General features: G+C 38.9%; 1 protein-coding gene across 5 annotated transcripts; it reads left to right on the top strand.

Moving 5' to 3' along the window:
- Positions 1-50,217: 50,217 nt before the first annotated feature.
- SMC2 (structural maintenance of chromosomes 2) lies at positions 50,218-109,884 on the top strand. Of its 5 annotated transcripts, XM_041004313.1 has the most exons (25): positions 50,218-50,232; positions 50,821-51,049; positions 51,611-51,760; positions 52,978-53,100; positions 54,600-54,638; positions 58,985-59,095; positions 59,273-59,317; positions 61,219-61,452; positions 61,667-61,816; positions 68,024-68,257; positions 69,215-69,374; positions 69,495-69,612; positions 70,206-70,344; positions 72,816-72,935; positions 75,478-75,682; positions 79,349-79,484; positions 84,528-84,652; positions 86,295-86,488; positions 87,993-88,136; positions 91,289-91,483; positions 93,659-93,859; positions 95,249-95,365; positions 104,092-104,252; positions 107,101-107,248; positions 108,303-109,884. In XM_041004313.1, exons 2-25 carry the CDS (start codon positions 50,882-50,884, stop codon positions 108,459-108,461), a joined length of 3,576 nt encoding a protein of 1,191 aa, XP_040860247.1. In that variant the 5' UTR covers positions 50,218-50,232; positions 50,821-50,881; the 3' UTR covers positions 108,462-109,884. The 5 variants fall into 5 exon arrangements, with proteins under 5 accessions (XP_040860247.1, XP_040860249.1, XP_040860251.1 ...); XM_041004315.1 differs by lacking the exon at positions 104,092-104,252 and having other exon boundaries at positions 107,207-107,248; XM_041004317.1 differs by lacking the exon at positions 104,092-104,252 and having other exon boundaries at positions 107,175-107,248.
- The last annotated feature ends 34,295 nt before the right edge of the window (positions 109,885-144,179 follow it).

The following is a 144,179-nucleotide window of genomic DNA, read 5'->3' as shown; positions in this document are numbered from 1 at the left end:
GAGCTGCTGATTATGATATGATAATACTCATTTTATAACAAATATGTGATGTAATCCCACTGAAAAAAATAATGCATTTTATTTCTTATTAAAATTGATAGTCCACTTAAGATGCTCATCAAAAACACCTGGCAAATAGTAAGCAATAAATGTTAGTTACTATTAGTAGTGGTGTTACATTAGTGCTAATATTCAAGAGTTTATGTTTCAGCCAAGTGGAGAAGACATATGCATATGAAGATAAATGGTGGCACAGGATAAGTGCTAAATAACTATTATAGGTGCTTAGGGCAGAGAAGGATCACCACCAGCTACATCCTCAATAATTATATTTGTTGAAGTGTTAGGCATAAAAATGTGTCCTAGTACAAGAAGAATAAAGCCAGCAGCTGTGAACCAACCGTTCAGATTAAATACAGAGCAAAATTGGAGGTAATTTTTGGATCATTTCCAGAAAAATAAACCACAAAATCAGCTTATATGCATAAGTTTTATGGTTTACAGGAAATGTTCATTTTCATTATCTCATTGAGGCCTCATGAAAGCTAGTTAATGGAGGGGCAGGTGTCCCAATTCCATCATTTTATTAATGGGGTAACTGCCCATTAATGACATTTTGATTCTCTCAGCATCCTTTCTGCTCAGCAGCAGGGCGTGAAAAGGAGCTACACAATGGTTTTCTCACTCGAAGCCCAATGCCATATCCATTGAATTCTTCCTATTTTGCCTGAAATAATAATTCAGATGGAATAAATTGTGCTATGATGATAAGTGTCAGGTTTAATATATATCTCTTAAAGTACTTTGTTGTGTTAACAAAGTCCATTTTTAAAAAATGAGAAAATCTTTAAAAGTGATGTAACCATCAATACTATTTTTCCATTACCCAGACATGCTGGTATTATCTTAATTCAAATATTTGTAAGCAGAAAAGAAATGCTCATTTTTATTCACAATGTCTTCCCAATCCCATCTGGCACAAGCAATTTCCTTTTGTTTGCCTTCAAACTGTGTTATAAAGAAATTAATTTTTTCCTTAGGGTTTTCACTAGGAATCTCATGCTTTTATTCTGGTTATTTCTCAATTCTGTCACCAATAGCAAATTGCTCTTGTGGTTGGAGGTGGGGATGGGGGAAGAACTATGTTTGTCAATTTTCCTAGTTTAGTCCATCAGATTTTTCTTTAGTTCTGACAAACACTAACAAAACTATTTTTTTCAAAGATGTCAACAGACTTTGTAATTATTTTATAATTTCATATTATAAATTTTATTTTATGTTTTATAATAATTACATTAGCATATATTAATTCAAATTACTGTATAATGAGAATTAAGTGTGTTGTTACTTAGCCAAATGGTCAAATGAAGAACCAATTTGAATAAATATATGTGACAAGTAACTCTAAATATAAAAACATGTGAACTTTGTAACTGCTTACCATACTTTCATGGAGTATTCCTTTAGAGTTTAATAAAAGATTAGAAATAGCCTTAACTTCCTAAAGCTCAGTGGTTTTTAGAAAAACAAAAGACAAAATATAGAAAAAGTGCTATCATTTTTATTCATTCCTTTTTGATATACCACATTTAAGTTGCTCTCAGACTTATCATCAGAGTATAAACAGAAGTTGCTTTATGACTTTATAATTGCTGATTTCATAAAATTCATAATCTAAAAATGTCACAGTATCAGCAACTATCCCTTAGTGAACATTTTTGGTATAGTGAGCTGACTTCCAGGCTTTTTCACATTTAAATCTCTGATCAGTCTTGGATGGAAAATACATTATAAGGAAAGTCTCATGAAAGTTCTTTACTAAAGGTTATAGGACTAGTAAGTAATGGATTCAGGATATGAAACTAGCTCATGCCCTCTTTCTCTTTTCTCATTTCATTGTCTTGGAATAAAAACTAGAGTGATGTGAACATCAGTCTATAAAATCACAAAAGAGGCACTAGCTCACTTTCTTGGCCACTGCTGCTCAGAAAGTTCTAACTTCAAATGTTAGTCAACAGAAACACCATATGCCCCTGGTTTACTATTTCTCTAACACAAATGGCCTGCAGAATATTCTGGAAGTAATGTCTTCCCCATCATCATTTTACAAAAATCATCAGGCATGGTGGAGGCATTTGACCAAAATTTCCAAATATTATTGTTCTTTATGCCTGCAGTGATGGTTTCTCATGCTCTTAATAAAGTGTCTTCTGAGAAACTCCATGATGTCAATCCAATCTTTCTATCTCATAAATACACATTTTTAAGTTCTAACTCCATGTTACACAGTAAACTAGGAAATAGCAATAAGTAGTTGATTAAGACATGTTTTCTGCCCTCAGCAGTTCTAATGGAGAACACACTACAAGCTTATTTTAAGAGATTTATAGACATTATACCTTCTTCTTTAACGTCTAGTCTGTAAAGCATTTATTACACATCAAGCACTAATCAGATTGAAACTACTCTGCTTAAAGCACTTCTGTGATTCCATTTCATTTTAATGGATAGAAGTTGTCTGGCGGTTTGCAAGACATCTGCAAGGACAGCCATGAGCATTTCTAGATTTCCTAAGTCATCTCTGGGCACTCTCTACCTTACTACACTTGTGCCAAAACGGTCTCAAGTCATGAAACCACCGGGCTCTTTGCCATTGCAAGCACTTACGTATTCCCTGGAATATTCCTCCCTGTGTACTTGAAGTAGGTAAACCATCAAATATTGCTTCCTCAGAGAGAAACTTGATTAATTTGCCATCAAACTAAATGGGATTATTCATTTCCAATTAACTATCATTTTTAAAAATCCTTAAAGCATATTGGTGATCAAGTTAATCAGTTAGTTTGCCTCTGTTTTACCAAAAATTTTTTAAGATTTATTTATTTATTTTGGGGGGTCAGGCACAATAGCACAGCAGTTAAGGTCCTCGTCTTGCACATACTGGGATCCTATATGGGCGCCAGTTCTAATCCCGGCAGCCCTGCTTCCCATCCAGCTCCCTGCCTGTGGCTTGAGAAAGCAGTGGAGGATGGCCCAAAGCCTCGGAACCCTGCACCTACATGGGAGACCCAGAAGAGGTTCCTGGCTCCCTGGCTTCGGATCGGCACAGCACCAGCCGTTGTGGTCACTTGGGGAGTGAATCATCGAACAGAAGATCTTCCTCTCTGTCTCTCCTCCTCTCTGTATTCCTGGCTTCCCAATAAAAATAAATAATCTTATGAGTCACTCCCCAAGTTACGGCAACAGTCAGTGCTACACCAATCCGAAGCCAGGAACCTCCTCCAGGTCTTCCTTGCGGATGCACAGTCCCAAGGCTTTGTGCCGTCCTCAACTGCTTTCCCAGGCCACAAACAGGGAACTGGATGGGAAGTGGAGCTGCTGGAATTAGAACCGGCGCCCAAATGGGATTCTGGCATATACCAGGCAACGACTTTAGCCGCTAGGCTACCGCACCGGGACCTGTTTTACCAATTTCGTGACCATTTCTTAATCTTCCATCTGATTCTATCAGTAACATTTTGCATTCTTTATTCGACTCTTGTTTGAAACATCTTATTTTGCCTCCAGAGAGTAGTATGTTGTAACCCATTTTACAAGAGTCAACTTACAAAAACTTCAATTTAAAAGATCAACTTACAATGTGTTTATTGGAATGTAGCCAATCCTTGGAAGTACATGCACAAATACAACTTCTTTCCACCCTTGTTCCTCTCTTTTCTATCCTGTTCACGATCCTGCACCTATGACATCATCTTCCCACTTGTATAAACCTTTTCCCAGAAATATCACTTTTCGGCCAAACTGAAATCACAGTCTGTTTTAATATTTAATTTCATCATATCTGTATAGATTGCCTCTCACTTCGGAGATGAGTCCTGTTCACCTCTGCATAGTAAAAGTCTTTGGACTCCCTCATCTCACGCACAACATCCTATGAGCGTGAGAATTCTTGGAACAGACATTATTCATTTCCCCTTTAAACTGAAGGAGCACTAAGTCCACATTACTCTCACTGCATCTGTTTGACCCGACTCCGTGGTTTTCCAGAACATTCTAAATCCCCACATGTACTCTTCTTGATATGTTTTAGACACCTGACACAGTATTTTCCATATTCAGTAAATAGTTGTTACATTGATATTTTGAAAATATTCCATAATACATAGTTACTAGTGAGTTCAGGAATGTTTTATTACAATTCTTGAAGTCTCATATTTAGAATTGTTATGTTCATATCTTGAAGATATTATTTTAAAACAAAAAGAGAAAATCATGATTAACTAAAGCAAACAGTTTTTTAAAGTTGGCAGGCACATGCTTTAAATAATGTAAATCTTTTTTTTGCACACATATGCTCTGGTTAAGTGGTTGGCCACAGTGATTTTATTGGCAGCGTATTTCTATGATATATAGCAGACACTTTAGAGACCAGTGGAAGCTTGCCATGTATGTTGCCAAATTCAAAACCTCATTCTTTATAAAATTAGAAAGAGTAGTAGGATGATCTAGAAACATAGATCAGCTTAAGGTGACACTTCTGACTCAGATAAAGCGCTCCTGCTTTAGTATGGTAACCATTTTGATCAAACTTTAAATTCTGCTAATCCTGTTCCACCTCATGTTTTTTAAAGAACTGGATTTCACAGGAGAGGGAGAACAAACGTGCGTCACGGTAGAAGTTGATATAAATGGCTCATATGAACCAGCTACCATGCTGAGACCTTTTTGAGCATTTTCTTGTTTTATCCTCAGAAAAGAATATCTCACGAGGGAGTTATTTTTGTCTGTTTATTAATGCAAAATCAGGAGCACAGATAGCATTCATGAATAGAGGTATGAAATGATAGAGCCAGAATTTGAATCCAAGTAATTTAAATAAACCCAGATAAACTTCACCAAATGTGTAAGTATCTTGATATTTTAGATTAAGTGTCAAAAACTATGTATAGTAATGAATAATTTATCTAGTATAAATTAAGGCACTCAGAGGTCAGTAGAAGAGTCAAATATCCATAAAATGAAATAGAAAGAAAAATCCAGTGAGAACACAACTGATTCGGAAATGAGAGCAGTGATGTCTGCATAGATTTCCCCAATGGATCTGGGTATAGATACCTTATTTATAAAGTGAATACAGTAAACATGAGCAAGACAGTGAAAACAAGTGAGGCAAAAATGCAGATAATACTCATAGCGCACAGAACCAACAAATAATGCATTAATACACAGAAAATACTGTGAACTACTGATGCTTAATCCTGCTGGCAGTCTCTGATGAATTGTTTGGAATGCACTGAAAATCATCCCATTGAATGGATATGTTGTAGTACTTAACCCCCATTTATCTCACAGTTTGAGATTTGTCCAGGGGATGTTAAACCCTCAACACTCTCGGACTTCCCTACACTTGAGTGTTGCCATTGGGCAGATCTCTGGCAGAGATAACAGAGATGCAAGCCCTCGGGTGGGGAATTGTGGACTGCACATGCACCTGTCCACCTCTTAGGGGAAATAGGATGAGCAGATAATCAGATATTCATGAGAAAGGAGAGAATGGAGAAGGAATACTGAGGGACTCTGGCTAGTTTCGCAGAGATGATAACATTTGCACTGGACCTTGAATAACGGGTAGAATTTAAGTCAGCTAACTGTCACAAGAGATAAGAAGCAAGAGCACAATTGAATTTTTCTCCATATCAAACCATACTGACAACCCCAATTAGGATTTTAATTCGTCCTTTCCACCATTCCCACCATCCTAGCCCTTGCCCTACCTAGTCCACTTGTTTTCCATGGCAATTTTTAACACATATTTAACACACAATATAATTTATTCATTTGTTTTTTGCTCCTTTTATCTATGCCGTAATTTAGGTTTCAGTCAGTAGACAGAAATGTTTGCTTTATTCCTGTTGTATCCTATTTGCCTATAATAGTGTTTGTCCTTCAGAATAGTTTAATACACACTTACTGAATAAAAGAATGAATTTAATTCTTGAGTCCTTGAATTACTGAATGGCTATCTGCAAGTTTAATGAAGATGAAGAATCTTAAAAGAGAAGGAACTATGAGAAAAAAAAAGTAATAAATTCAGTTTAGTTCCTAGCTACAGTGTCTATGAGACATGCAGACATGTTTTGGTACCCTGGGGAAGAAAGAAGGGCAGGAAATAGATGATGTGTTGATGCTACGTGCCCTTGCTATTTAACTCGATACTCAGCATCATATATTTGATACATTTTAAGCACCTTTTTCCTCAGGAAATCATCTGTATTTATAGTATTAATATACTCTGGCAAGCACAATAATCTCACATTTTTCTGGCATCATCTATCCTCGGGGGCCTCTAGGCTTTTGTGTTGAAAAGTTGTTTCTCTTAGAGTTTTGTGTTTACTTCTCTAAGCTGGGAGCATCTGTCACGGAACCTGATTCAGCTTGGCAGCTTGTGCCCACTCAGCAGTCCTCTTCACATCACTGCCAAACTCAGACATTTGCTTTCCCAGGGACTCAGTCATCTGCCCCACGAGTCACAGGAGCCTGCTCTCGCTGTGCACAGTGGGGGAACTACGAGATCTGCAGTCCAGAATTTGTGTCTTAGGCAGTCTTCAAAGCAAATTTATCTCTTTAGAACTGGCACCCATTCTAGTGCATGGATGATCTAAGGAAAGTTTATACCATAGCTAGTGTCTGTTTTTAAAATTCAAGTTCATATCTGCTTTATCTTGATCAAATGAAATTCACTTACATGTATCACAACTTGAAAATTGTCTCAATTGTGTTGAGGTTTTTACCTTTGTGATAATGATGCTTGTTACGCAAATTAGTGGAGCTAAACCATTGTGAACAGAATGGTTAAAGCTTACAACTAATTCAAAACAGAAATTACTTTCAAGAAAGCTCAATTGCTTTAGAAGCATCATTTGCATATAAACACATGGGATGATAGACTAATTACGGGTTTTTTTTTTATTCATTGGCTTATCTACCCAAGGCTTTCCCTTAAATTACGATTTCATATTGTATTACCTATTGTCCTTGAAAGTAAGATAAATAAGCTTTGAAAAACTATTCTATAAGTCAGTATTTCCTGTAACTTGTTTCCCTCCAATTAGAGTCTACTAGCATGGTATTCACCAGTCATGAAGCTCTATCATGAGATTAAAATCATCAGATGAGTGGCAAGCGTTCTGGTAGTCAGGGTACTGCTTGAGATACCTATATCGCATATCACAGTGCCTGGCTTCTAGTCTGGGATCCACTCCAATTACCAACCTTTAGTAGTATGTACCTGGGAAGCAGCAGGTAATGGCTCAAGTAGCTGGATTCCTCAGAAAGACTCAGAGTGAGCTCCTGAATCATGGATCTGGCCTTGCCTAGCCACTGCTACTACAGCCATCTGGGGAGTAAATGAGCAGATGATCTCTCTCTGTCTCTCTAAATAAATAAATAAATAAATAAATAAATAAATAAAGTTAAAATGTTAAATATAGAAATGAATGAATGAACAAAATATTAAATATATTACGTGATAAAAGAACACTAAAGATGTGATTAATCTAAGGAGCTTCAGATGTAAGATTATCCTGGTAGATCTAACATAATCACAAGGATCACTTTAAAGGGAAGAGGGAACTGCAAGAAAATTCACTAGGAGATACAATATGTTAGGCCTGAGAGGAGCAGTGCAGAAGAAGGCATATTGCTGGCTTTGACAATAGTGGATTGGCTCCTGTTAGCGAATGCACGTGACTCTGACAGTGGTGGGAAGGGCAAGGACCACAGCCTCCAGAAGGAATGCAACCTTCAGAGCCTATTGAGCATTTCAGAACTCTAGGATTATGCAAAACTAAAGCTGATTTTTTTTGTAAGCTACTAAACTCCTGGTGGTTCTTCGCAGCCATAATGAGATACCAACACGCTATGTATGGGAGAAAATATGGGAAGAAAAGGTGAACATGTCGGGCCCGGCACGGTGGCGCAAGTGGTTAAAGGTCCTCGCCTTGCACGCCCGGGATCCTATATGGGCGCCGGTTCTAATCCCGGAAGCCCCGCTTCCCTTCCAGCTCCCTGCCTGTGGGCTGGGAAAGCAGTCGAGGACGGCCCAAAGCTTTGGGAACCTGCACCCGCGTGGGAGACCCGGAAGAGGCTCCTGGCTTCAGATCGGCATAGTATTGGCCATTGCGCTCACTTGGGGAGTGAACCATCGGACAGAAGATCTTCCTCTCTGTCTCTCCTCTCTGTATATCCGCCTTTCCAATAAAAAAATAATAAAAATAAATCTTTAAAAAAAAAAAGGTGAACATGTCGTCAGACAGAAAACAGTGAAAGAGTCATCCTTTGTTAAGGGATTTAAGCTTCATCCCAAATGACAGAAATGGCCATTTAAAGATTTTACAGAGAGAAACTTAACAATTAGTCTTCCACTTTAGTACAATCACTCTACCAAAAATTTAGATGGCAGATAAGTTAAAGGAATCCAAACTAAATGCAGGAAAATCAGTTCACAAATTATCTCCACAAGCCAGCCAAGAAATTCTAGTTCATTTCTAGTCAATAATAATGATAAAGTTGTATTTGAGCATATACTGAGGAAGTTGAGTGAATGATTATTTATGGGATACTTAATAAAAATAGGATTCTGAATGACTCTATTATTTGGATGATGCTTTTATTTTTCTTAAAGAATGGAAAATAAAAATGGGATTTAATGGAGGATAAATTCCATTTTAGATGTGTTTTGGGGGCACCTAAAGGCTTCTAGGTACAAAGATACACAACAATGTTACATACCTGGCAAATGGATATGAATATACAATTGAGAAAGAGGTGGGCATGCATAAATAATAATTTAGGAAGAACACTCCACATGGTTCTTAGTGCTGTTTGTACCCAAGAATTTAATATTTATGCACTTATGATCCCAAATATATAGTACTGGCTTTTCCAATAATGTATCTGTGTTGAAATACCTTTTCAATTATTTTCTAAATTACATTGCCCTGAGATTTAAAGATACATTAAATTTTATATTTTATCTCTAATGGAATCCAGACTATCTCTCCTCTGTTTCAATTTCAGAAACTCAATGTCATCTTCAACAGCTGTTGTTCTCTCTATTCATTTTGTCAAATTCCTTACAAATTCCTATCAGTTTTACTTTTCAAATAGCTTTATCTCTGGAATCAATTCCATCTATCCTATTTCTTGTCATCTCTTTGGTTCAAACCCATATAACAACCTTTTGCCCCAACTTAATACATCTACTTTTTTCTAATCTATTCACCGTACTTCCTTGGAAGAAACTTAATGACATTAGGTTTCAACATGACTTTTAGCATTAGGTTTTCCAGAACACTTTTGAGGCAAGCAAAGGACCACTTTGCCTTATCTTCTTTATTTGGGAAGCAAATACCTTCATCAAGTTCTTACCAACAAATCAAGTGCTCCCTCCTTCACCAGCCACTAACACAGGAAAATATTTGGCTTAGCCAATTCAAGCTTAATTTCGTTAACTTAGGCTGCTGTCTATCCAAAAAATCAGGCCTGTTTAAACTAAGAGAAAATGGCAAGACTCTTGTTAGCAGGCGACCAGTAACATCTACAGCATCCAGAAATCACAAAACAGTAAGATGGTACTTATCATTTAGATCAGAAAAGAGAAAAAGAAATAAAGATAACTAGATGCAAACACTGAAAAGTGACATACATCTTATCTTTTTACTTTTTAAGACTCACTTTGAAAAAGATTTTTATGTTGATGAAAAATGTACATGCTGAATTCATAATGATTGTAATTACCACAATTGAAGTGTGGATCAGCAGTAATGCTTTATAATGTTTTAACATAAGAAAATACACACACACACACATTATGGGCCTAAGGTTTCCTAATAAGACATCAAGATTGAATTCACAGCATACACCCCCAAACAGACATTGTGCACATAATTACTTGACCTTCTTTTGAGTATTTGTGTATTTTGCATTTGTTTTAGAAGCATAACCCAACACAATTTTTATTTATTTATTTATTTTTAAATTTTGACAATCCTGACATAATTAGGATAAAAAGGTTCAAGCACTACAGAAAGATGGGTAAGACAATTAGTTCTGTATTGTTTCCTTAATGTATCTGATATAAAAGGAGATTTTAAGGGAAAAGCCCCACCCAGTCTCCCACCCACCCCAGGTCCCAGATGTGGGGCATGCCCAAGTGGTTTTGATAGTTCAACAGTTCTGAATTGCTGCCACTCTCACCTCTCCAAGTATGATGCATTTGTTGGAGATTCCACTGATCGACATAGTCCATCATAGTCTCTCCGTTTGCCCAATATTTTCATTGCCAACATATAACTGAGGTGGTTGATTGACTTGTGTTGTCCTCTGTAGTTTGGTGGTTAGCATTCTGAGTCCGAAAGCTCGATTGGGGGGATCCCCAAAGAAACTTTGTCTGAGGTGTTCCCAGACCAGATTCTTGTATGTGCTAGCAAGCATAGGGCGCTATACAGTCCATCACCTCCATCAGCTGGTGGTTGCAGTTGCTGGGTGGGTTCTGTTTCCATCCCTGTCTTCCTCTGGAACCAATGGGTGTTTGCAGTCCAGTCTGGTTCTGCCCAGCACATACTTGGCCCTCACATAAACCAGTGGGAGCTGCAGCCTAGCCGGAGCAACCCACAATAACCACAATCAGGCCCGCCCCTATCCTGGTTTGCCAGTATGTGTAGCAGACTAGTCCAGTCTGTCTCACATTCCTTTCTGCTCTCATACATGTCGATGGGTATTAAAACCTTGTTCCATCTAGCCAGCTCAACTATCCAGCCTTCACGAATGTTGTTGGGTGTCTGTCTAGCCACCCCAGCCCCTGTCCTAGTTTTCGTGCCCTCTCGTGGGAGGTGGCAATCCAAGAGGGAGGAGCCCACTATTTCCCTCCCAAGTCACTCCTACTCCCAGTTATGCACTCTCCAGGTGGTTCTGTGGTTTAACTTGACAGAACTAGCCCCCAGTGCCAGCTTCTGCCAGCTGATGTGGCTAAGCCCCAACAACCCTCACCCACTCTAATTGTAGATTGCATCAGTAGGAATATTCAGCCCAGCCTGGTTTTCCCTGATCTGGTCCACAGGAGGTGCACAGGTGCTGTAGCCCTGCCTAATCTGGGCTACCCCCATCCCAGCTCACCTCTCCAATGGGAGTAGCTGTTCAGTTAGGGAACTACCCCTTATTCCTCTGCGGGTTCTGTCCCCTTCCTTCCTGGTTCTCGCGAGTGCTGGTTGGGTGCTGTGGTCACATCTGGCTCAGGCAACCTCACCTTCGCATTCCGTGATGTGTACTGCTTTTGTCGCAATCGAACCTGGCTCGACCCACCCTCTGTTCTGGCGTTCAGATTTGCCAGTGGATGACGTGAACTGATTCAGCCTGGTCTGCTCCCAACCCATGCCAAATGTATGCCAGTGGGACAAACCCAACACAATTTGATTTGTGTATAACAACCATCTGCCCATATAATTGCAACACAGAAATTGTAAACAGTGGCCACTGGTATACAAATAAAGGATTAATGGGGAAGTGAATATTAGCATCTTTAAAAATTCAAGTTTTAAAATGTAACACCCCCATGGCACATTCTGAATGTCATGAAACTCTGTGCCCTGGGTTCTTGACCTGAACTTGCCTTTCTGTTTGCATGCAATATGCTATCTAGTTAACTTTTTTACCTTCATTAGAAGCATCAAACACCTTTGCATTAAGATCATAAATAATAATAGAAGTCTATTAAACTAGAAGACTTGAAAGTTTTTACATCAAGTTAGCAATAAGAGTAGCATTCACCAAATGTTCTTTGACCAAGGACATTTTTCTTCATGCATGTTTCTTTGGGGTTTGGCCATTCTAGAACTTATACTGACAGTGAATCTTTAAATATAGATTTGATATGGCACAGGTCATTTCTGGAAGCATTTTTCAAAGTAATTGAAGATATCATTTCAAACACACCTCATCAACATAGCTGCTTTAGTCTGGAGATAAATAGTGACAAATGAGGCTTAGTTTTTTATTTGCTTAGCTGCTGCTGAAACAGAGTGGGTGTTTTAATGGAACTTTTAAGTGGATAATAGGCGTGTGGTGAGCATTCTGAAATATGATAATGAAGCCTATGTATGGATGAAGGGCTATATTTTTTTCACCATGTTTCTGCACAAGGTAATATTTGCAATTTATAAAAGAATCCAAAGTCTATTTACATGGCCACTGGGATATGTGCTAAACTTCCTTATGCATTTAAATATCCCTATTTTCACACCCACTACAACCATTATTTAGTTTGCAGACTCATTAAACTGTATAATGTGTGCTTATTAACTGCCAAAGAAATCATGTCAAATTAGGTGTGGATTTTTATTACTAGAAAAAAAAAGAAAAGAAAAAAGAAACTACACAATAATGCAAAGTCCTCAAAAATGTTTAAATATGTTACAAGAAGAAAAAAGTTTTGACAAAAGCCTTCCAAATGAACTTACAAATGTGTGTGTTTAAAATCACTGTATTCCAATTATAGGAAACACTAGTTGTGATTTCAATATTGGTTTGATAAAAGCAAATCCTTTGTAGTTGTTGAAATGTGGCAGATGACATAAAATGACTACAGCTAGCATTTAGAAGCTGTGAAATCCTGGAAAAGAGGCAGAAATTCTTGCTTCAGCAGATCGCAATGTAGTTGGTACAAAGGATGAGTAAGCAGAGGCAAATACAAAAGGCCAGATGCTCTAGCAGCAAAGTGTTCTAGCTTACTAACACAAATCAACCACTGATGTCCTGCAGTTAGCTCACATGTTAGCACATACATTGAGAAGTTTTGTAATGCCTTATGTTATATTCCCACGTATAAATATTGACTAGGATAAATGCACAGTGTATGTGTGTCTGCATGCACACACACGCTTTATCAAAACAGTGCGGTCATTAATGCAGACATCTCTGGATTTCCATCACTTCTTAAGTCCTTCCTATCTGTGTAACTGTAGACAGACTAAGTATCATCTGTAGTCTGTTTCTCATTATTCAAATGTGCCAGAGGCTACACCTATAATTCAAAAAAGGAAATGACTTTATTTATAGTCCTCAGGAGACTGAAAGTGTTTCTGAATACTGAACAGATCTTGTATATGTGTGTATATGTTTTTCAAAAATTGCTGAACACACAGGAATAAAGGGTAAATTTAATAACCAACTCTAAAAATTTTTAACTGGCACTGAAACAGATGTTTTGGTCATACCACATAACAAATTCCAATATCGGAGTTGCTGTCATGAGATTATACCTTAGGCCAGCTACAGAGTGGGAGAGCTAAAGCTATAGAGTCACCTACTAGGTTAAACACCTTCCCCAACACTTGAAAGAGTTGCACATTGCAGGTGATGCCTGGCTCCTGGCAAGAGCACTGCAGTTCCTTCCTGAATGAACGCATGGCTAATATGGGCCTCAAGACTTCCATACGCTAAGCTCCAACTGATAGCAAAACAAAAAGCTTAGACAGACAAATAGTGGCAAAACAATATGTTTCAAAAGTATTTTGAGGCCAATGTTATAACAAAAACATAAAAAGACATTACAAAGGAAACAGTAAGCTGATTTTCATGAATATAGACATAAAATTCTTAAAATATTAGAAAACAATACAATACCAGTAATATATGTCAACAATACATATATATATATACACATATACTTATATATATTTTCTCTCTAAATATGCTTTCTGTATGTTTCCATCTCAGTGGAGATAGGGAAATATACATCTCCCACAAGGAAACATAGAAAATTACATGCTAATAACCAGAAAGTTACAATATTCTAATATAGAGAGGAGCATATAACTCGGAACAATAATATAATGTACCAGAGTTTGCTATTCTGTACCTTAACATTTACTATCTTCCTAAAACGAGAACCAAAAAAAAGTCATTTTAAAATAAATAGAATAAAAGTGGGGAATCTTACCACACTGAAATATTCACAAAAATTGTTTCCGAGAAGTATTCTTGATGAAAGAATGGAAGTATTCAGAAAAAATGAGGGGTGAGCAAATAAATGTAGGTATGTGGGCCTGGTGCAGTAGCCTAGTGGCTAGAGTCCTTGCCTTGCATGCCCAGGATTCCATGTGGGCGCTGGTTCATGTCCTGGCTGCTCCACTTCCCTTCCAGCTTCTGGGATGGCCCAAAGCCTTGGTACCCTATACCTATGGGAGACCCAGAGGAAGCTCCTGGCTCCTAGTTTTGAATCAGTTCTGCTCTGGCCCATTGTGGCTTCTTGGGGGGTGAGCCAGCAGCCCAATGACACTTCTCTCTTCTCTCTTTCTCTCTATAATTCTAATTTTTCAAAAAAAAAATTTAAAAAGCTTTTAAATATAGGATTGTAACAAAAATCTAACATTGATTGCATAATATAGGTACCTGAATTCTATTGGGAAAGCAAAAACAAACCAAAACCAGAGCTGATATGTATGTAGGACAGGTGGAAGGCTTGAGGTTGTTACATTTTAAAATTTCTGAACAGACCACTATTATTATTATTATTATTGCTGTTGTTATTATTTGCTGTCCTCACTGAGTGCTGCCCCTTCCCCTCTACTCCCTCTGAATGAACACCCATCTCTTACTTCCCTGGAAAGTTTCTAGTCCACACAATTTCCAGATTTCTTATACGGTATCTTTCAGAATGCCCCCGCGTGAACCTTCCCCCGACGTGTGCAGGAGGTCTCAGCCTTTGTCTGACACCGTGCAAGCACATCCAACCACCAAGTCGGACACAGTGTGCTCTGACTTGCTCTGCATTTTTCTGTCTTTCATAGCGACAACAAGAACGTTGCTGTTCTCCTGGTTCTGTTTCATTCATCTGGCACAGTGACTGTGGCCTCCCAAAATATTAATCAGATTGGACAGAAAGAATTAATATATAAAATTAGAGGCTATTTGTTATTTCTGTAGCGAATGTTTTTATGTTTGTTACTATTTCCTTAAGGAATAGCAGATGCCATTTGGTGGTTTTCAATTAATTTATACTTCTTTTCGCCGATTTCTACTACATTACAATTTGTCTGAGACACAAAGAAGCTGCTATCGGTTCATAAATAGATCATGAAGATCGAAGTGGGTGATATATTTTCCAGAAGGTAATGCTAGTAGATTCAAATCTTTTTAAAAACCAACAGTCATCACATAAAAATGATTTTTCCAAGAGCTAAACATTATAGTTTCTCATGTTATATAAAAAGAAAATTCTACATAACTTAGGAAAAATGCTAGAGTTTATTAGAATCCATTTGGTTATTATTACATTTCAAAAGTGTTCTCCTTTTTCTAAAAATAGCTGATAAGACTGAAAATACCATTTTTCAGAATTTTTTTATGGTTTAAAAATGTTAGCAAATTGAAGAACTGGTGAGTAATCTGACTTTATCATTCATTCTAAACTGTGCAAGATACATAGTACAAAAATTCAAGCCCATTATTCTCATCCAAGTAATTTCAGATTAATATTACATTATGGTCTTAATAATAGTTAATCAAATCTATTAAATAAGAGAAATCAAGCATTTCTGTAAATAGGTAAATGCAATAATACTAGTGAAACATAAAGAATTAGCCTGTAAGGCCCGGCGCAGTAGGTTAGTGGCTAAAGGCCTCGCCTTGGACGCCCAGGATCCCGAATGGGCGCTGGTTCTAGTCCTGGCAGCCTGATTCCCATCCAGCTCCCTGCTTGTGGCCCAGCTCCAGGATGGCCTAAAGCCTTGGGACCCTGCACCTGCGTGGGAGACCCAGGAGAGTCTTTTGGCTCCTGACTTCAGATCAGTGCAGCTCCAGCCGTTGTGGCTGCTTGGGAAGTGAATCAAAGGATGGAAGATCTTCCTCTCTGTCTCTCCTCCTCTTCGTATACCTGACTTTGCAATAAAAATAAATAAATCTTAAAAAAAAAAAAAAGAATTGTCCTGTAGATGTCTACAAGGTCTAACATGAGAGTAATAGTTCCATATAACTAATTTATTATTCGGCTTTTCTGTTTGTAACACAGAAATATTATAACAGCAATGAAATAAAGAAAAAGGAAAGCACTCGCCTTACAAACAAATCTTTTATTTTTGTTTTTTAAGGTCACTTGATCACGAATAAACATGTTTTATGAGTGTGCAAATAGAGTGTACCTTGAAAATATTTTCACTGACATTATTTTATGAACATTTTCAGCTACTGGTATTTTCACTGACATTATTTTATGAACATTTTTAGCTATTGGTATTTTTCACAGTAACATTTTGAAATTGATGTTTTATAGTCTAGATTTGATAGTCTGTTATTTACTCAACAATTGCTAAGTTTTCAAACAGCATGTTGCTTTCAGTTTTCACTATTATAAATGTTAACAATGCATATTTTTGCATGTGATTTTTTCCTTAACAATAATATAAACTCTCAGCATAGCAATATCACATCAAAAAGCTTGAATAGCTTCAAAGTTTTGGTTAAGTATTTATTTTATTTTTATTTGAAAGCGTCACAGAGAGGAGAGATAGATAGATCTTGCATTTGCTCATTCACTCATTAAATAATTGCAATGGCCAGAGTTGAGCCAATCCAAACTAGAGGGAGGAGCCATGAATCAGGATTCAGGAGCTGTTTCTGGGTCTCCCACATGGGTGCATGGCCCAAGGACTTGAGCCGTTCTCAGCTACTTTTCCCAGGACATAAGCGACAAGCCAGCATGGGATGCCAACACTATGCCACAATGCTGGCCCTTTTATTATTTTTTAAAAGATTTTTTGTTTTTATTGAAAAGTCAGATACAGAGAGGAGGAGAGACAGACAGACAGATATTCTGTCCGCTGATTCACTCCCAAGTGGTCACAAGGGCCAGAGCTGATCTGAAGCCAGGAGCCAGGAGCTTCTTCCGGGTCTCCCACGTGGGTGCAGGGTCCCAAAACTTTGGACTGTCCTTGACTGCCTTCCCAGGCCATAAGCGAGGAGCTGGATAGGACTTGGGGCTGCCGGGACATGAATTGGCACCCATATGGGGATCCTGGCACAAGCAAGGCAAGGACTTTAGCCTCCAGGCTACTGTCTCAGGACTTATTATTTCTTTCTTTCTTTCTTTTTTTTTTTTTTAAGATTTATTTATTTCTATTGGAAAGGCGGATATACAGAGAGGAGACAGAGAGGAAGATCTTCTGTCCAATGATTTACTCCCCAAACAGCCACAGTGGCTGGAGCTGAGCCAATCCGAAGCCAGGCACCCAGATCCTGTTCTGGGTTTCCCACGCGGGTGCAGGGTCCCAAGGTCTTGGGCCATTCTCGAGGGCTTTTCCAGGGCCACAAGCAGGGAGCTGGATGGGAAGCAGGGCCCCTGGGATAAGAACCATCGCCCATATGGGATCCCAGTGTGTGCAAGGTGAGGACTTTAACCACTCTGCCACCGCGCCGGGCCCCAGGCCTTATTATTTCAATTTTAAAATATTAGTTTAACTTAAAAGATGGACTCCCAATGAAACTGTTGGAAATGTGTAGACAATGGGATGCTGGACTGTCTGACATTGTAGCAGCAATGTCAGGGTACACTTAAATAAGAGATTGATGGAATTATGACTCCTTACGAAGGACTATATTATTGTAGCACCATGGGGAAAATCTGTCACAGGGTGGGAGTTTGGGGGGTGGGAATCCCAATCTATACAAAATTATACCACAAAATTCAAAAATTCAAAATAAAAATATGTCTGAAAAATATTAGTGTAATTTATACTCAGCAGCATAAATGAATGTAGCAATTTCAGCACAAACTCATGCACATATATGCTGACTCTATAGTTGTAAAAAGGTACACAGCTTTAATCCTTGAGCAAAAAAGTCACATTAAATTGTGTTTCATATGAGTCTGGCATTGTGGTGCAGCAAAGTTAAAGTACTGCCTGAGATGCTAGCATCAAGTCCAGGCTGCTCTGCTTCTGATTCATGTCCCTGCTAGTGTGTCGCCAGCCATGTGGGGCACACCTGTGGTATTCCCGCTTGCTGGCTTCAGCCTGACCCAGCCCCGGTTGGGGATTAAAACAGATTTAAGATCCCTCTCTCTGTCTCTCTCTCTTTCGCCTTCCCAATACACCACCATCAGTGTCTCTCCCTCTACCTCTATAACTCTGCCTTTAAAAACAAATCTTTTTAAAATTTTTATCATATGTGAAAGAGTTACAGATGGGGAGGGAAGACACTATGCAACACACTGACCCCATAAAATAAATATTTTTTAAAAATTGGCTCTTATGTGATTATATAAGAACTCATTATACCCAAAATACTATAGTTCACAAGTTGGTAATCATGTGGCACCTTTCAGTCACATTGTTCAACCATGTTGGAAAGGGATTTGATCATTAATTCAATATTTTTTATGTTGGAACAAGATATACTCATAAATTACTTTGCATTTCATCTTATACATGTTGTAGAGATAACAACTATGATAGAGAGAAGGTAGCGGAAGCTTTTATGCTTCTATAACAGTGTAGCTATATCTGTCTAACATTTGATCTAAGAAGAACATGAGTAAGATAAAAAAAAAATCTCTGCCCTTAAAATATCACTAAAAGGGTTTGGTACTGCAGTATAATGGGTGAATCTGCTAGCTGCGGTGCCAGCATGCCAGTTCCAGTCCCCAACTGCTCCACTTCTGGTCCAATTGCCAGTTAATTTGTCTTGCAAAGCAATGAGTGATAGACCAAGCACCTGCCCCTGCACTCGTATGGGAGGCTCGGAAGCTCCTGATTTCTAGGTTCGGACCAGCCCATCTGTGACTGTTGAGATCATTTGGGAAGTGAGGAGAGATCTCTTTCTTTTGTTTTCTTTTGTTTGTTTGTTTGTTCCCCTCTCTCTCATTCTCACTCTCCCTGTAATTCTGTCTTTTAAATAAATAAAAGAACACCACTGGATCTCTTCATGATTATATCACCTGTAGATAGCACCTTGATCTTAAGGGGGCATTTTAAAATGTAGTAAATGTTTATTTTTTTGAAAATTGCTAAGTATTAGATTCTTACACTTGCCAGACACTTGCGTACATATTGTAGTTAATTCTCCCATCAATCTTATGAAACAAACTTATCTTCATTCCATAGGTAAGAAAATTGTGACTTACACGAAGTATTTTGCCCAGAGCCAAACAGCAAATGACTAAACTGAATTCTTGTGTTGTCTCTCCTTAACATCTATGCTATTTTCACCTGTTTAATCATTTAATTTAAGTATTTCAAGGATTAAGTGTTTTTCCTTCTCTAAAACAGTTATTTTCTGTTACAAATTAAACTTTAACATTAGTATATTCTAATCTAAAACTAATTTTATAAATAAGCCAAAAGTAATTCTGTTGTTCAACCTATTACTCCTTCTAAAGTTGAAATAAACAAGCTGCTTTATAAATACATTTTCATTGGAGTGAGTGAAATTTCAGAGCGAAGTAAATCTATCTTGAGCCCAGTGTTGTGTTATGTTTATTGTAGTTTTTGGATAACAGGTTCATTCGGCGTTCTTCAGCACGATTTTCACCTTCTGGTTTTGTACCTTAGCTTATTTTCAACTGCCTTCATCCTTCATCTGTTTTTAAGGGCTCAGATCAAAGAACATATTCCTTTTGATAGCTTTCATAGTCACTTCAGTAGAAGTAACTCCTGTCTTTTGAACAGCTTGGTGATTTTCTTCTCCACTCCTCAACTTCCTTGTTTGTATTCCTTGCAGTGAAATATACATGACAGTGACAGTTCCATGGGAAATCAACTGAAAGACCTCTTAGACCTTAAGCTTGACAATGACAGTGACCTTTGTCACATTTTCAAAGAAACTTTTTAAAGGTTTATTTCTTTTTATTGGAAAGGCAAATCAGATTTGCAGAGAGGAGATAGAGAAAGATCTTCTGGTTCACTCCCCAAATGGTCACAATAGCCAGAGCTGAGCTGAGCTAATAATCCCAAGTCAGGAGCTTCTTCCAGGTTTCCCACATGGGTGCAGAGTTCCAAGGCTTTGGGCCGTCCTCTGCTGCTTTCCAAGGTCATAAGCAGAGAGCTGGATGGGAAGTGGAGCATCTGGGACACAAACAGGTGCCCACATAGGATCATGGCACTTGCACGGTGAGGGCTTAGCCATTGAGCCATCTCTCCATGTCCACATTTCCAAAACTTAATCACAAAGGCAAGCTGATATTCATGTGGTAGGAATACAGAGTCCACTTCATGAAAGAATAAAATGTAAGGTAATATCTATTCTTCAGAGTTATCATAGAATTAAATAGGATATTTTATTACAAAGTTCTTGGCAAAACGTTGAATATAAATATACTTAATATGTGCTGAACTATGTATCCCTACCCATACCCTTACAATAGTAGTTCCACAAGAAATGTCGAACATGTGATTTCTAGATGATTTGTTTTCTTAATGGACACTTACACTGTAGAAACTGACAATGGTGTCTTATTCAAAGCTGTCTCACGTGAGGGGATTTTGTGGCTGATTTCTACTTTATTCTTTACTGTTACAATCAGAAAAAAAATTATTATGCTCATGGTTCTACACCTACAATCAGCATGACATTGGAAAAGAAATTTAATCTTAGTTTTTGTTTCTAAACATTGTTTTATTTGGAAATCAAGAGTGTTAGACTAGCTATCTGGAATTCTATTCCCCCTCCAAGCTTCAGTGTATAAGGCTGGAGAGACAAAAGAGCTTATTTTCCTGGGTGCAATGTTGCATGTAGAGGACCTATATGAAGTTCACAGTTGCATTACATTATTTCTAAGAATATATTACTAAACCAAATTCTTTTTAGAAAATAACAATAAAATCTCAGAAATAATAAAACTGGAAACTGAAGGGAATCACTTTGCATGAATGGTATAGTAGAAAGAATATTGAGCCAACTAGGAGCAGAGAATTCACTCTGATGCTTTGTGCTTTCAAGCTGCATCGAGAAAAGCCTTTATCTCACTGATTACCACTTGTCTCTTGATGCTCTCTGGAATGTTATATACAGAGTAGTAGATGCAGATAAACTTACCACTTTTGGAGGGATGGGGGTGCGGGGGGTGTGGATCGCTGGTCCCTGAGCAAACCAAAGACACACTGAAGTTGCATCCTTCCAAAGATTAGCTTCTCAATACATAAACTTTCCAGGAAAATTTGAGCAATCAACATGTTTTATCATTCCCAGGCCATGAAATATCTGTGAAATCCATGTGGTTATTTGCAGAGAGCTCATTTACATATGGTTAGTTTTATATCAGACATTCCATTGATATCTGAGCAGAGAGAGGCTCCAGTTAACATTCCTGATTTTTATCTTTCTCAGAATAAACTTCTTTCTTGTTGCAAACTGTGAATGAAGAAAGGCTCAGCATGGTTCCTCTCTATGGAGCCATCATGGTCCGTAATTTTGACAAGGTGAAGTCTGGTTACTATAGTAGGCAACTGGACTAAGATCTGAATCAAGGGCGGGAGGGGTGGAGATTCAGTAGCTTGTAGATGCTTTTACATATAATGTAACTTGTTTTAGAATTTTTTTTTTAAAGGTTTATTTTTATTGGAAAGTCAGATATACAGAGAGGAGGAGAGACAGAGAGGAAGATCTTCCATCCGATGATTCACTCCCCAAGTGAGCGCAACGGGCCGATACTATGCCGATCCGAAGCCAGGAGCCTCTTCCGGGTCTCCCACGCGGGTGCAGGGTCCCAAAGCTTTGGGCTGTCCTCGACTGCTTTCCCAGGCCACAGGCAGGGAGCTGGAAGGGAAGCGGGGCTGCCGGGATTAGAACCGGCGCCCATATGGGATCCCGGGCGTGCAAGGCGAGGACTTAACCACTTGCGCCACCGCGCCGGGCCCAATGTAACTTGTTTTAGAAAAAAGTGGCGAGTGGCGCTCAGCGTGCCGTGACTCCGCATGTCCTCTTACTTGTTCTATGTACAAACCACATTTTCTGCATCTGGTTTGACTTTTTAAAAATGTAAGTTGAATTAATCTTCTGAATTCCAATTATGTAATCTTGAATGTAAGACTAAAATTGTGTGCATATACTGCTCTTATAAAGTGACAAACCCTTTCTTTAAAAAAAAAAAAAAAAGAAAAAAGAAAAAAATGGAAAGAATGGGAATTTTCATACACCGAGTTACATCGGTAATGACTAGCAAAGTTGAAGACAGAGATTCCCTGCAGCTCGGCAGCTTCTCTTCTGGCAGGGAAATTGTTACATGTATAAAATAACAGATTAGAGGCGAGCATCTGGAATAGTGACGAAGATGACTTCAGAGTTCCCATGTTTTAGTCCAGGCTCCAGATCCTGATTCCAGCTTCTTACTTACATAGACTGAGAAGCTTACATTGTTGGACTCCTGCCATCCATGTGGGAAAACTGGACTGAATTCTTGGCTTCTGGCTTGGTCTTGTTCCAGCTCAGATCTTTGTGGACATGTGAGCAGTGAATCAACATATGGTAGTATCTCTATCTCATTTTGTCTTCTCTCTCTTTCTCTTTCTCAAAAAATAAAATAAACATTTGAGGTATCCAGCAGAGTATAAATAAATGAATAAATCATATGGCATAGTCATAAAATAGTACAATGCAATACAATTAAGTCCAAATAAAGCAACATATGCATTGATCTGATTGTGGTTAAGTAAAACACAGCAATTATAAAAAAATAACATCTGTAATATGTCATTTATATATTTGAAAATTCTGCAAAAATCATGACAGACATATCCCTAGCCATCAGAGAGATACAAATGAAAACTACATTGAGGTACCACCTAACTCCAGTCAGATTAGTCTACATTCAGAACTTAACTAACAACACCTGCTGGTATGGATCTGGGGAAAAAGATACTCTCTTTCACTGCTGGTGGGAGTGTAAGCTGGTACAACCACTGTAGAAATCAGTATGGAGAGCGCTTGGAGAATTGCAAATAAACCTGCCAAATGACCCAGCTATCCTGCTCCTAGGAATATACCCAATAGAAGTGAAATCTGCATATGAGAAAGGGATCCATAACCCTTTATTTGCAACAGCACAATTTATAATAGGAAAAGCATGGAAACAGTCCAGATGTGCATCCAAAGAAGAATGGCTAAAGAAACTATGGTACAACTCCTCCATGGAATATTATTCACCTATTAAGAAGAATGAAATTATGCAGTTTACAACTAAGTGGTCCCATCTAGAGACCATTATACTCAGTGAAATGAGTCAATCACAAAAGAATGAATACCATATGTTCTCTCTTATATAAAAAAACCAACATGGAAAGTGTAACTTCAATAATCCGATCCATATTGTATTTTGTTTGTTTGTTTTTTGGCTGTATCTTGTGCATTTTCATGTTTTTAATTTCAGTTTTGTATGTTTCAAATAAGTTCTTTTCTCTTGTCAAATTCATCACTGGCTCATGGATTACACAGTCACATCATTTTTCCTGAGACTTTGTGTTTCCTTTTTGTCACTCATGTGTTGGTTACTCAGTGGTGTGTTTTTTTCATGGTGTGGTAATTTGTTGTTGATGTTGTTGTTGCGGTTGTTCTAACTCATACCAGTTGTTGACCCTGTTTCATGGCTTCCTAATTATGGAAATATATAGTGATGGAGTACTGAAGTTTATCATATACAGATGTGGGGTATAATGGAACATGCATCCCTGCTTCCAGACAAAATATGGATTCCCATTGAAACCGTTGGTCATGTGTAAGAATGGGAAGCTGAACTGTCTGACAACGTCTGTACCAACAATGTCGGGGTCCACTTAAATAAGAGCCTGACAGAATTATGATTTCTTATGAAGGACTATACCATTGTAGTAAAATGGGGAAAATCTGTTGTGGGTGGAAATTTGGGGGGCGGGGGTGGAATCCCAGTCTATATGAAATTGTGCCACATAATTCAAAATTCAAAATAAAATATATTTAAAAAAAGAAAAAAAATATTATTCATAGACAAATGAAAATGTAAAGATATTTTAAAACCTAGCCATGGACTATAGATGCTGAATTAGTGAGACTGGATTACCTCTAAGAGGGGTCAATGTGATTTTAAAAAGAATTTCAACTACTAGCTAAGGCAAATGTGGAATAACATGAAATTGTTGGGGGTTGGCTACATGATTTTTATTACAGTTTCTACGTTACAATCTGAGTCTTTTGAATTGTTTATTTAAAACATTGACTTAAAATTATTTAATGCTGTGCATGGCACATTCAATCTTAAGCATTTTGTTTTACATGAATGAAAATCTCTGGAATATGTGAAACATAAAAGTACAAATCAGAAGCAGGAAACACTGAAGCATCCCCTTAGTATTACCATTCATATGTCGAAACATATGAAGTAGTTATAGATTAATCAGGTCAGTCATGAACTTCATTCATAGAATAAAACCACAGCGACTCAAACTGCAGCTCATGTGTCTGAATAGTCAAACACATATATCCTCAATTTTCTCTATTCTGTACATTTCCAAAATGGATAATGCAAATTTTGTTTCAAAGCTATTTGACAAGAAAAAGTGATTTCTAACATTACAAATAAGTCAGCTTGTTTGACTGCTAAACAATATTCGTACTTTATTTCCACAAGCAAACTCATGGGAATGTATTCGCTCCACGTCTGTCCTGGACACATTGAGGCAGTGTAGTTCTAAGGTGTTATGTTCCTATAGATTTCTATTATAGTAAAAATCCTTGAAGCATGACAAGTATGTAGCCATACTGATTTTCTCCCAGCATGCGACACAGAATTTATATAGTCTATTTTGTTCCCATAAAAGAAAATCTATTGCCAAAAATAATGGTCCTGCACAAATTATATATTGAGTATGATCAAATAACTCCTCTTAAAAGTCCTTCTTTCTACAGGATAAAAATATGAATTAGGAAACAGGAGTTTGAGGAAATATGGTTAAGGCTTCTATGGCTTATATTTTTGTTTTTCTCTATGTGAGTACTTCACAGTATCTAAATTAAATATTATGTTAAGGCACTTAATGTATCTACTTAAGTGCACATTCCTATTAAAATGTTTTTAAAATCTGTTACAGGGAAGGAGTTCGGTGTTGCCTTTATGACAATCCCTTATCACAGTGGCCAATTTGGGTTCTTAGTTCTGTTCACAATTCCAGCTTCTTACTAATGTACTCTCTTTGAGGCAGCAGATAATGGGAAATCTAGATTGAGTTCTGGGTCCTCTTTACAGCCTGTCCCAAGCCAGGCAGGTGTGGGCAGTTGGGGCATAAAACATCAAATTTAATGTGAGCATTTTCTGTCTGTCTGTCTGTCTGTCTCTCTCTCTCTCTCTCTCTTTCTCCCCCCCCCCCTTCTCCTCCTCCTCTTTCTCTTTCCCTACAAGCAGCTTTGGAATTGTGAGTTGCGTAGTAACAATTAATAGATTAATTTCCTCAGAAATTTGTCATATATTAATGGCGTGCCAATTCTTAATTTTTCTATGTTTTTATAGCACTAAGGTAATGAGTGTATTTTATGCTCTCATTGAGCCAAAATCTGTAAACAGAATACATAAAATAAGTCAATACATAAGGAAACAAATAATATAATATCAGGTATTTATATCCAGTACATGAAAGAAAGAAGAATCAACAGTGAATTTTAATTTTTGATAAATGATTATGCCATTTAACATAGATGTATAAATAAGAGTCTTGAGATCAAGAGTTTGGTTTTTGGAAGTAGGTTTTAATGTGGTGAAAACATATTAGTGGAAAGTTTGATTGTATGTTTGGGTGTAAGAGTCTGGGTGAAGGGATAGAGCACCCCAGAGAATGTCCACTGAAACACATACCAAATTACAGGCAGAAGCTTAAGTAATGTACCCTGGAATAGAAATGAGGGATGGGAGCTGGTGGCTTCCTGGGCCAGTTTAGTATAAGATCTCTTGAATGTGTTCCCACCAATATTGACGGACAGGTACTTTGAAAGGAACTCAAATTATTGGGGGTATATTTGGGAGTTTGAAACTAGCAGGAGTTGAGTACCAATATTGATGAGGTCTTACTAGTCCCTATTTACAGATTAGTGAGGCATAAGACATTCAGATACTGGCTGTGTATGTGTAAAATGCTGAATAATTATTTTACAGTGTGCCACTGTGCCTATTTATTTTCATTCTTCAGTTTTATTTCCCAGTATTTGTTTTGCATTTTTTGTAAAGATTTATTTATTTTTATTGCAAAGTCAGATACACAGAGAGGAGGAAGGACAAAGAGGAAGATCTTCCATCCAATGATTCACTCCCCAAGTGAACACCACGGCTGCGCCGATCCGAAGCCAGGAGCCAGGAACCTCCTCCATGTCTCCCATGCAGGTACAGGGTCCCAAGGCTTTGGGCATTCCCAGGCCAAAAGCAAGGAGAGGGATGGGAAGTGGAGATGCCGGGATTAGAACCGGCATGCTTATGGGATTCTGGCACTTTCAAGTCGAGGACTTTAGCTGCTAGGCCACGGTGCTGGGCCCTGTTTTGCATCTTTAGATTAGTGAAGCTTTGTTAGTAGAGATAATATGGTATGATAGAAGAGTACTGGATTCTGATATTCTTCAATGAAGGATCTATTCAGTTGTAGGAAGGCCACTTTTCCCAGGGTCATGCCACTTCCTGGGGTGGCCCACATCCAATGACTCTTCTCTGTAGGAATAGAAATCCTGAAACATCTAAGCCCATCTTGGCATTACTCAGGAGAAGACTCTGTAGGAGCCAAGCTGACAGGGTTGGCTATCATCAGGACTGTATTGCAGCTCAGCTGATCCTCCTGCTCGGTTCTGCTGCTGTGCTCTCCTTGACAAGTGTGATGCAAAGGAACACCTTAAAAAAGCATCTTGTACACCAAATTCCATTTGACACCTGCCATCTAAGGAACCCAACACAAAGACTAGAGTAATTCCCCAGTTTCACTTCTTTTTTAAACCATGTAAATCCATTTGTGGTTGTTTTAGTGACAAGTTTGCTCATATTTCTCTCACCTATATGAGCGAAATTAGGTGGCCTTTGCTATTGCATCAATGAATATGGCCAGAAAAGTTTTTGTGTGTGTAGTGTGTGACTTCTGAGACAAGGCAGAAAACTCCACAGGACTTATGCTGGTGCCACCTGGAATACTCCTCTGGGAGCTTTGTCCTCCATCTAAGAAACTCAACTACTTTGAAGTTGCAATGATAGAGAGACCAACTAGGGAGATGGTTATGTCTGGAGAGAAGGCTATGCCTGAGGAACCCCCACTCCGCCACCACCCCCATTCTAGCTTTCAGATATTTGAGTCATCCCAGCTCAAGCAAATCAAATCAAAGAAATCAAAGCTTCCTGGCGACCTCAGCTCCAGCCATCACTTTTGTGCAACTGTGTGAGGGAGCCCAGGCAATTAATCATGAACAACCCAGGATACCCCCCCAGATGACCAAAATATAGCAGTTATTGCTTTAAACTGTTTATTGTTTTCAGGTAGTTTGTTCACAATTGTAAACAAATGCAAAATGATCAAATGCTTTTTCTTCTCTCAGACTCTATTTCTCTGTAAAATGAGAGTAGTTTGATTAATAGCTCATGGACCTATCACATCAGCATGTGGTAGAAATAACATTAATAGTATATGTAAACTTACTTTTTAAGTTATAACAAGCATTAGGTTCAATTTATTATAATTACCACAGTAAATCCTCATTAACTTGGAGCAGTGTGGAGCATACCAAAAAAAGCCTAGTTTCTGATCTCAAGTCATAATCTTTCATCCCCACCACAGAAATGTAAACAGGAGGGTCTAGAATGGGAAAGGGAAAATGGAAATCAAGTAGATTAAAAGCAATGATATAATACTTTGTTTATCCACATATTCTGCACAGCTCAAATCAGAACTTGGTACCTAATAATTCCTTCTTTCACATTCACTAAGCATTAAGTACCTCTAACAACCTCTTTTGTTCTTAATCCTGTTGATCTGAATACCTATATCTCTAACTTGATAGGAAGTATATTTCAAGGACGAATCCAGGAATTATTTGTGCTTTTACATGTGCTGTAAGAGTAGCCACCATTTATGAATAAAAGGTAGCTAATAATGGTTATAAAATCAACTCCAAAGAGTCGAACAGGGATTTGAGAGATATCAACAGATCCTTGATTACTTATTTAAAAAGTTTCCCTTTATTTAATTTGAAACTGAGAATTCAGCTAGAAGATTAGTTGATTTTTCTTGTATTTTCTAGTTTCTGGGTTCCAAGATTTTTTTCCAAGTTTTCATTAGTGCATCCTGCCAAATATTCTGTTTCTCCCAGTCCTAGTCTCCCAGAATGTTTTAGGATTCTACTTCCTGAACACATTGCAATGAATATTTTCAGTGTAATATCAGAAGTATGTGTGTTACCTTGGGTGGAACACTTAAATTATGGTTCTAAACTCAAGATTTCTTGCTACCTCTGGCTAAGATTTGCAAGATTTTAAGTGGTATCTGCTCCATTAACCTGATAACCTTTTTACTATGAGCAGAAATATCTTTTGCTTTTCTGGCATTAAAATTTGGTGTAACATCAACAATAAATGAGCCATTATTGTTTGCTAAGTCCATGATTCTTTTTTTTACATAGCATAACCTGATGATATGACCCTATTCATAGGCTATTCACTTAGTGACTAGGGTGGATTGATGGATTTAGCAAAGCTTGAAAGTAGAAAATTCACAGCTCAGGTACAATTTCTGCTCTTTCCAATTCTTTGACAGTGCAATCTAACTCGGTTTAGTATTTCAGCATTTAACTCAAGATGCCAAATTGTTACCATAGAAACCAAAAGGCAGCACTCCTAATGACTGAATCATGTGTAATCTTTATGCTTTCCAAACTGTATCTCAAATCCTATTGAGATCATCTGTTGTGCTTGCAACTATGCCTGGAGTTGTCTTAGATGCATAACCCCAGAGAAAAGACCCTGACACAGAGATTTGTATGCAGGAAGTTTATTTGGGAATTCTTCCAGAACACTTATAATGACTGTAACAGACATAATTGGTCACAGGGAGATGTTGAACTGCAAACAGTCAGAAAAAAGGCCTCAACTGATCATCTGGAGTGCCATTTAGATGGTGCTTTATAGCTGTTCAAGTGCCTGGCCTTGGTGTTGCTGCATGTACTCATCACTGGGTTTGGATAACCTCAGGAAAAGAGATGATGTAACTTTCAGCTCCGCTGCTTCCCTTCCTACAGTGCAATGCCTAGCAAAGGTTTCAGATGTGGGCTCTCAGCAGCCAACACTCTTGCCGACTCCAAGAATTCTGTCCTGGAGGGGGATTCTACGTGTTGCAAAAGCATTCACTATAAATGCAATATAGATTTGCAATCAAATCAACGGCTGCTTGTCACTAGGTTATCTCCTGCCAAAACCAGGATCAGTATGTGTCCACCATAACCTGTGCACTGGATAGTTGTTTCCAGTCACCAACAGCTGAAAGGTATATTTAACCTGAAAGATTCAGCTCAAACCGCCAGGAAATTCCTTCCAGAAACGCTTTCCTCTTGATGTTTCTAATCACAGTTTCTTTGCTTCTTTGTGGACATTCTTGTCGCTCTACACCACTCCTACTTTATCCATTTGTTTGCTGTGAACTCTGTGTGACCGTGGAGCTGCCCCTCCAACCTGAGCTACAGAGAAATCAACATGGAAGATGGTAGCAGTGGGAGGAATAACCTGGAAGCTACAGACAGTGACGTTCTAGGCTGTTTTTCTGGAGTTCCCATACAGGTGACACTAACTGTGAAACCGAGAGTACCTTCAAGTCTATTCAACAAATTTCTTCTCTCTCTCTTTTTCAACCATACTTTATCAATTATTTCTCCATAATTACTCCAGAAGCTTTATGGAATGTATGATTGTTCAGGAATTCTATTCCTGACTTGGTCTTGCTTCAGAGCCTTAATAGAACAGATCACTTCAATTCCTTAAGAATCCCTTTGTGCCCATTTCCCATCCACGATTCCAACCCCATCAACGGCTGAAGCCTGCTGCATCAATTATCGAAAGATGTTGCCAAGGGAAAGGGAAATGTTAGCATGACAAGTCTGAGCTGTCCAATTGTTCCTTTTCCTGTAAGAAATCCTCCCTGTATGGCCCATTTCTGATCATCAGGTTTAAGTTTTGTCTTCCAGAGAAGCCCTTTTTTATGGATTCATTTGAAATTAGTTTCACATGAAACTGACTTTCTTATTGGATTTTAAGTTATTCAAAATAAAGAATTACTTTAGGAAACAATTAAAGCCTCCGTTTCCCCATTTTGCTATATTTCTGTCTGTAGAAGTTGCTAATTTTGTGTGACCAGCCTAAAGTGATAGGATGTCACAATTCTAGAAAGGTTGAAATACCTTATCACCATATTAGTTTCCTGGCAGATACGCTGCCTATATTTTTTTTGTTTTTGTTATTTTCAGATAAAATAACTCCTCTGGAACAGAGGGCAAGAATAACATAAAGTGAAACAGAAATTTCACAACAGCCATCTTTTGGAATTCAGGGACAATCTGACTTAAAGCTGCTTGAAATTTTAAAAGCAAAACAACACAATCTGTTTTCTCATTTACTTCCTAGTTCCTCTTCAAACAAGCACATTCTATCTCCCCTAAGATTCCTCCCCCCCAAAGAAGAAACACATTGCACAGCTTGACCTGTAATTTAAATCACAATTAATCTTCTGTAAAATGTATCTTCATAATAAATCTGTTCTAGATCCCCCAGTGTTCCTTTAAAGTCCCTTATCCTCTTAAACAGCATGACCCCAGTATTATATTCTCCAGGTTAAAATGCAGAATTATAGCTTATTTATGAGTTTCATGAATAAAACTAATATGATTGCCATTTGTAGAGAAATTCTCACCAGGTTATTACACTCCTAGATCCCATTAACTAATAAAAAAATACACAAAATAAAAATTATCCCAAATTATTCTTCTGAACAGAAATGCTGTCAACATTTTCAGTATAAACAAGATCCTGCCAACCAGCAACTTTTTTTTAACATTTTCTCTTTTTTTCTTATGTTACATCCAATCTCCTTTTGATACACATTTACAGATCTTCCTTTAGATTATCATTACTAGGGACATTGGTAAAATAAAGTTCCTGTAAGCAGTGACCAGAGTGGTTTAGATTTTTATCCTGTTGGCTTAAACCTGGCTGCACAAGGTTAGTTAACATGATTTCACATTTGGATGAGAAATATCCAATTATCTGGTGAAAAAAAATCAACTGGATTTCAATGACTTGAGACTTCATTTAGCCAAACAGAAAGGATAATCATTTGAGATATTACAATAGATTCCTACTCCTGCCATAGGATAAGATTGCTGTGAAGCGCTGTACTTTATAATCAACAAAAGAACTGATATCCACTACGGTATAAGATTCATACCATACAACGTTTTGTGGAACTGTTTTAGACACTGTTACATTCCTAGTTACAGCTCTTGATTTATGACCAAAGTCTAGGCCCAAGACTCAGTGTCTTCAGCTATAAAATGTAAATAATAACAGACTGTATTTCATGAAATAAATTAGGAAAATAATTTGAAACTTGGTACAGTACAAGAACAAACCAATAACTTTTAACCAAAAAAGTACTTGATGATCATTATGAAAATGATCACTCAACCACAGTCCGATAAAAAAAGACTGCTTTAAATCTGTAAGACAACAATGGGAAAGCTGCTTTTTCCACATGCTGGATTCTAAATGTTTGTCTTATATCAGTATTCCCCTGTGCATTTCTATTCCATCCACTAAATTGGATCCATTTCTGGAAAATTCATTTACAGCTGCTAACATTATTCTTTCTGCTAAATTTGGAAGATCCAACAAACTGCTAGGCATGAAAAAGGCTTTGTTTTTGTAAAATTATCTGAAAAGTTATTCAAGTTTATATAATATAGCGCAGTAGCTCCTTGTTCTTAGGTATATTTTAGACATTTAGTAGCAAGCAAATAAACTGCTTTCCTTAACATTATAGTTTATTGATATGAATGAAAGCAGTTTTAATCTATTTCTTATAAAAACACTTTCCTTTCCTATGTGTGTTCATAGAACATACAGTCTATGTCCACAAATTATTATTTATTCATACAAAAGTGAAAGTGAGACGGGAATTGAGACAGTGGGAACACCACATTCTACATGGGAGTATCAAGATTGCGGTGTTTGCTCTATTTTCTTCCTTTTTTTATTATTATTATTTGGAAGCAGAGTTACAGAAAAAAGGAAAGACAGATCTTCTTTTCTGTTAATTTGCTTCCCAAATGGCATTAACAGCCAGAGATGAGCTGACTGGAAGCCAGGAGTCAGGTGCTTCTTCCACATGAATGCAGAGAGGACCAATGAATTGAACCATCCTCTACTGTTTTCCCAGGCCAAAAGCAGGGAATTGAATCAAGAAAGGAGAAGCTGGGACATGAACCAGTGCCCATATGGAATACCAGTGCCACAGGTAGAGGCTTGGTGTACTATGCCACAGCATTGACTCCAGACTCCATTTTCAATTCCTATTTCTTGTTATTGTGCACTATTGGAGGCAACAATTAGTGGTTCAAATACCTGGGTCCTGCCATCCCCGTGGGAGAGCGAGATTGAGTTCCAGGCTGTTAACTCTGGCCTGGTCTAGTCCTAACTGTTACAGGCATTTGGGTTGTAAAACCAGCAAATTGAACATATTCATTCTCTCCTCTCCTCTCCTCTCCTCTCCTCTCCTCTCCTCTCCTCTCCTCTCCTCTCCTCTCCTCTCCTCTCCTCTCCTCTCCTCTCCTCTCCTCTCCTCTCCTCTCCTCTCCTCTCCTCTCCTCTCCTCTCCTCTCCTCTTCACTTCTCTTCTCTTCTCTTCACTTCACTTCTCTTCTCTCTTTCTCTCTCTCCTCTCTCTCCTCCCTTCTACCTTCCCTCCCTCCCTTTCTCCCTCCCTCATGAGAATAGGGAGAGGACGGAGAGGATATCTGTGAATAACAGGAAAGACTTAGAGACACAAACTCCATCACTTCAGGGAATATAAAGAAAACTGGATTTGGATTACTGAAACCTCACTTGAACCATTCTGCGAATGTTCCAAAATATCAACGTTTTAAAGAAAAAACTCTCAAATGTTTGGATATGTATTGATGACAACTTTCTGAGGAATTTTAGAGATCAAAGGGTAAAAACCACACTCCTATGGATGCGAATGTGATTCAGGAAGAACAGAGTATAGAGAAAATGGAAATCAAAAGGCACTAAACCGAAATCTGTGGACTATCTATGATCCACCCACAGTATCGTAGAAGGAGCCTGGAAATATTCAAAGTTTGGAGAAAAGACCAATTCCACAAGGGGAAGAGGTATAACCATCAAGATAATTCCTCAGCTTTTTTTCCATGGTGCTATTTGATGGAATGTTCAGGAACTTACTTGAGAATTTAAATGTAGGCCCCAAACATACAAGCACCAATGAAACAGCAGCCAGCTTTCATCTGGAAAGTAGCGAATGAATATTGTCTGGCTGGAAAGAATGCCCATATTTATAGCCTTGGTGTATTCATAACATTGCTCATTCATTCAGAAAGCATTGATGGAGTTTAACCGCATCAGAAACAACATTGGATTGACACTGATAAGCAAGACCACTGTTCACAAGGCGCTCAGAGTGTGGGAGACAAACACGGAAGTGAACACTTGGAAAGGAGCCTATGTGTAATCCAGGAGCCTAAAGCAAGATCGGTCAACTGAGTTATACTCCTTCAGCTTGACACTACAGCTGCTCTTATGGCACCAAAAGGCTTGTTTTTTGTTTCCCAGGCCAGAGAATCCTGAGCTGAGGGAAGGACACGGTGGCCAGGTCCTCCAAAACAGGGCTGTGTTGTGTATTCCATAGCTGATTCCTAACTCTTACGAGTATTTCAGTAGTCAATGAAAATATCATAAAAATAAACCATCACTGGCAGGTATAATAAGTCTTTAATGCTAAATCAATGAAAAACTATCACTACCCTTAACTAGCTGCTTGCTATTTTGTGGGGTACATTTATTTTCCAATAGCACATTTCAAGTCTTTTTTTTTCTTTATTCTTTCTCTTTCCCTTGAGGAACAGTTGGACACGTTTTTCAGGCCATGGTCATTTGGATATTTATAACATCATTCATGGGTCATACAAAATGACCGACTTAAAAACTAGCCTACTATAGATGTACTGAATTTTGAGTCCTGGCTGTGATTGAATTGACAGGGTCAGAACAATGATTTTTCAGGCCTTATAAAGCCCACAGGCCAGACATTCACCACCTCTGTGAGAAAATGTTATGGAGAAAACGGTGGGAACAAAGGCACTCAGTTCTAGTCTCACATCAAAAAAGAATTTTCACTTGGACAAGAATGTCCACTGGGACAAAGCATGAGCAAAACAAGATTTCTTTGCATCAGAATTCTCCTGGCTGAAGCCAGGAAAGGGGGCTGCAGGTGAGGCAAACCAGAGAGATTGTTTTGGTAGAGTCATTTAAGCACAATGGGGGTCCAGGGAAGGGGCTAGAATAGCAACTAAGCCTCGCTCAGAGGGTGGAGACTAATTCCATCAATATCCTGCAGTTGTGGTCTTGGCTCATCTGCTCATGATGAAACAAAAAAGCCATCAGAGGGATGGCTTAGATACCTTCATGCTAGTCTCAGGATAAGTTATAAGCTCAGAAGGCTGGAATTGTGGTGGCCTAGGTTAGGGCCTAATATTTACTTTCTAGGTTCTTGCCTCTTTAAAAGCATTTTAAGTACAGGCACCAATGCACTTTACAAGATGATAAAGTTTATTTATTTATTTACTTATTTATTTAAGATATTTTTATTGCAAAGTCAGATACAGAGAGGAAGAGAGACAGAGAGGAAGATCTTCCCAGGCAGCTGCAAAGGTCAGAGCTATGCCGATCTGAAGCCAGGAGCCAGGAGCCTCCTCCAATCCTTCCACACGGGTGCAGGTTCCCAAGGCTTTGGGCCATCCTCTACTACTTTCTCAGGCCACTAGCAGGGAGCTGGATGGGAAGCAGGACCACCGGGATTAGAACTGGTGCCATATGGGATTCCAGCTTGTGCAAGGGGAGCACCTTAGCCACTAGGCTACTGCACTGGGCCCGATAAAGTTTATTTTAAAAATGAGGAAGTCACAGACAAATGTGGACCATGTTTGAAGATACAGTGGGCCAGGAAGAGAAAGGCGTCTTCTACATCTGCAGGGAGAGAGAGTGTACTTCCTGCTTCCCAGGCTTATGAGAAAGGGATTTGGCTATGTGATACTGTCTCCATACAGGTGAGAGAGGAAGTTCCTGGAAAAGGGTCAAAGGTGGGTCAGGACACTTAGGGAAAGGGGCTCAAACCAGTTAGCTGACTACCTAGCCCATATCAGAATCACTATTTTCTTGCTATTCTCACAATAAAACCAGAAACTCAGAAGAGGGGGATGGGCACTTTTATCTTACTGAAGACAACACTTTGTACCCTCTTAAAGAGACTGCTATCCCTGTCCTCATTTTGACTATTACCTATTAACTAACTGCATACTAATCCGTCTACCTCCTCACAAACGCAGCAAATGAAGCTCCTGAATTTATTCATGTTTAAGCAGTATTATTAAGAATAAACCCAAGGGAACAAAAGTGGGGATAATAGGTTATGGAATTACAGAAGAGGTTTTAAATAAAACCTTCAGAAATGATCAGATTTAATGGTTGAAACAGAAATAGATATCGACATGGGAGGATATGGAGAGGGAAGAAACATTTCTCTCTTTCTTAGAATATTTATTTTTATTTGTAAGGCAGAGATCACAGAGAAAAGGAGAGACAGATTGTTCATCCACTGGTAAACGCAAAGACCAAAGCAAAGCTCATCCAAAGCCAGGAGACAGGAATTTCTTCTGGGTCTCCCACATGGGTGCAGGGGCCCGAAGACTTGGGCCATCCTCTGCTGCGCAGGAAGTGGAGCAGCTAGGCCATGACCATCTGTGTGGGATGATGTGGCAACAGAAGGAGGTTTGTAAAAGCTACTAAGCCATGGTACTGGCCTCGGGGACTAAACATTTCAAAATGAGCACATGCAAATCCAAAGGCAGAGATGTGAAGTATTTCAGTACTCCAGTATTTCAGTACTGTCAAGAGCTGAAATCGAAACAGCGTGTAAAATGGTCAGTAATCTGCATTATACACATGTCTTAAGTCTGACTACTTCTTGCTTTATCTTTTGTGATTGTCTTTGATGCTAATCCCTGTATAATTTACTCTTTATATATGACTCCTCACTCTTGTCTTCCTCGGATTAGTATCTTTACACATGTCTTCTACATGTCTTTTGGGGGGGGAGGGGGAGGAGGCTCCAGAACGACCCTGATGGTCATTGCAAAAGAGGGTGGGGATCTAAAGTTGGAACTAAATAAGGCCCAGAGAAAGTTGCCCTCCCAAGTCCCGAAGGAAGTTTACTGTTCTGTTTCTGAGGACCACTCAGGGCTCCCATCTATTGTTCCGATGACATTAAATCCTGTGTGGAAGGATCTGGGCATCTTCCATCCCATGTGGGAAATCCAAAGAGGAGTAGATGACCTCAGATTCTTGGCCTACGAAGGCAGTCCAATTCCCAGTGGTCTCCTTGGCAGTTGGGATATAGCCCTTCGTGCCCGAACTGATAGTCCTTTGTGAGGATCCAGGAGTCTCCAGGGTTGGGATACAAGCCTCCTCCAGTTCTCCTGCTCCACTCTGGGGTCTCCCCCACTGCTCTGTGCATATGATCTCCTGTTAAGAGGTTGTCAGGATCATTCTTAATTCTGCCTGTATGTCTTTATAGTTTTGCTAATGTCTAATGCTGATTCAAGTCTGTTATCTATAAGTACCTGTTATATTCTTGATAGGTTATACTTAACCTAAAATTCGCCAAGTTGAGTAAAAATTATGTTTCATTACTATAAACTGCTAAATATAAAAATGAAAATAGACACGAGACACGAGACCCTATAACCATTTTAAGGTGTATAGCAGCCGATTGTGTATAAACTAAAATTGAAATGTCAGTGAAGTAGTCACAGGATGTGGTTAAGAACTTGCATTTTCTAACATATTGGTCACTCAATACCATGTCAATTAACTCCATAATGTTGTACATTTTTGTTGATGTTGTGTTGTGGCTTTTCATTGGATGGGATGATATTCTGCCAGCTCTGCCTTCAGACCAGAGATGGTCTCCCGAAGAAACCGTTGAATTTATCTGGACAATAAGGTGCTGGACTCTATGCATGGTACATGCTTGCAATGAAGGAATCATGACTGGATTTGAACTGTAATACTGCAACAAGGTGTATAAAGAACAATGTAAAGTAAGGCTAAGCAGGCAAACTGATTATGTGAACAATTTTCAACAGGTGTCTACCCAGGGAAGAGTTAGCATATTTCCGATGCAGAAACAGGTTTACTTAATAGAACTTTAGAAAAACAGAAACTGGGAGTTACTAACTCTTGTTGAAGTAAGAAATTAAGTTAGAGTTTGAAGATAAAATATTCTTGACCATGGCAGATTGCAGAACGAGGCAGACAGAAGAGATGTGATATGCAGGAACAGATGTTATGGGAGAGAAAAAAAAAACCTAGAAAAACAAAACTAGGAGTGAAGAGTGTTTAGTTCTATAAGATCTGAGGTGGTAATTTAAAGAACTAGTAGGAGGAGGATCGTGCATATGCACATAAATTTAACCTTAACAAATAAGAAAGGACCACTGTTGACAGGGAGAATGACCAGATGGACTTAACATTTCAGGAAGAGGAGCCAGTAGCCTTAAAAGGCAGAATGCTCCCATTGCCTATACCTACAATGCCACAATAATCTGTTGCTGAGAACTGTATTATTGTAACTCTCTGGGGAAAATAGATGCATGGAGGAAAAATGATCGGAGGTTAAGGGGACTCCCATACCGACAAAGCCACATTATGGAAAATAATCATTGAACTGAGAATACAAAAATACAAAAGAGAAATGGTAACTTATAAATCAGTGTATAAATTGTAATCTCTGTGGATAGCCACACACACAAAAAAGAAAGAGCCAATAAGAATATGCTGGATCTTATGCAGAACTAAGACAGTTCCTTAAGATCTAAGGTCAAACAGCTATCCTGCTGCTAGGTATTTACCCAATAGAAGTGAAATCTGCATATGAGAAGGGAATCTGTAATCCTATATTTGCAGCAGCACAATCTACAATAGCAAAGACAATGGAAACAATGCAGATGTGCATCCAAAGAAGAGTGGTTAAAGAAACTGTGGTATATCTACTCCATGGAATATTATCCAGCTATTAAGAATGAAATTATGCTATTTACAACTAGGTGATCCCAACGAAAGACCATTATGCTCAGTGAAATGAGTCAATCACAAAAGAACAAATACTATATGTTCTCTCTTATATAAGGAAACCAGCATGGAAAGTGTAACTTCAATAATTCAATCCATACTGTTTTTTGTTTGTTTGTTTGGCTGGTCGGCTGTATCCCATGTGTTTTGATGTTTTTTATTTCAGCTTTGTTTATTTCAAATAATTTCTTTTCGTTTGTCGAATTCATCACGTGCTCATGGATTACATGGTGGCATTATTTTTCCCAAGAGACTTTTGTGTTTCCTTTTTGTCACTCATGTGTTGGTTACTCAGTGGCACATTTTTTTCATGGTGCTGTAATTTACTGTTGATGTTGTTGTTGTGGCTGTTCTAACTCATACCAGTTACTGATCTTGTTTCATGGCTTCTCAATTATGGAAATGTAGAGTGATAGAGTAGTGGGGTCTATCATATACAGATGTGGGGGTATAATGGAACATGCATCCCTGCTTCCAGATGAAAGGTGGATTCCCAATGAAACTGTTGGACATGTGTAGACAATGAGATGCTGGACTGACTGACATTGTACCAGCAATGTCGGGGTACACTTAAATAAGAGACTGATAGAATTATGAAGGACTACACTATTGTAGTAAACTGGGGAAAATCTGTCAGAGTTGGGAGTTTCGGGGGGAATCCCAGCCTAAACGAAATTGTACCACATAATTCAAAATTCAAAATAAAAATATATTTACAAAAAAGAACTAGGGTCAAATTGAAACTGAATCCCAATATTTAATACCTTTGATGGAGACCCTATCAGGCCCTACTCTCTGCCTACTAGCTTAAAGTTTACCTATCCCATTTGAGAATTGCAAAATGCTGAGCTACCAAATGAATGAAGTGGTTTATGCATCAAGTTAGCCATGTAGAACCCCATGCCACAAGACCTGGGGTTCATTGGTACTCTTTATAGGTAACATCCTGATACTAAGCCCTATTTTGAAATATTATGCAACAACCCTAGGCCCTGATCAATCATAGTAACAATTGCCTACCTGGAGATCACAGATGGACCAGAATCTACTGTGCCATTATATCATTCCCAGACCACACAGGCCATATTATCACTGACCAATTAAAGGAAGACTATGAGCACAAAAGACCAACAAAATGCCTACACATGAGCAAGGTTGACTAAAATTATTTCTAATCTTAATCTTTTGAGAATTCTTGGAATTGTTAGCTATATGACTGTATTTTTTTTCTGCTTTAAACATCCATATTCTTCCACTACTTTTGTGTCCATAATTGGCTGTGTACCAAGCAAGCAAATCCAGGCTTGATCTGCATCAGGTTAATGATCATTAAGACAGTTTTGTCTTGATTGACTGTCTTACTTATGGCATATCAGGTCCTGGCTGAAAGTCACCCTATTGAGCTGTCCTGTTGCTGCGTAAGAGCTTATTAATCTCAAGGATGACACTGAGTGTATAGCATCCAAGGAAGTTTCATTGACTTATGATACTTTCAGGTAGACAAACTAGATTTCAAATTTGGCAGTGAACTAAGGCAATCTGGTGCCAATTTGTTTTGTGTTGATTTGGGTCAGCTGTGGGTTTAAAGGCACTCTCCCCTTTAGCTACTCTGGAGACACTACCACCAAAGGCCACTTTGTAAACAGTTTAGCTTGATTCCCAACATAATGAGATAAAGCTGATGGTTAATTAGAGCTCTATTCCAGTTTGGAATCCTTAGACAATATTCTGATTAACTTCAGAACTTTAGTTGTGAAGCTTTGTGAGAGAAAAAGATGGTGTACTGCTAATATATAACCAGGTCAGTATCCCTAGGAATATCCTAGGTTTCATTGGGTTGTGTTTACTGTTTCCCAGTTGGAATTGTCCATTGACAAATAAGGAAAAATGGGGGTCAATTCCATACAAGCAAACTCTTACACTACTATTTCCAAGTGAACTGTTACTGAGAAATTTTAATAGTTCTAGAATAATGGTTCAGAAGAAATCTCCCTGAAGCAAAGAGGATATAATTTGACTACGCATTCAAAGATGAGCTCTTATTATAAAACACAAATACTTTCATGGCTATCCTACCACCATGTAGGGAGCAAGAGGAAGAAGGGGCTCGGCCAGCTGGGCCAGCTGACAGAAATTTTAATATCCCTCCTCCAGCTGACTTGGTGACAAAGAGAACCTTCCCTGCAATGGGAATGAGATGCTGAGAGAAGAAATGGTCTCTTCCTCACACACCTGACTGGGGATTCAATTAGGCCAGGGAAACAGTCTTATTTAGGCCAGATAATTCGCATTAATCAAGTTCTGATTGGAGGGATAAATGAAGTCAGCTGGTAGCCTTTAGCTGAGCAGCTTTGCCGTTTTTAACCCCTCTGATTTGTACAATCAGACGGATAACATGCCTTCCTAACAGGATGATCCAAAATAGATGGAAGAGTTGTTTTCCTCCCTCATCCTGTCTCTTAACCCTGTCTGGGAAGACGTCCAAAATTTAACAACTCTATTGACTGCCAAGGAGAAGAGGATGGTCATTGGAAGAGCCTGAGCAGAGGCTGCCTTCATTAGCAAAACCCAAGCAGCACAATCACAATGGGAGGTGACATTGCTGGTGCCCTATCACCTGGCCCAACTACTCAGAACAGAATATGAATGTCCTGGCAGAAAGACAACATGTGAGCAGCATAGGAATTGTCTTTGGTAAGTTTAAAAATGTGGCACTCAAATAACACATATTTAAAAAGTAAAAATAAAAGGAGGTATGGCAAAAGCCACAAGAGAATTCTCTGAGTTTCTGGGAAGAATTTACAAAACTTACTAAGGTTATGCTTATCTGGATTCAGATGCCCTTGAAAACTTTAACCTGCTTAATCAGACTTTGGTTGTACAGAGTACCCTGCAGAGTACTGCAGAAAATAGAACAGGTCTCCATCACATCTAGTAGAGGTTGTTTTCATTTTGTTTTTTAAGGTTTTTTTTTTTTTTTTTTTTTTTACCAGGGGAGACTTTGGAATGAAGAGAATACATAACAGTTAGGGACCAGGTAACCTGCTCGTAACAGTACCACCCAGACATCCTGGAAGGCAGATGGTAAGGGCCCACAGACCCTGGGAAGTGAAGGAAAGACCCCTACAAAGAACAACAACTAGGAAAGGTACATAACAGTGGGTTCCAACAAATGTGCTTCTGTACACAAGAGGGCCAACAGGAGAAATGAAGTCTATCAGATAAGTCCTAATAGAAGCACATTTTGCAGTTGCTAGTCTGTCAGTTGGAAGCATTTAAATGCTATCTAAAGCCTGATTTTCAAAGTATTACAGAATGTCTTATACTCTTGTTGGTATGCATCTTGTTAGCCAGTTTATATTCAAGAGTCTTTTACTACCCTAGAGGGTAGGCATGTGCCCTCCAGGCTGCTCTTCTAACCAGCAGATCCAAGGGAGCTACTACTATAGATCTCTTGACCCAAGTAAATCCAAAACATAAAAGCTGAAGGGAGGCCAGACAATGACCTGCCATTCCCATAAAATGAAGATTGAGGCCTGGAGGGAAAATTCTAAGCCTAAAGTAGTATTCCTTGAGGGAACAGAGAGAATAAAAGTCAACTATTGATTATAGCTTCTCTTTAATACATATTCATTCCTTCTCTGCCAGTCACTTTGAAACACTAGCATCTTGCTTGTTAGAAAGCCCACTGTGGGACCCAGTGCGATAGCACAGTGGTTAAGGTTCTCGACTTAAATGTGCTGGGATCCCATATGGGCGCCTGTTCTAATCCTGGCAGCTCCACTGCCCATCCAGCTCCCTGCTTGTGGCCTGGGAAAGCAGTTGAGGACAGTCCAAAGCCTTGGGACTCTGCACCCGTGTGAGAGAACTGGAAAGAAGTTCCTGGCTCCTGCCTTCGGATCGGAGCAGCACTGGCCATTGCAGCCACTTGGGAAGTGAATCATTGGATGGAAGATCTTCCTCTCTGTCTCTCCTCCTCTCTGTATATCTGACTTTACAATAAAAATAAATAAATCTTAAAAAAAAAAGAAAGTCCAGAGTGAATGAGTAACCCTTAGTTCAACACCTGAGTGCTGTAACTCTAATAGTCAAGGACATTCACCCCATGATTCCCAGTCCATATGCTTTATTACACACTATGTTGTGTCAGAATTGAAATATTCTTGAGGATACCTCAAAGTACTGAATCACAAGAAATATTTGTTTTGAATGGAAGGGCTTGCAGATCAAGACAAGCAGCAGAGCTGTTGGGCATTCTTCAGGAATTCACCACCTCCTACACTCTGTTCAAGGAAGCACTTGCTAAAGGTTTAAGACAGGTCTAGCTCTAGGAGGGGATACTGTTCGATATGCTGATGGCTTATTGGCAGCTAGCACCTCTGAAGGCAATTCAGGTAGCAACACAAGAATCACTTTAACATTTTCTCTGCAGAATGAGGATACAATAAGAAAATTCAATTTTCCCCAGCCCCCAGTAAATTGTTTAGGTTTTGACTAGACCCTAGGCCAATGAAATCTGCTTCCCAATAGACAGGAAGCAATTGATCAAGTAACTATCTCTGTCACCAAGACAGCTACATGGGTTTGGGGAAACAGATGACTTGTGTCTCATTTGCACACCCATATTTGTTGTCAAACTTTTGTCTGAAGCCTTGAAGTGTGTAGTGAATCACTGCTGTGAGGTGGGAAGGAGGGACTCTCAGAACACTAAAGAATAGCTGACAGCACTCACACTAGGGTTATCATGCCTGAGGAAGCCCTTTAACTGTGCATGAGGCAAGGATCAGGACCGGGAGTCCGGGCTCAACATCTGGGAGCAAAATGCAGAGCGGTGTACTTTTCAGTCTCTATTATCCAGCATTGGCTGACGTGCCTGACAGCCTTAGTAGAAACCTCCAACATATTGCAAGACGCACAGACATTCACTTGGGCAGGCTACCGCTGTGCGTATAACTCACTGTGGGATGGCACTTCTGAAACAGAAGGAAACTTACTTCTCGCTTGGGGAAATAGCAACCCATATTGTCTCACAACTTAAATGCTACTCTAAAAGTTGTCTGATCTTTAAAGTCACACTACTCTGATTCCATATTCCCCTGAAGAAATTTATACAGAATTGTTTTACATGTTTAAAAAATTATTCATTTGAAAGTCAAAGTTACAGAGGGTTGAGAGAAGACACAGTGAGTTTCCATCTGCTTTTTCATTCCCCAAATGGCTGCAATGACAAGAGCTGGGCAGGTTGGAAGCCAGGAGCCAGGAGTATGTTCTGTTTCTCCCAAGTGGGTACACTTGGACTATCTTCTGCTGTGTTCTTAGCACGAAGCTAGAATGGAAGCAGAACAGTCATGATTTGAATTTGTGCCAGGATGTTGGCACTTATGAAGGCAGTTTTACTAGCTATGCCATAGCAATGACCACTATTGTACATATTATTGAACAAGCATATTCCAGTGAACCAAACCTGATCTATGTTTCCATAAAAACTCTGGATCTAGAATTCTGCATGGATAGAAGCAGCTTCCTGGACCAGTGAAACTGCAAGGCTGGACTCATTGTATTGATTCTCAGGAAACTCTGGAAGAAGCAGTTTCTGGGTGCTTTGGTTCAAAAGGCTAAACTTATAGCCCTCCCCATGCTCCACCACTTGAAAGATATAAGAGTAAAATTTATGCTGATTCTAAGTATACTTCTTTCCTTCTTTATTTAAGATTTATTTTTATTGAAAAGGCAGATTTATAGAGAAAAGGAGAGACAGGGAAAGATCTTCCATCTGCTTGTTTACTCCTCAAATGGCTAGAACGGCTGAAGCTGAGCCAATCGGAAACCAGGATCCAGAAACTTCTTCCTGGTCTCCCTCATGGGCACAGTGTCCCAAGGATTTGGGACATCCCCTGCTGCTTTCCCAGGCCATAAGCAGGGAGCTGGATTAGAAGTGGGATAGTTAGGAGACAAATTGACACCCATTTGAGATCTTGGAGCTTTCAAGGGGAGAATTAGGCAATTAAGCCACCATGCTGGGCCCTGAGTATGCTTTTTCTCTATTGTATGACAGTGAGCCTACTTAGGAGAGAAGAATCTGACTTCAAGAAAAGCAGAAACAAAGTATGCTCAAGTTGTTAGAGACAGTACCAGAGAAGTCAAGCAGGTTCATGGTTGGTCTGCATATGACATGGAACACAGACCAAACAGCTATGAAATACCAACTTGTGGTCTTGGTTTACTCCTAGAATCAATATTGAAGTACTTTGAGTCTCCTTGAGCTCAAGGAAGATGAGTGAAGGAGTTAGAAAAGCTCAGTAACTTTCCAAATCTGGACCATTCATAGATGGACTAGATCCATCTTCCAGGGTATAACCACTTAATAGCCATTTTTGCTCCACAGAGTGTAGTTTAGCATTTTGAAGTACTGAGAAATTACATTCAGTGCAACTTAAAATGAGTCCCATAGGTTTGTGGTTGTTCAATGCTCAAGTTTCTCTAATAAGGAAAGCAGTCCTCCCAAAACAAATTGCTTTGAATGTCCTCAAAATCACCCCAATGGATATCAGCTGTGGTTCATTTACCAGCTGCTCTACTTACAATCCAGCTCCCTGGCTAATGCAGCCTGGAAATCAGCAAAGGTGTTCCAAGGGTTTGGACCCATGCCACCCACATGGGAGAAGTGGATGGAATATAGGGCTGACTTTAGCCTTCACCAGCCCTGGGCATTGCAGTGATTGAAGAGTGACCCAGCAGATAGTAAATTTCTAACTCTTTCAAATACTGAGTAGATATACCCCTCCCCCCCCCCCAAATAGCAGAATGTTACATGATAACTTGGAAACATTGTCCTAGCTTTCCAGGATATTAACACCCAGATTAAGGCTTTGTTATACCATGTTATGTCTTAATGGCTCTTTTACTGGTTTTGAGACTGTAAGTTGCTTGTTGCAAAAACCCTTTATTCTTTCTGATTTGCAGTATATGTATAGGGATATTGATAAGTTGTTGTCTTATTGATGCTGTAATGAGGGTGCACTTGTAAGATGAAGTTATGCAGAGGTTAACTGAGCCAGACCCTATCAGGATACAGAGAATATCCTCGGTCAATCCTGGGACTAGGAATTTTCTTGAAACAAATGTCTACAATTTCTCCAATCCTCAACACTTCTACTGTGACTGTTGGCAACAGAAAGTAATTGGAATGGTCACAGCCTTCAGGATCAAGGAGTTACAAGAAATAGGGGCACCTGAAGCTGAGACACTTACTGCCTTTGATAGAGATCCTAATGGGGCCTAATCTCTCCTTGTTGAAAGTTGCTCTGCTCTGCTCACTAAATTAATGTGTTAGCACATGGGCCAAGTTAGCCCTGCAGGACCATAGATCACCAAGATCTAAAGTTTACTGTTCCATTCTATACTCAACATCTTGCCACTAGGCCCTGTTTTGAGATGTTTTATAGAAATCCTAAGCATTGTTAAAAGTAAGAATAGTTAGCATGGAGACTCCAAATAATCAGGAATTCATCTTACCTACAGAGCACTTTCAGAGCACATGCTGGCCAGCCTACCACTGAACAATTAAAATCAGGCCATAAACAGTGCGAACAACCCATCAGTTGATTAACACAAGTCAAGCCCAGCTTCAACAGGTAAGATTCCCAACCCCTAATTCTTTAGGTAGGATTGTTAACTGCCTGAGTCCTTGCTTTACGGTTTGAAAATAAAGATCTACTTCAGTCCACCATGCTGATGTCAGTAACGGGGACATTTTAGTGAAGTGATAACTAATGCTCAGGAAAAGCTGCTTTATGTTTTAAATATGGGAATCTGTAAGCAAGACCCAACAGGAGCCAAACAAGATTGCTAATGTTCGTTAAAGCAAATGAGAAGACCTCCACCAACAGGGTGGATTGAGTCTTCCTTTTTAAAGTCATGGAAACACTGCATAAAATGTAACTATTATAAAATACATAGAGCCACAAAATCAAAACCAAAACCACAAAAAACACAATTTCTGGTACCAGAAACAAATTGAAAGACTGAAGAGTAGAAAGCAAGAATTAACACCATGATGCCTAATACTTTAAGTATTTGGTCATACACCTCAAGGAGCTGGTGGTTACATTCTGACATCAAAATATATGGTTTATAACTTCATTGAGGCAAAGGAGCTCACTTAGGAGAAAGACCAAATGGCATAACCAATTGCCAAGCAAATTCCATCCGCTAATCCAAGGAACAGGTAAGGACATTTTAAATGACGGAGAAAGGAGTTGCAAGAAGGTACTTGTGAGAAATGAAAATTGCCAGTCCCACAACAGATCTAAATTTACAGTATCTGCATAACTCGGGAACCACAAGCTGAGAAATCATCACTTTTAAGTGTTCCAGGATCTTTAAAAGCCAAAGAATGTTGGCAGAGGCAAATGCATAATTGCTCTGAAGGGACTCGTTCACACCTCAGGGCATGAGAGATCCCAAAGACAAAATAAGATCACTGAAGAAAAGCATCACAGGACAGAAATGACTATGACTGGGGGTCTGCACATGCTGTCAGTGAGGCAGTTAGGAATTCAAATGTTAGAAATTACAAAACTACCTGAAAAGGAAGAGAATCGTGGGTGCATGTTTGGTCTAACGATTCATCTTCTAGGCAGAGTGCCTGGAGTCCAGTAGGTCTGCTCTGCTCCCAGTTCCAGCTTTCTGCTAACCATCACCCTGTGATGGTGCCAATGGGAGACCGGTTCCTGGCTTCAGTGTTCTGGCCATTGCTGGCAGGTGGGGAATGAACAGCACAGAGGGATTCTTTTTCTCTATATCTCTGCATATCAAATAAATACAAATTTAAAAGATAATCATTGACTTAATAGTACAGATTATGACGAATGAGTACATAGATGAACTAATGGGAACTTATAGTTTTAAAAACAATATCATGAATGAAATTAAATGGGTTAACCAAATCTCATAGATGAATAATTACTTCCTTATCCATTCCTAGTTTTAAATTTTACTTCGCCGTTTCCCCTTAAGTTTGTCGCACAGTTTACACTTGGTCAATACAGTTCAAATAATATTGTGGCAGAAATAAAATATTGAAGATTTTGTTAATACAATTTAAAACATGAATTTCCCATATTATCAACCTATCTCTTTAAATCTTCAATATTTCAATAAGAGGAATCATCCCTTCCTTCTTTTTGAAATAAAGTCTTTTAAAGTGTCTTAAATTCCACAGAGAGGATTCACTCTGTCCACTCTAAAAGCTACTTTCAAACTCTAAAATTACAAAAGTACACTTAGAAAAAGACAGGCTCCCTCGCAGTGCCCTGGGAGAATAGAACAAATCTTTCTCCAAGGCCCTGGCTTTATCTGTGTTTTTGCTGGTGATGCTACCTCCCACATGAGAACTAAGAATCACTAGCCTGACAGATTTCTGTTTGGCTTAAACACTACCTGACAGTACTGAGGCTTTCAAAAGCTTTTGATCCGAGAGATGAAGCAAGAACAGTGCATCACTTCTACTAAATGTAACGAGCAGTCTGTCCCTGCATCCAGCCATCTCCTATCGAAATTAGAAGGTGTTCCTGGCGTTGGGCCTTGGTGGACCCTTACCTGTGGTGAACTCAGAGGACAGTTAATTCACTCATTACTGATTTTCTTCAAGGCCTGTACTATTTGAGCAGAAATTCCTTAGTGTTTCTGGCATGTACTGATACTAGCTTTGTAAGCGATTTTCACTGTAATAGTTTTAATAGGAGTAATTAGATTGCCTCCATTCATTCTTATAACTATGGAAAAGTACTTATGCAACAAAAGTGCATTTGCATGTAAGTTTTCATTTGACTGAAGCACATGTTAGTTTTTTAATGTACTGAAGTAAATGCAAGGTCTAATGATGTCTAAACACTTGTGTTTTCATTTAAACAATAGGTTATTTTAGTTTGATAAAATGCACATTAGCATTTGTCACCAAGTTAAAATTCTTGACTCACGAAGTGATAGCAGAAGACAGCAGAAAATAAAAGGGTAAGATTAATGGAAACAATATAAATAAATAACAGCGTATATAGCAGTCAGGACAGGCAAATATAACTGCTTAAATTGTCCTTCATGAAGCACCTACTGCTAACATCACAGAAGTGGGGCACGTGGCAGAATATGTAAAATCAAGTCATCAAACTAACAGAAAAACCTTGTACGACAATCTTTACTCCCTTAGATTGAAACACCTCAAAACACAGGGCCCACTGTTGGTAGTGAAAATCTGGTTTAAATGACCACATTCCAGGCCCAAGGAAGCAACTTGAACTAGGTGCCCCATACTCTGGCCTAAAACGGTTCCCCACAACCACACAATAGACCCCTAAAGTGCTAACAGTAGCTGGGGCCGTCAGAGGTCCTGAAGGGGGTCAACTGCCATGCTAAGCCAAGCCAAGGATGCTCCTCTTCTGAAGGCGCTGTCCTACAACAGCCAGACATGACACTAGCTGAAACCTGGATCTCGAATGTCCCAGTCTCAGAACAGTGAGGAACCATTTCCGGAGTGCATCAGCTAACCAGTCTATGGGGGAGCTATTTTATAATACAAGTTCCCAAGGACTGACTCCAAACAAGAGTATATGAGGCACACAGTTTTTTGGGACCTCGGCTAGGACAGCAACACCACCCGATTCCGGGACTAGCCACTTTCTAATTCAGTAGAATACACAGCCCAGGACTTGCAGGCCACGTGTGCTCGAACTAAACTACCTGTGAAAATCCAAGTTCCTTAACCATTTACATGTACTGCTTCACTTTTATGTGACTCTGTAAAATGAGAACAATATCAGGAGTTTCACAGGGCTGCACGGCTGATTTTAAAACAACCACTGTAACACAGCCTGATACACAAAACCACAATTAACTATCAGCCGCCGTCAGGGGTTTCTAGAAAAATGCTTGCAATATGGGTCGTCACTGGTTATAATGACACAGTTCCCAAACACCACGCCTGACTAGCACCCCGACTCCCCTTCCCATTCTTCTTCCGGCTGCAGAAAAGCTCAAAGCTACTTTTATTTTCCCTGCAAGCCTCGCAAAGGAGCCGAAAACGCAGGGAGAGCCTCAGCAGGAGCTCCCGGAAGGCCAGCGCCTCCTGGTTCTCCACAGAAGGCGCGGAGCCCCTCGGAGATGGCGAACTTCCCGACCCCCGGGCTCCGCTCCCTGGCTCCGACAGCTCAGCCTCTGCCCCGCTAGCCCGCCCAGCCCGGCAGCCGGCGGCCGGAAGGGGCCTGAGGCGGGGCGGGCCGGAGGAGGCGCGAGGCCCCGAGGCTGGAGCCTGGGGGCTGCCCGCCGAGGTGCCTGCTGCCGTTGGTCAGCACGTAGCGCCGTCTTCTTCATGTATCTGGGCCTCGCCGTCAATATTCTGTGTCAGCACTCTTTGTTTACTATTGTGGCGTCCCTATTGTGACTGGAATGGAGGGAAAAGCGGAAACCTCCCGAATCAGGCAGTCCCTAGGCACCAACAGAGGAGAGAAGCCGTGAAGGTGGGGTCCTTTGCTCGCGCCGAAATTCAAAGGAATAAATAGTTCCGGCGCGGGGGTTGGGGTGTGATGGCTGGCGGGGAAGGCGCTATGGCCTGGTTTGCTTCGTAGTTCCGGAACGCGGCAGAGTCGGTTCACTCCTCGCCGCCCTGCTGTTCGGGAAGGGCTGTGCGGGCGTCTGGAGCCCAGGAGGCAGCGGCAAGGCAGGTGCGGGTGCGCGGCTGCCCGGGCCCGGCCTGAGGTCCAGGCGGGACAGAGCGGGCTGGACCCCGGCTGCAGGAGGTGATGAGGGAGGAGAGGCAGGTGTGTGTGCGGGCTTGGCGGGGCTCGAGAAGTGTGGTCGGAAAGTCCGGAGAGAGCTGCGGAGAATGGGAATGTAGTGACTGCATTAAGAAGGAGAATGCGTAAACAACTCCTCGTCGTAGTCGGGGGTGCGGCGGTAGAAGTTAGTCGAGATGCTTAATTGACGAGTTGAGTTGGTTCGTGTCCGCTTTTATTGGTCGCCGAGGAAAAAGCCAACGGAGGGTCTGGGTGGAGGTGCCCCAGAAAGAACCCCGCCGAGGTGACACTTGTAACAGACCCGAGAGCAGCAAAGGAGGGAGCCTGCGGTAGCAGCAGAACAGTGGACAGAGAGAATGAGGCGTGATGCAAGCGCTGGGCTTTGCTAGTCGGAGGAGCAGAGTGGAAGGGCAGCCCAGGGTGAACGGCTTCGCTTCCAGGCCGTGGCTCTTTGCTAAGTGGATTACACATATTTACGGAAGAGTGGTTGGGCAACCGGCTCGCTTGCTTCTGATGCTCTGCTCTTGTTTGAATCTGGGGTTCACTGCCGGGTTTGCATCCCACTTACGTGGAGTTCTCTGTTTTGTCCAGAACTATTTTGTCACCACTTTGACCCTTGCCGGAGGTTTGCCTGCACAAGACAGTCCTGAAAATGCACATTAAGTCCATCATTCTCGAAGGATTCAAGTCCTATGCGCAGAGGACCGAGGTCAATGGCTTTGACCCGCTCTTCAATGCCATCACCGGTTTAAATGGTAGTGGCAAGTCTAACATCCTGGACTCCATCTGCTTCCTGCTAGGCATTTCAAACCTGTCTCAGGTAAAATGTCAGCCTTCTGGTTTATAGAAACTTAAGCTTGACAAGTGACTTGTTCATGAGCTTGGGAATCATTGCCAATATTCTCGTTATTTGCGCTTCTGCTCTGAAGTATTTCTGATTCCTTCTACTAAATAAGAAAAGAAAAGGCTGAATTAAGTATGCCCAGCCTATAAAGATATTGGGAGTAACATCCAAATTCAAACATTTTCACCTTGAGGAGGGTGTCTTTCAGGAATTGTTCTTCCCTGCCTGTGTTCATCAAAGCCTTTTGATGCTCTTCTAATGGATCGGATGACTAGTGAAATTCATAGGCACTGTTTATCTTAAGGTCTCTCAGATTTGGTTAAGAAATGAGTGGGAAACAATTCAGAATTGTTAGTGTTCTTTGAGAAAGTTACCCATTCGTTACAAGTGGTTACCCAGTTTCCACAAGGTGGATGAGCCGGGCTTACTTACCTACTTAATGGATACTTCATGGGTGAAATTTCCACGAGCAACAAGCTCATTTCTAGTGCTACTTGTGCAGTGTGCAGTTTTATAATTGAAAAATGTTTATTTTAGGTGCGAGCTTCAAATTTGCAAGATTTGGTTTACAAAAATGGACAGGCTGGTATTACAAAAGCTTCAGTGTCAATCACCTTTGACAATTCTGACAAAAAGCAAAGTCCTTTAGGATTTGAAGTTCATGATGAAATCACAGTAACAAGGCAGGTGAGTGGCAACCAAACCTGCAGGCCTGGTAGGCATTTTGATGTCTCATGTGTTTGGGGGCTAGGACTTTACGAAAAGCGTAGGGGAGAGAAAAAGTTCCTGAACACAAGTGTTGCATCAAATAATGTTAAGATTCCTTGAGAATATCTTCCTTACACAGTCACATGCTGTGTGATGACATTTCAGTGACAAATCATGTAAATTAAGATCAAGTGTAAAGGGCCTGGCGCAATGGCCTAGCAGCTAAAGTCCTTGCCTTGAATGCTCCAGCATCCCATATGGGCGCCGGTGCTAATCCCGGCAGCTCTGCTTCCCGTCCAGCTCCCTGCTTGTGGCCTGGGAAAGCAGTCGAGGACGGCCCAAAGCCTTGGGACCCTGCACCCATGTGGGAGACCTGGAAGAAGTTCCTGGCTTCGGATCGGCATAGCATCAGCTGTTGTGCTCACTTGGGGAGTGAATCATTGGACGGAAGATCTTCCTCCCTGTCTCTCCTCCTTTCTGTATATCTAACTTTCCAATAAGTAAATAAATCTTTAAAAAAAAAATCAAGTGTAAATTAGATGACCTATTTATCAGGCCCCCCTCCTTCACCCCCGCTTTATTTTTAATATTTAATTTGAAACGTAGGTTTTTACAGAGAAAGTAAGGTGCAGAGGTTATTCCATCTGCTGATTTATTTCCCAAGAGGCTACAGTGACCAGAGCTGAGCTGATCCAAAGCTGAGAGCCAGGAACTGCTTCTGGGTGTCCCAGTTAGGGTGCTTTGGCCTGTGCTGCATGCCCAGGAACATTGGCAGAGAGCTGAGTCGGAAGTATAGAAGTTGGGACACAAACTGGTGCCCATATGGGATTGGTACCCAGGATGGAGGATTAGCTTCTGCACCACTGCACAGACAGCAGTAGTCTATATTCTGTTACTAATATGTTATATACATTCTTGGAGACTCAAAGCTGGAAGATCTCAGCAGGGGAAGTCAGGCTGCTTGCATGTGGTGACATAATTTGTTCACAAAGTGCCTGGATCAGAGGCTGGCTGCTCTCACTCAGATTAGTGTTGCATTTTTAATTGTGTCACCCTTCACTGTTTAGTTAGCATTACCTTCATTTATTATTAGTTAAAGGGCGGGACAAATAAAGGAAAGGTAGTATACTAGTTATTTACCATATTGGCATAAGATGTGCTTATATATTTATATTTCTTAAATGCTTCCATTTTAGGTGGTTATTGGTGGCAGAAATAAATATTTAATCAATGGAGTAAACGCAAACAACACCAGAGTACAAGATCTCTTCTGTTCTGTTGGTCTTAATGTTAACAACCCCCACTTTCTCATCATGCAGGTATCGGGGTGCCAGAGTGTGCGGGCGGGTCTTGGTATCTCCTTCACAATGATTTTGACATCCTTTAATATTGAATGTCTTTTGTAGATCTGGTAGATCTGGTTTTTTTTTTTTTTTTTTTTTACTTATGCTGTATTTTGACACTTGTTAAGAAATGTGGTTTGGTTTAGCCAGTTGTATTGATATGTTCTGTCATATTTTATACATTTAAGTTCTGAAGAATGTCTAGAAACAATGTTCCTTAATTTTATTTTATGGGACTACAAAAACAATACAAGCTGATTTGAAAAGTTACCATAAGTTATTGAATTGATGAAAGCATTTTAGTATTTAAAGTATGTAAGTTTGAATAAGTTTCCCTTTTTTTTTGTTTTTTTAGAAATCTGTCCAAGTGAAAGTGAAGGTTAATGTTTTGTATTTAGATATTTCACTTGAGTCTTTTATCTTTTGAAGGAGTTATAGAAAAGTCATGGTTGCAGTGGTGGGATCCTGGTGGGCAGAGTCTTAGTCCATCTGGTGTTCCTACTGTAATGTCACTGGGTAATTTATAAACAGTAGATAACTTGTTAGCTCATTGCACAGAAGGTTGGGATGCTCAGAGATGTGTCGTTGGTTCTAATATGAGCTGATCATCCGTGATGAATAGCAAACAATCAAGAAAAGCTAATCTCACTTCTAAAACCCTCGTGCTCTTGTGATGATGACATTGTAATTAATCTTAACTGCTTCTTAATTAGGCCCTACCTCCTACCACATAAACTTAGGCGACATTTGCTACATACCAAACAAAAATAAAAATTTTTCCCATACGTCACAAATTTTATAGTTGGAGAATTTATTTCAAGTGAATCTACATCTAAGCAGTGTGATTTTCTTTTTTTTTTTTTTAATTTTTTATTATATTTTTGACTATCTTTACATAGTTAATTACGGTAAAAAGGTTCAAGGGCTATAGAAAAGTGGGTAAGACTATTTCCATATTGTTTCCTTCATGTATCTGAGCAGTGTGATTTTCTGAAGCCTGACAAACAGGTTTTGTTTTGTTTTGGTAGTGAATTTTGTGATTTTTCTGGCATTAGAATATTTTATTCTTTCTGCAGTCTAGAACTGTGTTGTCTGTTTCATCAAATTATGTTTGAGGGCTGTTTAAAAAAATGCATATTATTCTAAAGCTTATATATATAGTGGCATTAGAATTGTACATATCATTAACGGTCTGAGTTTGTATCAGTTAACAAATAGTTCCATTTTATCATTTGATAATTTAGGTAGTTTGTATCACTGTTATGAGAGAAAGTGAGACAACAGAGTTCCAAAGTTCTGAAATTGTAAAGTACCTTTGGTCCCAGATCTTAACAAAAGCCTTTATGTATGGATAGAGTAAAGATCTTTCCAATGATGGGGATATTGAAATACAATACCTTCATTACATATAGACAGAAAGCGTTTAGGTTATATTGTCTCTAATTTTAATAACAAGCTTGCCATTTTATTTTCAGGGCCGAATTACAAAAGTTTTAAATATGAAGCCTCCAGAGGTAAGAGAACTGTGTATAGATGGTAAATATAGTAATTTCACACAAATTAACTTTAATCATGACGTGGACTAATTCCTATAGAGAACTTCTGGAGAAATCAGTCTGTGTGAAATTAATGTGTTACATACAATAACTTGCATAAGGCTTTAGGATATAATTTCTTTTGGCGCCACTTCAAAAGAGTTGATATGAGACAATGAGTATTATTTATCTTTCTATTAAGAATAGCTGAGATGGAGACTACTAAATAATAGTAGCAATCTGTATCAGAGCATAGTCTCACTTTATTTGTATGATATTTAGGGCAGGAGTGGGGACTGTCCAGTAGGCTGTGTTAGGCTCACAAGATCATTCCAGGATAACTGCAGGTGGAAATCAGAATTCATTAGGTCTGTTGCAGAATACCTTTTAAGTTGGTAGTTTTGTCTGGCCCACAGAGATGTTACAAGTATCCAAATGGTCTTGGCAGAGGAAAGATTTCCTATGTCTTAGATGGAAACTTCCAATTATTTGGGAGAAGACAGGGTGCAAGAATGAGGGTACACACGTGATGCTCCGTCTGCTGGTGCAGTGCTGCAGTAGCTCCAGCTGCCAGATCTGGGCTGGGAGGAACTAGAAGCCAGGAACTGTGGATGAGATCTGTGTCCTCGTGTGGGTGGCGGGAGCCCAAGTGCATGGGTGTCTGCTGCTCGGGTCATGGTTTGCCAGCGTCACAAGTGCGATTTAATTCACTGTGCCACAGTGCTAGCCCCAGGAAATTTCTGATTTGAAAACTTGCGAATAGTAAACGTATTGGCTTCCAGAGCAGAAAGAAGTCCTCTTGTGGTGTGAATCAGTCATGAATAGAAGCACTGGAGAAAGGAGGAACATCACACATAGTCCATATAAAATTAGTGTTGAGCACGCTTTTCACGTGTTTTACTTAATTCTGAATGATGCTATGAGATACCATAGGGGCTTTGGGTGAAGGAACTGAGGCACAGAGAAAATTGTATGTCCAAGTCCTTAAAGCCTATGGTGCAGTTAGGAGTCCAGTGTTAGGCTCTGCTTCAACCTCACTGGCACTGAAGGGCTGGCTGGAAAAGAATTGTAAATGCAAACTTCCACAGTGAAAGTCACCTTGCTGGCCTTTGCTTTATTCTTTTTAGATTGTATTTAAGGTCTAGATATTATAAAAAAAAAGGCTTGTTAAGGTATTTAACTTTTTTTCCTGCTTACAAACTTTGTTGACATGGTACAAAAGCACAAAATGAATACCCCAGAAGTGGAGACATTACGCAGAAATGCTTTCAGCTGGTAAAAGGGCTCTGCCTGTGCCTCGTCTTCACGTGCAGTGCCGTCAGCTGTTGCTTCCGCCCGCGCTGTCCTCCCCTGCAGCCCAGCTTTCTGTGATTCTCAGCCACCTGTTTTCTGACACTTCTCTTCCACCGGGGAGATCATCCTTGCCTCCGACCACCTCTGCCTCCTGCTTGGCTTTCACGCAGCATTTTCCTGGACTTTCCTCTGTTGCTTTCCTCTCTGTTCTGACAGGGTGGGAAACGTCAGCCACACAACCTGGTGAAGACGGCTGCTTGTTGGCTCCTGGCAGTCGTGAGGCTGAGGAACCTCTTCCCTTGGGAGTGGAAGCCAAGTGGAACTTCCCCGGAGAAGCTTTCAGAGCTTACTCGGCTGCATTGCCATTATGCTCGGGTTCCTTTGTGTCTGCTGTTTTCCCTCACTTCGGGGGCAATTCTTTGGGCTCCTCAATCTCTTTGCTGTGGTCACTAGGTGGTCGGTCCTTCGACCTCCTCCATCTGTTTGTACAGTAAAGCCATTTTCTTCTCAATGGCATCAGTACATTGGCTGAACTGTGCCACCGTCTGATCGTACTGAGAGTTGTAGCCATAAACCAACTCCAACAGGTAGTGGGTCACTGCAGGCGGCCAATCGTGGGCTTCCAGGTGCTGCTTGTACAGGCTTAGCTGCACCTGGAACTCTTCTACAGCTTGAACGTAATTGCCACATGCCACCTTCTGCGAGTTCGAGATGTTCCTGTGTAGCATAAGGTACTGCTTCTTCACTTTTTAGCCTTTTTAAAATGATCTTTGCTAAGTCCAGCGTATCTCAGGCAAAGTTCTAGGTCTTCAATACTTTCTTTTAATTTTCTTGAAGAGACTTATTTTTAAGATCTGCTTCATGGGTTGTTTCTTCAGTCTTGTGATTTTCTTTATTCTTCCTTGAGCCTTCCATGTCTTAATCCTCGTCCATCTTGTAGCTCTTCATTAGCAGCTGCTGTAACTTAGTGTGATTTCACTTTGTATGATTTCTCAGCAGGCTGTCTTGATCTGACATCCATCTCCTGATGCCCCTTACTTTGCATGCACAGCTTAACTTCCTAACTAGGAAATGGTTTTGAGTCATCTTTTGCCTTTCTGTCAGCTCTGCAAAAATCTGAGGGTCAGAAGAACCCTGCATCCGACAACCCACTAACTGCACCGTTGTTGCAGAACAGCCTTTTCTGTCTCATTGGTCCTCTGGTTCGTGTGCACATACTTCACTGGTTCCCTGCATCTGTTGGCTCTGCCTTTGCCTGCGCTGCAGTGTCCTGCTTTTCTGCAGTGACAGTAGGCCGCACTTCTGCCTGAGTCCTTTACTGACTTCTGTATTCTCAGTTGCTTCTCTGCTTCTTCTGACCTCCTTTTCTCTGCGCTCTTGGATGTCAGCTCCAAAAACAGATTTTCTTTCCACAGCATCCAGTGCTGCCTGTTGTAGCTTCCCCAAAGTGATTCCAGCTTCGTTCAGCCCTCATGCTGCTGTGCCTTTATGCCTCTGCAGAGGTTTACTGGTGTGGAGTCGATTTAACATTCTCACAGCTCACGTTATAGTCTTCTGTTTTAGCATTCTCCGCTTCACCTCCTTTAACAGTTTCAGGCTCTGACAGAGGCTTGTTGCTTCTTGTATGTGTTCTTTTCTTCTCATGGTTTTATAAACCTGTTGTCCAACTCTTAACTGCTTCCTGAACTATATTATTATTTTCTACTGTAAATTCGTCTTCTGTTTTGTGTGGTTCTTTTTTTTTTTTCCGTTTCCCACATGTACACCTTCCATGCCATGTTTTAGCACATTATTCTGTGTTACTGGTAACTAAAAAATTGATTTCTCATAGAAAACAAAGCTTCTGCATGTTGTTAGCTGTTAACTCTGTACTTTTTTTTCTATTTCTTTAAATATATGTTTACTGAAAACGCAAATTTATAGAAGAAAGACACAGATCTCTTGTATCTGCTGGTTTATTCCCCCCACCCTCCACCCCGCCAAATGGCTGCAAAGAGCTGAGCCAGTCAGGACACAGGTCTCCCTTGTGGGTTCAGAGACCCAAGGCTTTGGGCCGTCATCTGCTGCTTTCCTAGGCAATCAGCAGGGAGCTGAAAGGGAAGTGAAGCATTGGGGTAGAGCTACAGGCTGAAGTTTAGCTAGTTAAGCCACCTCACTGACCCCTCTAAATTTCTTTCCTAAAGCGACCAGCTGCTTTATGAAATTACAAGGTGCTTTTGTCTTAAACTCAGTAGTTTTGGCTTTACTATTGACATCCAGACCACCCACCTTGTCTGCAGTGGCAGGGGGAGGGAACAGGAGTATTTTCAGGTTTTTTCCGCCCAAGTAGAAATCATCTCTGCAGTAATAAGGAACTGTGGCTGTGGACACTATTTCCATCTCGTCCCGACGAGTTGACCACTGAGCAGGCCAGTGCCTCTGAGAAAAGCAACAGAAATTAATGCTGGGGAATTACTCAGGGCTAGAAAATGGCAGATTTTGACTTCACCTTTAAGAGATGAATCCCAGAAAACAAAGTTTGATTTTAGAATAGGAGTCAAGACTAGAAACTTTTCTTAGATATTAGAAATAGTTAACAATGCATATATTTGTTAAACTCTAGTATTTGAGAGATCTTTCTTCTGCTGATTCACTCCCCTGAATGCTGATAACACCCCAGATAGGCCAGGCATCAGCCACTTTTCCAAAACTCTGTTTCTATCCTTGTCAGGCGCTGGAACGCTGCACACTAGCTGTCATCTTCTGCCTCCTGTGATGTGCATATAGGAAGTAGGATTTGGAAATGATGCTAGAACTCAACCCGAGCGTTACAGTATGAGACTAAGGTTCCTAACTGATGAATCTTAACCCTGTGCAAATTGCCTCTTAATATATGCATATGTTTTGTTTTTTTTTTAACCTATTCAACTTTTATTGTCTACTAGGACTGTTAGCTTTGTTGCTTTTTGAGGCAAGAGCTGTAATAACATACTTGAGCAGATTCTAGCTAGAAATATTGTTGAAGAATCTGAGAACATTAATTGTCATTTCAGATTTTATCCATGATAGAAGAAGCAGCTGGAACCAGGATGTATGAATACAAAAAAATAGCTGCCCAGAAAACTATAGAAAAAAAAGAAGCTAAACTGAAAGAAATTAAGACGGTAATTAAAGTCATTAACATTTTTGAAGAAGATTGTAACTTTCCGTTTGGGTTTTCTGCTTGTAAAGAGAGGGACAATTTTGTTTGTTTTCCAGAATCTTCTGCATAATTTCTTTTGTAAAAAATGTTTTGAGGATAGATTATGTCCTGAAAATACTTATTTTCTTTTATTTTCTAGATACTTGAAGAAGAAATTACTCCAACCATTCAAAAACTGAAAGAGGTATATACTGCATATGTGAAGCCAGTCATTATCATGTCTCAAAGTTGGTGCTGTGTCTAAAGTCAAATGTAGGGATGAAGTGTGTGTAACACATCTTGAGTATTTGTGGGATGAGATAAAGAGTTACATTTAGTCCTCTATAATTCAATCTTCTGCTTTCAGAGGCTGTGTTCTTAGGATATGTGCTGCCCAAGCGAGCACGTGAGGCTAAGTTCTTAATATTTATTAAGTCATAGTGGTTTTGGACAATGATATTTATAATCTCAGATAACTGTATGCCAGATATTAATGTTTTATTGAAGAGAAAGAAGTTTTGATTTTCCTGGATAATTAAAATTAATAGGAACAAGTGATGTTAAAGACAGTGTTTTTAGTACCCCTCCCCGGTAATGAATGTTAATAGGGTGGGTTAATGGGAAGATGTCGAGGATCATCGGTAATTATTGCTGTCGAGGCATTTTGTAGTGAAATATTGAAACCGTCTATTGGACTTTCTCTGATCTTTAAAGCTCTTGACATCATAAAACTTGGGAAATTTAGAGTGGCCTTCTTAAGTGTGTTAATTTTTAAGGTATGTGTTTAATAACTTATTAAATATTCATTAAATGTTGGTACTACTCAGAGCTGTTTTTAGAGTCCTATAATAGTGTAGATATTGGAAAAATTTGGGGGTTTTGAAGGTGATCAAGGGTTTAAATTTAGGTTTCAGAACTGACATTGATACCTTTTTTCTAACAATATAGACAGATCATCTCAAAGAATTGTTTCTTCATGTATAAATATGAATTCAGGTTTTTTTTTTAAGATGATTATTATTTTTAAAGGCATGTTTTTACAGAGGGAAGGAGAGATCAAGACAGGTTTTTCATTTGCTGTTTCATTCCCCTAATGAGTGCAATAGTCAGAGCTAAGCCAATCCAAAGCCAGAAGCCAAGAGCTTCCTCCAGGTCTCCCATGTGCGTTCAGGGGCCCAAGGACTTGGGCTGTCCTCCACTGCTTTCCCAGGTCATAAGCAGGGAGTTGGATGGGAAGCGGAGTGGCTGGGATATGAACTGGTGCCCATATAGGGTGCTGGCACCATAGGGTGGAGGGTTAGTGCGCTGTGCCACTGCCTAGGTCCCTAGTTGTTACTTTGTGCCAGTGGACTCTTACGGAGTCAAGCTCAGTGCTGTGAGGGTGAGCACATGAGGTAATGCTGCAGAGGATGTTAATTGGCACTGTGGTACTATTGCTACAACACGCATAGTAACATGGCATGGTGGATGTGCAGCTTTTTTTTTTTAAGATTTATTTATTTTTATTGGAAAGGCAGATATACAAAGAGGAGGAGAGTCAGAAAGGAAGATCTTCCAACCAATGATTCACTCCCCAAGTGATCGCAATGGCTGGAACTATGCTGATCTGAAGCCTGGAGCCAGGAGCCTCCTTTGCATCTTCCACACGGGTGCAGGGTCCCGCGGTTTTGGGCTGTCCTCTACTGCTTTCCCAGGCCACAAGAGGGAGCTGGATGGGAAGTGGGGCTTCTGGGACACAAACTTGCACGCATTTGGGATCCCTGTAAGAAGCAGGCTATCGTGCTGGGCCCCGTAGCTTTTCTGTATAGATGCTTTATTAGATTTTTTTATGCACATTGTTATTACCTGTTTATGAACCTCATGGCCACGTTTCTTTTGTTATTCCCAGCTCCTTAACTAATAGGATTCATAGAAATGTCTTAATGCTATCTAAAAAAGCCATAGTTCTGATGTTTTTTTGAATTTTCTAAAGTTTTATATGTCACTATCATCTAACAAAATCTCTGTGTCCTAAGAATTTGATATGTACTTCTCTAGTTTGATTTTTTCCGTTTTGTTTAAAAATATGAATTTTGGGTTTTTCTTTATTGGTGACTTCTCTTTCAGGAAAGATCTTCCTATTTGGAGTACCAGAAAGTAATGAGAGAAATAGAACATTTGAGTCGTTTGTATATTGCTTATCAGTTTTTGCTGGCTGAAGATACCAAAGATCGCTCAGCTGAGGAATTAAAAGAAATGCAGGATAAAATTACAAAGCTTCAAGAAGAATTATCTGAGACTGATAAAAAAATAAAGGCACTTAATCATGAAATAGAAGAATTGGAAACAAGAAAAGATAAGGTTAGAATATGTAAATTAAAGCAGATAACATACTCCCAAATTAGTACATTACAAATGTTATTTTGGATTCACTGGGCTTTGCTTTCTGTATTACCTTGTTCATCCTAAAGTAGAATGATGGAATGTAAAGTAAATATTTTGTAGAAATCACAAAATAAAATGACAGCACCAGTATATTAAGTAGCTTTATTGAATAAAGTCTATTTAATTATAGGAAATTGGAGGAGTACTCCGGTCTTTGGAAGATGCTCTTGCCGAAGCTCAGCGAGTTAATACTAAGTCCCAAAGTGCTTTTGACCTTAAGAAGAAAAACCTGGCAAGTGAAGAGAACAAACGCAAAGAGCTGGAAAAAAACATGGTTGAAGTAAGTGAATAAAAAGCGTAATTTAGTTGCCACGAATGTACTTTTATCCATTCTACTAGACTAGTGAGTGTGTGGTGTGGCCTTTGGTATTTGGGCTGGGAATACAGTAGTGGAAAAATGATCAGAAGTCCCTACCTTGTGGTGCAGTGGGGAAGTAAGAAGGTATGTAAGGGAAGCAAATAGCACGACATAATGACAACTGATATGGAGGGAAAAAGGTAAAGCTCGGACTTTAGTGTTTGGAGGAGGAGGGCTATGGTGTAGGATTGTATGTTGGGTAGGTATTGAAACAAAAAAGTTGCCATGAGCTTAGATAGTGAAAAGGAGAATATTTGATTGGGGGAAAATAAGTACAGCATGGAAGTAACAGGCTTGTTGATGAGGTAAGCGTGTGTCTGGTAAATCCAGGCTAAGAATACAGATTTAGGGATTGTGAGTGTAAAAATGATGCTGAAATCCAGAAGACTAGGTGAAATTATCAGGAGTATTAGTGTGTATTTGTATAAGTAGAGAGAGAAGAGGTCAAAGTTTTGAAGGCTTAAACATGATTACTTAAACATGTAGAAGTTGGAGGACAGAAAAAAATGAATAGGTAAATTAGGAAAATTGTGCCAACAAGTGGTACTGAGGCAAAATGAAAAAAGTGTTTCAAGGACCAATCACCTGTTACCCAGATTAGGGTTTTTTCATGTTCTCACAGGATGGAAAAATTTAAGAATGAGTGTAGGTTACTCTTGAAAAGTTCTCTGACAAAAGAAGGATAAGTAAGTCTTTGGAAGGAAGGGTAATATAGACATAATAGTTGTGGGCGAGGCTTGATTTTGTTCAAATAAATAGTAAATGTAAAATTCCAGTGGAGAAATTCACATTAGTGGTGCAAGGAGAGCTTGTTCAGACACGCTGTTTCAGTGGGTAGGACTGGGAATGACACTTGGAGGAGGTGATCTGAGGGGTAGGAGGAGATATTCATGGTGAAGGAATGAAAGCTGTGCAGTTCGGTGACTAGTTTTGTGATTGTTGCTTATGGAAATTTTCTTGAGGGTGATTCTTAGTGAAGAGATATATTTGACCATTGAGAAAAATATCAACTTCATAAAGTGAAGTCTATCTTTATACTGTTCTATTAGAATAGAAATAACTTCGCATAAATAACAATTACCGACTTAAGAATCGGTTGGATCTAATTTCAGACAAATTGTCAAAGCGAGGTGATATGATATAGCTGTCTCACCAGCAGTTGATAGTAGTTTGTCAGATGTGTTCCTTTCGCTGCTCTTTGTTTTTAAAACACAGCTCATCAAGCTCTCGGGAAGGACTGCCTTGCTTTAGTTCATTTTTTCCCCTTCCTAATCTAGTCAGGTACTTAGACTTCCCACATGGAAGCAACAGATTCTGCATTTTTTTTTCCTCCTGCTTTCTTTCTGATCTCTGTGTGTTAGCCTGTCCCAAGGCCGGTGCTCAGAATGCTTGCACTTAGGTCTCAGGTGATCTCATCGAGCCTGGAGCTCTAAATACTGTCCACATGGTGTGTCTTCCAAATCTGTAACTCTACTGAACTCTTTCCCTGAGCTCTGTGAAGTTGTTTTATTGTGTGTTGGTTATCAACTTGTCTCGAGTCCAGTATGACAAAGTATCCTCAGGTATAACTTGCTCTGTGGAAAGGACTTCTTTACAGATAGGCAGCAAGGGGCAACAGAAACCAGGGGTTTATTGCCATCTGCTTAGAGAAGCTGCCTGGGGTAGATCAGAGCTCATTTGAATGTGCTCTGTTTGCAGCCCTGCTGAGGGACACAGAAAGCAGGCTGACCTGGACTTTCTGCCATGGGGTAACATTAAACACTATGCTGAAAAGCATTGAAGGCCATCCTGTTTCTGGAAGAGGACTGGCATAAAATCCTGGCTTTTTTCCCTAACATCTGCCCAGGCCGTTCCCTGACGCAGATAGCCCTGTTAGAACCAAGTTGTTAGGTAAGCTCCTGCAACACAGGAGACTAGTGTCTGTCGAGTCCTTGTTTTTCATCATTGCTTCTAGAACACTCCTCATACATGTAATCAAACAACATGCTACTTCATACTACCATCAAAATTTTGTTAGTTTTTGCTGTTGCATTGTGCTAGAATCCATTAAGTTAAAGCAGGGTATTTGACACTATTTCCAGTATGACAGAAGTCACACATGTTTCTATAAGCCAGGCTTCGGGTCTGTTAGTACAGACTGTGAAGTTACAAGGTGGAACAGTAGTTTACTTCTGGAAGGGGTGTCTGGTCACGGTGGTCTCTGACAGACTATGGTTTTAACTGTCATAGCTAGCATTTTGTTCGGTCTGCTTTGGTGGCCACAGCTTGGAAATTGGTTTCTTGTCCTTTTTTGCCATATGTTTATAGAAAAAAGCAATTGACAGATTAGCTCCCTGTGCAAAAGTAACTCCCAAGATCTTTGAGGGTCCCTAAATATCACATAGAGTGGGGCTGAATTGGTATAGCAATCCAATTTGTTTGCCTGTCCCAGCGCTACTGTGAGTAGACCCATTGCCTATATGGCATGATCAAAACATAATAAGCCTAGGGCCCAGCACAGTAGCCAAGGCAAGGCTAAAGTCCTTGCGTTACATGCTCTGGGATCCCAAATGGGCACTGATTCTAATCCCGGCAGCCCTGCTTCCCATCCAGCTCCCTGCTTGTGGCCTAGGAAAGCAGTTGAGGACAGCCCAAAGCCTTGGGACCCTATACCGACATGGGGGACCTGGAAGAAGCACCAGGCTCAGGGCTTCAGATCAGTTCAGCTCCAGCGTTGCAGCCACTTGGGCAGTGAAACTTTGGACAGAAGATCTTCCTTTCTTCGGTTCCTTCTCTCTGTAGATCTGACTTTCCAATAAAAATAAAATAAATCTTTTAAAAGCCTCAGTCAAGTATTGTAGTAAGGGAGGTCACATGCCATATTTATGATGTGACATTGCCAGGTCAAGTAGAAGGTTCAGATATGCCCAGTCCCATGAGAGGAGACTAGCATTCAGATAGTCCTTGATCTTATCCCTCTGCTTCTGACTCCTATAGAGGGGAGGCATCTAGGTGAAGACCCTCTAGATTAGAGATAGGGGCTCTTTTTGGGTTACTGTGGCAGCATCTTAAGCCCCAAAACACCCCTAGGATATGCATTCTAGAAGGAAAAAGTGATTAGGAGCAAAGAGTGACAAAGAAATAGTTGAACGCTGGGGTTAGGCTTTCACAGCTGCAGTGTGCGTTACTGTGCTGTCCACTCCTCTCACAGCGAGCTCAGTGTCCTTGCCACGTGCTGCAGTGCTGCTTCCCTGAGCTGGGGTCGGTGTTCAGTATCCGTACTGTTCTAATCAGATTGCAGCTTCCACCAATAAAACATGAAAATGCTTGGTTGTTTTGTGAGTTGGTTGGTGCATTTTCAAGGGCTGCGTTGTCTTGTTGGTAACAATGCATGAACTATGGTTGTATTGCTTAGAACCTAAGGGTCCTTGGTCAGTGAAATCCATTGGAACATCTGCAAGCACGTGAAGGTTGAAGTAGTCCAACAGTCTAGGCTCTCTGGAGACTCAGGCATCCCATCCCAAACGGAAGTGCTGATCCAGTCCGCGTGCTCGACTTCCCATGCAGGGTCTGCTAATAGAAGATAGCCCAGGTGATTGTCTGATGAGAGTTCCTGGTTACTGTTTTTGGCCTGGTTCAAACCCGGCTGCTGCAAACATGAGGAGCGAATCAGCACAAAGATCTCTCTCTCTCTGTTTCTCCATCTGTATCTGTCACTCTTTTACATAAATACGTCTTTAAGAAAGCAAAATGTGATATTAGTTCATGGGAACAGCCCTGGAAACCTCACTATCCACATGAATGACGTTTGTTGCTTATAGGCAGATAACTGTTGCTTTAACCCTTGTTTTCAAATAGGGGATCCTTGAGCAGTCTAGTTGCTCAGATAGTGTTCTCTATTTTTTTTAAAGGTTTATTTATTTTCATTGGAAAGGCAGATATACAGAGAGGAGGAGAGACAGAGAGGAAGATCTTCCATCTGACGATTCACTCCCCAAGTGGCCGCATGGGCTGGAGCTGCCCTGATCCGAAGCCAGGAGCTTCTTCTGGGTCTCCCATGCAGGAGCAGGTTCCCAAGGCTTTAGGCCGTCATCGACTGCTTTCCCAGGTCACAAGCAGGGAGCTGGGTGGGAAGTGGGGCTGCCACAATTAGAACCAGTGCCCACATGGAATCCTGGTGCTTATAAGGTGAAGACTTTAGCCGCTAGGCTACTGCGTCGGGCCCGGTTGGTATTCTCATAACCCAAAAGCTAGGCTGTTGGCAGTGGCCTATGGATTCATGAAAATGTAGCAAGATGTGATTGAATCTGGCCTGCATGGGCATCATAATTGCATGTAATGTGGGATGGGATGTCCAAAATCGGTGTAAGTTGAAAGATGGCCTTTCATTGGCCTAATGGTGACTGCAGTCCAGTGGACCTCTTCTGCTTTGTTCCACAGCGACATGAGCAAACCATGCCACACTGTTGGTAGGCACATCTCCAAAACTTGAACTGCAATAGGCCCCGTGTGTCACTTGGTGTCCTTCTGGTAAGCTAGCCGTTTGTTTATGGAGCGTTAGTCACTCAGGGGTTCCCCTGGCCCGATCTTAAACCTACCGTTACCATTTCTGTTTCCTCATTGGTTCTGGGTTGATCCTGTCCAGTTTATTAGTGAAACTTTAAGCAATCCTGTAAGAATGCTGAACTTGGGATGCTCAGTCCCCACCAGTGCTCATTAACAAGGAAGGACTTAACATTTTCAAATGTGTGTTTTTTCTGGTGACTGCCTCAGGCAAGTTAGAATCCAAATCAGAGATGTGGGTGTACCCTGTGCTAGTTTTCTCTTGCCTTAGCTCTGGTCAACACAAACATCTGTAATTCTGTTAAACTAGTGGATTTTAAAAGCAGGGCCTGTGCCAAGGTTTGCTGAATAACTTGCAAGGCCTGCTGAGATATATGGTACCATTTGTAGATGACAGCGTTGTTGATCAGCTTGACCCCGGGGCCAAAGGAAAACCCAGGAGGCGGAGTACATGTCAGATACCCAAGAGTTTTCCTAACTGTAGTAGGGCTGTCAGAGGCAGTTTATTCTGAGTGTATTTAGGATACTTCTTTGGCTTTTCTGAGTGGCTTTGGCGTTGATTTACCACTAGTCTCTCGCTCTGAAGGCCCTTTTGGCTAGCCAGTTTGAGCTGATTGTGTTCATGATTTGTAGCAATTTTATCCCTAACAGATTTTAAAAGAACAGAGTTTTTCATTTAGGATTCGGTAACTTTGGAGCTTGGGTAGTTTAGATGCCAGGCAGGATTGGATATGTGCACGGTTAAGGCTTGAGTTCTTAAATGTGAGAGAGCATGCTGCTCATGTGGTGGTGAGATTGTTTGCTTCAAATGACCCAAATCTCAGTGCCTGTAAAGGACTCCTGTGAGTCCTGACCACTGGCACCCAAGACATCCTCAGGGGCCCAGCTACTGCAGATCAGCACCAGACATCACAAAACTCATCCTCAAAGCTCTCAGTGTTACCAGTTTAACGGTTGCCCTGAGGAGACCTAGAAATGTTGTCATGTGAGCCTCAATATCTAAAGACCCCCCCCAAATGAATTCTATTTTTGTTTTTGCTTGTTTGCTTTTCCTCTCAGTAGGAGTACACAGCCTGGCACCTTCCTTGTTCTCGTTTCTAATTGCATCCTGCAGTCATTTGGATATGCAGCACCCTTTTAGGAAGCTGGCATTTCTGGCCTTTCTCCATCCCTTTTGTTTAGATGGTCTCCCTTCTGTGAAAGCCTGCATTATGTGTGTTGGTTTCTCCTCAGATGCTTCAGAGTCCATCTGAGTACCCACTATCGAGGGTATTCAAGGTATCAGAATATCCCAGAGGGTTCTGGGAATGAAAACCTATCAGCTAGGGGACTAGTTCCATGTTTGTTTATCTCTGCTTCAGTTTCTGCAGCCATCTTCAAGTATTATATGTAAGAGTCAGAATGTCCCATGAACAGTGCAGATTCCAAAATGAGAATTCAGCATTTAAAGTTATGATGATTAAATTATTTATCTTAAGCCTGCTTGATATTGCTACAGCAATTTGATGACATTGGGTATTTGTATATAAGAAAGTGGATGTTTTTCCTAAAATGTTCTCTAATTTGCAAAACTCTTCCTTCCTAAAGGATTCTAAAACTTTAGCAGCGAAGGAAAAAGAGGTTAAAAAGATAGCAGACGGACTGCACGCCCTTCAAGAAGCAAGTAACAAAGATGCTGAGGCTTTGGCTGCTGCTCAGCAGCACTTCAATGCTGTTTCCGCTGGCCTCTCCAGTAATGAAGACGGAGCCGAAGCAACTCTGGCTGGGCAAATGATGGCCTGTAAAAATGATATCAGTAAAGCTCAGACAGAAGCCAAACAGGTAAAGGGAGACATTACATGCGATAAGAAGCTCCATTTCACATTGTGCATTGGCAGCTAAACATTGTTGAAATGATATGTTAAGTGTCAAGGAAATTATTTTTCAGTGTTTTCCACTGATTAGCTGATACAAATATAAACAAATACAAACATACACAGCTGAGTAGAAAAGCTAGAGTTGTCTGGGTTTTTTTTTTTTTTGTTTTCTTTTTGATTTATTTGTTTTTGACAGTTTAAATCCTCGAGGGTTCCAGCGTCGCACAGACCATGTCAGTGGCCTTGGCGGGACAGTTGCTTTGGGATTTGGTGTAAACCATGCCGGTTCCCACGAGCATGAGTTACCTTTCCCCATATCGCTCTGGTTAGGTTTGCCACCAGGAGTCACTATGTTGTGTGTCCTTTGTATACATAAGCACATCTCTTGCCCAAGTGCAATTCAGTTTCATCTCAAGCTTAAACATCTTCAGTTTTAAGAAGTACAGTGTGTTCCCTTCAGTTCTGAGGGCCTCGCTTAAAGCCAGCGAAAATATCCTTGCACTACAGTCTTCCAGATATAATTGCCTGCTGTTCCCAGCAGACCTCCACAGGGTCCAAGACAATAGAAACAGAGTTGCTCAAATCTGACTTCTAGCTCTCCATTTTTTTGACTATAACCAGATCCTTACAGTTATTTGTCAATTTCCCAACTTTATTAGTGCAATATTTTATATTAAAGCTGTTCACATTAACATTTTAAAATATTAATGAAAATATTAAGACTGTTGACTTTTAAATGCATATTATTTAATTATTTATATTAGTATATATCCTGAGTAGCTTTAGAATAGAAAATGCTGAAAAATTATTGATCTATTGCAGCATTAATGCATGATACCAAGCATTTGTATTTTTAAATCTGGTTTCTCTGTTAAGCCTAACTCAGTCTGTCCATTATCATGTATTGAATGTGTCACTTTAGGCTCAGATGAAGTTGAAGCATGCCCAACAGGAGTTAAAAACTAAGCAAGCTGAAGTTAAGAAGATGGATAGTGGTTACAGGAAAGATCAAGAAGCTTTTGAAGCTGTTAAAAAACTGAAAGAAAAACTGGAAGCAGAAATGAAAAAACTAAATTATGAAGGTTTGTGTTTAATACCTTTTAGAAATTTATGTTTTAGTCCTAATAATATTTTGAAAATGGAAAAAAATATTTTCCTTTACTCAGTAGAATATCTGAATTTGCTTATGATTTTTTCTTCAGAAAATAAGGAAGAAAGCCTTTTGGAAAAACGCAGGCAACTGTCTCGTGACATCAATAGGCTGAAAGAAACCTACGAAGCTCTGTTGGCCAGGTTTCCCAATCTCCGATTTGCCTACAAGTAAGAAATGTAAAATGAGAAGTTTAATATAACAATGACCAATATGTTTTATTTAAACAGAAGACAGTGTGAAAGCTTTTAGTCACCAGTGCTTTTGTATGAGAATTGTTGTATGCTGTTTTTCCTTACTTAGTATATTTTTCTTAAAGATTTGTTGAGCTGTTTCACATCTTGGGCAGGGAGATTCTTGGGAAATTTCATAACTACTAATGCCAGTAATAATAATCTTTGGTTAAAACTAAAATGAGGGGAATTTATCTCAGTTAAGACTGTCTGTAATATGATTCATTACAGTTAGCTATCTACTTGTTTTTGTTTTATGAATTTTTTAATGAAATATGTACGGTATTGGTGTATATTATAGAGATTAGGATATCAGAGGTTTTTTTTTTCTTTGAAAACATAACTGAAAGAGCTTTTTTAAATTTAAAAACCAAAGCTTGTTAGTCATTTGGGACATTTTAAAGTTTTTTGTTAAAATGTGTTTTTTTTTTCACCTTTTTAATGTGTTGTTCAAAAGAGCTCTTTATTCATAGTACATGATTATTTTTCTGTTTTCATATTTAGAATTAATTTGTCACTTATTTTTTAAGAGATCCAGAGAAGAACTGGAATAGAAATTGTGTGAAAGGACTTGTAGCTTCTCTGATTAATGTAAAAGATACTTCTGCAACCACAGCTTTAGAATTGGTGGCTGGGGAACGACTCTACAATGTTGTTGTAGACACAGAGGTAAATTGATTTTAGTTTGTTTATTTATTTATTTATTTTTATTACAAAGTCAGATATACAGAGAGGAGGAGAGACAGAGAGGAAGATCTTCTGTCCAATGATTCACTCCCCAAGTGAGCGCAGTGGCTGGTGCTGTGCCGATCCGAAGCCGGGAACCAGGAACTTCCTCCAGTTCGCTCACATGCGGGTGCAGGGTCCCAAGGCTTTGTGCGGTCCTCAACTGCTTTCCCAGGCCACAAACAGGGAGCTGGAAGGGAAGTGGAGCTGGCGGGATTATAACCGGCGCTCATATGGGATCCCGGCGCGCTCAAGGTGAGGACTTTAGCCACTAGGCCACAGTGCTGGGCCCTGATTTTAGTTAAAATCTAAATTTTCTGAGTAATAGCAGTTGAGAAATCATTTGTTACTAGAAGAGTTTGGTAATTTTGATGTTTTCAGCTTTTCCTGAACTCACTTATTTTTATAGGAGAAACATACTCAGTTGTTTGGAAACAATTGGGCAGGATGGCATACTGTGCTGCAGTTGGTGTCACCTGTGAGTTCCAGTTTAAGTCCCCAGTCTCTGCTGTTGCACTTCCAATTCAGCTCCCTGCTATGTGCCTGGGAAGAGGCCGACTGGACCACTTAGGTGGACCCCTACCACCCATGTGGCAAGATCTGATGGACTTCCAGCTTTGGCCTGGCCCAACCTCAGACATTGTGGCCCGTTTTGGGGCTAAACCAGCGGGTGGGAGATAGATTTATTCTTTGTCTCTTCCTGACTCTGTAGCTCTTTCACATTAGAAAGCAAATCTTAAAAAACAAAATATGAAATAAACTTGAGAGGCAGAGAATAAGTGAAAGATCTTTTTTCCCTACCCTGTGGTTTGTTCTAATGGCAGCTGGCTAGGACTGAGCTGACAGACGCCAAGACCTCAATGTAATTCTCTGACAGTTAATTTTTTTGTAAGATTTATTTGAAAGGCAGTTAGTTACAGAGGGAGACAGATCTGCTGTCTGTCCTTTCACTCCCCAAAAGGCAGAGCCAGGAACTGTTAACTCCATCCCACTGTACTCGGGCTGCTTTCCACTGCCTTGGACCATTTTCCACCTGTTTCAGGCACATTAGCAGGAGCTGGATCACAAAAGGGGCAGCTGAGAGTTGAATTGGCATTCTTGTTTTGGATGCTGTGATTGCAAGCAGTGGACCAGCCTACAGTGCCACAGAACCAACCCCCAATAATAGCTTCTTGATAACTTTGTTCTGAAAGATGTTTAAATTTATTCAACAACTCAGAATACCTGTTATGTAGGGACACCTGTTGTTTTAGGTACAGGTTTACATCTGTTCAAATTTGTAAAAATAATTTGGGAATGGAGCTGACACTTTTGTATAGTAAGTCAAGCCTCTGCCTGTGGTACCAGCATCCCATATGAGCCACCAGTTCATTTCCCGGCTGCTCCACTTCTGAACCAGTTCCCTGTTTGTGGCCTGAGAAAGCAGTGGAGGATGGCTCAAGTCCTTGGATTCCTGTACCCACATAGGAGACCCAGAGGAGCTCCTAGCTTCTGCCTCCTGGGTCCTGGCTTCCAATTGGCTCGGCTCCAAACATTTTGGCCATTTGGGGAGTGGATTGTGGATGGAAGATGGTTCTTTGTTTCTCTGTCTCTGCCTTTGTTTCCTTCTGTAACTCTACATTTCAAATTAGTAGTAATGATAGTATAAATTGGGGATGTCTGTTTTGCATATCAGTCCTCTCAGAAAATGTATCATTGGGTTTATGTGTACTTTATAAATTGTTACTTTTTATCCTCCTGTAGGATACTCTCCTTTCTTACATTTAATCCCATGTAAGCATTGTCAAGTTTACATTCTAGTATTAAGTTTACCTTTTGGTGTATACATTTAAGGGGTACACTATAAACAGTGAAATAATCCCTGCGATCGGGCATACGAAGGTTTACCTTCCACATTAACTTTGTTTGGTTGCATGTATCTGTAATAAGAATACCTAAAATCTGTTACTAATTTTATGCTATTGGTTGTCATTAACTCTGGTCTTAATGCTGTAAATTACATCTCTAGGTTTAGAATCTTGCCTAACTACCATATAACCCGTGACTGACTTCTAAGCGTTTCCTTCTCTTCACCCTGGTAGTTCTGTTTCTGTTTGCTATTTAATTTCTTTTTCTTTACGTTCTGCATGTAAGTGTGCAGATTGCTTCACTTAGCATAGGACTCTCTAGGTTTGTTTAACTGTGTTGTAATAACTGTATGTCGATTTGTTACTAGTCATGCCTTCCAAGAATGTAAGTTGAAATTACATCTCTCTTAAGGCTGGAGTAGTATCCTATAATATGTAAAAATCTTTAATTTTTATTTGCTTAAGATAATAGGAATAAACGTTTGTTCAGTTACAGACTCCTTTTACTCTTTCCATTTTAATGTGTTTTGTCAGCATTAAATGTCTAGTTCCAAATGTGTGTTTCAGGTTACTGGGAAAAAGCTACTGGAAAAAGGGGAATTGAAGCGTCGATACACTATAATTCCACTCAATAAAATTTCAGCCAGATGTATTGCTCCAGAAACTTTGAAGATTGCTCAAAATCTTGTAAGTCTTATATGTTTATTCTGTATTTTTTTGTGTTTGTTACATTAATTTGTGAGAACAAAGTCTTTCATAACGGCAAAATTTTTAATTTTGTTCTTTAAAAAGTAACATTCAAAATTTAGTTGGTCTGTGTGCAGTTAGACAATAGTAAAAATATTGTAAGACTAGGACTTTCTTTAGTACTTTAAAATATTAGCATTTTTTAAATTTTATTGCAAGTCACACGACTATCAGTGATGTCCCTTGTTATATAACATTAAAATATTAAAAAAAGAATAGGTGAAGGAGTTCTATGCTTGGTACAGCACTTTTGATGCCCTCATCCTGTGTTTGAATATCTGGCTCAGATGCTAGCTTTTGTCATCCAGTTGAGTTTCCTGGGGATGTGCACCCTGAGGAAGCAGTCCATGACATCTAAGTGCTGGAGTCCCCTGCACTCACATGGGAGGCCTGGAACGAGCTCCTGCTATGGGTCTGGCCCTGCCTGTTGCTGGAATTTGGAATGCCAGTGGGTGAATTGCTCCATCTGTCTGCCTTCCAAATAATAAAAATAAGTAAAAATAATATATATTTTACATGTAAAATGAATGTAGTCAAGTTTTTAAAAAATTAAATTCTTATGTGTTAATTAAGCTCCTTATGCTTGTTTTGTATTTTAGAACTATTTTTAAATAAAGACAAATGTTCATTTCTGATTTTTTTTTTAAATATGAGTGTTAGAGTATAGATGGAGAGGCGTAGAGAAAAAGAGCAAGAGGTCTCCCATCCATGGGTTCTTTCCCAAAATGGCTACAGTAGCCAAAACTAGGCTAGGCTGCAGCCAGGACCTTTATCTGGGTCTCCCACAAGGATGTTGAGGCCCAAACACATGGGCTATTTTATGCTGTTTTCCCAGGCACATTGCCTTGAAGCCAGATCAGAAGTGGAACTGGTAGGATTTGAATAATAAGCAGATGGGATGCCAGCATTGCAGGTTATTAGCTTTGAACACTACATTCTAGCATTGGCCCTTCATATCTGGTTTCTAAATAGAATTTCCTTTAATAATAAGTGTCTGGAAATAATCTAGTTTTTTTTTTCTTTCTTTCTTTTTTTTTTTTTTTTTTTTGTGGAGTGTGCATTTAAATTGCCTGCAGTGCAACCTAGGCATCTGTTAGTATTACAGAATAGCATCCTGGGAGTTCTTCTAGATTGTTGTTGAGACTATGGATAGTATGTAGTAGGTGATTTGGATGCCAGCCATCTGCTTCAGTGAATCTGAGGTGTTGCCTTGCTGGTGAGGAAGACACAGAGCTATCATGGTTGTATAATCCTGGGTAAAACCACAAAATTATTTTAACATTCAGCAGCATTATCAGTTTGTTACTTAGCAAGCATCCTAATTGCTTGAGTTGACAAGACAGTTCTAGGAACCTCTAACATTTGTAATTAAGGTACCAGGTTGATATCTGGTATGCTTACTGAAATTGAGAAGCTTTCAATAAAAATGTTTTCAAATAAAGTAAAGTTGATAGGCAGACTATTACAATAGAGAAGATAAAAGCAGTGTCTTCAAAAGAAGTGTTTTTGATTGGTACTTATTTTACTTGAAAAATTACCTTTGGGAACAAGGCTCCAGAAGTTAATTTAACCATTGTTCAAGGCTCAGTGTTAGAGCAAATTGAAGGGCCAGTGGCATGGCATGGTGGGAAAAAGCACAACCTTTGACATAAGCATCTCCTATGAAGACTTCTGTCTCTCCCTCTTTGTTTGTAACTCTTCCTTTCAAATAAGTAAGATATATTTTTTTAAATGATAAATAGAAATGCTTGGTATCAGAAGTGTTTTGATTTTGGATACATTTTGGATTTAGGAATAATTGCACATACATTATGAGCTCTCATAGGGATTAAATCCAAGTGTGAACATTAAATTAATTTAAGCTTCATATATACCAGATACATAGCTTGGATGCTTAATAATTTTGTGAACAAAATAAGATTTTTTATTCTGTGTGGTTTTCCACCTGGGGCATCTCAGTTAGTGCTCAGCAAGTTCAAGATTATGAAGTATTTCGAGTTCTGCTTTTCAGATGCTCCATTTGCAGCAACAAAGCTTACACTTGTATTCCTCAACCATACCTGTTTAATGTTCGCTGCTATGTGAATTACCAATGCTGAACATTTCTCTTGCTGTTGCTAAGAAATTTAAGGGATTCTTTGTTTAAAAGATGAATAGAGAAAGTTGCTATAAAAAACATTAAGAGGAGGCAGTTGGATCAAAATAGAAGATAATAGTTAAAATATAGTGGTGTTCATTTGGAAGTTATGGCACTTTAATTAAGAAAGTCCTATCCAAGTAGTCCGTTTTGAATTTTAAGACTTGTCATTGGTGCCATCTTAATAGAAAGTTTCCTGATGCTTGGTACTTTAAGTAAATATTTTACTTAGAAATTGACCCATCAATGTTTAAAACTGCAGTTCTTCTTTTTGAAAATTTTACAGAAGGAATAATTGAGAAGAAAGAGGTAACGTGTACTATAGCCTTTCTTGTTTTCCCATAGGTTGGCCCTAACAATGTTCACATAGCTCTTTCCCTGGTTGAATACAAACCGGAACTTCAGAAAGCAATGGAATTTGTCTTTGGAACAACATTTGTTTGTGACAATATGGATAATGCCAAAAAGGTGGCCTTTGATAAAAGGATAATGACCAGAACTGTGACGCTAGGAGGTGATGTATTTGATCCTCATGGCACATTGAGTGGAGGTAAGGTTTAATTATCTGTCTTTAAATTTCTGTGTGATAAGTAGGTAGGGATAGTTGGTTTGGTTTGTTTTATTCCTAGTTTTCAATTAGAACCAATACTTTGGTCCAAGTTTTATACCCAAGATCAGGTATTATTTTCAAAACTTGAATGTAAATAGAATTGAGTTTAGCTTTTAAAAACCTAATGCGTGTGATGAGTAGTTAATAACAATGAAAAGGTACGCAATAGTGTAGCCCTCAGGAAGCTCACAATCTACTGTTAAGTTCTTTTATTCATCTCAGATCATGTTTATTCTTGACTTTTTACTCAGAATATTGTAGGTACTGGAAAGTAAAGTTTTCAAGTATATTTTCAATGTAACTGTCCTTTCTTGGGGATGGCACTATGGCATAGAGTTAAGACCCAGCCCATAGTACCAGAATCCTATATGGACACCAGTTTGAATCCCAACTGTTTCACTTATGCTCCGGTCCAGTATGACTGGGAAAGCAGTGGAAGATGGCTCAGGTTGTTGGGCTCCTGCACCCACATGGCATATGCACTGGAGCTCCTGGATTCAGTCAGGCCCAGCTCTGAATGTTGTGGCTGGTTGGGAGTGAACTGTAAGCTAGAGGACTTCACTCTATGACTTTGCCTCTCCCTGTCTGTAACTTTGCCTTTCAAGTGAATACATTTTTTTAAGGAATTTTTTGTTATCTTCTAATATTTTGCCACATAGAGTTTCCAGATCCATGTTACCATGTTAAGTGACTGAAAAAACCTTGAAATATTTTTACAACATACTATGCGGTGACCTGTTACTGATAAAATAGCCATGTGTGGCCTTTTACATTGAATTAAGTTAATTAAATAAAACAATTAAATTTTAAGGAGTTTCCTCACTTGGCCTCATTCACATGTTAGGGACTGAATAACTACAAAGTGTTAATGGGTAATTGGTTTGTGTAGGTAATACATTAGTTCTATAAATTTAGCAGTTTGTGGTCTGTAAGTAATGAACTTACTGTCAGTATGTTACTATCACCTTGTAAGTCCATTGGTGGAACATACAGAGATTAAATAACTAGACAATAAGTGGTACAGCTCAGAATGTGAATGAAGGGAGCCTGATTTCAAAGATGGTACTTTAAGATTGTTTATTTGAAAGGTAGAGTTTACAGATAGAGAAGGAGAGGCAGAGATACAGAGGACCCCTGTGCATCGATTCACATCACAAATGCTGCTTCTGGCAGAGCTAGGCCCATTCAAAGCCCGGAGCCAGGAGCCTCCTGCAGGTCTCCCATGTGGCTACCAGAGCCTGAGCACTTGGACCGTCTTCTGCTACTTTCCCGGGCAATAATCATGGAGCTAGAGGTAGCCAAGCCATCCAAAGTGTCTTGGAGTATTAGTGTCCTTCCCTGCTCCCCCTTTCTGGTTGTGACAGCCATGCCTGTGACCACAAGGGAATACTCCTCCCTGTTCCCAGACTTCTTTTGGGCTTGGAAAGGAGAGTGGTTACATGATACCACCCTAAGAGCTCAGGTGAGAGGAAATGAATTCTGGGAAAGAGGCCATTTAATTGACAGGTAGGTAGACAGGATTACATAGGGTGGAAGAGATCTTGTTTCCAACTTGTGACTCAAGCCTGCCTGTCCATTTCATTCAATTCTCGGAGATGTCTGACGCTTAATCATAAGGTTGCTGTGGGACACAGATTGATGACATCCTCTGTAGCTACTTCTTGCTCACTAGTGCCATAGGCCCTGCCTGTCCTGGGTTCAAAAACCTTTCCTGTCTTATCAAATGGGTCCATCTCACAAGCCATAGAATTCCCAGTCACTGCCAAAGGCTGTGTCTCTCATATAATCCTTATTACTGTGAGAAGTTGTTGGATTCCTTGGAGCATAGGTGACAGATTCCATCAATCATTGCACAGGCTCTTGTTTTTTAAGCATGTGTTCTGGGGCCTTCAGTTGTTCGTGACTACTTTAGACAAAATGTTCAGACTTGAGCACTAAATTAGAACTCACTAAGGAGTTCTCTTGCCAGTAGCAGGTTCTGAAAGGATCAAGAGAAAAAGTAGGTAAAACATGTCTGCCTTAAAATGGAGCAACCTTGATAAGGTGAAAGTAAAGGCTATGTTTGTGTTTAAAAGAGGTATTTGAAGTCTTCATTTGGTTTACTGAAGTATGCAGACTTACCTTTTGTGTGCACCTGGTATGTTCTTTGCTTGAGAGTCAGCAGAGGACGCGGCTAGCTTGCCATGTGTACACTGAGGCCAGGACGTACACACACCCATGTGATTTGGTCCCCGAGATTAGAGTTCTTGACTCCTGAAGCCAGCAAGACATAAAAGTACAGACTGCTTGCTGACACCAAAGGCCACCAGTGGGATTGAGAGCAATTCTGCTAAGAGCGGGGGCTCCTCCGGGAGCCGGTTAGCAGCCTCCAGCACATGCAGGAGACACAGGAAGCAGCACCTTGGCCTAGGGCCTCCCCCAGACAGGCTGGGGCAGCAAGGCCAGATCAGCTCTCGATCTTGGCCCGAGGCTGGCATCGTCTTCATAGCTGGGCCACTGGCTCTGCAGGGCCAGGGCAAGCCAGCCTAGGACTGGTACAGATTTCTATTTCTTCACTTACAAAAGTTTGTGTAAAGCCTTTTGAGACTCCAAATAGCATCATGTAATTTCCAGGTGAAGACAAATAGCCAATTAAGTCCCGTGATCAAATGTCAGAGTAATTGATTGGTATCTTCATATAATAAGAATAAAAATATTTTAAAATATCTGAAAATAGAAGATACTTTTTTAGATTTAATTGACTAGGCTGCTTTAAAAGTTTCTACTTAAGGGATGGAACAAGAGTAAACCTTTATCTTATTAGCAAAGGGCTTGTAATAACGTAGGTAATTGATACTAACATTGTCCTGTCTAGCCTATAGTTTCCTTGTCAACATACTAGTTAAGCCTGTTACTTCTATGTTATAATTGCTTATAATATGAAATTGTTCTGTTTACTCTGCTATATCAGCTCAGATCAAGCTTTAAAATGCATGCTCCAGAATGACCTCTAAATCTTAGCAGCTTGTAATAAGTTTACTTCATAATTATGATACTTTTAAAGCATTCAGTTGCTGCTTGTTCTCATTGTTGCGTACAGTCTGAAGTAGTCTGTCTGTGCTGCCTCATAGCAAAGGGAGAGCTCCACAGAAAGGATGGAGCCAGGAAACAAGACGGTGATTATTTTGAATGATCTGCCACATCTACATAAAACTGTTTCCAATTTTGTGTCCCCTGTGGTTCAGATGACATAGTGAAATTTGAATTTTCATAAGTTCATTAAAAGGTTTCTTGGAGAAGGTCTTTGTCATTGCAAGTAGGAGGCCAGTTGAGATGCCTACATCCCTCAGCAGAGTGCCTGGTTCAAGTCCTGGCTTCACGCCCAGTGTCGTGCATAAGCACGCCTTGGGTAGGCAGTAGAGGCCAGCTCACTGGGGTTACTGCTGTCTGTGGAAGAGACCTGTGTAAAATGAACCAGCAGGTGGGAGATACCTGTTTTCTGTCTCTTTCTTTGAAATATTTAAAAAATTGTTGGGTAATAACCAGTGTCATTCTGGGACATTTTTGTGTGTGTGTAATGCTGTAGTAAGTTAATGTCAAAGGCCTGTTTTAATTTGTTTTCTTCAGGTGCCCGGTCCCAGGCAGCTTCTATTTTAATGAAGTTTAAAGAACTCAAAGATGTTCAGGATGAACTGAGAATCAAGGAGAATGAACTAAAGGCTCTAGAAGAGGAGCTAGCAGGTCTCAAAAACACTGCTGAAAAGTAAGACTTAAGTTGAATTAAGCCAAAAGAGGGAGATTATGGGTATAAAAATAAAGGTTTGTGTGCTGTGAGTTGCTAGGTTTTAAAATATAATTTATATATTTTTTCACATTTTGTCAATTTGCTTCAAATATTGATTATATACATATACATACATACATTTCTTGAATTCAGAGATAGTAATAGAAGAGTAATTTGTGACGATGCTCATTGTAAGGACAGTGGGCATACTGTCATTTACATGATGTGAGTCAGTAAAGTGATACTATTATAATAACTGAATACTATATATGACATCCACACAATTTTGATACTTTATGTATTAATTCACAAATAGAAGAAAATGCAGTATTTGTCTCTGGATCTGTCTTAATACTCTTAACACAGTTATCACCAGTTACATCTATTTTGTTCCAAATGGCAAATGGATAGTACTGTCGTGTATTTATTCGGGGCGTTTATCCTGCCCTCAGATGACTCACGTCTACTGCATTTGTACTGTGAAGAACATGCGAGTGCAACGACCTTGTGCATATGCCGATTGCTTTTCCTTTTGATGCATTTATAGGAATGGGATAGTCAATATGGTAGAGTACTTTGGTTTTCTGAGGGCTCTCTATACTATTTTTTATAATAGTCATGCAAATTTGCAGTCCCACAGTCTTTTCAAAAAAAAAAAATCTAAAGTTGATGTACCATTTTTCTCTTAGAGAGATTAGGTTTGGAAGTTTGAAACAGTGTGTCATTTTGTAGGGCTGCTCTCTTCAGGCCTATTTTGGGTTCTAGGTGTTTCCTGTATTTGGAAGTCCGTGTCTGTGTCTGCTGTAGGGGACATTTTCTGCTAATATTTCATTGAATAGCTTTTGGAAGCTGTTCTTTGTTTTCCTGAAGGTACAGGTGCTTTGCATTTCATAGCATTACATGGTTCTTGAAACTTCTTTTATTCTTGTTTTTTGGCTTGTCTGGTTGAATACTTGGAAAATCTGTCTTCTAGACTGAATATTCTTCTGCCTTGTCAAGTTTGTTACTAAAGCTCTCCATTGTATTTTTTTTAAAGATTTATTTTTATTATTTTTTTTATTGGAAAGGCAGATAGACAGAGAGGAAGATCTTCCGTCCGATGATTCACTCCCCAAGTGAGCGCAACGGGCCGATACTATGCCGATCCAAAGCCAGGAGCCTCTTCTGGGTCCCCCTCGCGGGTGCAGGGTCCCAAAGCTTTGGGCTGTACTCGACTGCTTTCCCGGGCCACAGGCAGGGAGCTGGAAGGGAAGCAGGGCTGCCGGGATAGAACTGGCACCCATATGGGATCCTGGGCGTGTAAGGCGAGGACCTTAACCACCGCGCCGGGCCCTCCATTGTATTTTTTATTTGACTTATTAGTTATTGCATTTCTAATAGTTTCTTTTTCAGAGTCTCTTTCTGCTGAATTTCTGATTTTTGTCATGAACTGATTTCCTGATATCATCTAATTGCTCCTCTTTATTTTGAGTAAGCTTACAGCCATTTTTTGAATTGCAGGCATTTTGTCAGTCTCTTTTTTTCTTCCCAATCTGATATTAATATTTCTTTGGGGGACTTACATTACTTCCTTTGTTGTGTTTCTATGCTAATCTTTGCACAACTGTAAGATCTAACATGTGGAGGGATTTTTTTAGTTGAAGGATTTATTCCTGTAGATATGCCTTTGAGGACTGATGGGGTAGACCACAGTTCCAGTGATATGTACTGTGTAGGGCGCAGACCTCTGGTCACTGTTTGGGGTAGAGCAAGAGTCTGGAGTGACGTGACAGTTGGTTGTGCGGAGTACCTCTGGCAGCAGTTAGAAGGGATGGATGTTGGAGTTAGCTGACATGCTTGCAGTCCCAGCTCTGTGCCATGTTGAGCCAGGTGTTTCACAGCTTAAAGTGAACTCATGGTATCAACACGCTTTACCCACCCAGGCATGCTTACCATCCCGAGCCCTACTTGACTCCTCCCTGTGTCTCCTAGCCTCACTGTGAGATCTGCTCCAGGTGTGCACGGATCTCTGAATGTCCATAGTCTTTATCAGCTGGGTGCCTGGAGACACAGTGGCAAACAGAGCTGTCAGATAGTCGGGGAGAAGAAATAGTAAGAAATAGATTGGCTCTCAGTTTCCACAGCACATGCCTCCTCATTTCCAGAGTATTAAAGCCACCTCAGCAGCACTGCCCTATAGTCTGCCATAGCACGGTGCATTGTGCACTTGACTGTGGGTCAGCCCTGGTTTGTGCATTCTAGCTGGAGCTAGAATGGGGTTGTGTCTCTGGGGCCCAAGAAATCAGACATACTTCTTGTGAGGTGTTTGAGTCCCGGAATGGCTCCTCCTTCTACCAATCCCTGCTGTGAGGAGCTCTGGAGAGCACCTGGCTGGTTCCCCCATGAAGGCCAGGAGCTCTGAGTCTGAGAGAACATGCCTCCTTAGCTGCAGGTCTGCGGCTACAGGTGTCCTCTCCATGGAGGGTCACCCAGATGACAGATGTATACAGATGGGCTCCTTCTATGCCCTCCTGTTCACTCTTCCTCTGAAACAGAATTCACTGACCCTAGGCGTCAGACATTGCTTTGTTCTCCCTTCTCCCTTTAGGTGACTACGTTTGTTATATGTTCTACTGTGTTCCAGCTTCTCTCTGCCTTTGGTGCTCGTCCTTAAGCACTGGTCTTGAAGGCTCTAGGGTGGAGGAGGAGACAAATACTGGGCGCTTCTGTGTGTGTGTCCATTTTGAATCCCATCTGGCATGCAACCATTTAGCTTTTTATTCCTTGAAGAAATGTAACTTCTGCCATCTTTCATAATAGTCTTTATTTTACTTAAAATAATAAATTCAGTGATAGCAAATACATTAGGAAAATCTAATTAAGCATAATGGGGAATATCCTCCACTGCCTGCTGAGATAAATGCTTGTAACACCTGCTGAGGTGTAAGGGTTTCTTAAGTGGTCTTGGGTCTGCTGCCAGAAGCTGCTTGGGTTCTTGACTTGAGACAGTGTAAGACAGCACAGCGTTGATCAGGTGCTCTCAGTGTTGTACGTGTCCTACAGATGCAGAAGACCACTGGACTGTAACGGAGGTAAACAAGTTCATGTCAGACAGAAGCAAAGGTCTGCTGTTTCTTCACATTGTTTCCTGTTGGTACAGATATTAATTATATGCATACTCGGTAATGTTTCTTTATAATAAAAAAATATCGGGTGTGTTTATTGAGTATCTCCTGTGTGCCGTGTTTCTGGGAGCTGGGGATCCAGCAATGAGTCAGACACATCTGCCTTCATCTATATTGATGTAGTTGTGAAAATACAGATGTACAGACGTAAATTGACTAAAAAAATACTAGCTGGTTCTAAAAAGAAGAATGAGGAGATGAGATGGGAAGCATCAGAGATGGAGTGGTATTGAAATTTCAGTATGTGTAGTCAAGAAAAGCCTCATGCATGTGATAGCCAGGTAACCTCAGTGACTACCTGAAAAATGGGTGTGACCTGGCCCAGAGATTAAATCAAGTGAGGGAAGAGGTCCTCGCTTTAAAAGGTCTCTGAGTGCAACTGCTAATACTTTGAAATACACTGTTGGAAAGTTTCGTTGGAATTTTTTCCAGTCTGAAGATTTAAAAAAAAAAATCTGATAAAAATGTTCAGAAATTGTAATGCTTAATGTGAATAACTAAAAGTGGTGTGACAGTTAGCTTTTGTTTTTGAAGATTTATTTTTTTATTTTTATTGGAAAGGCAGATATACAGAGAGGAGGAGAGACAGAGAAAGATCTTCCATCCAATGGTTCACTCCCCAAGTGGCCACAAAAGCTGGAGCTGAGCCAATCCAAAGCCAGGAGCCAGAAGCTTTTCTGGGCTTCCCATGCGGGTGCAGGGTCCCAAGGCTTTAGGCCGTCCTTGATTGCTTTCCCAGGCCACAGGCAGAGACCTGGATGGGAAGAAGGGCCGTCGGGATTAGAACCATGCCCATGTGGGATCCCCGGCGCGTTCGAGGCTAGACTTTAACTGCTGTGCTATTGTGCCGGGCCCGACATTTAGATTTTGAAATAGAGTTTGAATTGAAACATTGTTGGGAACTCAGAAATGACTAATCCAAGTTATAATTTGCATCAAAATGCCAACTTTCAAACTTCACACTTCCATAAAGCCTGCATTTTATTTTCTGGTTACAGAAAGGGATTGAAACTTTGTGGTACAGGTGCAACGAAATTTTTCTAGGATATGTGGAACTCTAACAAACTGATTAGTTGTACTCATATTTGACTTAAAACTTAATTTTATTTAATTTGGGGCAATTCTATGGCATAAAATCATTGGCTAATTTTGGCATCAAGGTCAAGGAAAGGATACAAATTTTGAAAAATATGAGACTAGAAGTTTCAGCTAAAGCTATTCTTTATTGCCACTCAAGAAAATAATAGTCAAGGTTACATTTTTATTGCCTTAACAAATTACTTGATGTTAAGAAGATACTGTTTTAATTAGCATATAGCATTGTTTCTGGCAAGAATACTCCTAATAGTGCTTCATGTCTTACAAGTTGAGTCCTATTTTTCTGCAGTTTTCATAAGTCCCTTTAGGCCTCATAATGTATCTGACAAAATACTTTCTGTTCATATTAATTATAGATTTCACATGAGTTAAATATTTAGCAAAGAAATGACTAAATAGCCAGATGTAAGGTAGAATTGCAAAGTTTACAACGCATGCTGTGTCCTCTTAACTGTCAGTCTCATTACAAAAATTAGGAAACACTGTTAGAATATTTTAGTCAGCATTTCAAAATGAAGGTTAGTAAGTAGGTAATCAAATGTTTGAAATTTTATGTAATTGTTGTGATTAACCGTTCTTCATGAGTAGCTACTAAGTAATGCCTCACACATTCAAGAGTCTTCAAATGTTTTGTAAAATGTATGGCATTTTATCTTGTTTGCAGTGAGTTTTAGGAGGCTGATGTTTGAATCTAAGTCGTGAAGTCACATCACAAGAAATCTGGTTTTTGTTTACAAACTGATCGATCTCTTTTTAAAAGGTATCGCCAGCTGAAACAACAGTGGGAAATGAGATCTGAAGAAGCAGACCTATTACAAACCAAGCTCCAGCAAAGCTCTTACCACAAGCAACAAGAAGAATTAGATACCCTTAAAAAAACCATTGGTAAGACTGAAACAGTCTGTGCTTGCTTTCTCTGTTAGTTCTACCTTACGTGTAGGAAATGCTGTTGTATGTATGTGGGGGAGAGTCCCTTCAGGATGTGATCAAGGACAGATTTTTGAGGACTAAGTATCATCATTTTCCTTTACTATGTATTCTTGATGTTCTGACTAATTAATGTTTCTGGTAACATGGAAATTCTCATTTCTCTGAAGCTTTTCCTTTGTGAACATAAAAATTCTATCTGATGATTTTAAAGGAAGCATGTTAGCATTCAAATTTATATTATCCCAGTTGCTGGTAAAATTTATAATCTTTCTCATTCTGTATGCCATTAGACCTTTGCGTTTTTTTTTTTGTTTTGTTTTGTTTTGCTTTTTTAAAGATTTGTAAGACAGGGTGTGACAGAGACATGCTGATTCACGCCCCAGATGGCTGGGACATAGGGCCCAGCCTGTGCTGACACAAGGAATCTGGACTTTGATTCTGGGTCCCCATGCAGTTGGCAGTGGCCCAGATACCTGGGTCATTATCCTCTGTTTCTCCATGCACATTATCAGGGAGCTGGGTTTGAAGATGAGCAGCCAGGACGTGATGTGGCAGGGCAGGTGCACATGGCCACATAATCTGCTGCGTCACAGTGCCAGCCTCAGGACCTCTGGATTTCTGCTTTTTTGCTTTTCCTGTTTGCTTCTTTGCTCATTTTAATATTGAATTGCTCTCCTTTTTCTCCCCATTGTTCTAATTTTTAAGAGATCTAATTTCTGCAAGTGTATTTTTTTAGCTTATCTATTTCTCTAACTTTATGTATATAATACTTCTGTTATGCAAATGTTTAATGTTTGATGTAATGCAGCTTTTAGCTGTCATTGAAGAAACCATCCTTCACTTTTCACCAAAATTAAGTGGATAGGATAGTTTTTACTTTTGTCATTCCTTAAAACCATATCTACACATCAGTTTCCCCCCAGTATTTCATTTTGCAATGAAAAGTTACCTAGAAAATTGTAGTCCTGCCTTCCAGGATTATATGTGTGTGTAGCCATACACTGACAATGCATGTCAGTTGTGATATTAATGTATCCAGTCTATCTATCTTTTTTGTTTGAAAAGTTTGGGTATTTTTTTGTATTTTATTATAGATATATTCTGAATATTTTCATCTTCTCTGAGAGATTTTTTAGTTAATGTAAGTGTACAAAAACAGTTGTTTATAAAATTGTTAACTTTTTGGGTAACTCATTGGATAGCTTAGATAGCAACTCAAATTTATAAATACTGTGGTTAGAGTCCTGCCTCTAGGAACTATAAATTAGGCTTGTGAAAAATAGGAACTAAGTTACTTCAGACTCTTTTCAAAATTAAATGAGCTATAAATAAAAAATTTTGCTATTTATTTCATACTATTGGAAATAATTTTGTTTTACAGATCTTTAGGTTGTTAAAATATGGCCCCTAAATAGAATGTCATTTAACCCTTTCTAAAAGATGGCAGGAATAGTAAATTTTTGTAAATTCTCTACCCTCTAATTTTCCAGACCATTTCTTCTGCTAATAGTTGAATTAATAAACCTTTATCTAGTTTTTAGGTTTTTTTTTTTTTTAAGTTTTTAACTTAGCCCAATTTGTCTACTTTATGATGCAGAGGAAAGTGAAGAAATCTTAAAAAATACCAAAGAAATCCAAAAAAAGGCAGAAGAAAAATATGAAGTACTGGAGAATAAAATGAAAAATGCAGAAGCTGAAAGAGAGAGAGAACTGAAGGATGCTCAGAAAAAACTGGATGGTGCTAAAACTAAGGCAGATGCATCCAGCAAAAAAATGAAAGAAAAACAACAGGTAATATTCTTTGTTTAAATGGCACCTGTGTAAAGATTAACATAGAGACAGAGGTGATAGAACAGGTTTGGGTGACTTTATTCATCAGTGTAATTCCAAAATATAAAAATGGTTGTGTTCTTAGGAAATAGATTATGTGTTTTACAAGTTGAATGTGTTTTTTACAGGAAATTCTGTGTTTGAGTGTCATGTTGTGTGTAGGTTGCATTGGCTTGTTAATCTTAGAGAAAGGTCGAAGTTTCTTTTCAGTAGATGCTTCCATTGAGAGTGGACTGGATTCCAGAGTGAATTACATGATGTGAGTAACTGTGAAATGTTAGAAGTTCTGCATGTTGGATATTTCTCTTTGGAAACTACATGTTTGGATATGCACTATGATAGAATCATCAGAGGAAGTACCTTCCACTTGAGGAGGTTATTCAGTTGTAGATTGGTAGTACCTCATTATACTCATCTTTTGAATAGGGACGGACAGGTTTAAACTTATATTTGATTTCAAACATTTTTTGTTTCAAAGATACCGAATTTAAATGAGATTGTGTAGAGTAGAATTTGAATCCACTTTTTAAAAAATATCCCATAAGATTCTATCACTAGGTAGCTGCAGAAAAACCATTTTCTAGTAGACAAAAAGGTGCAGTGAACTAACATATTGGCTTACTGAATAATTTTGTTTAACTAGAAAATCTTAGCTCCATTTACAGTAGCTAACATATTAGATAAATCTCTAAGACAACAGTGTACATATATTATGGAGTGCTATTCATCCATAAAATGAATTAAATTCTGTCTTTTACAAGAGAATTTGTGTAACTGGAAACCATATGCTTAGTGAAATAAGCTAGTTGCAAAAAGAAAAATATCAAATGATTTTGCTGATATGCAACAGCTAATTGAGAATGCAAAAACCATACTGGAATGAAGTGCTTGCATTGGGATGCACTTGTCAGTTTTACTCTATATTTACACAACAGTGGGACTGTGGTGCTCTGATTTTTGTTTGCTGAATATTATAGTTAGTGGGTGAATTAAACCTGTGATATGGAGTGGATTAAAATTATGCCTTTACAGCAGCAGTGAGGAGAAGAAAGGCCAGAGGATATTGAGAGCAGGGAGTGAAGGAAATGTGGTCACCTTGGAGCTGTGTCTGGAATGCACAAATGCTATTCCCTTTATGAGTAGTAAACACTTTTTAATGTCAGAAACATTGTGTCTCTACTAGATGTTTGTAATGTAGAATTTTGTTGTATTTTCCCTATTGGAATAAAAAGAATTCATGCACGGTTCTTTGAATGCATAGAATTATTTATACATAGCTTATTTTAATATAGGAAAATAAACTTTCCTATCTTTTTCTAGAAAAGCAGCTTAGCATGTAATTTGGGTTGTTAAGTGGTCATTAAACTGTGGCTGTTTGGGTGAGGATATTGCTGCTTTTGTTGCTCTACATTCGTTTTTAGTAGTTAATTACCTGTTTGAATACCAAGATGTTTTCTGTCTTTAGGAAGTTGAAGCTATCACTTTGGAACTGGAAGAACTCAAGAGAGAGCATGCGTCATATAAACAGCAGCTGGAAGCTGTAAATGAAGCTATCAAATCCTATGAAGGTCAAATTGAAGTAATGGCAGCTGAGGTGGCTCAAAACAAGGTAGGATTTATTGTTAGATTGGAGAAATTGAAAAGACTAATCTGTTTATGAGTTGTTGGCTTAAGATTGTTGACTTAGGTGTTCTTAATCTTTTATCTCTTGTAAATGATGAGAGCAAGAGGCAAAAATGGTGATTATCAATCCAGAAAAAGTCTGAAATAATAGTGCTAATTGATTAATCCAGTTCTGCTCAGACAAAAAGCCACATGGTTTAGACAATCAGTGTAAATTAAAATCTTACTTATGACTTTGGAATAATGGAAAATGATCACTAAGGGATAGGGAAGATGGCTGAAGAATACAAGAGCAACAGATAAAGGGAACAGTTAGTGCCCCAGGTCTGAAGCAGTGTAGCCTGGAAGGAAAAAATCTGAGTAAGAGCCCTGGTTTACTTACTGGACTGTGTACCAGTTCCAGTTGCAGTAGGCTTACTTAGGAGCCCCTGGTGGTAAAGGTTAGTGGAGTTCCAGGAAAAACTGTACAAAAGGAAGTGTCATATGTGTGGTACCTACTGGGAAATGGCTTTCTGGGGATATGGACCACAGGGTGATATCCTGCCCAGAAACAGAAAGAAAAGCAAGCGAGCCCAAAGTTCCAAGCAGGACCGCGCAAGCTGCCGTCCCCTGTGCATGCCAGTAAGCACTGAAACCAAGCAGTAGAACCTCTTGGGCAGTGGCTCTCCAGCAATATCTCTTGATGATACTTCACGTTATTGCGGCTGGCAAAGGCAGCAACGTGTTCCATTATAGAAGTGAGACAACACAGGATGCTTTGTGGGCAGAGTGGGCTGCAAAGGTTGTACATACATTCCTTAATGGACAGATTGGTACCATGACACTGGGACCGTCTCATAAACACCGGGTATTCTTTTGTTTCTTTTTGCTTTTGATGGTAAATTCTGTTCCATTTTATTTCACTTCTACTTTTTAATAATATAATATTCAGTTTTCAAGTTATGCCATTTTGCTTTGTACCTGGCTTTGTAAGAAGTGTATGTCATTGAGTTTGATGGAACTAAATGCGTGCAACTATTAACAAGTGTATTTCATTTATTTACTTGTAAAGAACATTTTACTTTGCTTTTGTCACCTGTTTTTTGTTTTTCCCTTGTGAATATATTGATCATTGTAACATGCAGTTTGGGGAAGTGCGTGTTTTTTCCTATGTTTTATTCTTGGTTACAGTTTTATTGTTTTGCTGTAACACATTATTTATCGAATCAGTAGCAGATTAACAATTTTGACCCATTTGTTTTAGAGAGATAAAAATGAAATCAGATTTCAGATTATGTTGCAGGTGAAATTTATAGTTTGTTCAATTTCTTTGTCTATAAAGTTTAGATTTTTAAAGTTTGTGTTTGATATACTTTTTCAGTTTCAAATTTTTTCATTTTATTATGTTCTTCCATAGTACCTACTCCTCATGGACATAATGTTGTGGCATTAAAACAATTAGGCAACTTGTTTCCAAAGAGAAATGTGAAAATAAAATGATGAGGCACTGCTTTTTTGGTCTAAGTAAATGTTAAATAAAAATATATACATCTTCCCATTAAGAGTGTATCTATTTCTATTAATAGAAAACTAGTAATGCAAGTTGTACTTCTAAATTTTTTTTTTAAGATTTATTTATTTTCATTGGAAAGTCAGATATACAGAGAGGAGAGAAAGAGAGGAAGATCTTCCCATCCAATGATTCACTCCCCAAGTGACTACAATGGCTGGAGCTGAGCCAATCTGAAGCCAGGAGCTCTTCCGGGTCTGCCATTGGGTGCAGAGTCCCAAGGCTTTGGGCCGTCCTGGACTGCTTGCCCAGGCCACACGCAGGGAGCTGGATGGGAAGTAGAGCTGTCAGGGTTAGAACCGGCGCCCATAAGGGATCCTGGGCATTCAAGGCAAGGACCTTAACCACTATGCTATCACACAAAGCCCTCTAAATTTTTTGGCTGATAGGAATAGATGAGGCCACTTCTAGCGAGTTAATTGAAAGAAACTTCCTAGTAGCTAATTGGATTGAGGCACACAAAGCTAAAGTTTGATTTCTGCTTATTGCTTATTAATAGATTCCCTGTGTATTTTTCTACCATGTAAGACATTGACGGCCAAGTATAGTGCAATCTTGGACGTCTGGATAAGAGAGAATCTTGATTAATGAGTTTGTGTTAAGTATGGTGCTAGTTAATAAATATTCCTATTACTCTTAAGTTAATGTCACTGGAATATTTTTCATTTAATTTTTATGTTCTTCAGTGTTTCTGAAAAGTGAAAATATCTTTGAGCTTTCTAGGAGAATGCTACTCTTTACCTTTCTTCTGAAATATCTCTGATAACAGAAATTAAAAATAAGGAAATTAAATTAGTGGAAATATAACTAAACATATGGTGGAGCATTGTTGCTCAAAATTATGTGGTTTTGTGAATAGCCTCCCTAAAATAATATTTAACATTTTACTGGTACTTGTAAAATTAACCACAGAGGACTGTTTTTCTTTGAAATCTTTTAACAGGCTATCTATTTCTTTGCTTTTCTTTATTTTTTCCTAATCTATCTATGAATTTAGTTAGGCTTGACTTCAAATGGTGATAATGACTAAATCTCAGCTGTGTTAGAGAGGTTGAATAGCCTCAAGTTTGGAAGTCAGGAAAGTAGTAGAAATTGGACAGAGAAGTTTCTTTGAGCCACACTTCCATTCCTCGAAACGTAAGATCTCTTCCTGCTTCATTTCTTGCTTCTGTGCTGATGCCACTCTATTGCCACAGGTAATACATCTGTAGGAGCAAGAGGGAATGACCTGTAAGCTTCCTTGTCTCCACCCCTTCTCTGCCTTCCTGGATAAGTACAATCGGGGGTGTCTGTGTCTGTCTTTTGCTTCATTTTTTGTTTTTATTTAATTGAAAAGCAAAGATACAAAAGAGACAGATAAACAGCAGTCGGCCAGCATTGTGCTCTATCCAACAGCCTTTTGTTTCCAGTTGTAATACAATTTTTTTCCTTTGTGTAAATTCATTAATTATTTTAATGGTGGTATAAAATGGGCTTTGTGACTGTTTCTAATTGCTATCTTGTCCAGCAGTATGTCAGAGGCATTTTAGTAAAACTAAAATGTTTATGTGTTACCTTACTATATATTCTCTTCTAATTTTTTGCTTTAGGAGTCAGTAAATAAAGCTCAAGAAGAGGTAACGAAGCAGAAAGAAGTGATAACAGCCCAAGACAATGTAATTAAAGCTAAATATGCAGAAGTCGCAAAGCATAAAGAGCAGAACAATGAGTCTCAACTTAAAATTAAGGAGTTAGACCACAACATCAGCAAACACAAACGGGAAACTGAAGATGCAGCTGCAAAGGCATGTTTATGCTGATTTTTACCCTTAAAATATGATTGTTCGAGCTACTAATAAGTTCAATGAAAAACTCACTATAAGTGTTACAGCTGGAGCCCAATAACTCATGACCTTGCCAATGTTTTCTGCTTCCTAAGAGTAATTATTTTAAACATGTACAAATATTTCGTAATTTAATTTTACATATTCATTTCCATGCATAAAATGTACTTTCCAGATATTTAGTGATTACCCCCAGGAAAAATAAAGATACTTTAAAAGGTTTACAGAAATATTCAAATAAATATTCAAACTAAATATTTGAATTTGGTGCAAAACATTCTGAAATTTGTACGTATGAAAGATCTTCAAAAAGTTAATACAAAATGTGTATTTTTAAAACTCTGCATAGCTTTCACTTTTTTGCCTAAAACTAAAGTTTCTTAATTCCATTTCACAAGACTTTTGATATTTCTTTATAACTTTTTATGCATAAATGTTAAAGTAATTACTAGTTATTAATAATAATGTAAACTCTTTACCTTATTTCTAATTTATTTTTCTTTTTAAGATTTATGTGATTTTTATTGGAAAAGCAGATTTATAAAGAGGAGAGACAGCTCTTCCATCAAATGATTCATGCATCAAATGGCCACAGTAGCCAGAGTTGAATCAATCTGACGTCAGGATCCAGGAACTTCTGGGTCACTCACGTGGGTGCAGATGCCAAGGCTTTGGCTTTCCCAAGCCATAAATAGGGAGCATGATGGGAACTGGAGTAAACAGCATGTGTCCTGATGCCCATATGGGATGCAAGCACTTAATAGGTAGGGGGTTAGCCCATTGAGCCACCATGCCAGCTCCTATTTCTAATATAAAAAAACAATACGTGCACACAGACACACGCTCACACACACAAATTATGTAAAAGGAGACTGAATTGACTTTTTGGTTGTTTCATATGTTTGATCCTCTTAAAATTTTATATATCATTCTGTCTATACTTAAATGTCCTAAGAGAATACATGTTTTATTAAGAAAATCATTACTTGGTTGAGAGGCTACAATGATGTAGTTGTAAGAATTATCATGCGTATGTAATAGTTTAGTGCCTTTTTATAAAAACGATCTATTTTTATTGAAAAGACAGAATTATTGAGAGGAGAGACAGAAAGATCTTCTGTCTACTGCTTCACTCCTCAGATGGCTGCAGTAGCTGGAGTTGAACTGATCAGGAGCTTCCCCTGCGTATCCCACATGGGTGCAAGGTACCAAGACCTATATCATTTTCTGCTGCCTTCACAGACCACAAGAAGGGATCTGGATGGGAAGTGGAGCAGCCAGGACACAAACCGGCACCTCTATGGTGTGCCGTGCTTGGAAGAGGATTAGTCAATTGAGGCAATGTTCTGGCCCTTTAATACCCAATGTTTGGTACCTTTAATACCCAGGATCTTTTTCACTCTTCAAAAGACATCTAAGAACATTTAGAATATTCTTTCTACTCTCTGGAAGGACTAGAATTCCTGTTCAGGGTCATTACTTGATTTAAAAACCATTTTTTATGACTATATCATAATCTCCTTTATTTTATTACTGTTGATTCTCCATTAGCCTTTATAGGTTAGTGTTAGTAGACTCACCAAGAAATCACCAATGCCAGCATTACTACTAACAGGTTTTTTGGTGTGGGAAAATGTTATATTGGAAATTGTTAGGTGATTTCATTTGCTTTTATGATGGTAAAAGGAAGGATTTGTTAGTGCAAACCCTTGAAAAATATTGTTATCAAACACTTGTCAACATGCCTATATTTCAGTATTATGCTAAGTACTGAAGATTGGAAGATGAGCAACATACTCAGAATTCAGGTCAGCAGGAAGATAGTTTATAAATGTTGGTTTTTATTGGGGGCTTGGAGATGAGATCATACTTATAGAATGAATAAGGCTAAACAAACTGGTAAGCATTGAATGCAGGGAACCTGAAACAGTTGTGGCAAGACACATTTTGTAGAAGTGCTTTATTTTGAAATGATTAATAGGTTTTAAATGAAGAAATATATTGTGCCATGTGAGTGACACATGGAAATGGAGTCACTCTGGGATTTTTCTCTCCAAATATTTGATATTACATAGTAAATAAGAGTTTTTTTAATATGTAATAATCATGGGTCCTTCTGTTTTTATATGTGAAAAGGTATCAAAAATGTTAAAAGAGTATGAGTGGATTAATGCAGAGAAACACCTGTTTGGCCAGCCCAATAGTGCCTATGATTTTAAGAATAACAACCCAAAGGAAGCTGGCCAGAGACTTCAGCAGTTACAAGAATTGAAGGAGAAACTCGGAAGAAATGTCAACATGAGAGCCATGAATGTACTGACAGAAGCTGAAGAGCGGGTGAGTCAGTTTCTGCCACACTAAAACACAGTAGCTCTGTGAACCTGGATGGAATTATTAGAGTAAGCCTTTGGTTATTGTTTTGTGTACTTTCTTTATTTCCCTTTTTATTTTTCTAATGGTTCTTTCTGTGTCATTGGATGTTTCTACAAATTATTTTGTACCTTGAATGGCTTTTTTTACTGGCTTTTGTTCTGCAATAATCATGTCCTTTTAAAAATTTTGACATAAATAGAAATAACACTTTTGAATCCTGTTATTTCCTCCTATTTTTGTTATTTCCTTCACTTGCTTTAAAAGGCTTTGAAAAATAAGGTTTGCTCTTTTTACTTCTCAACAGTTATTCCATACTTTGTCTTGTCCTATTGACACTAGTCTATATAATAATCATGTGAGTAATGATTGAAACTTACATATTTAACAGTTTTTTACTAACATGTAAATCCAGCAGTCTTCTCAGTCTTGGTACTTGATAATGTGATTGATATTTTCAGCCCTCACCGAGTACAGGGAAGAAATTTGAATCATCTAGTGATAATGTCAGAAGCGTTAACACTGGGACAATGCAGCAGCAGGGCAGCAGGCCTGTTATTGAGAGCCCTGCAGGCAATAGCACTTGTAGTCATTCTGCATTAATGCCCTTCTTTAATTCTTGAATTTGCATGTAACAGTAGACTTAATGAAACATCTGCAAAATTGAAAATAGTTATAAACTCAATTACTTTTAAGAAATTTTATTGTAATGGGTTGTTGCTTTTAAGCTGTGACATTAGTTGTACAAAGAATCTGTTATGTTAAATATCAAACAGGCTAATGGTACAGGTAGTGATCACTCTTTAAAATGTTCCTGCTGGTTTTCATTTCTGCAATTAAGACTTAGCAAGCTCTATTCTTGTGGAAAAAAATTTTTTGATTCAACTTGAGCTGCGTAACATTTGGAAACTTAATCATTTCCCTACTCTCATAGATAATGGTATTTTTTGTTCCAAGAATTTATTAGTTTTTTGGTCTCCTCACCAGAGAAGGCCCTGTTGGTAATTGCAGATTTTGTTTTGCTTGTTTGATTTTTTCCTTGTGCATTTACAGTAAAATACTCAAAAATTCCTCCAGCTTAGACATAAGTTAGTATGCATTAATTAGCTTTTTACCATCTTTGCCTCTGCTATACTGTCCTTAGCCTCTGATGACCAGCAGTGCCCCTTCTCTGGGGTTAGTGTTCGCAGATTCCATGTGAGTGAGATCAGGGAGTATAACTTTGCACTGGATGTTTTTCATTTAGATGTAATAATCTCCAGGTGCATCCATGTTCTCAAAAATGACCAAATAGAGTCAAATAAGTTAAACAATAAAAAGATTTTGTTCTGATTAATTAGACTTTTTATCCAACAGTATAATGACTTGATGAAGAAGAAGAGAATTGTGGAAAATGACAAATCCAAGATACTTGCAACTATAGAAGACCTTGACCAGAAGAAAAACCAAGCCCTAAATATTGCTTGGCAAAAGGTATTTGAACCCCAAAATATTATCCTTTAATCAGTACACAGAAAGGATGAATATTATCAATAGGCTTATGAGCTAAGGTTCATTTGCGATGGATACTTTGTGTTGAATTTGGTACCTGCTCATTCTTCAAATAAAGCTTCCCCTGGTTTTAATTACATTCCGTTTAGACATGGCCGCTACTGGATATGCAAAGGTAAGTTTGTGTCACTGCAGTATGCTATTATAGTCTGCTCTGGTTCTTAATTTCTGTTAGATTCCTAACTATCTCGATTTCTCCATTCCTTATTCTTACCTTGTTTATTACCTTTCCTTTTAATGACACTGTAAAAACAGTAGCCTCACTATCCTTGGATCCACTCAGTCTGGAGGTTGTCAGTCTTGAGTTCATATTAGAGTGCTCTTTGTTGGATACCTGCAGCTGTGTTCCAGAGCCTCAGTCAGCTCTGTGGGCTTCTGTATCTGCTGCTCAGATTCACTGAGGCCAAATACTAGCTGTAAAAACATTGGTGGAGTGATTTTTTTTTTTAAATACATTTTTAATTTGTGATTGATGATGGTAATTTTACATATGAATACAATATGATATTTCAACACATGGAAAATATAAAATGAGAAATATCCATATTTTTTGCATTATTCACTTATCCTATTGTACTATAACACATTAGGAGTTGTAACTCCTTCCAACTCTCTGCAGATACTAACCATCCTGGCTCCATTCCGTCCTTCCACAAACCTTTCCCAGGCTATTGTGTCCACTCTTCCATACTTGCATGGGATCAGCTTGTTAGCATCTACATTTTAAGTGAGCGTATGTGGTATTTGTAAGCTTACATTTCATTTAACCTGTTATCCTCCAGTTCCATCTCTGTTGGTGCAGAAAACGTTGTTTCATTCTTCTATAAGTGACTGAATAATATTTCTTTGTGTATATGTTTTCTTTATCCATTCTTCTATTGCCGAACATCTAAGTTGATTTTGCAATAGCCAGAATACAAATAGTGCTGGAGTAAATAATGCAGTTGTCTCTTACATATTGTTTTGGATTCCTTTAAATATATGCAGGTATAATTATAACAATGTTGAAGTCATTTCCTTAATCATGTTGTGTGCTGTCTTTGTATGGTATTTTATGTAATGTCCATCCTGTGCAGTGAAAATATAACTATTAGTGCTGGCTTTTGGTTTCTGGATTGGTTACACGACCTATCTTCTTCCACCCCTTAATTTTCAGTCTTACATATGTTTTTACCGGTGAAGTGAGTTTTGTACACAGCCCGTTGTTGGGTCTTGGTTTTAGAATTATTAATAGGTAACTTCCAACATTTTGTTCCTTTTGTACTCTTGTTTTTTTGTGTGATTTGATGGCTTCCTGATTTTAAGGTTTGATTATCTTTCTGTTTGGTGTATATGCTCTACTGCTGAGTTTTGTACGCGCCTGTTTTCATGATTGTGTGCTGTAGGACCCTCTTAAGGTTTGCTTCTTTCTGTAGTCAGCCTAATGGTCGTGGATTCACTTATGTTTGTTTGTTTTCTTTGGTCTCGGAAAGAGCATTTCCAGTCATTATGAAGAGTGGCTTTTTGGGTGTTACATTCTTAGGGATTTTTTCCTGGCCTGAAAAGTCTTTTGTGTTTCCCATGAGGATTCTTTATGTTTGTCTCACGATTTTTTGTCTGGTTTTAATTTATCGCAGAATTAGCCCTTTAATGGTTGAATCTATCAGAGGTGCTGTTTTTTTTTTTTTTCTTACCATGAAGACTGTGTCTTTTCCAAGGCCGTTAGAATTTCAGTGTCTTCTATTTCCTTTTTCTAGAACGCACATAGTGCAAATATTTGTTGCTTCACAGAAATTATTAGAGGGGTTGGTATTATGGCTCAGTGGTTTCAGCCACAGCCTGTGGCATCTCGTGTGAGTGATAGTTCATGACCTAGCTGCTGCTCTTTGGATCCAGCATCCACACATAACCTGGGAAAAGCAGCAGAAGGTAACCCAATGTGGGAGGCCAAGACGAAGTTCGTGGCTTTCTTATAACCCAATGCTGTCCCTTGCAGCCATCTGTGGAGTGGCCAGTGGATAGAAATCTTCAAAAAAGATTTTGTTTGAAGGCCCAAGTGACAGAAAAGACAAGAGAAAGGGAGATTTATCTTTTACCTACTGCTTTTATCCCCCCAAGTACTTACAGTGGCTTGGGGCTAAGTCACACCGAGGGTACGAACTCTGTCTAGGTCTCCCATGTGACAGGGACCCACCTTAGACCATTGCCTACAATTCCCTCCCAGGTATTTTAGCAGGAAGCTGGATCAAAAGCAAAGAATAGCCAGGACCTGAACCAGCATCCTAATATGGGATGCAACATTGCAGTAACTTAATACACTGCACCAAAGCAATTGCCTTATGGTTGTTTAATAGGACCCCAAAAGGCTTAGAGGCTGTATTGATTTTTGTTTGAGTGTGCTTGTCCTTTTCTTTGTATTCAAATTCTGCGTCGTCTAGTTTGTTTTTGACACTCTGCTTCATCTGATCTGCCATTCACTCTTGTTTTTCTGTATCTGGGATAAGAGGGGTGCGGTTAAAGGGAGAAGTTCCACCCAGTCTCCCACCCATCCCAGGTCCCTGATGTGGGGCATGCTCCGAGGGCCTTGCTTAAGTGGTTTCAGCTGTTATGAATTGCTGCCAGTCTCACCATTCCAAGCACAATGAGATTGCTGCAGAATCTACTGACTGACATAGTGCACCTTAGAGTCTCCGTTTGCCCAGTTTTTCGCCGCCAACATATCGCTGGGGTAGTTGATTGATTTGTTCTGTCCTCTGTTGTGCCAGGTATCCTCTGCAGGTTCTGATAGACTGCCATATCCTCCATGTGCATCTGGTTATGCTCTCCACTGCTCCATCTGAGCCTTTTAGGAGGATCAGCTCTGGCACTTGCACTCCATGGTGGACCATGGAACCTGCACATCTCTAAATGGTTACAGGGTTCTGAGTCCAGCAGCTCAATTGGGGAGATCCCAAAAGAAACTTTGACTGAGGTGATCCCAGACTAGATTCTCGTGTGTACTTGCAAATACAAGGCCATTCACTCTTAACTGCTGTTTCTTTTTTCTTTCTTTTTTTAAAGATTTATTTATTTTTATTGCAAAGTCAGATATACAGAGAGGAGGAGAGACAGAGAGGAAGATTTTCTGTCCAATGACTCATTCCCCAGGTGATCGCAACAGCCAGTGCTGCACCGATCCAAAGCCAGGAGCCAGGAACCTCCTCTAGGTCTGCCATGTGAGTGCAGGGTTCCAAGGCTTTGTGTGGTCCTCGACTGCTTTTCCAGGCCACAAGCAGGAAGCTGGATGGGAAGTGGGGCTGCCAGGATTAGAACCGGCGCCCATGTGGGATTCCAGCACGTTCTAGACGAGGATTAGCTACTAGGCCACCATGCCGGGTCCTGCTGTTTCTTTTATGATTTATTCATTTTTATTGGATGGACAGATTTACAGAGAAAGAAAGAACAAAGCCCTTCCAGCCACTGGTTCACTTCTCAAGTGGCCTCAATGGCCAGAGACAAACAAATGTGAAACTAGGAGCTTCACCCGGGCCTCCCACATGGGTTCAGGGTCCCTAGACCTAGAGCTCTCTGCTGCCTTCCCAGGGCACAAGCAGGAAGCTGATTGGGAAGTAGAGGAGGTGGGACACAAACCAGTGCCAACACGGGATCCCAATCTTGCAGGGGGGGGATTAGTCAATTAACTTCATTGAGTTGTCTGTATTCTCTTGAGCTTCCTTAAACCCTGTTTTCCTTCTTGTCTGGGCAGTTTATTGGCTTCCTTTTTGTTGGGATTCATTTTTATGTTCCTTTGGAACTTAAATGTTAGCTTTCCACACATCTGTGTCTGTGTGTTGATATTTGTTCAACTGATAATTTAGCTCTACCAAGTTTTTATGGTGGCCTCTATCCTGAAAGATTTTCTGCTGACAGTGCGTCATAGTTTATTGTATTTGCTTTACAATTAAAGCATTAACTTAGAGAGTCCAGGCAGCTGATTCTGCTGTCATCAATGTCAACATTGTCTGTAGATATCTCAGTAGACTCATCTTTCAGGGTGGTTGCATGCTGTTGCCAGCAGAGATGCAGACTCCTTGGCAGTGGTGGCTCACTGGTAACTGGCATAGTGGGCCCAGCTGTGAGTTAGGCCTCCTGTCAGCTTCCAAGAGCCATGTGTTGGCAGCAACACCACAGGGGTACCTTTCAGTTAAGTCCTGGCTAGTATGGCATCCAGTGTACATAACTTTATTGGTGACAATATGGGACTGCTATGGGACCAATTGTGACACTTGTCTGACTTAACTTTGATACTGGGGCCAATCTACTCAGGATGGTTTCCCTATCTAGTGGTTAGAGGTGGCTGAATGTATGCTTTGCAGGGCCTCAAGTGGGTGAAACTTCTGAGTACAGGGTGTCCAACTGCTTCTTGGGGCCACAGGACTGTGAGCATCATAATTTCATTGGGACTTCCACATTCAGGAAAGGGCAGTGCCCTGTCTCTCTGGGTCTCTGCTGTGCAGCTCAGGGGTCATTATTTGCTACTTCCCCAGACCAGTTGTGGGTGGGCCGTGCAGCTTATGCCTTTTCTAGGGTTCCTCACAAGCCATGATGCTTAGGGTAGGCTGGCTCTATTGTTGGGACTGCTTCACAGGTCCCTGGGTTGTTAGGGTACCTGTTGGCTCTGTGAAGGAGCTAAGCAGTGGGCTGGGGAAGGTGCAATAGCACAGGCCAGACCTTTTCCTCTGGGCAGTGCCATGGCACAGTAGCCCAGATGCTCCTCAAACTGTGCTGAGAATCCAATAGAATTAAACCCTGCTTCAGCAGCCAATATTTTGAATGTGTGTCATATGAGAGGGTACTACTGGAGTTTTACTGCTCACCTTGCCTTATTGAAGTTCCTCTTTGTTCAGCATTGGTCTTGAGAGAAAAGTAGCTGCTATGTGCTGACTTCCCTTTATAAAACCCGCGTGTATCTTTGTTTCTCATTGTCTCGGCCATATCCCTACTGGATTTTTAGTTTTCTCTTGTTACAGAAGGAAGTGCACCAGGCACCTTTAGACAGCAATTTGGCTATCTTTTTTTTTTTTTAAGATTTATTTATTTTTATTGTAAAGTCAGATATACAGAGAGGAGGAGAGACAGAGAGGAAGATCTTCCATCCGATGATTCACTCCCCAAGTGAGCACAACGGCCGGTGCTGCGCTGATCTGAAGCCTGGAGCCAGGAACGTCTTCCGGGTTTCCCAAGCAGGTACAGAGTCCCAAGGCCTTGGGCCATCCTCAACTACTTTCCCAGGTCACAAGCAGGGAGCTGGATGGGAAGTGGAGTTGCTGGGATTAAAACTGGTGCTCCTATGAGATCCCAGTGCGTTCAAGGCAAAGACTTTAGCCACTAGGCCACCATGCCGGGCCCCAATTTGGCTATCTTTACCCGATTCCTTTATAGATGAGGAAAACATGATTTATAAGTGTTTTGAAATAATCCCAGTCATATCCTGTAGCCAAAGTTTGAACTGGGTTTCTGTGTTGTCACATTAGAAACAAAGTTTACAGTGTCCTTTCAACAATAGGGACAACTTGTGTTTGATGGTTCTTTTAAGCCCTTGTTCATACTCCTGGGAACTTTTTCTTCTCTTTTTGGTAAGATCATTAATTTGAAAGAATTTACAGAAAGAGGGCAAGAGACAGATCTATTTGCTGGCTCACTCTCCAGATGGCTGCAGTGGCCAGAGCTGAGCCAAGCCAGAAGGCCAAGCTGCTTCCAGGTCTCAGGTAGGTGGCAGGAACCCACGTGGGTCATTCCATTGTGTTTCCCAGATCATTAGCAGGGAGCTGGATTAGAAATAGAGCAGCTGGGACAGGAACCATTTCCTATATGATGATATAGTACATCATAGGTGGCTCCAAGGAACTATAATTTTTATATTTGTTAGTTTTTTAAGATTTAGATGATCTACTTTAAAAGTTACAGAAAGAGATATTCCATCCACTGGATCATTCCCCAAATGGCTGCCAGGACCAGAACTGGACCAATTCACAGCTGGGAGCCAGGAGTTTCTTCCAGGTGTCCCATGTATGTATAGGGGGCATGCTCCATTGCCTTCTCAGGCCACCAGCAAGGAGCTGGATTCAAAGTAGAACAGTTGGGATTAGAGGATATCAGTGCTACAGACATAGGAATAATAACTTGGTACTGACACCTACTTTTTCATGTTATGGTTAGTGGTACGTTAAGCTTGTGACTACAGAGTAGGCAGAAATCCTATCAAAAAATAAGTGAAGTCTGTTCTCTGTATTAGTGAAAAAAACTTGCTAGTTGTTACTTTAACTTTTTGAAAATTGAACAATAAGCAAGTTCAATATTTTCTTTCTACAATATTCTTGTTCAGTATAATCAATTAAAAAAATTTTTTTTTACAGTTGGAAAGATTTCTGCTTTCCTGGCTTCATATATATGTCTCCTGTAGGATAATTCCTTAATCTCTCATGTGGAGGTTTTCTCATTTGAACTGTGAGAAGACGTGCAACTCCATAGTTATTCAGCAAACTTCTTCCTTCCGGAACTAAATTGGGCACCTTAACTCCTCTTCAATTCCTTTTAAGTCACCATGCTTTTCCTACTGAAAGACTCACTTAGTGATCAACTCTGTGTAGTATTTCTTTGAAAAAGGTGCATGCAGAAAGGTGACCTCATGTATTCTTGTAGAGCATGCAGTTCTAGCTCCTGGGTTACTACTTCTCAGAGCCTATTCTTTAAACCGATTCTTCTCCAAAACAAGTAATATGTATTGATTATCTATCTATATTGATTGCCTATAATGTTAGTATTCTGAAATTAGTTCTGCTTCAGTCACAAGTGCTTAATGAGGAAGCTACTATTATTGCCAACGTTATATATTTCATTCTAATTGAAAGCATACTTGATTCATTTAACCAGAGTATTTTTATGCAGTTTTGTGGGATTTTTTTTCGTATTAGCCTTATTAGATTTACAAAATTACTGCATTTTATCTTTATATAGTTCTGTGGATATATTCATATATACATATGCAGCATGTATATACAGCAGCTCATAAATCCAAAAGAATTTTAGAACAGAAAACTTACCTTTTAGTCTCATTTTGCAAACCTTTTGAATTATCCTTAGATCTACCTATGTTAATGTATGGAGCAAGAATACAGCCATATATAAGTTTCTATTTTCTTTTTTGGAAACCTGTCCACACAAAAAATGTCATCTGTGGTGTGTTCAGGGTTAAGTAACATTCTTTCTTTGTCCTGAGCTACTTCTCCCTGGACTGGCCAGAAAGGATATCAAAAATAAGAACCCAGGACATTTATAAATACTCTGCCACCTTCTGGGTTTTTAAAATAAGTATTCCTTTCACCATTTTTGATGACATTTGTATAGTTCTAGAAATTATCCCAGGTAAACTAGAACCTGTTGCTACTTTGTCAGTTATTTCTCAACGTGTGTTACTGCTCTTACAAGATGGGTTTTTTACTGGATATAAATTCAGGAGTACAGCTGTATCTCAAAGCTCCCTTGTTGCTGGAGTCTGCCTGTATTCTCAGTTCCAGCTTCATACTAATCCATAAATACCCTGGGAAAAAGCAGATGATGGTTACCCACATGTGAGATCTGGATTGAGTTCTTGTCTCCTGGCTTTAGCAGTCAAGTGATTGCAAACATTTTGGGGGTAAACCAGCTAATAGCAACTCTGTCTTGTTGTGCATTTGCCTTTTAATTAAACTGTATTTAGATTGGGATTTTGCATACCTGTATTTGAATTCAGAATTTCCCTGTAGAACATTTCTTCCAAAACCATGGAGTGTTTGTATCCCTCAAATTTGCCTATTGAACTCTGATTAAATAGTCATGTCTTTGAAGACAAATGACCAAATTTGCAGACCATTGATCAGGTGTGCATGCATAAAAATCACCATATTCTATCTAGGATGTTGGCCGTAAACCCTGTGTAGTTTCCTTATGTGTCAAAACAAGTAAACTGTCCTATAGTTTCCTTAGCCTTTCTCTCTTTGGATCCCAATCTATTTCTGATCCTCAATTTTTTACCTACTTTTACTCTACAGCGAGGCAGATGGGAAACAAATTTTTCTTAACACTTTGAACAGATATGGTCCCTTGATTTTATGCCTTTTCTTCCTGCACCCCTTATCCTAATCTGCTTAAGTCTTTTGTTGGTACCATAGGACCATCTATTCTTAGCCAACAGAAAAAAATGTATTAGAGAAAAGTTTATGTCACACATTTCAGTTTTGTATTTGCTTCTCTGGTTGTTTTGATTTTTTTTTCCTTCTGCGATTCGGTTGCGTCGCATGAGGATTCCTACATGAAATTCTTAAGTATGAAGCTTGGGGAGTAGAGTGATAAAGTCTCCAGCTCCCCTGGATATTAGGGTAGGCTCAGTAAAGTGTCTGTAAATGGGCAGATAATAAACGTTTTTAGCTTTCTGGTCCATCCAGTCTCTGTTCCATTGCTTGATTTATTACAGCACTAGCAGCTGTAGGCAGCGTGTAGATGAACGGGCAGAGCTAAATTAGTCTCATGGGCCACAGTTTGATAATTCCTGTGTTGAAATAAACAACACAGTGAATCTCCTGAATTGCTTAAACGTGATAATTTATTATTTTTGAAAAGCATTATGGTTGATTTTTTTTTTTTTAATCCAGGTGAACAAAGACTTTGGATCTATTTTTTCTACTTTGTTGCCTGGTGCTAATGCTATGCTTGCACCACCAGAGGGACAGACTGTGTTGGACGGCCTGGAGTTTAAGGTTGCTTTAGGAAATACCTGGAAAGAAAACCTAACTGAACTTAGTGGTGGCCAGAGGTGAGTAATCCTTTTGTAATACTACCATTTTTAATCCTTACTATTTTATCATAATCTATCATTTCACTAGTTAGTTTTTATTTGCTTGCTCACCTTTGCAAATAGTGTTTAAAAAACTTCAGGAGTAAAAGGCTCAAAATTTTAGTTGGAGTATTTGATTAGATTAGTTTTCAGTAAAGGTAAGCGGAATAGTGAGGACACCAGATGTAACAGATGAAAAATAAATATTTGCAACATTAGAAAGGATTTGTCAGGGACTGTTGTACCTAAAAGAGGAAACAAAATTGCTGAACCTTCTTAAACTCCAGTTTTCTACCTACTGATTTCTGGACTAGGAAGCAAGGAAGGGAATCCAGAGATCAGTAGTCTTAGTAAATTCAAGAAACACATGTTGAAATTTAAGTCCCAGAGAACAATTAGTCTGTAGTAATCCTGACGTGAAGACACTAGCCTGGGCATATCCTAGGAAACCAAGCAGAATGTGAAGAGATGAGACTGTTTTGCATGATACTTAATTCATCAGAACAAAGTCCAATGCTGTTTGAAGGAACACAATGAAATTGGGACACTAAACATGGTTCCTACAGTGTTAAGAATATTAAAAACAGGGCAAAAAATCAAAGAAATGAAACTGTAGAGAAGAATCAGCCAATAAAGTCAGACCCAGAAATGAGAGTAAAGTAGAAGGGTAGGGAGTTGTTAGATTATAGATGATCTGTTTTCAAGAATTACCAAGAAAATATGAACATAGAAGCTGCTAATCAAGTGGAACTCAGGAAAATGATCTTGAAATAAAGTTTACTGCCTAATGTTAGCAGATTTGACAAACAACCTAAATGTCCGTTGGGATGTTGTCTAATGCAGATGTATGGGAAGTTTCAGAAGAAAGAAGACAGAAAAATACTGAGGAAATGATAGTTCCAAACCCATACATTGTGGTGCTTGTGAATTCCGGGTAGGACAGATAAACATGGAAATACTGTAAGGCATGTGTAAAGCTTGTTAGCCAGTGATTGGGAGGAAAATTTTGGGAAAAAAAGCCAGGGAAAAACAGATATATTAATTCTTGTACAAAATTCTGCAGGCCACATGTCTAGATTATCTATACGGGACTAAAAGAAAAACGTGTCAGTCTAGAATTCTGTATCTAACAGAGGACTCTTCAGATTGAAAGTCAAGGACTTTTACAGAAAAACTTGAGTGGCGTAACTACTACAGGTTGAAGGAAGTTCTCAGGCCAAAGTAGATGATACCAGATGGAGCCTTGATTTATAGAAGGGAACGAAGGGCGTTAGATCCCGTTCTCTGCCGTACACAGTGGTGCATAAACTCAGCACGTGGGTAGGCACTTAAAACGGATTGTGACTTAATGTCTTCCCTGCAGGCTGCCAAGTAAACCTGAGATAAAATTACTAATTTTAATATGTAAACATCTGTAATTTTTTCTCCTGCAGAAGGTAAAATTCATCTCCCTTGAACTGATTTCATATCTATAATGCCATCTTGTAACGCTTACTTGTAGGAAATCACGATCAGTTTATTTTTTTCATGAACATCCTTGTGGCTTCAGTAGAAATACATTTCTGCTCATACTTTTAATGATTTATATTTTAAAATATCTAGGAATGTTATTAAAGATAGTTCGACTTGCCTGTTAATCAAAATTGAATCTCACAATTTAGGTCCCAGCATCATTATGTAGAAAATACATATTTTTAAGATCTGTTTATTTATGTATTCATTTATTTGAAAGGCACATCTTCTAACCTCTGCTTTTTTCCCCCAAATGGGTTCAGCAGCCAGGAATGGGTCAGGCAGAGGCCGGGAGCCTGGACCTCCATTCTGTTCTCCCACAAACTGCAGATACAATAAAATTATTTTTTAGGTACATTGTGAGTCAGTATAGCAATTAAACTCTTAATCTTAATTAGGAAAATATCTCTCAGTAAGTTTAAAGCGTAATGCCTTAAGTGTTTGGCATAGAAAAAGCAAAACGAAAAGCAGTGTCTCTTGTGGTTCAACTTTGTTTTTTGCTGTACTACTGTAGAAATTCTTGCTTCCCTTCTACTATAGAACCTCCCCCCCCCATCTGTTCTTTCATCAGTACCCTGTTGAAATTCTATAAGCATTGGGTTATTCATTCTACTGTATTCTAAGTTATTTTGATGCTGTAGATACAAGTGTTTGGCTACTTATGCAACACCAATTTATAAGTATTTTAGAAAATATTTTATAAAGATATTTTAAAAGCCTAATTTAAGAAGAATGTAGACTATTACTCTCCAGTAACAGATTAGCATGAAAACATTTGTAGCTATGGGATGTGATAAGTAATGTAGAAGATAGGAGCTAAGGCATCTGGGCACAGGTGTAACTGCTCTCTGATAAGAATTGGCTGAACTACTGACACTGAAATGCTTCAGGTAATGGATCATAACCTATTTAGTGTACCAGCAAATGGTGCTGAAGAGTATCTGTATGTGTGCATGCCTCACAACCTAAGTCAGTCATGCTCTACAAATGGTGCCTGTTGTGTTGGGTAGTTGATATAACCCTCTCTTACCTGCAACTAGGGAAAAGGGAGGGCTTACGAAACTACATGACCTTTTCTTCGAAATAGCTGCCAAAATATTACATTATCAAAATTGTCTTGTTAAAAAAAAAGAATGCTATGAAAAGAAAAATGGAAAGCTATTTTAATACAGAAAAACTGAGGTTTTAAAGTTAAACATTATTTTTTTGTATGACTCTCACCCAGAACTGCTTGTCCTAATAGGATTACAAATTTGGTTTAGGGTTTTGGTAATCAGTACTAAATGTAAGCTTTCTTCCTCTCAACTTTTCGTAGGTCTTTAGTGGCTTTGTCGTTAATACTGTCTATGCTGCTCTTCAAACCTGCTCCAATTTATATCTTGGATGAAGTGGATGCGGCCTTGGATCTTTCTCATACGCAGAATATCGGACAGATGTTGCGGACTCATTTCACACATTCTCAGGTAAAAACATTAAGAAAACTGTCAGCTGCAGTGTGTGCAGAATGCTTGCTTTTGTACAGCTGTTCCTTTGTAGTGGTCAGTGTTAACATATTTAAGATTCAAGAGTATTCTGAAGCATTCGTTGTGTTACTTATGTTAGCTTATGTTTAAATAATCCTAGATTGTTTTAGTATATCTTTGAGGAAAGACCCAGACATTCAAATTTGTTGCATGAGGGAGAATCCAGTTTAGAATTGGTTTAGGGTTAATATAATTGTTTTTCTTCAGCCAGCTGCCATAGGATATACAATCAAAACTGAGATATACCTTAGCTATCAGAAAGTCTATGGCACTCAATAAGGAAATTTCATTTCTCTAAATTAAAGAATAAAAAACTTGTTGAAGCTAAGAAGAGTTTGTATGTATTTTAGAATACTTTAAAGTTAAAGCCTCCAAATCTGGGGTGGGGTGGAGCTGTTGGAAATGCGTAAGCTTTTTATGTGACTGAAATACCACCTAACTGTTGAAGTCATTGAGGGCCGTACTGGGGAGTTGTTTTTGAATGCTAACTGTTCCATTTCCAGTTCAGCTCCTTGGCTCGTGTGCTTGGGCCCAGGCACACACATGGGACCTATAGGTGAAGCTTCTGGCTCCTGGCTTCAGCTTGGACCAGCCGTTGCCATTGCAGCCATTTGAGGAATGAATTTCTCTCCCTAACTCAGGCTTTCAAATAACTATATCTTGAATATGTGTATGTATAACAAATATCTCACTAGGATAGTAGTTAGTACTAGGAAAAAACAGTGAATATTGGCTACAAATGGTAACTAAATATAAGGAAATGTTGACTATTTACTTGGGTAGTGAAGCACTGAATTTAAGAGATTTGTAAAACCTAGTATGGAAAAGTAGATTCATTTACACGTCTGATAGCATAACTGTTTGTTACTTTCATTTGAAGTCACACGTTCATTTGGACATCATTGTGTTATTACTTTAAGTATCTCCAATTTTTAACCCCAGAAAAGTGTGAACTCTTTCAATATTGAGTTTTGTCTTTTTTTTCCACCTTAAGTTCATTGTGGTGTCCCTGAAGGAAGGTATGTTCAACAATGCAAACGTTCTTTTCAAAACCAAGTTTGTGGATGGTGTTTCTACAGTAACCAGATTTACTCAAAGTCAGAATGAAAAGATTCCAAAGGAGAAAAAATCCAAGGCAAAAGGACCCAAGTGACCACATGTGGAAGTGACAGATGTGCTCCTGCAGCTTCTCTTCTGAAGTACAAACTTACAGCTTGGGATTGAGTGTGTTAAAAACGAATTTTGTTATTTAACTTATATTTTCATTTCTATCACTTATCACAATGAGCATAGACTCTTCTTTTTAATTAGTGTAACTATGGTACAATTACCGTGGTAGTGATTTTATGTCTGTCATCAAATGCTTTTTCTTACGCATGTCTTTTTATACATTAGGGAGCATGAGATACCTGGTTGCTGTCAAATTCTATATGTCAATGCAACAGTAGAAAGAAACAGAGGAAATTAAATTATGTGATAAATATAGCTGATAGTCAGCTTTTAATTAGTTTAATTCCTAAGGTAATATTTTTATTTTTTGATGCTAATAAAGTCATCTAGGTGAGGAAGAATTATAAAGTAGCTAGACCAACAATGGGAACAAAAAAAAAGCTTTTTTGGATGCGCTTGAGCTGTTGGAAGCTAGTCCCTTGAGGTACAATGCCAAATTCCGAGTTGGGAAACTGATTACTTCATTTTAATGATGCTTGAATATCATGTCTCTTTAAACTTACAATGGGTCTTACAACCTTACTTTTTTTTTTTTAAGTATTTTAACAGATGCTTGCGGCTGTGAGGATGTTTAATTACTCTCTGATTTTCTGAAAACTAATGTTTTTAAAGATTGTGGCAACCTTTTCATAATTTAGTCAATAATGACCTATTACTATTGAATGAGTGTAGGGCCCAGCAGACTAAATCAGATTTATTTTTGAGTCTGATAGATATATAGATCCATCTGTCCTACCAAAAATAACTTCAAAGTTTGGTGATTATTGTATTTCTTAGTGTATTTTGCTTTCCAACTTAGAGGGTAAAATTCCATTAGACCTGGATAGATGGAGCTTCAAACACCTCTACTACTGTCTGTCGTATCTGTGGCCATGCCAGAGCAGTGCCTTCAGATTGCATCCTATAAGCTGTGACACAAGCTAGTCTGATCTTGAGTCAAATCTTGCTGTATCCTCTCCTGATTTGAATTTTTGGTCTTTATTGCTATTATCCTTTATGCTTCCCAGCCCTGGATTGCACGTCTCACCCTTCATTCTCTATTCCTATTGGAGCTGTTATACAACATACAAGTAGTTCATAACATGGGACAAATTAGAAAGGACTGATTCCAGAACTGGTTCTGTCTGCTGTGCGAGAAAAGTTGAAAATGCTGCTACAGAAAGTTGAGTCTCAAAGATAAATGAAAGCTTGTATCTCCTGTTTAAAAACAAGGTTGAATATTTTGCTTTATGTACTAATTTTCTTTCCTTTGGCAGTTTCTTCTGTATACATTCCTAATGCTTGTGTTATGTATATGATCTTGCTCTTCGGAAATTCTGAAACATACATTAAATTTTTGTGAATAATATCCTTGTTCTTTGATTAGAAGAAGATATTGCACGGAATAGAGATGTTTCATATCAGCAATACAACATAACATTATCACACTTTGTTTAAGGCAAACACTGCTCATTTGTATATATGTATATATTTTTACATTTTATCCTCATAGTAACTCAGTGAGTTAAGGGCTGGTTTTATCATCACAATAATAATTGAGGAAATTGAACTAAGCAGAGAAGTTAAATTTGCCCACAGGGACAACAGTTGAGCAGCAATCAAGATAGAATTGGTGGCAGTTGGTCTTAGGAAACTATGGATAAATTGCAGGGGACCAAAAGTGTTTCAGATTTCAGTTTTCACATTTTGAAATACTTTTATATACTTTGTTGGTTGAACATCTCTATTCTGGAAATGCATAATTCCTGAGCATCACTTAGGTATTGAAACCCTGATTTTTGCATTCATTGTATGAAATGTAAGCGCTATCGCTTTATCAGCAGTATGCCATTTGTGAGTGTTAATGGCCAAGAACCTCAGTCATTGAAAGAATCTTTGTTAGCTTTTGGCATTGCAGGTAAGCTAGCAAGAAATGCAAAGGGAAGACTAAAAACTTTCTCTTGCAATATGGAGTAACCTAACAAGCCAACAGTTCCACATATAATAAAGATTATTTGCAAAAACACCGGAAATAGGTACCCGATAGGAAGATATTGGATGGGAGATGAAATTTGGAGGAAGAGAATGGGACAGATTAAAATCAGTGTTTTTGCACTACTGACTTGAGTACTAACAACAGTCAGGACACAGCTGCTGTTTTTGCAGCTGTGGGGTAGCTTCAAATACAGTAAAAGGTCTGCTTTTGGCCTGGTCTGGAGGACTGGGATAATTTCTGCTTCCAGAGGGAAGGGAGAAATTACAGAAGAACCAGAGCAAGGGATGCTCCCTAAATTTTTTAGATGAACTTTGCCTGAATGACTCCTTAACAATACAAATTGGAACATGTCAAAGATAGGCAAAGCCAGGCACTACAATGCCAAAAACAAATCATAGCCGGTAATACACTGTTGCAATAAGAATAATCCAGCATGAACTGAATTTCTGTACAGGTAATACTGTTGTAATGGCAAAAGAAGGAAACAGGAAGGGGAATGATTGAAAGCTCAGTAAAACCAGAGTTGAGAAACTAGAAAGAGTTACTGCTGTACATGAGAAATCAGGCTAATTTTTATGACTTGGTGCTTCTTCCCAAGCTAGGCTTTTAAACCTTACCCCCTGTCTCCCTAAGACCAGGACTTGAAGTGTTGGAACATCAGGGTTACCTGGCTGCAGTTTCATCACAGAGTCTTTGTTGCTTGCAGTTTACTCTGACAGCTGAACCGCCACGACTCAAGAGATCTGCAGCTGTGCTCAAACCATCCTTTTTCTCATCTGTAGTTCGAAAGGACCATGTGCTGGAAACGCATCAGCTTAAGATGGCAGAGATTGGTACAGAACCTAGGCTATTCTCTCCTAAAATAGACCACCTGTAGGATGTCCTTAGCATACCATGTCTTGCTTTCTTGGGGCAGAAACCCAGGGCAGGCTGCTTCAGGTTTCCTCAGGCTGAGTCAACCAGCCTCTTCCCATGGCCTGGGTTTTTTCACAATTGCATATTCAGAGGGACCTGAGTCTCCTACAGAGAGAAAAACTTGTTCCATAAGGAAACTTGGAAGAAGCCAAAACTTCGTAGTTTGGGCCTTCATTCTTTTGTAGAAGAGCTGGGGAAAGGCCAATGCAGCATGTTGTTTCATAAATATTACAGACCCAACTTCTCTGAATGGTACACTTAGAACAGAGGCAAAGGTCCAGGTCCCCCGACAGTGGGCCTGTACTCCTGGTAAGAAGGGCAAAACTCTTCTGGGATTTTTAGGCATGGGAGTCTACGTGATGGTGTTTCCATATCTTAGAAGAAAAACGGATGACATTGGGAAGTTTGGGGATGAACAGTGCCCCTTGGTACTTGTTGGTGGGATCCTGTGGGCCAAATTTCAGGAGCCAGAGAACCATCTGAGGGTGAAATTGTGATGGGAAAGGGAAGCAGTCCTGGAGACTTGGGGTTTATTTATATATTTCCATTCCCCAGAAAGCAGAATCAGAACAAAGAAGAAACTAAGTCCTAGGAACTAGACCACCACAGAGTTAAGAAATGAGTTGGAATATGAAGGAAAAATTACTAAAACTGACATAAATTAGAAGGCACCCAAAAGCAAACTTTCTCTGCTTTGCTGATCCTATAGCCATTCTTGATCATTTTAAACACTGTTTAAAATCATTTGATACATTAATAAAAACATTCCTATTTCATATTCACTTACTTCCCATCACCAACTGCCTTAAATTGGCCCTGCTTTATGTTTGTGCAGTTCTGTAGCAGTCTCACTGGGGAGAACTCTGAGCTTTGTGGATTAAAATGAGCATTTGTGAGTAACTAGATGCATTGGGATTTACAGTATCTTATTGGAACATACATACAGAAGCCATTATCAAGCTTAAGAGGCTTAAGCAAATCTTTGAGAGCAGTGTACAGTCCATGAGACTTTGTACCAACTTCAGGTGTACAGCTGCTTTCAGGGCAGATGCCATCATTCTTGGGAGGCCACGGTGCAGGGCCCCAAGCCCTCATTTTAACCAAAATGTAGCAAGCGATACCATTTGTGATTTTTGTTGGTTCTAATGATACCATGTTGTTTCGACAAAAATCTTACGTAAGAAAAAATGGGAGGCACAGAAATCATAAAATGCCCAGACACTCACTATTAAGCAAATATTCACAGCTGTTAATAAGCTGTTCACAGCTTGTTATAAAACAGTTGTTCATATATATATGATGAGAGAGAGAGAATGATGGTTTTCAAATTATGTTCCATAGAACTTCATAAAGTTGCCAAGGTGTTGAGAGGATCTGGTTGACTTCTCATTTCCGTCCCTGTGTCTGCCCAAGGCATTTCACTGTGTTGAATTGTGTCTTGATAGAAAGGGTGAGACTCTGGAGACTGAGTAAACTTAGAAAACTGAAACACTGCTTTAAAATGCATTGACATAGTGTTTATCCTACTGTGTATCTGTTTCTGATCTGAGTGTGCCAGAAGGGAAATAGGAACGGAATGCCAGAATTGGATGTTGCCAGTTAAATTACTGAGGAGGCTCAAATACCTGCACCGTGCACCCATGTGGGAGGCCGGGGTGTGAGTCCTACCCTTTCCCAAAGATGAGATGGGGACGGCTGGGATTCTGGCTGAAGTTTATAATACACTGTGCTCCATAATGTCATCCAATCTGTATCCTCTGTAAAGTCCCAGCTCTTTTGTTATATGTTACAAGAGCCTGGGACTTGGGCCTTGCTCTGTTGTGGAACAGGGCTGGTGGAATACTGAGTGGGCAGCTGCTGAGAAACATACATTAATGACATGCTTAGAATCGTAAGTGATTGGGACTGGTCCAGTGGCTCAGTTAATCTGCCTGTAAACACCAGCATCCCGTATGGATATTGTTTTATTTTCTGCTGCTCCACTTTACCATCCAGCTCCTTGCTTAAGGCCTGGGAAAGCAGTAGAGGATGGTCCAGAGTCTTGGGACCTTGCCACCCTTGGGGGAGACCTGGCAGACTGCTGGCTTCAGCTCAGCTCCAGCCATTGCTGCCATTTGGGGAAGTGAATCATCTGGGAAGATCTTTTTTTCCTCTCTGTAAATATCTTTCCAATAAAAATAACTTTTAAAAAATTGTAATTGTCCAACGCCTCTTTGTTAAATTTCTACTTAAATAGAAACGGCTGCCTGAACATAAAGGTAGAGGTATTTCTCTGAAGAGATACGGGAATCTGAACTTGACTGACAATAATTTAACCGCCACGTTTGTGATTAGGTTAAACTGTGTACTTCAGAGTGCTAGTAAAAGTCTAATCAGATTGTTGGTTCACAGATTCGCTGAGCAAAGGTACTTACTACTTGGTCATATGCCCAAAACTCCTAAGTGCCTATAGTACTTACATGAATGAAATAATATTTGATTTCTATATCTTACCACAGTTCTTGGTACATACTTACATCTCAGGAAATACATAATAAATGCATGAATTTACATTTCATTTCTGAAAGATAATTTGCTTGTCCCTTAGATTTGGAAAACACAGTGTACTAACAACCTGTCCAAGCATAGCTGTCCACTGGAAAAGCAGGGCAGAAAGCTTGTGCTTCCAGCACATTTTACAGGAAGACAAATGGACTCTCCAGGAACACCTGGACGGTGGGATCACATGAGCTGTATTTGCCCTCGCCTTGGATGCAGAGTACACAGATGGCATCTGCAGAGCTGAGAGCAGTGTGCAGAGGTAGCAGTGCATTTTCAGCACTAACGGCTAGGCAACTCGAGCTGTCAGTTTGAGTCTTTTCACTTAATGAAATTGTACTGTTCTACTTTCACAAACTGCAGCACAGGAAAAGTGAAATAATTCACTCAGAGTAACACTAGAGAGAGAATAAAGTTTATGAAATTACCTTTCATGCCTTTCATCAAGACCAAAATACCTATAGGAACTTGGCAAGACAGAAATGTATAGAAAATGATAATTATTAGGAGTAAAATTCCCTTTAACTGGAAGAACTAATTTAGTCCATCAAGGGATTGTTTCTGATAAATCATTTTAAAATGTGGAATTTGTACAGAGGATAGAGACACTATTTAACACATGAAATGTACATGTTAAAACTTTTTTGTTAAAAAATTGCAGTGCTAAAATCCTTACTACTTGAGGAATTGTTTCACTTGGGAATAAAGGCCATGCATTAAAAATCAATAAATCTTTATGCCTAGTATGAATGTCAAACAACTGTCTTTATTCATGAACAGGGTAAGTGACCCATATGTCAAACAGAACACTTAAACATTTATTTTGTCAGGCAGTGGTGAAAATCATTTACTGTATAAGAATAGAATCCACATCCTAGTTTAACACCAATCAAGTACAGACAGCTTTAAACAAAAAAGACTAATAAATGTTCTTTGCTGTTGTTTTTCTATCCTTAAATGTCACGGCCCTAATACACCATAATAATTCAGTAACACTCATTATCTTCTTTTTCTAAGATTGAAAAAAACTTACTCCTGAAATTGTCAGGCTTCAGTTTGTGGGACTGAAATCTTAATCACACACCCTCTCCCTTTTCCTCCCACTTACTACTACAACCAAAAGCCCTGGACAAAATCCACAGTCGTGAACTAGCAATTCTAATAAGTAAGCAACTACCAAGGATATTTGTAAGGAAATAAAATTCCAAAATAACCACTAATCTTGAGTTTCCTGTGTGTGTGTGTGTTTGTTTCATGTCTCCCACTTTATATTTTAGGGTATCCCAAATCATCAAGTGCAGATAGAAAAAAAATTCAGTAAGTTCCCTCTTGATGGTAACAGGGGAAAAGGAACCCTAAAAATATTTGTGAGGAAAACTCGAGTTTAAAGAAAGAATTGTGCCAGCATGGGTGTATAGAAGCCCCAATCGAGAAGCTGAACACATGTACCAACAATAGCAATGGTAGTGTGGGCATCTAAAATGTAGTCAAACCCATTGTGATACCAGAAGAACTTAATGGGCCCTATAGTCCAAAGGGCATGAGAAAATCTGGCTCTTTCCTCACGACTTACCTGCTGATGTAGACCCTCACAGGAAGTTTGTAACAGTAGTGGGCACTGAAAGTAGCTTTGTAGCCAGAGGACCGAGAAGAATCCCTCACAGAAGTGGGGCCCTAGCAGCTAAAATCCTCACCTTGCATGCACCGTGATCCCATATGGGTGCCAGTTCGTGTCCCAGTGACTCCACTTCCCATCCAGCTCCCTGCTTGTGGCCTGGGAAAGCAGTCAAGGGCAGCCCAAAGCCTAGGGACCCTGCACCCGCATGGTAGACCCGGAAAAGGCTCTTGGCTCCTGATTTTGGATTGGCTCAGCTCCAGCCGTTAGAGCCAGTTGGGGAGTGAATCAACAGATGGAATATCTTGCTCTTTGTCTCTCCTCCCCTCTCTCAGTATGTATAACTTTGAAATTATTTTTTTTGTTAAAGTATGGGGGCTCTGGCAGAGGAGAGATCTGGAGAAGATCCCCGAATCTCCTCACTGAACCGCTTATGGATAGCACTGACCTAAGATGTGCTGTCAACTGTAGGTCACTAACAAGACTCTAAAAGGACAACATAATACCACACAAGTTTTAAATGATAAATGGACATCTGGACTTCACTTGTACCATATCTGATGTGATTGATTGCTGATAACTATAAGATATTCAAAGTTTCAGATACAGTTGAAACTGCATGGCATACAAAACAAAAGCTAAGATCTTGAGAAAAACTCAAAGACGCTAGGAAATGTATAGGGTACTTACATAGAATTATTACATTGTTTAAAGAGGGTTGGAAAGTGGAAGCAAATAATACTGAAGTGAATGAGAAGATAATTCTCAGTGAAGATCTAGAAAGTGGAAACTTCATAATTGATAACATGGAAACAGCTTTAAAATCACTTAAGACTCTTATTTGCAAAATTATTGCAATGGGAAAGAAATAACTTGAACATTGATCAGTGGAAATGTTCCAGTCTTGAGAGAGAGGGTCTCAGGGCCCAGTGTGGTAGCCTAGCAGCCAAAGTCCTCACCTTCCATGTGTCAGGATCCCATAGGAGAACAGTTCTAATTCCAGCAGCCCACTTCCCTTCCAGCTCCCCACTTGTGGCCTGGGAAAGCAGTCGGGGACGGCCCAAAGCCTGGGGACCCTGTACCCGCATGGGAGACCCAGAAGAAGCTCCTGGCTCCTGACTTCAGATCGGCTCAGCTCCAGCCAGTGTGGCTGCTTGGGGAATGAACCAGTGGATGGAAGATCTTTCTGATGTATCTCCTCTCTATATTTGCCTTTCCAATAAAGAATCTAAAATAAATCTTTTAAGAGAGAGAATTTATGAAAAGAAAAACAAACAGGTTGGTGTTATAGCATAGCATATAAGGCCTGTGATGCAGCTGGTACTGGTTTGAGTCCCAGCCACACCACTTCTAACCCAGCTGCCCGCTAATGTGTCTGGAAAAGCAGCTAAGGATAAGCCACATACTTGGGCCCCTGCTTCAACATGGAATTCCCAGATGAAGCTCTTGGTGCCTGGCCAGGCTGGAGAACTTTTCTCTAGCTGACCTTCTGTGATAGTTAAGAGTTATGCACAGAATGACATCAAGAGAACTTGGGACTCCAGAATTGAGGATAGCAAGACAGTAAATGAGTAAATAAAATAACATTTGCTTCTGCAGCTCTTTAAGTGGAAGAAAAAAATCTTAAATTGTCTGATGGGTTTTTTAATTATCTGGTGTTGATTTTTCTATTCTTAACCTGCACATACATTCCCCAAGGCTTGCTTCCTCCCATAGTCAGCCGGTAAGCCTTTCTTAGACATGGCCAAAGTCCCAGAAGCAGCATTCAGAGAATGAAGAAGCATGCTTAGTGGTGATATTGTTACATTCTATAGGATTAAAATGAGAGTCTCGGATTCCATTTAGGATTTATGTGCATAGTAAAAAAAATATAAAAATTGGATTTGTTTTTCTGGAAGAAGTTAAAATATTAAATGGCTAGCTTTTGTTTTCACTGCTCCTTGTTGTCTAGTTTCTCTTTTTTTCTTCTTGTTCACATGCTTTTCTTTCTTCTCCTGCACTCATCTTCATCTCCCACGCATCTGTAATGCCTGTGACACAAACTTAAGCAACTAGCCTAAAAAGACCTACACACTACTGGATTTCACATTTCACTTGAAGAAATGAATCCAGAAGAGTGAAATACTACATAGATACAATGTGCCTCAATCACTAAACATAAATCCTATAAAGAAAGTCCAAAAGTCACATAAATAAAATGCAATGATAAATATATTTAGTAATAGATCAGGAAAGAGGAAAAAGGGAAAAATGACAGAATAGTAGTCCAATATCCAAATTCCTCAATAATCACATTAGATGAAAGTGATCTAAACAACATAATGAAAATATATATTATCTTTTGGTTGAGCTAATCAAGGAAACCCAACCACATTTTATATTTTGGGTACCTGCATACCAAGGAATGGTTAATGGCCAAATATTTTATAGGATGGTGGACCAAAAATCTGAGTTGGGTTTACTCATGGAGACCTGAAGTGTCATCAAATCTTATTACAATAACACCATATTCAGGTGAGGAAATAAATGAAAATATTCACAGAGGTCCACTGGGGACATAAGTTCACATAATGGCAATTTACTCACTCCTAAATCTGATCCAGTAAACTTCCTTGGAAATTATAAGACACCTACACTGGATCATTAGGGCATTGGGTAAAAATCATGATGTGAAATCCCAAGTGGAAAAGTTTCTGATACTGAACATTGCCATGCATGACAGAACACAAAAGATAATTATGTGTCTAATGTGGCTGGAAATTAGTGCCACTCTTCATCTTCAAAATTGCAGGGTTGTGAATGGTCCCTGCTATTACTCCATTTAACCCACCAGTCTGTCCACTGTAATAACAGTCTGGATTTTGGACAATGACACTAGACTGTGACAAGCCTAAGCATGGGACATTGCAGTTGCTGTCACCATGCCAGATGAGGTCTCTGCTTGAGTAGATTAAAATAGTCCTTGGTAGGTAAAATAAAACTCATGATTACTTAAATCTATTCTTTTACATCACTATCAGAATAATGTATCAGGAGTACTTTTTGAAATATGATAGAACAGACAATAGTATACATTTACAGGGGAAGTTAATTTTCTCTGAAGAGATCTGGACAATCTAAACATCCTTAAAATCTACCAAGTCAATCACTATGTCATATCACTGTATCAATGACATTATGCTAGTTGAATCCAAAAAGCATTGAGTGGCTGGCTTATTTAAGACCATATTAAGACCACTAGTATTCCAGAAGTTGGGAGATAAGCGGTATAAGGATTCAGAGATATGGCTATAAGGTATAAGGTATAAGGCTACCTCATCACTAAAACGTAAGAGGTAGAAGTCACAGCCTTCCAGGAGAACCTGTATCAAAGAGAAGACAAATATTGCATTTTGCCAATACAAGAAGGAAACAGTGCTTCTGCAGCCTCTTTAGCTTTGGCAAGCAATATATTCAACAATCAGGAAGGCTGTGTTAATCCATAAGCAGGTGCTGTGTAGGCTCATGTATAAATATATAAACCAGGAAAAAAAGGCAACTCTGTAGCAAGGCCATGTGATGTTGGCAAGAGCCCTGCTTTTGGAAATGTAGCCAGACAGATCTGTGACATTCTAGGGATCAATTGTGAGAAAAAGACACAATACAAATTTACACCAAGCCCCTGAGAGGTATTTGCAACTTGGACTCCTAAGGCAAGGTCACGCCATATTGTACAGCAGAGACTTCAGTGGTCTTCAAGAGAAAACCCAGTGTGCTACAGAACCCATGTAAAGATAGAATACAAACCATGAGGACCAACTGACCCATCAAACTCAGTTCTATTAGACTCGCCAAGTTGTGAAGTCTAGGGTGCACTACAACAATGCATTTTAAGATTGGTGTATCAAAGATTGAATATGAATCTCCATTTAGCTTCCCATATAACCTATCATTGCTGCAGCAGCCTCTCTCACATCACACTAAGGGACATGATAGATAAACTCCATATAACTATCAGACAGAAGAAGAAAAGCATGAGACTGGCTCACAGGTGAGCTGGTTCAGTGTTAGTGGGTGTTAAGCTGGGATAAGTGTACCATGGTTGCTGTTGTGTCCTTAAAAGACAGTAACAAGCGAAAATTCCTTCAAGTGGGCAGATTTGTGAGGTTATCTCCTTTGTGAAAAAAGTGTACTCTGAAATTAGGATATACCACTGACAGTGGGAAATGGATTGGATGGCTCTTCATGAATTTCTGAGAACTATCAGAAGGCTGAGGACAATTCATCCTGTGCTACAGGCATGCAATTAGAAGTAGATGCGATGGGCCTTTGGAAGAGGAAAAGGAGTGCAAGAAGCTTCCATCATGAAAACTCCCACAGGGAATCAGCAAGAAAGAGGCACCAAATAAACGAGAAATCAGAGTGAATGGACAATTGACATTATGGTGTGTTATCAGCCTCCCTGGTACTGGCACAATAGGCACATAATGCAAAGAAATCCACACTTGTGTCCAATAGTGTGGGTTTCGTTTATTCAGTTCATGCCACACTCAGAGGTATCTACACTGGAGATGGGTGAGTGATGGATGTCGGGGTGGGAGAGGCAGCTGTAGCTTGGAGACAAGCTGCAGTGACTGCCTTTTCTCAGTCTCGCCATCCTAGTTTGCAGAGCTCATTCAGTAAGAAAAACCTCCTCAATCTTGTAGAAGCTTCTCCCGAATTGCACACAGAGCAGATTTGTTTAGTAGAAGAGGGTAGATTTGGTCGTCAATGTGATTTATCACCCACTTTTCCTTCAAAGTAGGACTTACTGCCCCAGTTGTTGTGCTGCTGATCGAGAGTTGAAGCTGAGAACTTCAGTTGAGTCATGTTGCCCAGCATCACATCCCTTCTGGGGATGAACCACATCCGGTGAGCAATGGGTAGACAGGTATCAAGAACTGGCCATCGGGACACATGTCAGGACAATTCTGAAGCAAAGTTCTAGCTCTGGAGTAACTTTCAGAGTAACCTGGCTTCATTGGTCCTGCCTCACAATTTGACTCCTCCATCTATTCAGTCCTATTTCTTTCAGCTCCCTGCATCAAGGACTGTTCCCAAGGAACTCTCAAGCTGAACTAAACTCAGCAAGCTAAACCCAGAGTCCCCTTCTTGGATGTACCTAGCTTATGATAATACCTAAGTCTCAATTTGAATTTTTGTTTCCTTTTTGTTAACATATTTTTAGACTAGTGGGAAAAGTCAAGTCTTTGTCTTGCTATTCTTTAGAGAGAGAGAGAGGTAGTTCTAAGAGAAACATCATTGGTCCATCAAGGTTTCTTATTGTGTACAGTACCTCCCCCCACCATGGTATTCTCAGCCTGGAAATGTGCTTGAATATTTTCAGTGGTCTCCAGGTTAAATAACAATGCCCAGTAAAATGTTTACAAAGTCTTTTCTTCTGATGAGCTGAAATCTTTCTATGTCTTTATCCATTTATTTTTGTTTTATTAATTCACTTTTAAGTGACAGTTTCAAGTAAATGGAAACCATCTAGCAAGTCCTCTGTTGAATTTTCATGAGGTTTATTACATAAATCAAATATCAACCACTCCTCACGTTTCAAGATCTTGCAACATCAAAGTTCCACCTCCCTCATAAACTTCATCAATTATTCATTCCCTAGCATAGAGCATCACTTAATTTTTAAAATTGCTATGCCATGTTCCTCACCCAAAGCATCTTGTTCAGGGTACATATTAAAACAAACAATTTCACAGATTGGCTCAAAAGATAGTACCTGTTTAAGACTTTCCAACTTCTAAAGTATTCAAATCCTTTGTTTTAATCCCCCTCAGCTCCTATCTCAACTATTGTGATTTTCGCATACATATTATGGTGGGAATTCAGGGCCCTTTCTAGGACTAATATGATGTATTAATCATATCATTTCTCTGTGAAATGATTTAACAAATCAGGGGTAGTTCAACTTTTCATTCCTTCAGTTAAACATGAATGGATCATATTCTTATTGTCATCATTGATGAGAGTGTAATTCAGCATTCTGTGCTGTGTTTCAAGGGCAAGCAAGAAAGTGAGGCAGTTGATTGACATTTTATGCAAATGACATGAATCAATACATCTGCTGTACATGCCTCATTGAAAATTATAATTGTATATTTAAAAATGTATACAATCCAGATTTTATATTGGCAGCATTTTGTGAATCAGGTAATGTACAGCAAGAAACAAACATCTTTATATTGTTAAGGAAATGAGGCTTTGGGCTATATTAAAACAAATAACTTCTTGAGAATGCGAAGTGCCCACTTTAGTGAGAAATTTTAATTATTAAATTCTGCATTTAATTTTTAGTTCCATAGAGGGCTGCAATCAATATCCTTTGATAATTTAAATGTCAATTTGGTTTGGAAACTAGAGTGATACGAGGCTTATGTCATTAAGGAGAAAAACTCATTAAATTAATTCCCAGTTTCTAATTTAATGTAGGAAATTATTAATGTTGAAAATATTAGTTGGGAAGGAGATTGATGAGTTTGGTTTTCTCATAGAACACTGAGGTTGTAAAAACAACCAGCTGAGCTATCATTTTTATATTGTGTGTATTTCCTGTCCTAATGAACAAGCTGACATTTGATTCACTTGGTTTTTATTATTTTATGTTTCACAAATAAAATAAGCTTTCATAGAGTTTCCATCTTTTGTAATGAGATTGAAGGCATTAAAGTTAAAATCCTAATTCTGTTACATGTTATTGTCTTTAGTTTTATTTTACTTTTACTTGCCACATTTTTTATGTATAAAATGAGAATGGCATTATATATTTCATAAAATCATAAGCATTAAATGAGATAGTAGTTCTGCACATTGTCAATGTTTTCAAATGGTAACTACTCTTGTATTTTAGATGGAGTGAGATTTGGGAATTTGGGCACAGTTAAAATGCTTTAATATAAAAGAAAAATTTAATTAACACATTGCCATTAATACTTCCAAACTACCTGCAAAAACTTGACTGTTATATATTCAAAGGCTCTTTTCCCCACTTTCAGTATAAAACAACAGAATGTTATAGAAGAAAAGATTTTTTGATAACACTTGCAAAGATAGATTTTTTTTTTCTTCCTTTGGGCTTTAAGAACAAGATCTCTAAGTAGACTAACTGAAACATTTGACATAAAGGCATTTCAAAACGAAAAGGTTTGAATATTGTAGACTAAGTGCTAACTTCTGCAATCAGTATGTTTATAAAAGCGTCACCATTGTCTTTATTTTCATCATTATCTTAACAGTTGTGAAGATGCCACTAAATAATAACCTCCATTACATATAAAAATCTTTAAACATTCTTATATCCCTTACAATTGTTATAATTATGTCATAAGTCAGGTATTTTAAAAAATTATTCATGAAGAAAGCAAGGTCTGGAAAATTGAAAGAAATTGCTTAGAATATTATTACTGGCAAATAATAGCACTGATCGGAAGTCACTGCTATTCAGCGAAGACCAGAAGTGATGACGATTGCGTCTCAGGGTGTTTTACTTTGAAGCACATCAGCACAACACCCTGGGTGAGATTCGGATCACATGGAGGAGCGACAGGCCACGTCTGGCTGTTTTCCAGAAGACATCACAACCATTTTCATGATCTCACAGGTGCAAACTACATTTCATGTTCACTAAACAGCACTCACCAGCCACAGGTACTCTGACCTACAGGCCTAAACTTAATACCTCTTCAATGTCAGCAGTTTTGTTCTGATAAATGCTACAACTTAAGCTTTTAGCCAAGGAGTCAAACCTATCAAAAAGAGGCTCATGAACTGATGAAGAGTTTTACCTCCAAAGAATGGTGAAGAAACCCTCAATATGTGCTTCAGCCAAGCTTTATATGCCATGCTTAATATTTCTTAGGTGCTTGTTCCTATATAGCTATCTCAGATTTCTTTTTTTTTTACAAGATCCACAACATGCAACTTTTACTAGCAATAACAGCCTCAAATGTTATTTGTGACTCACATGGGATTCCTTTGATGAAGACTATCTTTGTAGAACCCATGGACCCAGCACCTAAACTATAACTTAAAATAATGAGTTATTTTCTCTTTGCCATGCTGCCTCTGAAATGTTTTATAGAATTCCTACTGTAGAATAAATATTTAAAATAAAATATTGGCTTCATAGCCAAAAATAAACACTTAATGAATTTTTGGTGCCAGTTAAATTTAAAAATGTTGTCTCCAACGCAACTTGGGACTCCTACCATCGGCCATCAGTATCTAGCTACTGTATTAAATTCAGAATACTCTGCTCAAGATCAGAAATAATCAGAGGCAATAGACATACAGTAGTCACAGAGGGGAAATTCTGTTGAAAGAAAACTGTATAATGTGGCAATCCTGTCCTTTTAAGATATAAAAAATATGACCTATAGCTGCTTAACTGGCTTCTTACCTGAGGCTCTGAGAACTCAGTTGTGAAATATAGTTCACAGTGAAGAATAAAAAGAAGACATCCCAGAAATTCCAGTGAGTTCAAAAGGAAAGTCATTGAGAACAATCACGGTGAGTGATGCTTGGGTGATACCCAAGGCCCAGACTAAAGACCAGAGGGACCTAAGGTTTACAGACTCCGAGCCAATCCTAACAGCTTCACCAGTGAACTGGCAGGTCATCTGAGACAGGCAGTAAATCAGACTCAAATAGTTCCCCATGCACGATTCTGAAATTAGGGAAAAGAAAGATCTGTTTGCCAATGGCTTCACTGGAAGCAACCGTCGCTGAAATTTGCATCACAAAAATCTCAGATCTCTCTCTGAAGCCTTTTTACCATCTCACAACTGGACTGCGACCGGTCTATTTAAAGGCTGAAAGAGTACTCTTAGGAAGAAGCCCTATTTCCTGGGAGAAGGGAGGAACTAGAGGAATTCAAGTAGACTCACTGTAGAAATATGGGGGGAAAATAAGATCACAAAATTTTGTAACTAAAAAGCACCTTATATGAAATAGCTATTTTGCCTGGTGCAGTTAATGTCATTGTAACCCAGAAAAGATGATCCCATACCAAAGATTCAAAGCTTGGATTGAACTCTTTTTATTGCCACAGCCATATTCTTTTCTACTACATAACCTTGCCTGCCGGAGGAATATAAGAGAAAATAGCAAAAATGAAGACAGTTGGCCAAGGGCTCACTGGACACGCTGGAAAATGTTGCTTGCAGCCATTTACTGCCTTTGCTAGCATCTTTTAATTTAACAAACATTGTGAGCAAGGTATTTGCTTATGTAATATTGACAGTATTCATGTAAGATAAAAATTAGGCAAGGCTACTTAACCTTTTAAAGACCGTTCCATCATTTGAAAATGGGTTAATCTATACAGTAAATGTATAAAGTGGATTAAGTAATTACCAAGCCAGTTCTAGCTGCAAATGTCTTTTGATAATCAGGGTCAGTGTGTGCAATACTTGGTTATTTAAATATTGAGGTTTTTTTTTTTTTTGGAGTAAGTATAACCTGAATTTAACATACTGTTCCCTTCATTAGTTTTAAGGAGAACTTGAGATTTGAAGTATTGAACTAAAGATTTTGATAGGTGGAGGCAAGTGTTTCAAATATTTGTGCCTTCACATTAATCAGTTATTGGGTATCATGTCTGAGGATTATTCCCAGGATCATTAGCATATGGAAGCCAGGAGGATGGTGATTCATAACCATGTAATAGAGTGAACATGGATTGCTACACTGAATTGCTAATTGATAAATTTAACAAAAATTACTTCCAACAGCTCAGGTATGAAGTTGTTATTTATTTATTTGTTTTACATGCTTGTGGGTCCTCCTTTTACTTAAGATAGATGCAATAAATTTTGGCTTTGACTCCAGAGAAAGAAATCTGAAACGAAAGGTGTGCATGTTCAGATTCTTTGCTCCAACTTTTTTTTTTTAACTATCTGATTGCAAAATATTCACATATTCCAGTTACACAATATGATTTCATATATACATCATCCTCTGATTACCACAGATAAAACATTAAAACAGTGACTACTTGTGTAGGTGTGTGTACATGTATGTGTGTGTTGGAAGTGTGAGGACACTTAGAATGTCCTCTCACCAAATGTTGAGTGAAGAGCACAGTGTTGTTAGTCCCTATGCTTGAGATTAACTTAGCAAATGTTCATCTTCTACCTGAAATCTTATACCCTTGGCCCACACAGCTCCTTTCTCTCTGATCCTTCCTCCTCAGAGACCACCATTGTACTCAACTTCTCTGAGTTTTGTTTTTTAGAATTCTTGTATAAATTAGATCATATGATATTACCTTCTTTTCCTGGATTATTTCATTTAGTATAATCATCAAAAGTAACCCATGTGTGTGACAAATGAAAGAATTTCCTTCTTTTCTACACATGAATGCTTTACACACACACATTCTCACCGCCCACTTCCTTTACCAATTTATACACTGCAGGATACTTGACTATTGTGTTGAACATGAAGCGGAAGTACAATTATCTTTTATAATTATTTCATTTTTTAATACATTACACCTTAATGTGAGACTGCTGGTTCATATGGTACTGTCACTTCTAATTTTTCAGGAACCTCGATACTGTTCTGCATAACACCAACACCAAGTTCCATCCCCCCAACAGTGTAAAAGAGTCCCTTTTCTCCACATCTTTGCCAACACTTATCAGCTCTTGTCTTTTTGACAGTAGCTATTGTCACGGGGGTGAGGTGACAGGTCACTGTGCTCGTTTACACTTCATGGATGTTAGTGATACTGAGCACCTTTGCTGATACCTGCTAGCCACCTGCATGTCTTAGAACAATGTCTAGGTTCAACACAGTCCTTGTCAAAGTCCCAACGACATTCTCACAGAAATAAAAAATCCATGATTTGATTATTGCTTGTCCACACTCCTGTGGAACATTAATCTTCCTCACTTTTTATTTTGAACTTTATGGTTAGTTGTGCATTAACTCTTTTTCAAAAGTAATTGAAATTATGTTATTATAAAGAAAATAAATGAAGAAAAAGGATGGATGAGGGGAGGTTGGGAAAGGGAAAGAAAGGAAAAAAGAAAGTAAGATAATCTTCGCATTCTAAATATATTAAATCAGTTCTCTTCTATTAATAAAAATGCAAAACAGGAAATATAATCCTAAAATTCAAGTGGAATCACAGAGGACTGAGTAGCCACAAAGATCTTGACAAAAACAAAACAAAACAAAACAAAACAAAACAAAACAAACATACAAACAAAAACAAAGCTGGAGGCATCATGCATGCTACCTGGTTTAAAACTATAATTCAAAGCTATAGTAACCGAGCTGGTATGCTACTAATGCAAACAGTGGATGCACAGAACAAACAAGAGAATTCATGGATAAGCATAGGCATGTATAGTCAATCGATTTTTGTCAAATGTGCCAAGACTATGCAATGAGGAAAGAAGATCTCTTTAAAAAGTCTTGGAGAAACTGAACATTCAGTGGAAAAATGTAATTGGATTGTTTTCTTATGTAACAACAGATACAGCAGTAATTCAAAATTAGTAAAATACTTAAAAGATCTTAAGCCTTAGCATTTCTAAATAGACAAAACAAAGCAAAAAACAAAAAAACCCAAAAAATTCCTTGACATTGACAATACTGAAATGAAAAATTCCTTTACAGCAAAAGCAGCAGTGAAATGAATAGCAACCCAAAGTTAAAATATACTTGCAAATTATTTATCTGATAAAGTTAATATCCAAAAATAATTCATGTAACTGAGTAGTGCAAAGAAAAAATAATCTTGAAATACTTAGATTTAAAAATGGGTAAAGGACTCATTCTGCTGATTGTCTGGTGATAAAGCTTAACCTTCAATCACAAACTGAAATTCTTACGTCTCATTACCGAAAATAAATGCATACAGAGATTTAAATGTGTATAAAATCTATCAAGAAAAAAATAAAAAGCTTAGACACTTGAAATAGAAGATAACAGTTTTAGAATATAAATAACTCTGAGGAACATTCTTTTAAGCAAACTTTGTATTCATCACTTCCTTAGGATGTTAGAAGTAATTTGCAAATTTGTATCAATATTTATACAGATTTAACATGTTTGGCTGTATCTATCTTACAAATCTACTTTAATAATCTAAAAATATTTTTTAAAAAATTTGAATTAAATATGACATCGAGTCAGGCATTTGGTTTTGCAGTTCCAAAACTTGGTGGGCCACACATGGTCCATGTGAGTGGCTGTTCTGGCTCTGCTCTGAGTTCCAACTTCTAATGCAGTCCCTGGGAGGCAGTACATCATGGCTCCAGCAGTGGGTCCCTGCCACTCACACCTGACACCTCCATGGTTTACAGCTTCCAGCATCAGTTTGACCCAGCCTGGAATGTTCTGAGTGTTTATGGGGTGGGTCAGTTGGATGTTAACACTCAAAAACAACAAGAAAGACGTTTATTTAGGTGCAAAATTTTTTTTTTCAAATCCACATTTCTTTCCTAACATTTACTTCCAATGAACTTTTTAAAGGTCCATTGTATGCATGGATTTCCAAAATGCCTTGCACAAAAACAAAAGTTCCTTTTAAATTCCATTTCTAAAAGCATTCTGAAGTACGCTTGTAATACTTCCAGCTTTGTATATGAAAGGATTAACTATGCAGTGTTTTTGTATTCCTGCAAGGTTGGCTCCTTTGTGATGAAGGTGCTTTGGCTCCCAAGCGAATGAAAGCAAAGGAATCACAACTTTGAAAGGAAAAAGACATTTTTGAATTATAGACAATTAGTTCTGAAAATTAATTAAATAGAGCCTACGATGTGAGAGAACAAGACAGAATTACTTGAGAAGCCATTTAGCCCTGTCTCGAGGGTGTGTGTGTGTGTGTGTATGCAACATTTTATCTGCTCAAAAATACAACATAAATACTTTTGATAGTTTTTAAATAGGGAAATATTCCTTACCTTTATAGGGCAAGAAACTGTTGCAATATGATGAAATTTATTTGTTGATTTGATAATTGTTTATTGAATACCAAGAGATTGTTCCACATTTTGAAACAACTGACAAAAAAAGACCTTACATACTTTCTTCTTTTCACTTGGTTAAAGCATTAAAGAAGTTTACTGTGGAGAGATCTCAGACGCTTTGAATAGTGTACCAGAATTAAAGGTTCTTGTTTGTAAATGAATAGTGCAGCCTTAGTAGTAGACCAAACTCATAAGAAACTGCTGAAAAAATCTTGGCTTGGAGAATAGAAACAATAAGGCAGTTCCCAGAGTTATATTAAGTGGACCAGGACATGGCAGGGCTGGGCCTGAGAATGGTGCTGTGCGGTAGCTGTGACAGACATTATCTGGCACTGAACAAGGAGCGGGCCTCTCTTTATGTTTGCCCAGGAGAAGGAAAAGATTCTTACATGCCATGAAATAGTCTAATCTATGATAATGAGGGTCTCTGTTCTCTAAGAAGCTTTACAGGAAAGAGGTTTTAAAGCAATAATAAGTGTTATGATATCTGTTCTCAAAGAAATTTCAAATGACAATGGTGCTTACGAAGAGTTCAAGGCCACCGAGGGAATGATTTGTGGGCTGTGCTGAGCATGGGCTGAGTCAAAATGCTTGTTTGAGTTTGTCTATAAAAATGAGTTCCTCTGATGATTAAAATAGTGTAGTTACTGAATATTTTTTTAAATTAAAGTATAATATATAATTCATAGTCACTCTAATCCTTCTATTGAAAGACTTATATACTGATTCTATAGAGCATAAATACTATTATATCTTAGTATGAAAACATGGACTTGGAGAGATAATAGCTCAAATCAATACTGTCTTCATTACACCAAAAGTTTTGGAGAATAAGATGTTTAATACATGTCCATGCCTTATAATCCTAAAAAAAAATTATTGGAGGTGTTATTCTCAGCTCTTAGCTAGTTCATTAAAATAGAATCCTTTGTTGTGAAGTTGTTAATATTTGGTTGAAAATGATATCTTCGAAAGTCTAGATGCCGGTGAAGAGTGGTTTGCCTCCTCACCTTTCTGTGTAGCCCTCTGCCAAGCAGGGGGGAGAGGCAGACTCCTCCACAGGTGGAACATTGGTTGGTACAGACTTCTACCAACTGAGCTTTCCTTACATTTTCTCATGAAACTTTTTGTATCCTTTTAAAAGCCAATGCTGCTGTTTTGTATTCTCCTGAGATAAATGTATGTATGCATTTAATTTGGCATCAAAATCAAGTTAAGCTTAATTCCATTTACCATGAGCTTTCTCAAGTCCTTCATATAACCAGACACAAAAAAAAAATCATGCAAAAAGGTTGTTTACCCAAGTATAGTGAACATTTAAAATGTTAATAAAGTTATTTTTCATTTGATGGAGTCTTTGACCTTCAGGACAGAAGGTGGTTCTTTTATCTTGCCCACAAGGGAGATTAGAATCAAATGTGTCACTCGTTAGTACATAGAGGACATACTGGTTTATACTTCACATTCAATCTTATCCTGTCTTTATTTCCCTGTCATTATTTCCCATATGTGATTTCCCTGTCTATTTTGTTTTGTCTGACTCTGTGTAAGATTAGCCAGAAATTTTTAAAGCTGAAAACCCAGTAGCCTAACACAATGACAGCTTGCTTCTCACTGAAGTACATTATGCATAGGTACATGTCTCTATTCCGTGTGTCACTCTATAATTCAGGCTAACTTTTTATCACAGAACGCTGCACCGTCTAGAAAAACATGCAATCTGTTTGGTTATTGCAGCAAGAGAAGTGAGCTGGGAAAGAGGCACAGACTGTTTTTACTGTTTCACAGGGAACATGACATACTCCCTTCAATGTTGTTATTGTTCCATTGACCAACCTGGAATTGTAGTCTCTGTCAATTCATGTTTGACACAATTTTGAGAATTTTCAGAATAAGATAAATAGGCGTAGACAGACATAAAATCCAAAATTGGTGAAAGAGTAGCTCCACATGCAACAGCCTAGTAAGCACATACGTAATACGCACTTTGATCTTGGCCTCAGAAAGAGACCTGCAGGGCAATGGCTGCACAGAAATAGCCGTGACTCGGCAAGATGGCGCTATGCTAAAAACTATGCGCTAAATAACTAGAAAGGGTCTAGTTACATAAGAGGAAGAGGAAATAAAGACATTCTAGAAAGAAGGAGTGATGAGCAAATTCACCATAGAATTAAAGAAAATGTCATGTCTAAAATAAAACCCAAAACCCTAGTAAAAGCCATGAAGGTCTGGAACGAGGTCTTCAAAACAGAGGTTTCCAACTAGAAATAACTTTGCATGTCATATTAAAGGACTTTTTGGTTTTTTACTAAAGATAGTTTGAAATTATTGAAGGCTTGCCAATGATGGAATTAGATCTAACTAGATCTGTCTTTTGGGGATGAAGAATAAATGAGCTTGGGTGAAATATCTAATGCTTTAATAGAGAGATGCCGAAAAGGAGGTTACTTTTATGATGGGGAAAGATCCTTTAAACTTTACACAGTAAAATCAACCAAATGGCAAGAAAGCCTCCAAATAAGCAGCTTCAAAGGTTGTGGTAGAGACCAATTATCTAGCTAACATTATGTTGAAGAATAGCAATAGTGAAAATATGTACCATGGTTCCTCTTGGTTAGCTAAACTTGGTATCCCAGCATCTTTCTGAAGTTTCTGTTACTTTTTTTTTTTTGGTTACGTTTTAAAAGAATTGTTTCTACAGTCACAAGTTAGGTAGGATCTTAAGGTTTTGTGATTAAGATTGTTTTCTTAACATCTAATAAATTTGAAAGTGGGCATTGAAACTTGTGACTGAATAGGTCCTTGAACATTAATTTATTCTCAAGACAGATCATTCTATTAAAAAAAATAAAGCATTTCTGCTATTGTTTACTACCACAAAGAATACTTGAAAAATAGAAAAAAAAATCTAGCTAGAAACCTCAAGTTGAGTCTTTTCAATTTTAGACTAGAAAACAACTATAAAGATGCATGATTTATCATAATGGAAAACTTTAAAGGCTTACACGAACACTAACAACTTCAACTTCTAATATCACAGTGCATATAGGGGATAGTTCAGAGACAACAACTCATGCTGATCTCTTCTTTGGAAAAATACAGGGAGAATGACAATAAAAGAATAATTCAAGGGCAGTTCTTCAGTGTTTGCACAGTGACAATAACCCATCCTTGAATATCCTGGTGCTGAGAATACAGAACCTGAAGGGCCCAACTGCTCTGCATAAATGAGGTGACAGGGACTGCATGCAGCGGGAACATCTGAGGATGAGCAGTTATAATTCTTCTTTAAAGTCTGCAAGATATACAAATGCATATGTGACTGATGCTTTAGGGTTTTGCAGTCACATCCCACTGGCCTTGTAAAAGTGAATATTCCTCTCAGTATCTTTTGTTGTTAAGGATGCTGTAATGTAGATGTCAACTAATGTACCCTAACATTTGAAATTTAAGTGAAAATTTCTAAAACCACATGTATTCCCAGATTCCTAGAGTATTACCAACTGTTTCTGGCTAGGGTGTGCTGATTTAGTTCACTCCAAGAGAATCAATCACATTGTGTGGTCTATTAAAAATGTTCATCAAAAGGTACTTCCGCATCATGCATTCTTGACACAGAAACTATCAACCACAATAGGTCAAAACCTTATAAATTAGAGGAAGAAACAAAAAATCTTACTCTTATTTTCAGCGCACAGATACACTCATAATACAAAAATAGGCATACAATATAAATGTCATATTAAAATTTCATGGGAAATTAATAGGAAAAACCCTGGAGGGTGCAATTGTGCCATTTAAGATACTGCTTGCAATGTTTACATCTCAATGAGCGTACTGACTGGCTTCCAGGTTTTGGACCCAGCTTCCTACTGGCAAGATAACATGATGGCTTAAGTGCTTATGTCCATGTCACCTACGGGGAAGACATATGTGGGATCACTTCCTCCTGCTTTGGCCTGTCCATATCTGGTTGTTGCAGTCATCTGGTTGTGAACCAGTGAATGGAAAAACCTCTCTCTCTCTCTCTCTCTCTCTCTCACTGCTTTTCAAATGAATAAAACTTTAGAATAAAATGCTTAGGAAGCTGCTTACTTCTTACATTTACATAGACTACAACATTATGCCATTGCATGATGTTATAGCAAGTAGCTCTGATTGGGGAGGGAGATTTAGGACTTAACAGATGAATTCCAAACTGCATTTCTGTTTCCTTTGAATTGGATAATTTTATCAATCACCTCTCTTTGGGTTGCATGCTCTATCTATTTCTTTCAATGTCACCTAAATATAGAGTACACTTTTTTTTTCTTGTAATATTCCTTGCCTTAAATATATGTAATCACTCCTTTACTTCTCCATCAATTTGCTCTTTGATTCATTAATACATGGGGTATGGCATGGCATAAAAATAGAAATGTCATTTTCTTAATGAAGCACTTCCTATTCTCCTTAATCAGAAATGAATTCTTCCAGCTCTTTAGCCCTTAGCTATGTTTGCATCTTAAAAAGTCTACTGATTAATTGTGATATATCTCTCTTACCTTTCTTGTTATACTCTTAACTTCCTGGTGTTGGGAGTCCTATCCTACTCCTTCTCATAACCTCCGTCATGTCTTGCCTTATGCCTTAACTGATACTCAGTCAACTCCATTTACATCTGTGGGTGGTACTCAGAAGGGTACTGGGAACAAGAGGGCTTTTAACGCGAATTTTAAAACTAGTCAAATGCCCGATGAAGAATCACTCATGAGAAGATTGTGTCCAGTGGAATAACTTAGTGGCTAAATCCTCACCTTGTAGGCACCAGGATTCCATATGGGCACCAGTTTGTATGCCAGCTTCCCCACATCTCTTCCAGCTTCCTGCTTGTGGCCTGGGAAAGTAGTAGAAGATAGCCCAAAGCTTTGGGGCCCTGCACCCATATGGGAGACCCAGAAAAAGTTACTGGCTTCGGATCAGCTTAGCTTAGCTTTGTCTGTTGCAGCCACTTGGGTAGTGAACCAGTGGATGGAAGATCTCTGTCTCTGCTTCTCTCTATATATCTGCCTTTCCAGTAAGAAATAAAAATACAAAATGTTTATTCATGATTAAACTAACACAAGTCAATTTTGCCTATAACTTGTAAAAGGGGCAATGAAACTACAAGTGAGACAACTCAAGAAACACATGTTACAATTCTTCAAAGAGAAAGAGACAAAAGTGAGACTTTGGGTGGTATGCGCTGAACGGTGTTCACACGGAACCAAAGGTCAATTAGAAAATCAAGAACAGCTCTGTGTTGTGCAGGAAACAGATTCTATTAACCATGCCTTATTCTACATCACTGAGCTGTCTCCAACATCTAGCCTATTTCAGCCCATCTGCATTGCTTCTGCAAAAGTCTGCATCTTCATAATTTTATTCTCATTTCTCCTAAATTTATTTAATCTGCCTACAAATGCCTTATATGTGTCAAGTGACCTCTGAGGCATGGAGGGCACATAGAAAGTCAAACAATTTCACTGCTTTCAGAAGGAGGGGGAATAGAAAAAATGGCTTTGAAGGGTTAAGTAGAAATTTAGCCTAGGATGAAAGGTGTTTCAGACACACAGAGCTCCATGCAAAAGCATAGAGTCCGGGTACAAACTATATGCTCAGGATGCTAGATTGACAGTTTAACTCACATGCACTGAAGTAGGGTAATATTTGTGCCAACTTAGCTTGGATTGTTACTTGCCTAAGAAAAAGGTGCCTTCCAAGTTTCCCTTTTTCATAAGCTTCTTTCAGTTCGAATCCTGAATATATTACTTTATTAGTTTTCTAATCCCAATTAAGTGGCATTTGGTAACTCTGATGAGAAAAAGTCTTCTCTTTTGTAGCAACTAGTAACTGTAATTAGCTCAGACATACAAAGGTACAAGCTAATTACATCAAATGGAGTTTACATTCAAATAATTACCAAAGCAAATATTTAGAGGCATGTAGATGACATCTGCAATAATATATTCTAAACCTATAAAATCAAGGATGGAGCTGGTTGTCTATCATCTCTAAATCTCACATTTTCACTTCTGATGTGGGAATAATAATCTCAGAAGGGTTAATTGTTTTGTGTTGTTTGCTTTCTATTTGCTACCTCCTCTAGTCCTGAGTCCTGACTCTATCCCATGGATTCTCACTCCTACCGCAAGCTTTTCTATGCTCCATGGCTACAAACCAAAACAACACAACTCCCTGGCAGACTGGCTTCTGGTTGCTTCCAATCAATATGTCAGTAACAGAAAAAAGTGGTTGATCATTCTTCCCTATCTGCTTGTTCCCGTGTCCTATTTCCAGGGCATTGTTCTATCTCACAGGTTCTCTTCCAGGGTGCCACATTCAACTGGGCTGTCAAAACACAGTACTGTCTCCTTTCCTTCAGGCTTAAGTGTTGCAGCCCAGGGCTTTCTCCTATTTCCACCTCCCAAGCACTTCAACATTCATTAGTACTTTTCTATTTTTTTCTACCTCTCTGTAAATAGACCCTCATTGGAAGTTCTTGTGTTGGAATTCTGTTTCTTCAGGACATTATCAGACCAGGTATATAACTCACAGAACATATACCTGGCACACAGCCAAGGTTCATGACATCTTAGCTGTTTTATCATTTTTTGTCAAGCCTGTTTTTCCTGTGCTACATATAGCAAAGCTACTTAGATTACTTGAATTAGTCTAATATTCCCTTCTTCTACCTTGAGTACTCAAGTTATTCTGTGACCTGTGGATTAGAGGCAGCTATCCATCAATTTTAGACTTAGATCAAGATGGTTATGAGCATCTTGATGGGAGACTTCTATTTCTGAATCAGTTGAGGAAACAGGTTGGAATCAAAGAATAAAACATCAGCTTTACTAAAACCAAACAAAATAAAAACAAAAAAAATCCCTAAAATATCGGTGTTATATTTGGCATGAAGCTTTGCCTTTTAACATAGATGGCTATCTAAGTTTTGTTTTGCACTTCTGAATTCCATGTAAGATATTTCATGTAAGCTTGATGGCTCATCCAAAATAATGAAAGTGGACCTACATTTCTAGAAGTTTGACAAATTCTTGGTGAGGAAGCAAAGGAAAATACTGGAAACTCTGTGGGACAAGAGGACAGAGCTTGGATGCGCCACTTGTGGTTACTTGTAGGAGTCAGCCATTGGCCAGTGTGAGGTGCAGCTTACCACCACTTCAAGTGGGATTGCTATGCCAAGGGTTGTGGGAGGGGCTGGGGTACCTAGGGGACTGGATATGTAGATATTACCTGGCACAGAATCTTATGACCCATACTGACCTTGAGTTCAGACAAGCACAAAATTCTGGTGGGTTGCCATGGGGAGAAACACATTTCTTTGTCCTATTTGTCTACAGGACACTGAAAGCAATGGTGAGAAGCCACCATTTTAAAGTCACTTGGTCCTATGGCTGCTACACTGTATACCTGATTCTGTGTTGACAAACACGATTAGGGGTTTCTGGTGAAAAGACAAATCTGTGCTCCGGACTATCTTTGAATCAGAGCTGAGAGCTGACAGCGATGGCGCATATATCTGCTCCCCCCACCATCACCATCATTCATGAGTCCAGAAGGGTGGGGCTGCCTGGGGTGCAAAGGCAGAGCACCCAGAAGTAGCTAGAACAGGAAACATTGCTGCTGTCTGCTCTGCAGTTGGAACCAGCTCTTGTGGCTAACAGGAGCTTCAGCACCATGTGACTATGGGAGTCTTCTGTAGAAGACTGGAAATTTAGTGACTGTGCAATGGCAAATGGCTTACACCTGGGTGCAGATCTGTTGTACGATTCATGCACTGGTGTGGGTGGAAGGTTGTAGCCACCATCTGATAATGTTGGGCATCTTTCTAAGATAGGAAGTTAGGCAGTGATTTTAGAGAAGTTCAAAATTATTGCCTTCCCTGTGCTAACAAAAGAGGACATCTACCATGCCCAACTTGGGTTTCTCTCTGGATTCTCACTCCACTCTTGAGCATAGAAACCTAGTTCACACCTCCAGTCATTCCACCAAGCCAAAAAGACATGGTTCAAAGATAAAAACTGTCTGAGAAGTAAGATTGGCATTGGTAGAAATGACGGCAAAGAAACAGAGACATCCAAGAATCATGAGAAAGGAATAAAATATGGCTCCCTCAAAAGACTACAACACTTCAATGTTAGAGTGCAAAGCTAAAGAGATGAATGAAATGACAAAATATGAATTTAAAAAATGATCAAAGAATTACTCAAAAACAATGAGAAGCAGGTACAGTAAAGAAAACCCATAAGGACCTGGCGCAGTAGCCTAGCAGCCAAAGTCCTCACCTTGAATGCACAGGATCCCATATGGGCATCGGTTCTAATCCTGGTGCCTCACTTCCCATCTAGCTCTCTACTTGTGGCCTGGGAGAGCAGTCAAGAAAGGCCCAAAGCCTTGGGATCCTACACCTATGTGGGAGACCTGGAAGAGGCTCCGGACTCCTGGCTTCGGATTGGCTCAATTCTGTCCATTGCTGCTGCTTGGGGAGTGAATCAACCAAATGGAAGATCTTTCTTTATATCTCTCCTCCTCTTTATATATATCTGACTTTGCAATACAAATAAATCAATCTTCTTTTAAAAAAGAAAATCCATACAAGAAGTGAATGGGAAGTTTGCCTACTAGATAGAAATTTAAGATAACTCAAACTGAAATGTTAGAAATGAGGAATTCAACATGCCAAATAAAAAATCAGTATAAAGCCTTAGCCACAGAAATCATGAGGCAGAAGAACAAACTCTGAGCTAGAAGATAATTGTTGATAAAAAAAAATCAGACAATAAACAAAAATTGGGTAAAACAAAATGTGTACGAATTAAGTGATACCATGAAAAGACCAACTATACATGTCTTAGGAGTTCCCGAAGCTATGGAAAACGACTGGATTAGTAATTACAAGCTAATTGTACTAGTGTAATAATATGGGAGAAAATGGGAGGAGGAGGGAATGGGGAGAGAAGAGACAGAGGGCAGGTGAAAGCGGAGGGATACAGTAAAATGTATCACTAAGTGCAAGGTTCATATTAATTATCTCAAGATGTCAGAAAGGCAACAAATGAAAGATCCACCAGTGCATCTAAAGGACTTAGAAAAACAGTAAGAATGCAAACCCAAAGTTAATAGAAAAAAAGAATCAAAACTTATGAATAAACAAAGTTGAAACCAAAATCATACATAACTGATATACCTTGGTTCAATTAAGCAAAACAAAGAAAGAAAGAAAAAACAGGGAAAAGAACCCAAATCAAAGTAACCACCAATGCTACAGATCATCAGGAATTACTATAAGCAGTTTTACTCCAACAAATTGGAAAATCTAAAAATGTACAGATTTTTTGACTTATAATTGATTTAAATTGACTCATGAAGAAACAGAAAAGTTAAATAGATCAATAATTATGATGGATGTCAGTTCATTAAGGAATTTATTAAGAAAAAGTTAAGGACAGGATGACTTCACTGTCGAATTCTACCAAACTATTTAAGAATAACTCCAATTTTCCCAAAATATTTTAAACAACTGAAACCGAGGGATTTTTTTTCAAACTTCTCCTATGAATCCAGCATCACCTTAATTCCCAACCATACACATACACAAAGGATTTAACAGAGAAAGAAAACTATAGACCATAAAGAAAAATAAACTAAAAATAAATAAAATGAACTAAAAATTTAAAAAAACTACAGACCCTGATAAAAATGAGCTAAAGAATCCTCAACCAAATACCAGTTAATTGGTTCCTATAACACAACAGAAAGATTATTCAACGATATCAAATGGAATTTATCCATATTATGCAGGGATGGTTCAACACATGCAAAGCAATGAATATGACATATTACATTAACAAAATGAAGAATAAAAATTCTATGATCATCTTAAGATACAGAGAAAATCCTATGATTTTTTAAAATGCTTCTTTTAGTAGGTTTCCTTTTATATAAGAATGTTGAGCTATAAAGGGGTTCATTGCATTCTTACTATCAAGTTTAGGTGACAATTCAAATAAAATATCTGGCTTGTTTTGATATACCCAGGTATGGCAGGGTGTTTTTATTAGTATGGAGTGCAGGTAAAATTTCAGGTGTTGGGAAAATTTCCACTGAGAGTACCTGATAGGGAACAGACAAGCACCTTGTTTCTGGTCCCCATGAAGCCTCCACAGGAAGACCTTGTGACCACCGAAGGCTGATTAAAGACTTGGATGCTTCCGGGCCCAGCGTGGTGGCGCAAGTGGTTAAAGGTCCTCGCCTTGTACGCCCGGGATCCCATATGGGCGCCGGTTCTAATCCCGGCAGCCCCGCTTCCCTTCCAGCTCCCTGCCTGTGGCCTGGGAAAGCAGTCGAGGACGGCCCAAAGCTTTGGGAACCTGCACCCGCGTGGGAGACCCGGAAGAGGCTCCTGGCTTCGGATCGGCATAGTATCGGCCCGTTGCGCTCACTTGGGGAGTGAATCATCGGACGGAAGATCTTCCTCTCTGTCTCTCCTCTCTGTATATCTGCCTTTCCAATAAAAAAAAATAAAAATAAATCTTTAAAGATTTGGATGCTTCTATTACAGAAAAAAGCAAGGGAGAGGGAGGCTGCTTCCAGGCTCCACACAGTACCTCCAGGGAAAACCCAGAGGAGGTAGGGATTCTTGTCACTGAAAGATAATAAATCAGCTCTCCATGGGCTCTTCTGGGACTCGAGCTGGGCTGCCCTGGGAAGCAGGGACCTTCACCACCAGCCTAGAGAAGATGTTGTCTCCGCTAGCATTTGGACACAGGAAGTTTTCTGTTATTTATCTGGATTATAGTTAGACTGTTTCCTTCTTGAGGCTTCAGCTAGCCCCTGTTGGCTTCTCCTGGGGTCCATGTTGTCTCTTCTTGTCTGTTGGTGCTTTCAGGTTGCTAACTTTATTACCAAGCGCGAGACATACAAAGCAACAAGAAAGCCAGGGAACACACTGCAGAGAAAAGACCTAAGATCTTTAGTTGGTTCTCCCTTTATCCTCTAATTTGTAGAGACTTATGTTCATTTTGCACATATTACCAAGGTTTTTTTTCCTTCTGTACTTAGTATATGAGAAATGCATCTCTTACATGCTGGTCAATGCGCTTTTGGGGGGAGGGGAATTAATGTTTGGATTAAAGATTAAATGTAGGTTTCTGTTCATATACAAAACATCTCCACAGACCAAATCTTCCAGAAGAGAAAAATACAAGTTTGTGTAATTTATATAGCAGGTAGATGCTTAGAGTAAGCTGGTGACCTTCCCCATATAACATTCTCCCATTTACTTAAGGCCATTCTTTTATGGGAATCATGAATGTTCAGGGGCAGGGGAGAAGGGAAGAATGATTCTCTTAATACTTTCTAGAGGTTACTAACTCCTGTTTTATAGGCAGATGCAAGGTTCATGGATGAGGGAAAGGCCCATTCTCCCTTCAATGAACAACTGAAGGGTAAAAGACTTAACTGACACTCCTGCGCTGGCGGAGACATCACTCTCGAGGTATTTGATGCTTCAAGAGCACAGAGGCTATTGTATTTGCAAAAAAATCAAGGTGAGAAGATTCGTGGAAGACTGTGCTCTACTCTGCACTTAGGCTGGGAGAAGTAACCGCGCGTGACAGTGATGCAGGAAGACTCTATTACCTTGAATAAAAATCAAGGCAGAACTCAGAAAACCAAGTGAGCTCACATCGCACATCAAATTGTCCAGAAGGGTTTTCCTTGAAGGCTTCGGCTGTCTCGCCCTTATGCCTACTTTAGTAAGAAGTAGGTATTTTCAGATGTCCTAAGTAGGTTAGAATTTTTAAGGTTTCCACTGACCTAAATTTATGGTAAATATTCAACATCCTTTCAGGAAACTGCTTAATACATTTGGGTAATCATCATTTCTGTTTGAATTTGCAGTTATACATTATATTATATATATTATATATATTCTAAATACCCATAGAAATGGAACGTCTCCTTTTTCTTCACCTTGGAAAACTGAGCCAGTTTGATTGAGCTGATCAAGTGTATAATAATAATACAACCTTACTTTATCCTAAAATTCTGATGTCTTGCCTTTGTTCCTTTTCAACTTCAGTACCTTGAAGGAAATATATTACACTCAAATGTGTATTCTTTATTAGGATTAAAAAAGAGAATCAGTGTTTCATACCTGCAAACTTATGACATTATCAATTTATCTTTTGGGAGAAGTGTAAGTGTATGATTTTTTTGCTACTGTTTGCAGGTTGAAAATTTATTCATGTCTAACAACTTCAGTTGAAGTGCTTGAAATTACTTTATCACTACATATGATATCCCCATTTGTCCCACTCATTGATTGCAATAACATTTCATTTCTATTTGGTAATTCATTTTCCCAAATTAATTTACAACACTATACATGAAGATATTACCAAATGAAAGGATACATTTAAAACTTATGCAAAAAATGAATATACTCACATGAGCAATAACTCAGCTTCTACAGTTAAACAGATAAAAAGCTAAAGCCTCAGATCATTTGGCTTTCATCTTCTGCAGGATTGTTTTCTTCTTAGCTGTAGTTTTTAATAGTTTTCTCTTAGGCCCTCACAATTATGCACAAACATGGTTATGTACATTTTCTACAAATATTACTGTCGTTAAGACATTGTTATGTTAACAGTATATAGAATTCTTTGCCTTTTAAACAGCTGAACAGCTTTTAATAAAAACACTACTCTTTTATTGATGCATGTTTAGGTTGTATTTAATGCTTTTTTCACTCCATGATTCAATAAGTTTTTATTGATTTGCTCTTATGTGCCAAATCTTGGCTAGATGTTGAGCATTAGCCTAAGGCTAACAGTGAGCAAAACAAATATATTCCCAAACCTTCAAGAACTTAGAATCAAGAACTTAGATATCATAAAGTAAAATAAGGGAGGACAGTAATAGTGAATAGTGGGAGGATGCACATGAGGTCGGATGTGGAAGAAGTCACATGTGAAATCCAAAGAACAAAGAAGCATCCACTTGGAAAGTGGGAGAAAGAGGCGTCCAAGCCAGGGACTCTGAACGCAAGTGTGCTACCTCAGGAGCTCAGCAAGTCCATATCAGTCAAAGGCTCACAGTCTCAGGAGAGCAGAGAGAGGCTTGGAGTACTCTGTGCTGTTGCAAAGAACCCGACAGTGGAAACCAACGAGTGTAGTACCTCATTTGCCACAGGAAGATGTTTTGTTCATATTGCAAATGAAATGGGAAGCCACTAAGAAGTGAATTGACACAACATAATGTATTTTTAAAGATCTGTGGCTGCTATGTTGAAAATGAAATAGGAGAAAAGAAGTGGAAAATACAAGAGTGATTGTATTTAAATGAGAAATTACGATAAACCAGATTTGTGTGACAAAAAGTGATGAAGAAAAATGGCTTCATTTGAGGTGATTTGCAGTTAAGCACAGAGATATGAAGCTCAGAGGCTGACTGTTTCACCTCTGCCAGGAACCAAATTATGGGATGTTTCAGTTAACCCAGAGTCAGGATTTTCAATTCAACAATGATTCAAATGATGGGATTTTCAGCCTCAGGCAGAAAGCACCCATTTTTCATATTTCATTTAACTTCTGTTTGCAATTATGTTCCTTCCATCTAGAGTTAGAGGGACTCCTTATGGACTAGAAACACATTCTGAGGTCACACAGCAAGTTTTGTGTTCGTATCACAGTTAAGAAAACATATGCCTCCTATGTGTATATTTCTCAATGTGAAACTCTCCAATTAAATATTTGAGCTTCATATGTCTCAAGTTTTTACATTGTAGTAAAATATACATAAAATTTATTATTTTATTAATTTTAAATGTAGAGCTTAGTAGTATTAATTACATTTATGCTACTCTGCAACCATTATCACCATCCATTTGCAAATCTCTTTCACCTTGGAATCCACCAGGAACTCTACTGACAGATGAGAGGAAAATATAGTAAATGCAAGATGGAATATCTTTCAATCTCTCTCTCTCTCTCTCTTTCCCTCCCCCCCCCCACATACACATACAAAGACTGAATTCAAACCTTTGCCACCAAATTGAAGAAACTGGAGATAATTGTTAAGCGAAATAAGACAAACACAGGAAGGCATATATTGCATGTTATCTCTCATAAGCAGAAGTTTAAAAATTAGTTGATCAGAACTTACAATAGTGATTATTAACATCTGGGAAATGTGGGAGAAGGAAGAATAAACAGAAATTTGATCATGAGTACCAAGCACAGGTAGAAGAAGTAAGTTCCAGTGTCCCTAGCACAGTGCAGTGACTTTAGGCCATAGTTAACTTTTATGTGGTGTACAGAAAGAACTGGAAAAGAGGAGTTGGCAGGTTCCAAACATGGGGAAAGCATACGGAAATGGAAATGCTGGTTACTTGATTTGATCAACTTATGCCATATGCACATGTTGAAATATTGTGCTGCACCTTAAAAAGGAGTACGAATATTACATGTTAATCAGAAAATTTGAAAATATTTCATAATAAAAGAGAAAAGTAAATGTAATATTAGGTACCAGTTCAATAGTTCATGTTTTTGAAAGCTCTACCGTGATCATTATGGCTTCTTTTTGTGTTGTTTTTAACAGATTTATCAATGTATAGTAGAGCATAATACCTGTGATTTATCTTTAAAAAAGTTACCTGAGATTAAGGACAATGATTTATAAGAATGTACATATGAATATTTAAGAATGCTCACTGAAGTACCATCTTGTTTGCTCTAGTTCATTTCACGACAGCCAAAATTTGGAATCAACCTAGTATCCATCACCTGATGACTCAGTTAAAGAAACTATATCTATACAATATGGATTACTATTAAGCCATAAACAGAATGAAATCCTGTTTTTTTTGCAGCAAAATGGATGTGACTGAAAACCATTATGCTTAGTGAAATAAGCCAATTTCCAAAAGACAAATGTCATGTTTTTTTTTTTTCTGATTTGGGATAATTTACATAGAATACCAAAATGTATAGGAAACACTGCTTTTAGCTTCTATCTATACTCCTATCTATATTAAACTTTTTATCTGTTGAATATTATGGGTTTTGGGCATTAGATCTCTGATTATAAAATCAATTGATTTTTTTTTATTATAAAATCAATCGATTTTTTTTTGCAAAAATTGAAAAATAAAAGAAGGGACCTTGAGGGAAGAAGAGAAGAAAAGAGGGTGAGAAATATTATAAATTTGTGTCTGAAATAAATTTATAAATTTATTCTGTTTGAATTAAGTTTTTCAAAAGAATGCATACTGAAATTTCAAACAAACAACAGAAATGCTTTTTAAGTGTTCATTAACAAGTGGTTTAGTTAGGTCATATTAAAAATACTCTGTTCATGTCCATTAATAGATGCATTAACTGATATTCTAGAATGTACCCTTGAATAATATTCACCCTAATGTTAACAGCAGTTCTTTCTATACTCATTTAATGGGATCTACTCAGGTGATAGAAGCAGAGCACAGGTTCCTCCTTTTTTGTAGGACTTGAATTATCTATGAAAACTGGTATTTGC

The sequence above is a fragment of the Ochotona curzoniae genome, unplaced genomic scaffold (genome assembly GCF_017591425.1).
Source record: "Ochotona curzoniae isolate NIBS_2020 unplaced genomic scaffold, NIBS_Ocur_1.0 scaffold_3208, whole genome shotgun sequence".
Taxonomy (NCBI): domain Eukaryota; kingdom Metazoa; phylum Chordata; class Mammalia; order Lagomorpha; family Ochotonidae; genus Ochotona; species Ochotona curzoniae.
This window is presented reverse-complemented; position numbering and strand designations above follow the sequence as displayed.

Bases quoted from the DNA above. Each gene is read 5' to 3' on its own strand.
- SMC2 (XM_041004313.1), top strand. From the start codon at position 50,882: ATGCACATTAAGTCCATCATTCTCGAAGGATTCAAGTCCTATGCGCAG. The intron at 59,096-59,272 runs GTAATTAAAGTC...TTTATTTTCTAG, and splicing joins AACTGAAAGAAATTAAGACG to ATACTTGAAGAAGAAATTAC. The intron at 59,318-61,218 runs GTATATACTGCA...CTTCTCTTTCAG, and splicing joins CCATTCAAAAACTGAAAGAG to GAAAGATCTTCCTATTTGGA.